At 38.9% G+C, this 121,896-nt stretch overlaps 11 protein-coding genes and 1 long non-coding RNA gene across 17 annotated transcripts; 5 read left to right on the top strand and 7 right to left on the bottom strand.

Annotated features, from left to right (window-relative positions):
- The first annotated feature begins 815 nt into the window (after positions 1-815).
- Positions 816-5,106, top strand: LOC110602385 (mitochondrial dicarboxylate/tricarboxylate transporter DTC). Its single transcript, XM_021739885.2, has 6 exons — positions 816-1,122; positions 1,364-1,447; positions 1,908-1,969; positions 2,128-2,489; positions 4,391-4,605; positions 4,723-5,106. Exons 1-6 carry the CDS (start codon positions 1,003-1,005, stop codon positions 4,777-4,779), a joined length of 900 nt encoding a protein of 299 aa, XP_021595577.1. The 5' UTR covers positions 816-1,002; the 3' UTR covers positions 4,780-5,106.
- Positions 5,107-7,334: 2,228 nt separating this feature from the next.
- Positions 7,335-10,227, top strand: LOC110601703 (tubulin alpha-5 chain). Its single transcript, XM_021738944.2, has 5 exons — positions 7,335-7,629; positions 8,114-8,328; positions 8,426-8,625; positions 9,008-9,516; positions 9,722-10,227. Exons 1-5 carry the CDS (start codon positions 7,517-7,519, stop codon positions 10,032-10,034), a joined length of 1,350 nt encoding a protein of 449 aa, XP_021594636.1. The 5' UTR covers positions 7,335-7,516; the 3' UTR covers positions 10,035-10,227.
- Positions 10,228-10,381: 154 nt separating this feature from the next.
- Positions 10,382-12,714, bottom strand: LOC110601704 (ethylene-responsive transcription factor ERN1). The gene is made up of 2 exons (XM_021738945.2): positions 12,017-12,714; positions 10,382-11,901 (listed from the first exon to the last, which is right to left on the bottom strand). Exons 1-2 carry the CDS (start codon positions 12,033-12,035, stop codon positions 11,036-11,038), a joined length of 885 nt encoding a protein of 294 aa, XP_021594637.1. The 5' UTR covers positions 12,036-12,714; the 3' UTR covers positions 10,382-11,035.
- A 1,106-nt stretch (positions 12,715-13,820) lies between these two features.
- Positions 13,821-25,406, bottom strand: LOC110601741 (importin-5). Its single transcript, XM_021739005.2, has 20 exons — positions 23,972-25,406; positions 23,334-23,537; positions 22,039-22,143; positions 21,861-21,926; positions 21,589-21,753; positions 21,350-21,424; positions 21,090-21,244; positions 20,514-20,649; positions 20,359-20,428; positions 20,132-20,259; positions 19,974-20,030; positions 19,533-19,718; positions 19,344-19,436; positions 18,141-18,226; positions 17,971-18,037; positions 17,824-17,890; positions 17,612-17,748; positions 15,714-15,805; positions 15,555-15,621; positions 13,821-14,417 (listed from the first exon to the last, which is right to left on the bottom strand). Exons 1-20 carry the CDS (start codon positions 25,199-25,201, stop codon positions 14,256-14,258), a joined length of 3,348 nt encoding a protein of 1,115 aa, XP_021594697.1. The 5' UTR covers positions 25,202-25,406; the 3' UTR covers positions 13,821-14,255.
- Positions 25,407-27,024: 1,618 nt separating this feature from the next.
- On the bottom strand, positions 27,025-28,399 carry LOC122721942. Of its 2 annotated transcripts, none has more exons than XR_006348805.1 (2): positions 28,261-28,399; positions 27,025-27,768 (listed from the first exon to the last, which is right to left on the bottom strand). It is a non-coding gene; the product is annotated as an uncharacterized LOC122721942 (long non-coding RNA). The 2 variants fall into 2 exon arrangements; XR_006348804.1 differs by having other exon boundaries at positions 27,025-27,765.
- On the top strand, positions 27,472-29,100 carry LOC110601742 (transcription repressor MYB5). The gene is made up of 2 exons (XM_021739006.2): positions 27,472-27,779; positions 28,191-29,100. The coding sequence occupies exons 1-2, from the start codon at positions 27,472-27,474 to the stop codon at positions 28,876-28,878; spliced, it is 996 nt and encodes a 331-aa protein (XP_021594698.1). The 3' UTR covers positions 28,879-29,100.
- Positions 29,101-39,100: 10,000 nt separating this feature from the next.
- On the top strand, positions 39,101-45,378 carry LOC110600993 (uncharacterized hydrolase YugF). Of its 2 annotated transcripts, XM_021737959.2 has the most exons (9): positions 39,101-39,524; positions 40,145-40,237; positions 42,137-42,182; positions 42,270-42,348; positions 43,129-43,273; positions 43,352-43,424; positions 43,592-43,738; positions 43,852-43,977; positions 45,070-45,378. In XM_021737959.2, the coding sequence occupies exons 1-9, from the start codon at positions 39,241-39,243 to the stop codon at positions 45,157-45,159; spliced, it is 1,083 nt and encodes a 360-aa protein (XP_021593651.1). In that variant the 5' UTR covers positions 39,101-39,240; the 3' UTR covers positions 45,160-45,378. The 2 variants fall into 2 exon arrangements, with proteins under 2 accessions (XP_021593651.1, XP_021593649.1); XM_021737957.2 differs by having other exon boundaries at positions 39,102-39,524; positions 42,137-42,348.
- A 142-nt stretch (positions 45,379-45,520) lies between these two features.
- LOC110600994 (cytokinin riboside 5'-monophosphate phosphoribohydrolase LOG1) lies at positions 45,521-48,479 on the top strand. Its single transcript, XM_021737960.2, has 7 exons — positions 45,521-46,853; positions 46,975-47,072; positions 47,181-47,220; positions 47,299-47,401; positions 47,518-47,588; positions 47,827-47,970; positions 48,085-48,479. Exons 1-7 carry the CDS (start codon positions 46,758-46,760, stop codon positions 48,175-48,177), a joined length of 645 nt encoding a protein of 214 aa, XP_021593652.1. The 5' UTR covers positions 45,521-46,757; the 3' UTR covers positions 48,178-48,479.
- A 939-nt stretch (positions 48,480-49,418) lies between these two features.
- Positions 49,419-51,711, bottom strand: LOC110600992. Its single transcript, XM_043951216.1, has 2 exons — positions 51,614-51,711; positions 49,419-51,503 (listed from the first exon to the last, which is right to left on the bottom strand). Exon 2 carries the CDS (start codon positions 51,318-51,320, stop codon positions 49,644-49,646), a length of 1,677 nt encoding a protein of 558 aa, XP_043807151.1. The 5' UTR covers positions 51,321-51,503; positions 51,614-51,711; the 3' UTR covers positions 49,419-49,643.
- An 817-nt stretch (positions 51,712-52,528) lies between these two features.
- On the bottom strand, positions 52,529-61,051 carry LOC110601749 (dihydroorotate dehydrogenase (quinone), mitochondrial). 4 transcript variants are annotated; one of them, XR_002485882.2, is made up of 14 exons: positions 60,890-61,051; positions 60,690-60,803; positions 59,144-59,574; positions 58,886-58,968; positions 58,433-58,756; positions 58,011-58,266; positions 56,831-56,911; positions 56,618-56,725; positions 56,513-56,542; positions 54,800-54,937; positions 53,400-53,437; positions 53,193-53,292; positions 52,859-53,015; positions 52,529-52,737 (listed from the first exon to the last, which is right to left on the bottom strand). XR_002485882.2 is itself a non-coding variant. In XM_021739026.2 (14 exons), the coding sequence occupies exons 4-14, from the start codon at positions 59,276-59,278 to the stop codon at positions 52,941-52,943; spliced, it is 1,368 nt and encodes a 455-aa protein (XP_021594718.1). In that variant the 5' UTR covers positions 59,279-59,574; positions 59,649-59,814; positions 60,690-60,803; positions 60,890-61,051; the 3' UTR covers positions 52,529-52,940. The 4 variants fall into 4 exon arrangements, 2 of the variants coding, with proteins under 2 accessions (XP_021594718.1, XP_021594717.1); XR_002485883.2 differs by having other exon boundaries at positions 52,529-52,730; XM_021739026.2 differs by adding an exon at positions 59,649-59,814 and having other exon boundaries at positions 52,529-53,015.
- A 783-nt stretch (positions 61,052-61,834) lies between these two features.
- LOC110600807 (protochlorophyllide-dependent translocon component 52, chloroplastic) lies at positions 61,835-66,068 on the bottom strand. The gene is made up of 7 exons (XM_021737693.2): positions 65,447-66,068; positions 64,606-64,793; positions 63,231-63,320; positions 62,957-63,128; positions 62,651-62,848; positions 62,385-62,572; positions 61,835-62,296 (listed from the first exon to the last, which is right to left on the bottom strand). Exons 1-7 carry the CDS (start codon positions 66,023-66,025, stop codon positions 62,041-62,043), a joined length of 1,671 nt encoding a protein of 556 aa, XP_021593385.1. The 5' UTR covers positions 66,026-66,068; the 3' UTR covers positions 61,835-62,040.
- Positions 66,069-66,848: 780 nt separating this feature from the next.
- On the bottom strand, positions 66,849-70,584 carry LOC110601306 (protochlorophyllide-dependent translocon component 52, chloroplastic). The gene is made up of 7 exons (XM_021738397.2): positions 69,649-70,584; positions 69,140-69,327; positions 68,745-68,830; positions 68,463-68,647; positions 67,907-68,110; positions 67,273-67,460; positions 66,849-67,189 (listed from the first exon to the last, which is right to left on the bottom strand). The coding sequence occupies exons 1-7, from the start codon at positions 70,177-70,179 to the stop codon at positions 66,934-66,936; spliced, it is 1,638 nt and encodes a 545-aa protein (XP_021594089.1). The 5' UTR covers positions 70,180-70,584; the 3' UTR covers positions 66,849-66,933.
- Between the last annotated feature and the right edge of the window lie 51,312 nt (positions 70,585-121,896).

Here is a 121,896-nt window from a genome sequence, read left to right as displayed (position 1 = left end):
TTTTTAGGAATAAAAAACATTTATATGAAGAGCAGGATACATTAATAAATTGCATCTTATAGTTTCTTTTAATTATATTATTTCTTTTAAATAATTGTTAGATTTGTGTATTTTTATTTATAAAAATTATTTTTTCTTTAAATTAACATAGCAATTTACACACCATATGATCCATTTTATCATTATATTTTATATTTTCCAAAAAATTCTTTTTTTTTTTTTTGGCCTTTTTCATTTTGAAGTAAAGCTTGAAAACGGAATTGGATACTTTGATTTGAAGACAGTTTTGCGCTAACCGAACCAGCTCCGAACTTCCATCATAAATTTAATGCAACCACCCCCATAGCCTCGAAATTACTATATTATCCAATTCATCATATTTTTTTTAAAATAGGAAATTTAATTTTTTATACAGCCTCCTCAAAAATATTATATATATATAATTAATTTGTTAGAATACAAATTATATGTCAACATCTATCTTTTAAATTTTTTATAAATTGATTTTTTTTATCAAATATGTTACAAGAGAAATTCGAAATTAGTGCATATAAAATATTTAATCGTCTATGTTGAAATAATTTGAAATTTTTAACGTAAATCTATTTAAAATATATATTCCAATCCGTGAATAAACGAAAATATGATTTTTTTTTTTTTTTAAATTTAAGTAGCAACACATAAAATGCAAAATAAATAAATAAAGGGTAATATCGTCCACACAAAGAATCCACCACCCAGAATTTTGACGCCTAACTAATTAAATTGAGTAGGTGTTGCATTCTACTGAAATAAAATCAATATTAATATTTTTCGTGCCAAAGATTCCCTCTCTGTAAAAGGCACCACAATTTTTCGCTTTCCATAAAAAAAAAAAAAAAATTTGGAAGAGCTTATATTCACTGCTTCTCTTTCTCACACGTCCTCGCCTCCTTTTCATAGCTCACTTGAACGCAGCCTTCTCTCGCAGTTGTCTGGAGTCCAAGGGAAAAAACCACAGTAATGGGAGAAGAGAAGAAGCCTCAACCAGTTGGTGTTTGGCCTACCGTTAAGCCTTTCGTTAATGGTGGTGCCTCAGGCATGCTTGCCACCTGTGTCATTCAGCCCATAGATATGATTAAGGTATATTCTTATTACCTGTTTCTGCATCCATATGGATTTGTTCGTGTATTTATAGATCAGTTCTGTGGTTTGCAATTGTTTATGACTTAAAGTTTGAATGTTTTTGAGTTGTAATTGGTCCTTTTGGTTGGTTTTAGATCTGGGATTTTATGGATTGAAAGGGTTTATTTCTTTTTTGCTTTTAGTTGGAAGAACTTGCCTTGTTTTTTGATGGATTGTTTCTCTTTTGGATTTGGTATAGGTGAGGATTCAATTAGGTCAAGGTTCAGCGGGTCAGGTGACAAAGACCATGCTAAAGGAGGAGGGTGTTGGTGCCTTCTACAAGGTGTGCTTCTTTTAGCTAACTGAATTTTTCAAATTTGATATTATGAACTCTTGGTCTAATTGAATGGTAGAATTTAGATTTTATCGTTGTAAGATCTGTGTTAAGAGGCTCGATTTTTTTGTCACTGCTTGATTTGTCTGCGTAATTTTTCGTGTGGAAAATTTGAGGTGGCCAAGATAATGCTTCAGACTGGCAAAACTGGGGCCATTCAATGCCAGATTGAAATGTGTTGTGTAAACCGGGTCTAATTTTTCAAGTTCAGACCTTGTCTCTCTTTTGATACAATGGGGCTTCTATCGAATCATCAGTTTAATAATAGATATGCAAATTGCTGTTCTTGGAACAGATGAGGTGAAAATGAGAATGAAATTGTTGAATCTTTTCTATTTGAGATATGTCCTGTTGCTCTAGTGAGGATGTGGACTTGCATTACTCACTAAAATAACAATATTTTGATCAGGGCCTATCTGCTGGACTACTCAGGCAAGCTACATATACAACTGCCCGACTTGGATCATTCAAGTAAGTGTTTGACAAGATATTGAGCAAGACAACTCTACTGTTCATCAAAATTTCAAGCCTAACCTGTCATGACTTCCAAGTTGGTTTATCTTCGTGAAAATGTAAAATAATTTGTTTCTGAGTAATATTGACTAATCTTTTTGGTTTATTTTACTTAGGATTTTGACCAACAAAGCAATTGAAGCCAATGATGGGAAGCCTCTTCCTCTATATCAGAAGGCTTTGTGTGGGTTGACAGCTGGTGCTATTGGAGCGTCTGTTGGCAGTCCAGCAGATCTAGCACTTATCCGTATGCAGGCTGATGCCACTTTGCCTGCTGCTCAGCGCCGAAATTACACAAATGCCTTCCATGCCCTTTACCGAATTGTTGCAGATGAAGGAGTTTTGGCACTCTGGAAAGGTGCAGGCCCTACTGTTGTGAGGGCAATGGCATTGAACATGGGGATGCTTGCTTCTTATGATCAAAGTGTGGAGTTTTTCAGGGATTCCCTTGGTTTTGGTGAAGCTGCTACAGTGCTAGGTAAGATCACTGGATATATATACATGTGGAATAGATATCATTTCTTTTTCTGTACCTATCACGTTGATCTCAACTTTGTTTCTTATGCTTAATCCTTACCAAAATATTGAGTTAGCCAAATGCATAGTTCTAGCCGAAGTTTTTAAAGGCCTGCTATGAACACAAGGCTCCAACCCTAACACCTTTTTGCGAGACTTTTAATAGGCTTTTGCCTTATGTGCCTAGATGCATGATCTAGGCACAAGGGTTTAGGAATTCAGTCCTTTATTTCCATCTCTTACTAGCACTTCCATGGGTAAAAGATTCTACTACTAGACTAGAAATTTGCAAATCTACTTTAGTCTGGTGTTGATACATTTGGAAGTTGCCAGAATTGGTGGTACTAATCATAAAAATCACTGGATTCTCACAAAACCACTGTACCTTTGATCATACACATCTTGTGTTCCCATTTTCAATACTCATACTCCATTATTCCCTCTTCTTATACCTTGTTTTCAATCTTTTCTCATTATTTCTCTCATCTCTACTGCTTGTTGGACTCCTCTATTCCTAGTTTATTTGGAATTATCCTCTTTTTAATAGAGCTATATCATATATGGGTCCTTTGTTTCAGGATCTTTCTGAAATTGCTTGCTTTTTTTTTTCTTTTTGAAGAAAAAAAAAGGATACTAACTTGCTATTAAGGTCATCTATTTCTTGATGCCCTTTGTTTCTGTATATTTAGGTCCTCTGTTTCTAAATTATCTAATTTGCTTCTTCCTCCCCTTTTTATCACAACACCAATAGTGCTATTTGAGTTTGTTTGTGGATGTCAAAAATCTGGGGTCTGGTCTTAGATGTCCAAAATTTGGGTTTATTTTATTTTCTAACAAGTTGTTATTATTGTTCTCTTAAAGAGGTCAGTTAAGAGCAACTGAGAATTGATAGATACAAGGCAGATTTGTTTAATGATTTTGAAGCATTTCTTGTTGAAATAGATGAAGTCTTACTCATTTTATCCATGTGAAGCATTTAGTTCATAACTTCTGATATGCCCTTTGTCTTGAAGAAATTAATACAATCAGCAAAGTCTCTTATATAGTTAAAATTTTATGATTTTATTTGTCTCAATTAGTCATCCATTTCTCTTTCTTAATAAGAAATTACAAATGAGTTTCATATAATAAATGAACCAAATCTCTTTATTTAATCTTGTAGCCATAGTTGAAAACACCTTCTGAAGGTTTATGTTGTGAGCTTATACTTTTTCATGGACCTCTTGGAGGATATGCTTTCCAATCCGTGATCATTGGCTTGCAAGTCTCTCTCTCTCTTTTTGTGCAACATGGATTTTTATGTCGTATCCTATGACCTCTAGTTTACTCAATTCTTTTCAGGGTTAAACTATATGTAATATTATCATTTTTTTAACATTGAGGAGGTTGGGCTGTTTCCTGTCCTTGCATTAGAGATTTTGCTATTGCGCACACTAGTGCACATGCCCATTTGTGTGTGTATGAGTTCATATTACAAAATGTTATATCGTGAAACAACAGGTGCCTTATGGATGCATACTATGAATGGTACAAAAAGAACTACATTGTGTTCAGAATGTTTATGTGTAAGCAAAACTGTAAAAGTATAAAGGCTAGAGTAGCCTAATGGTTATGTTGTTATCAGATTTTCTTCTTCTTTTTTTTTTTTTAATAATAACTTGAATGTCTTGGCAATCAATTGGAGTAGAAGAGTTGCTCCTTGCAATCTTTGTTTCCTGTTATGTCGGACATTCTCTTCCCTTTAGAAACTCTTGTCTGAAAACCCTTAGTCAGAGTTCAATGTTGACTATACCTTGCATGTATTTTGAAGTTTTAAATGCTTGGCAGGTGTATGATTAAATAATTAACTTATTTTGTCCTCAGGTGCAAGTTCTGTTTCAGGGTTCTTTGCTTCAGCATGCAGTCTTCCTTTTGATTATGTTAAAACTCAAATTCAGAAAATGCAACCTGATGCTGAGGGAAAGTATCCCTACACTGGTTCTTTAGACTGTACCATGAAGACTCTTAAGTCAGGAGGACCATTCAAATTCTACACAGGATTCCCTGTATATTGTGTTAGAATTGCTCCACATGTCATGGTAATGATCTCTATGTGTCTCTCAGTGCCTGTGACATACAGGCATGGACCTGAGCTGATTGATTAAACGTAATGTATGTTTTCTGGAGTTCTAACTGTTGGTTGTTTCCGTTTGCAGATGACCTGGATTTTCCTGAACCAGATCCAAAAGCTGCAGAAATCTGCGGGGTTGTAGACTTTAGCGGAGGAGATTTCAATTGACTGTAGCTATTAAATAATGATACTTGTTGCCTGTGTTGTAATTTTTGTCTGGTCTTGGTGGTTGTTAACAACCCTCACACATCCCACCAATTTATTTTGAAATTTTTACAGTGAATTGAGGTAGGATCTCCAAAATTTGATTGAACTGTTTATCTTTAGGGCAGTGGCAGATTTTGGACTTTGTTTTTTAGTTCAAGAAGAGTTTCTCATTGAAAGGTCCTTTTGAAGAGAACATTGAAAGCTAAATAACTTGTGTACTTGGATGATAGAAAGGGTATATTAAATTCTGTTGTTCCTGAAACAAAAGTTTGCCATTTTCGCTTGGCTTTTGTTGCCATTCTTTTAATACAACTACAAAGCAAAGTCCTCTAAAGATGGATTGTTTTGTGGGTACTTCTTCTTCTTCTTCTTCGTCACAACGTCCTCTATTAATTCAATTCTTCTGTAATTTATAGGAGGACCAAAAAAGAGCAGCAGCAATATAAATTACAGTTTTCGATTAAAATTTTAACTGAACTCAAATGTTGGTTCGGTTCAGAGTAATGCCGGTGAACGCCAGTGTATTTGCTTGACGCTGACAGTAAAACTGACGGAACGACTGAGTAATAAAATCCAACGATTAGCTAATAAATTTAATTAATGAAATGATTAACTAATAATTAATAAATTTAACTAATGAAATAATTAATTAATTAATAGATTTTCTCATAACAGAATGATTAATTAATTTAAAATTAAAAAAATAACTAATATATTTTCTTAAATAGTAAATTTTGTTAAAAAAAATTTTTCAATATATTAATATATCCACAAGTATCAAATTTTATTAATGAAATAATAATAATAATAATAATGAATAAATTTTGAAATTAAAACTTAGTTTATATTTTTTTATATTAATTGAATTTTCTTTCTTAAATTTAAATTGTTCTAAAAATATTTTAAAACATTTAAATTATTTATTTATTAGATTTGTGAAATCATCTTGGAATATGTTAAGAGATGTTTTAAAGGTTTAAATGTATAGAAATAAAAATGTATAATTGTTTATTTCATGAAGGTGATGCGTCTTATCAATTTGGTTAAAGTTATAAGGGTTGAGCCCATTTTTTGCGTGGAACTTTCCTCAGTAGTCCCGCAGATATGTTAACATGTTTCTTGGATGCTGGCTGTTTAACTTGAGTTTCTCCATACTTTCAACTAATTTTATATTACAACATATGTATATTCTCTGTCGGATATGGGAATATTACTTCGACTATTGTGCTGCAGCATTCAAGTCATAGATGCTCGAGGATTACCAGGTAATGCAAAATGTTGAATCATATGTTTATTACAGCATTTAGAAGATGTTAACCAATTCACTGACAGCATTTCAACTTGATACGATGATGCAGGCAGTGTTTTCTCGCCCTGGAAACACTGTAGCCTTTAGATGATCCATACAAAATGTTTGCATCAGCATTCCCAGAAGAGTGATCATACGATGCCATATTCCAATAGCTATCTGTTGCTGCTTCACTTCTTTCATGCCTGCTTTCTGTAGTAAAAGCTTTGTTCTCATAAGCCACTATGATTCATGTAGTAATCAGAATCTGAATTGTGTGAAATTATATAATATATTTGGCCAATAACTAAAGGGGGCAGATTCAGGGATAAGAAAATGACAAAATTAATTTAATTTATTTTTCTTAATTATATGGAATGTTGATATTAGCCTCATCAAATAATTAAGATGATTAAGAAAGTGGGGAAATAAGAAAAATGCTTAATTATTGGGTCATTTCTGGTACGAAGAGAACAAATTGCTCAAGAATATGAGTTGGTTTCTCTCTGGTATTCATGTGCAATGACATTATTGTAGTTTCTTATATATATATGATGATCTTGACTGAACTGAAAAGCTCGTGGCTTTGTAGATATAAAGAGTGCAATAATAATAAAATAAATACGTAAAAATATCCTCATGGATAATTGAAGAGTTGTTAATAAATGTTGTAGCCAACTTTGCTGCTGCAACCGCCGGCAAGGGAACGATAGAATCCAAAAACCACAGGATATGGAGGTTCATGCACGTTCATGTTTGCTCTTCTCTTTGTCATTTTGGCTGCTGGTCACCCACATCAACTCGCTGTATACTGTCCTACACAGTTTTTTTTTTCTTTTAAATATTTATCATTAATTTATCTAAAGAATTATAAAATAAGAAAATATTTATCATTCATTTAATAGAAAGTATATAGATAAATAAATTCCAATTGGACAAAAAAAGTCTAGTTGCCCATGCTATGTGTATTATTTATTTATATTATATAATTTTTATGTACTCAGACATTTTCATATAAGCAGTGGACTGTTATTAAAAATTTCTGGAAAAATGAAGGGATTAAAATAGCATTTTCAGAAAAGCCGGCAAGGAAATGTGGGACCCGAACAAGCTGGATTCAATAGGTTTATAGACATTAGGGGGGTCCCACTATTTCTCTCTCGGATTCCAATTGATATATCAAATTGCATTCATTTGTTGTCTTTGGCTTTCAACAGAAAAAGAAAGTGAGAGCTGTGAGGGACAGACAAGGAAAGATCTTTTTTTTTTCTCTTATAATTTTCATCTCTTCTACAGCAAGAAGAAGCAGTGATACAGTCTATAGCAGAGAAGAGATTGTTGCAGTTCATAGCTAAAGAAGCATCACTGAGGAGGAGAGAGAGAGATGAGAGAAATAATAAGCATACACATTGGACAAGCAGGAATTCAGGTTGGAAACTCTTGCTGGGAGCTGTACTGCCTGGAGCACGAGATCCGCCCAGATGGCATGATGCCCAGGTTAAATACCCTTTTCTTTTCTTTAAATTTTTTTTCCTTTTTATTTTTAGCGTTTAATGCTTAAGTATGGTGTATAATTGGTTGTCGAAGTTGTAAGATCAAGAAGTCTTATCTGTTCTATTTGTATTCTGTCTGTTTATTTTCTTAATATTGGTTCCTGTAATTTTGGGATCTGCTGTCTATGTGATTTTTTGTTCTTCCCCTCTCCTTCATTGGTTTATATGTTTTCTTTGGGCATTTGAGCCTTAAAGTGGAATTCTGATTGGATCTTGAATTTTTCTAACAATTAGTGCCTTAATGTTTAGGTTTGTTCCCCCTCTTGTCTAATGAAATTTTATCCTGTAAGTTTTAGGGTTGATTCTACTGAGAAATACAAGTCATGTTTTCTGACTATTGATTCGATTGATTCGTGTTTCTTTCCTTTTCTTTCCCCTTTTGATTGTGCTTTGTGTTGGGTGCTTATGAATCTAAATGTCTTGTGCAGTGACACTTCAGTGGGTGTTGCACATGATGCTTTCAATACCTTCTTCAGTGAGACTGGTTCAGGCAAACATGTGCCCAGAGCTGTTTTTGTTGACTTGGAACCAACAGTCATTGATGAGGTTCGGACTGGACCTTATAGGCAACTTTTCCACCCTGAGCAGCTTATTTCTGGGAAGGAAGATGCTGCTAATAATTTTGCTAGAGGGCACTACACAGGTGAGAGAATTTATTCCGAAAAGTCCACATTATGCGAGTAGCTTTTATATGTTCGCGAGTATTGTTGGAATGAGATTTATGTGCTTATGGCTTGTAGTTGGAAAGGAAATTGTGGATCTCTGCCTTGATCGAGTGAGGAAATTGGCTGATAACTGCACTGGCTTACAAGGGTTTTTAGTGTTTAGTGCTGTCGGTGGTGGAACTGGTTCTGGTCTTGGGTCTTTGTTATTAGAACGCCTATCGGTAGATTATGGAAAGAAATCAAAGCTTGGATTCACCATATACCCTTCTCCACAGGTACTTATAATACTCAAAATTCAGTATTTGGATTCCTCATACAGTAGCATTCATTTTCTTTTTTTGTGGGACTGTCTATGGAAGCATGATTACAGTAACAACTAGTCATATGCATTTTTAGACGAAGGCATGATTGATGAACAAAATAACATATTTTGTTGTCAGCAATTTAGTGTATGGAAATATGGATACTCTTGCTATTTGTTTTAATGAAGGCTGTTTTATTCAGTTTAAAATACAGCCTACAGTGAATTTGGATACAACCTTATTATTTCAAATCTAAAGAAAAAAAAAAAAAAATATATATATATATATATATAGAGAGAGAGAGAGAGAATTGAATTGTACGACTCAGCAATAGCTAACTTCCCTTTGATTGTAGGTCTCAACTGCAGTTGTGGAGCCTTATAACAGTGTACTCTCTACTCATTCCCTTCTTGAGCACACAGATGTTTCTGTACTTCTAGACAATGAAGCTATATATGACATTTGCCGAAGATCTCTAGATATTGAAAGACCAACTTACACCAATTTGAATCGACTGATATCTCAAATTATATCATCATTGACAACTTCATTAAGGTTTGATGGAGCCATTAATGTAGATATTACGGAGTTCCAGACTAACCTTGTACCATATCCTCGTATCCACTTCATGCTTTCTTCATATGCTCCTGTCATCTCAGCCGAGAAGGCATATCATGAGCAGTTGTCAGTACCTGAAATCACAAATGCTGTATTTGAGCCTTCAAGCATGATGGCTAAGTGTGATCCTAGGCATGGGAAATACATGGCCTGCTGTTTGATGTACCGAGGAGATGTGGTTCCCAAAGATGTCAATGCTGCTGTTGCCACTATCAAAACTAAAAGGACCGTTCAGTTTGTTGACTGGTGAGAAAATATGCTTGCAACTGTAAAAAGGGAACTTCTCTTTTGCTGATGGACTAATATTTTGGATTTCATTCGCAAATGATTTTTAACTTTCCCTTTTGCCCTTTGTCTTCTCACATTGATGCCTAGTTTTTGAAATTTTAAGCTATTGTCTTATTGTCCTACATAATTTGATGAAAAGATTGTTTTACTTTTAACTCTCCAGGTGTCCAACTGGCTTCAAATGTGGTATCAATTATCAACCTCCAACAGTAGTTCCTGGGGGTGACCTTGCCAAGGTGCAGCGTGCTGTTTGCATGATCAGCAACAACACAGCTGTGGCTGAGGTGTTCTCTCGCATAGACCACAAATTCGATCTAATGTATGCCAAGCGGGCATTTGTTCACTGGTATGTTGGTGAAGGCATGGAAGAAGGAGAATTCTCAGAAGCCCGTGAAGATCTAGCTGCCCTTGAGAAAGATTATGAGGAAGTTGGTGCTGAAGGTGGAGATGACCAAGACGAAGGAGAAGATTATTGATAACTTGTTGCAGGATCATATATATTTGGAGTTCAGTATATGAAGATTTGCGATCATCCTTGTCATAATTGTTATGATTTCTGACGTTTAGCACTACTGGCTGTAAAATTGTTGTGCATGTGTTCCAAGTAAATGTGTTTTGTGGTATTCAAGTCTGATATTTGAAATAAAGAGTTGTCATTTTCATGAGATATTTTTATGAGCTGTATTCCACCCTCATCCTTTGGTATATAATATCATTGAATGTTCTATGTCATAGTCATGCCAAAAATTTCATTTTTACATCTTATTCCCTTCTAAAATGAAGGCTTTGGCTGCTATCCATCCTTAGATGCTGACTGCCTCGCAGTATAGCGTCAGGTGATTAAGACCGCTTGTGTACCGATGAGAACAGTTTGTTTGTTAGCAGTGGTTAAGATGTGGCTGCAGCACAATTAATGGCCGCAATCAAACTGTAACCCAAGATGTTTGCTTCAATTATAGTTGTTACACTTGCATAGGATTGGCGTACAGAATAGCTTTTGTTTTATTCATGAATTTTTACTTATGTCTAGGAGATGAATCTCAATTACGTAGCATGTAGAGCTAAATATCTCAATGGATGATTCTCTTTGTGCAACAACTGCAAATCTGAAAACTCTTCTGCATGCATATGCTTCTCCAACCACAAAATTAAGCAGTTGAAATTGCATGTTGAAGCACCGTTTTAACAGTGTAGAAATTAACTTGTGGATATCAATGCAGAAGGTAATACGTGAAAAATGCCTAGCAACTGAGGAAAGAATTCCCAGATTTTAAGCCATAAAGTTGGTATCACAAGCATTTGAAATCTAAAGCGTGAAACAAAGTAAGTTTTCTTATACTGATAACCACTCTTATCAAATTCCCTGCAGCATCATTAGACTCGTTCATTAATTTATCAAAAATATCAGCCTATACTTCTCTACATTCTTGCATCAAATACCACAGAGAGAGAGAGAGAGAGAGAGAGAGAGAGAGGATCAGCTAGGACAGAAGAGGTGGCTCAGAGTGGGAACATCCCAGAGTGTATCGCTGGGATCATAATTAGTATTCACCAAGTAGTCATTTACTCCAGTCATCGCATACGCTGCTGCTGATACCTCCCTTTCTACCTTCATTCCTTCAAATTCAGCTAATTCCAACTCATTAACTGCAGGTAATAGACCAAATTTTTTTGGCAAGTTCATCCCTTCTTGCATCAGTGGAAGCTGATCAAACCCAGTTGAGAATGGCCATGAAGAATAATAGAATTGAGATGAATCAGCCAGTCCGAGTCCCCCAGCGCCGCCGCTCAATCCTGGTCTGTATACATCATCAGACATCTGGTAATTTTCTTGTTTCACACCAGTGCACAGTGAATCGAGATTGTTATTACCAGATTGAAAACTATTACTACAATTACTGAATAGGAAATTTTCACAGCTGCTATTGATACTGCTCCTAGTACTAACCATAGTGCTTGCTTCGATGTTGGTTTTTGAGGTGGTATTTGCAGGACAGTTTTGTTTCAAAATCTTTTTGTGATTAAGGAGATTTCTAAGTTTGATTGAGATAGGAGAGTTTGTAGGAACGTGGGTGGTAAAGTTGGTTCGAGTATTCGAACCACGAAGCAAGCAAGCGGCTTCATCGTAAGCTCGAGCTGCCTCCTCTGCTGTATCAAAAGTTCCAAGCCACATTCTAATCTTCTGTGTAGTGTCTTTGATCTCTGCTACCCATTTCCCAGAAGCCCTTTGTCTGACCCCAACAAACTTGCTTTTGCCATTGTTGGTTGTGCTCCTCTCTTTGAACTTGCTCTTTTTGTCTGGTGAGACCGCTCTAGGCTTCTTTTTAGATTGGTACTCCATATCTGCAAAATGATGAAGAAGAAAAGCAACTATATGAAAGATAGAAGGGTTATTTATATAGTGAAAGCTTTTGAGTTGTATACTGTTGTAATGTTAGTGGGAGGTATCGTCCTCTACCTCTATTTCTTGTCAGCATGTCGTTTGAATTTGCTCTCTTGTAAGGATGACTGATTTCTCAAAGTTGAGTTAACACACCAGATAAATAAATAAAATTTTCTAATGAAGGAATGTGCTTCAGGAGCATTGAATAATTCCCCTTAATATAAAACTCATTAATTTAACATAGAAAAATCTATTAATTTGTATGTTAATCTTTAATAAATAATGCCAAAGTTGGAGAATTCCAGGTCCAATGAAGACATGCAAGCCATTTTCAAACAAGAGGGAAAAGTTAATGGTGTAAGAGATGAGCGATTGTCCTCTCCCTCATTTAGTCAACGAAAAAACAAAGGGGAAAATGGTGAAAGCACGAAGGAAAGACACTTGGAGTCCTCAAATTTCAACAACTGGATGATGGGAACCTTTCAGAAAAGGAAAACCCAATATCTGCAAAAATCATATACATATATCTATTCTACATTTTTACGATTAAGCATTTGCAAAATTTGAACTACACATTTATGAGCAACAAGGACAATTAGGACATATTAATCTTCTGAGGATTGCGCGAGAATTCTCCAATTTCGATTTAGAGCCAACTTCATAAATTTCAAAAAAAAATTATGCTTAAATTCTTTTTATTTAAATAATTCTCATCTTTTTTAACATAGTTTTAGTTTACTACAAAAATTTAATTTCACTAAATTTATACATTTTATTTTTAAAAACAATCATGTAAAGTTGCATTAAATCAACAATTTTACTGAAAATATATTAAATTAATTAAAAATAGAAAACATACCTTCGAGGCATATTAAATTAAAAAATAATAAACTTACATAATATCTGTTTTAAAAAATTAACATAATAAGACAATATATTGAATAAACAATAATGAATTAAAAAATTTATTTTTAACAATAAAAATATAATAATATTATGTTAACTTAATTATATTTTTGTTCTATCTTAATTAGAAACACCATATATTTAATTCAAAAAACTTCTATACAAAATAATTGTTTTAGCTTCTTCAAAAAAAATTGTTCTATTTAAATTTATGTGAAAAACACACATATATATATATAATGGTCGTTCAGATACAGTAATAGTAAGATTTATCGATATTGTATATTTTAATCCTTACGATTATACTTTAAATAATATGTTAACATTAAACCGATCCTCTTTATATCATTCGAAATTCAAGAATAATCCACTTTTTTATGATATTTAAAGCATATCAATGATAAAAATGTAAAAATATATAACATCTATGTCACCCCAATTTCAATAAAATTTAAAAAATTAGAAATATAGTTTTTTAACAAATAGTTTTTTTCCCTCCATTTCCTACTCTATAACTCTACCTCTTCACCAAACAAGAGTTTATTTTCATCCCTTCCATTCTTTCCATCGAAAAAAGGGATGAGTTCCTTAATTCCCAGACCCTAAATCCTCTTTCACAGGAGTATTTCAGGAGACCTTAAAATGAGGCAACCTTAAGGGGTGCATCACCATAATGGCATAATCTTTAAGACGTAAGTTCCTCCAAAGACCAAAAATATAAATGATAATTTACTTAAATCAGGACAGTATTTAATCCGCAGCTTCCAAGGCCACTATCATTACGGTTCATTCAAGGGATGCACAAAATCCAAGTTTAGTGATTTCCACAAATTTACCAAACCAGAATGCCATTCAATCACGCTGTTCATTCACATTTCAGATAAAATAGCACACAGCAAGAAAGTTAAGCTTGCATTCAAGCAAATGTGGTCCATTTATTTTCACCAACTGCGGTAAATCAAAATCGCAAATATAATGAAAGAATCACATTTAAAATTTCAATCCACATGATCACAATCAAGTAAATCTTGTATGAAACCAATAACACAATACGACCAAAACTGCGACAAGAATTGCCTCAATGACAACCCTCCAACCTCACGCACCAACCAAAATGGTTAAAAAAACAAAACACAAATACCTACACTTCTTTTCTTCCTCGTTGACTTGATTCCAACTGTAAATAAACAATTATAAATAATATACACATTCTACAAAAAAGGATTCACCTCAATCTCAATGTATCAGCTTTCACACTCCATCCAACCGATACCAGGTTGTGCAGAACATCAGGCAAAAACAAATGATGGGAACCATCTTATGGAAAAGAATGGGTAATAAATATACTTTCACACAGACTGACTGAAGACTGAATATTGAGAAGAGCTTGCCGATGCCATACCACAGACTATGATGACAGAATTGATTGCAATGCCATTTGTTGCTGGGGATGCAACATTGACCAAGTCGAAGCCAATGTTGCTGGTGGTAAAGTCTGCTGAAGGTGTCTCAACAGGTTTACCATTCGGCTTGCAGTTTGTTCTGTGGCCAGATCCTTACCGCATAGAACCTATAATAAAGGTGGCTCTCTCAATGAAGGGTGGAAAAAATTGCAGGCAGGCAGCTTTCACTTACAAATGTACCACATCAAAATTTTGGAATAAATAATTAATTGGCAGATTAAATAAAAAATATTACTGGTAATGATGTAAATAAAATCAGTCATTGATCCAGAGAAATAGCCACTAGCCAGCAAATTAGAACTTGAAACAAAAATGATGCAGCTGTAACTTGGTCAAACACATTAAAGTTTCAACTTCAATTCCATTACTCCGATTAATAATATACAGTACATGCTTCCAAACCCTTTCAATTGACTAGTCAAGTGATGAAGTGTCCAACTGTAACTATGGAGAATTTTAAATTATATAAAGGTTTAAACTTTATATTTTATTCTTAGTTTAAAACTGAGGCTAATATGCAAAAGGGCAAAAAGAATAATACATATAGCTGTACTCTGATCAAAGAGTCAAGCATCCAAGAAAGAAATGAAGAGGGGAGGCGGAGACAGAGAGGAAAGGGACATTAATTTAATTCCAATCAGATTATCACAGTTCCATCTATATGAACAGTTCAATTTTGGAAGAGGATGCTACAGCTTAAGAAGCCACTAAATCACATCATCACCTTATTTAAATCTGCTCAATTCAAACAGCCAGACCTATATTGGGTTTTCCAGATCATGGTCAGTGGTAGGATCAATTGTTCTCAGGTCAGACCATATGTAGGTTTAAGAATATCCATAGCAACTGCTAGAGACTAATTTACAGCTTATCTTGTTATTAGACCAACCAGTATGATCCAGGTTTTAGACTCTGGAATGCTGAAAAGAGAATTGACCACCAGCAACCATTTACTTCTCAACGACATTAGAGTGGTTCAAAAGTTGGGTGCAGGTGGATATCTTCATGCCAAAAATACCTCAACTGCCAGATGAGATATGGCAGATATAGGACATAACCACAATGTTAGTAATGTCAGATCCTGGCATACATTAGATCATATATTTGAGAACACTCTCATAACTCTGATAGAACCATGGATTACACATACAAAGAGGCCCCAGGATGATTAGAAAAACAATATTTGCAATATTTTGAAATTTAGGAATTGTACGGGTCCTAAATCTACTTTTGAATTGACTAACCTCTGCAAATACTGAAACGATCTTAGGTAGATACTGATTGTTGGGGCCCAGAAGCTCACTGTCTGACCTGTAGGTGGAAGCCAAGATGTGGGAACATAACTAAAGAACAAACCGAAAAAACAGATCAGAGGAGACAGCATAGAGAACCTAAGTCCTTACCTCTCCACCATTGAACAAAGCTGTTCATGGACAACTTTTGCTTCAATCAAATCACCTGTTATTGGCAAACAGTTTAACCATGCTGGAACAACCTGCAAAACATGAAGGGAGTTGCAAAACCACTGAAAACTGCTAAAAATACCCGCAAACTCCATATTGAGATCAGAAAAGTTCAAGAAACTACTTCATATTCACCAATGAATTTCTTTCAAGTTTTTAACACTTCATCCACCTTGATTCACTTAAATTCCCATATTTTTTCAACCGTGGCAAAATACAAGGGAAATAGTTTTCCAATTTCCTCAATTTTTACCCAGGACAGATTACTGATCATATGTGTGCACATTCCACATGCAAATTTTCTTTGAAAAAGTCACCAGGAAAAGGTAAATTACAATTAGAAAAGGAGGGGAGGTCAAAACACCTCCGTAACTGTTAAGGAAGACAAAAACACAAATAACACATTCCCAATAAGATGTTTAGATACATCTAATAATGACATCTGATGATAAAATCATATATAAAGTCATGTGAAGTGCATACTGTAAAATTGTTAGCGAGCTCATTCCATCTCCCATTGAACAGAAAAAAAATTCTACCATTGGTTTGGATTTATGGTTGCATTTGCAAATAAGTAAATGAACTACAGCAACGGTTCTAAACACTCTTGTACAAATATTGTCAACTTACATTATCTTGTGGTTGCTGTCCAACTTGTGAAAATAGCATGGTTTATTAGCAATTATTGAAGAAGAAGAAGAAGAAACCCAAGGAAGAAGAAGAAAGGAATCGCCAGAAAGGGAGGAGAAAGGAGGAAAAGGAATAAATATATAAGAACAAGAAGTGGATTAGCAAGAGTGGACTGATTTGATTGGGTAAGAGATAGTGCGTCACATGATGTTTATTAGTTTAATTGGGAAGAATTAATTGTGTTGGGAGAAGCAGACAGAATGTATCACTACTGTTTTCATGAAAATTAAATAAAATGACACTAAATTATTATTGCTATGATTTTTTAAAGGTTAAAAAATTATAGAGAATCATTAATTGATTCATCTGCAAAAAATATTAATTAGCTTAAATTACCAGTCATTTCAAGAAAATTAAAGAACATGGTAAAACTGATTATTATGATTTTAAAAGATTAAAAAATTATGGAGAACAACATCAATTCATTAATCTAAAATTATAAATGAATTAGGACAAATACAATTAATAACTTACGAACTACTATTTTAACTTTAATATGCTAGCCATTCAATTACTAAAACTATCAAAAATCAATTAAAAGAATTACGTAAAACAAAAGATTATAAGCAATAAATGCATAAAAAGTTTAAAAAGATCAACTTATATTTAAAAAATCAAATTGCTTGACATATTTCATTCCAAAAGAGCGAACCACCTAAGCCTACTTCAATACCAATATATAACCATGTGGCACATCGTGTTTGCTTTCCAACCCTGCAGCTTGTTGCATTCCACATTCCAAGTAACTATGAATCTGATTATTAAAACTTGAAGGTAGGCAAGTGCCGAATTACTGAACCAAACTAAAATTCATCATTTTGGTTTGGTTACCTACAATAAGGATTTCGGCCTTCGAATTCAACATGGAACAAAACTAACCAAATGCTCAGCTCAATCAAGGAAGAGCTGAAGGTTCTCATGGAGATGCAACCAGCAGCATCACACTACTCGTGTGGGGGCAGATAGAAAATGAAAGCAATAATTCAGGGGCAATTTTTTTGCCAGTGATGGTGCAAGTGTAACAGTAACCAGCTGCTACTGTCGCATCTTCCTACTTTTGGACATTTATCTACTAAATGCGCTTGCACATCCTCTTTAACAGTAATATAATTGACTATATAGACAGATTCAACATAAACATTAAGTACCTGAGTTGAATCAATACTTTCACGATGGAACTGGCAAATTTTTCCCAATGCAGAAACAGCATTATCATATGCCATGACATTTTCAGGTTGCTTCGCATTAGGATGCCCTATCACAACATTTAGTCTGGATAGAGCCTCTGACCAAAGCCAGAAACAAATGTTAGTTCACATAAAAAATCAAAAAGAAGTTCACTCATAAAAACTAGATTTACCTCCGACAAGAGGTTTAAATACAGATCGACCAAACTCTGCACAAACTCCAAGTCCATATACGGCTGCCTGAGAAATAATAATAGAATCTGATGAGAATATCATCAACCTGAGATGTATAAAATTGCCAAAGCTAAGTGAGTGCAGACCTGTCTAACATCAGGATTATCATCATTGCAAGCCTCTAATAGGAATGGAAGATATGTATCATAGTATCTGTACCGACCACATGGAAACAATTAGCATCAATCAAGTGTTACTACTAACTAGTTACTCCATGCACATTATGCATCTAAAATATGCATCTAAAAGAGCTTACTTAAGCGCTGTCTCACGACATTGCTCTGCCACATCATCAAAAATGCAAATTGCAATCCTCCTCTCCTCAGGAGTCTTATCCTTGCCCTACAAAATGGAATTTATCAGGTATGGTAACTCAAAAGTGTAAGAGTTAAAAAACATATATATAAGAAATAACAAAACATTCAGCACAATATAGGTCAATGATGGTTTGAATTTCCAACCTGTTTTGAAAATTTTCCAAAGTAAATCATGCAACAGGAGGAAATTTTTTGTTTTCTAGCATGGAAAAGGAATAAACCACCATGAGACCCCTGAGAATAGAGTATTTATTTGTCTATTAATCCCCTCAACTTCTATTACCCACATGAAGCCGTTTGAATTTGTATTAAAATTTACATGGATGACTTTTTCAAAAGCTGTTAAGCATTCATACGAGACCAACTCAGTGCAGAAAAAATCTTGAGTAGACAGTAAGAACAATCATAAGGGCCATGACTTTGCTTATTTGTCTATTCAGACACAGAACTATGGGATTTTGTCTATTAAGTTCCTCAGTCGGACCAAATAGAAGCTTAGGGCTCAATATACAAAAACATGAAAACTTCAAGGGAATTGGATGCTTTTTATTTTTCCCTTAGGAGATCTGCAACAGTAATCTTTCACACTAGAAATCCTTAAGATGACCCAGAACTTGAAGAAAAACAAAAATAACAAAACCAACTGGCTTGACTACATGGCCGCTACAGTTGTTTGTTACGTTGATAGCGAAGGGATAAACTTTACTGTTGAAGAATCAAAGCTAGAAAAGCATTCCAAAATAGGGCAGCTCCAGTTACTGAATTCACAAATGCAGGATGTTACAGCACCAAAATTAAAAAGCAGCGTAACCACTAGATGTGAATTGTCATGACAAGTAAAAACTAAAGAATATGGATAAAGTACCCTAGTACTTCTCCTGAACAACTCCCCAACCCACCCCCCACTCCCAAAAAAAATAAATGATAAAATAAAGTGACAGGCACAAGCTAGATCATTCCGTTAATTGTACTGTTGAAAATGTTAACAGACTAAAAACTTATAAGTAATGCCTCATACCAACAGTATCAGAAGGTTATTAATAGTCAACCTTTAGAACAGAAAAAAGCACAGAGACATAAAAGCTGAATGACAAGTGAGAAATCAAAGAAAGGGAATTTGCAAAATTAGTTGCAGAACATACCCACATAGGAGTAAGATATGTTGATAGCTCGTCAAAGAAAGGCAAGAAAGAGACTTTAAATGTTTTTATCAAAGTTCCCAAGATCTCACCCACCTGGAAACAGAAAAGAGTATTCAGGTAAGAAAAATGAAATCCTACAGATTATAATTAGACTAAAATACTTCAAATTGTTCAGGCATATATACTAACTTGATCAAAAACTTCTTCCTCTTGCTCATTTTCCTCTTTAATCAACTCTCCCTCCTCAGCATCAAAGTCTTCAGCTTTGGTTCTCTCTGCTCTCTCTCTTTTCCTACTAGAACTAGCTGTGATCACCTGTTTTATCTCAGCTACAATAGATCGCACCTGACCTTCATCAACAAGTGGTCCAGATATCTGAAAGAGGAAACACAAATATATGCCAAGTGAATTCACAGTACAGGAAGGCCAAAATGTGCATGATCCCTAAACAATATTTCTTTCTTTATATTAGAAAAATAAATTCAAGACCTCAAATATGTTATTATTGCAATACCAATAAATTCATGGGTCCAGTACCTAATGCAGAACATTCCCAAGTATTTCTTATTGCAATAACAACACTAACCCCCAAAATGACATAACAAAACCTCAAAATGCAGTATGGCGAACCTGTAAGCATTCATTTAATGCATCCAACATATTTGCACAAATCTCAGTATCAGGTTCCTGCAAGTGAAATTGCAATTGAACTCCATCATCCATAGTAAACATCATAATAGCAGTAAAATTATGCATTATCCTATTGCTGGATATGCAGAAATTATAACCTTATGTAATGCTTCCACCAAAGCTGGAATAATATAGTCAGACAACTGTTTTACATAGGACTCATTGCGACCTTGAGACAACCCCTTCTCTACAGCTAATTTTGCAGAACGCAGAAGCTCCGGCATGGCTATAGACAGAACCCAATGTTTCAGCAAGGATTTATGAAGCCCAACCAGAGGCATGAAAGGAAGAGAAAAGGAAAACAAAAGTAAAATACTATGTGTACCTGAAACAGCTGCTTTCCTGACCTCTTCATGGAAATAAAATTTCAGAAGAGGAACTAAGGTTGGGGCAACCTGAAAGGCAAATACACCATTACATTGTTGTCATATTGCTGGTAATGCGAAGGAGAAAAGCACACCATGTTTCATTTAAACAAACCTGATCAATCCATGGAAAGAAGCCTTCCTTAAGCTCATCAGCATAACAACATAACATGTTACATGCAGTTGCTTTTTCTTCCAGGACACTAGTTTTTATCCCTATTCTCTTGTCTCCAAGGGTGATAGTCTCCATACTGCAACATGAACACAACTCTTAATGAAATATTAAAAAATTTTCATGCAAGACAACCATGACACCATGTATTCCAGTCACATTCATACTTGTCCTGCGAATGTGTGAGAGAGGGAGAGGAGGTAAAAACCTAAGAGAAGACATTCGCACTACAAAAAATGGCAAATTTTGTGCGATTGAAAAAATCCTACTACTGTTTAAATAAGGGAAAACAGAGAGAGAGAGAGAGAGAGAGAGAGAGAGAGAGAAGATGTACGAATTACACAAGTATATGTGAAAATCAGCAAATCCATACTTTTGAGTAGGGCTGAAAATTCAACTCACACAATTGGTAGTAGACAAGAAAACCGTAGAAGTCACATTTTGAGCACACTAAAACCCATTAAGACACATCCATTTCCCATTAGAAGTCAACCAAGCTCCTGGAGGGAAGGTAAATACCTTTCATCATCTGAGTCATCAATATCATTATCTGAATCAGCAGATGTAATGGTTACATCTGGCTTGAGCTGTGCAGATTGAAGCAGAGGTGGCATAACAACTGTCATATAAGGAAGAAAATCTTGCCCCAAACACTTGCAGAGCCTGGCCCAAGCCTAAAAATTGTAAAGCAACCCTTATAAGATAATCTTGAAAAGAAAGTGAACTGAGTGACAATTTGTCAAATTCCCTTCATATTTTTGTCAGAGATAAAAGCATACTTGTAACATGTAACTTGTTGTTGGGTCATCCGTCTCCATTTGAGATCCTTGCAAAGACATAAGGACTTCCATAACCTTGCAAAAGCAGAAAAGAGCCAAAAATTAAGCGAAAACTAAAAAATATGGTAGTGCCAATTCTTAGGAGAAAAGAAAAAATGATCATCATCTTCTCACTTAGAGAAGATCATCATCATGGAATGTGGCCAATCAGAAACACTCCCACACATAATTGTACCTACCTGCTTAGCATCCTCTCTAAATTTATCCTTCCCAACTGCCATCCCAACCAGGCTAATGCACTCCATGGATTTGGCACGAAGCATACGGTTAGATTTGTCTGTTGCATTCACTAAGATAGCCTTCAAGTATGGCATTACTGCATCATAGTACTTTTGGAAATGCTCCTGCAATACTAGATACTATTAGATCAAGCCTAACACAAGTACACAACACAAAATAACAACAATAATGTCATTGCTATTGTTATCGTTATTGTAGACTTATAACTTACCTGGGATGAGTCAGCAACTGAGGCCAAGGCAGTCAAGGCTCCCTCTTGCACCATTTGTTTTCCATTCTGCAGTACATAGTACATACAATCAATATTAAGAAAAAAGAAAATCTGCTCTCATCAAAGCAAATTCACATAAATGATTAAAAATGTCTTACTAACACTTGTTTTAACATACCTGTAATAGTACAAGTAATTTGCTCACTATGCCATCTAAGTAAGGCGTTAAAATATCTGGAGTACAGTTCTCACTGAAGTTGAGCACTGCTGAAGCAGCATGAGCCTGACATGAAAGAGTGCAACAAACAATACATCACTGCAAAACTAACTTCAGCACAGACCGGCTATCATGAACTGAAGTGTTGTACAAACTGGACACGCATGCATGACATACACAGAGAGATCGTATGGTCATGATAATAGCAAAGGAGAGAATGCATAATAGTTAGTAGAATAAGCAGAATGAACAGTGATCCTTAGAGTATTCACATATGTACCAAACTCCTGCCTGCACATGCAATGATCAAGATATTCACCAACAGGGAAATGAAGGAGAAGACTAAATGGCTTCAATAGAACTAATTAAAATTTCAACAATCTTCTTTTTTCTAATTAAAAGGAGGTGAAATCATGCAGATGCCACTTCAATAATAGCTAATATGAATTTTTTTTGTTCAGACCCCTTGAACTTCACATATGCTAGCAGATTTTTTTTTAACTCAAACCCCTTCAAGGCTTCAACTCCAAATATGTCAAGTGGGGTTTTTTTCCTGACACAATCCCTTTAATGCAGATGCAAGTTCTTATTTATGACTGGTATTGATGCATCTGCATACCGTGCTTATGCATTATGACAATCAAATACATTCACAGTGGAAGGAAAAATTATCAAACAAGATTGATAAGACCCCCAATCTCCATCTTCAAATACTTACTGTACAAAAAAGTCTGATATCCAAGCATTTGCATATGGGGCAGATTAAACTTGGACACACTAAAACATACTGCAACCTAATTTCCACCTTATCTATACCACAAGAAAGTTAATTTACATCCAGCAAGAAGAACAGACTCACAAAAGTAGAACATATGAACAAATGAATACCTTACACACCTAACATACCTTTAAACAAAAAGAAACCAAAAGGCAATTGAAATCTCTATAGAAATATAATGGCAATGGAATACGGAATATGGATAGTGAGTGGGAGACGAGTCAAGATAAAGCCTAGAAAAAGATAATGCTAAGAATTATTTGCATCCCTTCTTATCTTAATGTTACTGGAATCATAAAGATCATGTGAACCAAGGAGACGCAAGCAACAGCATTCAAATTTATAAAAAGGGACTTAAGTCACTTAACCATAAAAACCTATGCATAATTTAAAACAAATTCTTCTCCACACAAAACTTCGAAGGCTAAATACAAAATTAATAATCCAGAATAAACTCTAAGTTATAGCAGTAACTGACCTGCACTCGAGGATTTGGGAAATCATCCATTGCACTTGCAAGTGCTGGCAACACCCTTTGATGATATTGATTTTGCAAATCTGGACCCAAATCAGTGGACAACTGTCCAATTGCATTAATAGCTGCCCATCTCACACGAGGATGAGGATCGTGGAATGAGTTTAGAACCATTGAGACAATTTGTTCCAGATTTTTTATCATTACCTACAGCACAGGATACAAGGTAGAAATGATATTAATCATCATGGAGTACCTAGTTAATAAAATATAATAGAAAAAAAAATTAATTGCATTTAGCAAAACTACAACAATAATAATTTGAACTACTTTTAACCAGAAATTCTATTAATATTATACTTAGAAGCCTTGATATTTCAAAGTTCCATGAAATATAATGAACTTGAAAATTTTTTAACAATTTCGTTAAAGATGTTCATATCAGTAACCAAATTTGCTCCCAAAAGAATATAACTAAGCATTTTACTTCCAATCGCAAAAGAATATCCAGAAATAGCAAATTACACTTAACATAACGAATATGATTAGGAAGCAATTCTCCTATAATTCACATTCCAATTGCATCTTTTGCAATTTAAATCAGGCGAACCACAAACACAAATGAGTATCAATTTCTATACCTTGGAACAACCCTCAGCAATTTGAGCAAGAGCAATGAGGGCAGCATGATGCTTCTGCCATTCCGGAGCAGCCAAATATGCAGGCAACTGCTCAGAAGCCACTGGAACAATAGTATTCCCACCCAATGAAATGGCCAACCTATCCAAACACTCCTGTCCAACGCTATAATTGCTGGTCTCTCCTGCATCTTCGTCCTCGGTCTCGGCACTATGCCATGCTGGATCATCCTCAACATCCAACAACATTCTCATCAATATGGCGAACAACCTGCTTATAAACTGTGGCAACTTTCTCATCATTCCTGGCGCCCTCTCCCTTGCCTCAGCTAAAGTGATAACAAACTCAATAGCCAAGTGGCGAGTCCCTTCTTCTAAACTCTCAGCCTCAGCAATCTGCAACATGGAACCAACCACATCCACCAATTGCCGACGCAGAAACCTTGGCTCTGTACCTGCCAACTCGATAAGAAGCTCCAAAGCCTCCTGCGCCGTGGCCTCATTCCCATTATTCAAAGCTTCAGTCAACGTAGACATCATCGCCGGCAACAAATCCTGAAACCTATCCCGATCCGACGAGCTACTCAAACACTGAATAAAATTGATAACCGCATTCAAGGCCGCAATCTTAACATCAAAATTCGGCGATGATCCCAAACACTGCAAAAATACCGAGTGCAACTCCTTAATAAACGGAACTAACGTCTCGCCAATATACTGAGACAACTGAGCAAAAATAAAGAACGCCGATTCCTGTAGCTTTGGAGAATCAGAAGAAACGCACTGGAACATAAAAGGCAAAAGCTCAGGCCAGCCATTCTCAGGCAAAATACCAGAGGCAAGCTCAGAAACAGTATCGCACAACTTCTTAACAATAGATTTAGTCTGGTCGTGCTGAATACAAGTCAAGAGAATAGATTTGATAGAAGACTGCGTTGCAGGGGAGAGACGAGGCCAGAGATAAGCGTCATCGCGGGTAAGGAGCTTGCGAAGGAGGACGGCGGCCATAGCGCGAGCCTCGGCGTGAGGAGAGAACTGAAGAAGGTGAGCGAGTTTAAGGGAGAGAGAATCGGGATCGGTCTGCTTGCAGAGATTGAAAGCGAGCTCAGCCTGCGATCGTTGCTCGTTGGAGGAAGACATGAGAGAGGAGATTAGGGTTTCGAAAGGGGCAGGGTCCTGGCCGAGTATGGCGGCCAGTTGAGCTTGCTGGAGTTGCTGAGTTGAATCGTCCATGGTATAGAGAATTAGGGTTTGGTGGCTCTTGTGCGATGAGTTCTGTGGAGCGAGGGAATATAAGTCTCTCTCTTTTGGTTTGTTTTGGGTTTGGGCGAGGGAGAGAGAGTGGGAGTGAAAGATGCGGAAAGAGCAAGGAGAAAGGTCAGGAGAGGAGAATTATAAGAAAGGGAGTGCGAGAAATTTGATTAGGGCAAAGTAAGAGAGAGAAGGCATAGAATGGGAGATTAGCTGGAATTTACGCATAAGCATTAATCTGTGTTCACTTTGTTGTTGGTGGTTTTCCTTTTTTTTTATATATATTTAATTTTTGGTATTTCAATAAAAATAATGGTGTGTGATTTTCATTGTTTTTACTAATGAATTTTTGGATTTTATATTGATCGCGTGAAAAACTATAGATCAAAAAAAATTGTGTATTAGGTTTATGATTATGGTTAATTATTCTTATTTTACATTTAAAACTGCACTTTTTAAAAAATAAAATTTGAAGATAGAATTTCTAAATTTTATAATTTATATATAAAATTGTTTAAAATTCTGTCTATAGTCACACAAGGGTTAAGTTATTATTAGACATTTTAAAATAATAATTTTCATAGTTTATTTTGCTGAAACATCAATTATAAAATAAGATTAATGAGTAAATAGAAAATTGCAAAAAGTAGTCTAGTCAAAGCTCATTCTAAGTTTACTTGAAATTATTGTTGTCAATTTAGCCTTGTAGTTAAGAGTTAGACGAATAAGCTCGGGCTTGAAAAGGGCCTAGCAGAGGCGCTGTCCGATTTAATTTTGCTCTTATGTGGTGCTTTGGGCCTCCATGAATATATTTAATAAAAAAATATTTTTTATTTAATTGATATATTAAGCTTGTTATTTTTTTTACATACCTAATATACTAAATTTTATTTTTAATTGATTTTAATAATTTAAAATTTATATATTACGATTTGAACTTAGTATTAAAATTATTTAGTTGTCATGAATAAGTATAAATTTTTAATTAAATTTTGATTATTCAAACTTTTCTATTTATACCTTAAAATATTAGATATACCCATCTCCAATTTGTATTTCTTATCACAGTACTTGGAGATTGACCACTAAAAATGCATAAGATTAAAATATAATCATAAAGTACTTAGCTATATAAAATCATTGTTCATAAACTATATTTAAAAGACAATGAATAGGAAAATGAGGGGGAAAAAAGAGAATTAACATGATGTTATTACATTTTATAAAAATTAAGAGCGACACATAATTTTGAAATGCAAGGAGTACTTTTTTGAGAAGAGATGCAAAGGCATGGTGTATGTATAAATATTTATTGAAAATATTTTATTTTTTAATAGTTAATTTAGTGTGAATAAATAATATTTATAATTTAATAAAAAAAACTTTGCGGAACTATATCAGGCGGGGCTTTGATCCGGCTACTTTCTGCTGCGGTGGAAGTATGTCGCTACAGTAAGCATACAAATGTGAGTGAGTGGCTCATAGATTTGGTTTGGTGGGCCCATTCCATATCCTTGCTGTCTCTTAAGTCTTAGCTCTTAAGATTCACAATCACACTCGCCTTTCAGGGGATGTGCTCTTAAAATTTTATATATATTTAAGATCTAACACCAAAATAAATGATTTATTTGTTTCCTTCCAGATTAGGTTTTTTTCAAAAAAAAAATAGAAAATAATTTTCACTGAATAGCAGTAATATTTTTAAATTTAAACACAATCTTAAATACAATTACAGTTATTGAATTAAAATTTGATAATAATATATCATATAGGCATTATTAAAATATAAATAAAATTTCACAAAATTTATAATTTAATATATATTTTATTAAATTGTCATAAAAAGGAAATGTTTGCTTTGGTCTTTAATTAACACGGAACACCGTGTCTCCCCGCTGGCAGACGACAATGAAGATGACGCTCATGGTGACGATTCAGATTAAGCACAGAGCCATTCAAGTGACAAGCTGGTCATTTGGATAAAGTCACTAGCCCATCAAAAATGGCCACCAAACTTTTTAGGCGCGTGTTCTTCATTCCCTGTTACTGCTCGTGGGCATATATCTGAACAATAATCTTTTATTACAAAAAAAACAAAAGGTGCGAGAAGCCCTTAAAAAATTGAACCATCTCTTCATCGAACATCTTTTCTCCAAAAGCCATAAAAAGATCAAATCTCAATCTCATTCACCAGCGAAACATATATAGATTTGTTTGAATTCATAGTCCAGAGAAAGAAGAAGAAGAATAAGATGAGAAACCCATCACCCTCTGCGTCTGCAGGAGAAGGACCACAACCAGCGAAGACGCCGTGTTGCAGCAAGGTAGGGTTAAAGAGAGGGCCATGGACACCTGAAGAGGATGAGCTTCTTGTCAACTACATCAAAAAAGAAGGGGAAGGTCGCTGGCGTACCTTGCCTAAAAGAGCTGGACTTCTCCGCTGTGGTAAGAGTTGCCGTCTCCGATGGATGAACTACCTGCGTCCCTGTGTAAAACGCGGCCAGATCGCTCCTGATGAAGAAGATCTCATTCTTCGACTGCATCGCCTTCTAGGAAATAGGTATATATATGTGAATGAATGAATAAAAATTATGTTTGGATTACTTTGTCTTTGTATCTGGCTTTGTTTTAGATTTTCTGTGTTGGGCTTTTAGGGTTTGGTTTTTTGCATTTTGTCATTACATCAGCTCAGTCCAGTGAGTTCTAGTGCTGGTTTTCCTTTTCTTCCAGGGTTTAATCTTCGTGATCTCTATCTCACTAGAGAAACCTAGGTCAGGAACGATCTGGGTTTCTTTCCAGTTTAGCTAAAACTAATCTTCTCTAGTAAACAATGTATCTGGGTTTTTCCTATGATATGAAGCTCAAGAACTTAACTACTTAGCATTCTTCTGGATTTGATAATGCATAATTTTCGTTCGAAATGTCTAATATGACTTAGTTTGCACTGATATTTTATGTTTGTATGATCTAGGTGGTCACTGATAGCTGGGAGAATTCCAGGGCGTACAGATAATGAGATCAAGAATTACTGGAACACTCACCTCAGCAAGAAGCTGATAAGCCAAGGAATTGATCCAAGAACCCACAAGCCGCTTAACCTTGAATCTTTTGATCATCAAAAAGCTTCTTCATCTAAAGCCAATCGCAAAACATCAGGCCTTATGAGTAATAATAATAATTCAACTGTTGCAGCTCCTTCTTCTGGTGTGGAAGAAACGAACAGCGGGGGCAGTACACAGATCATCAGCAACAAAGAAAATGTATGCATTGAAAACACTTCCTTGGATCATCATTACCAATTGACGGGGAACAATAATGCTGATCCCAGCCATGGATATTCAAGTTTGCTGAATTGTGGTAATGGTACTTGTGGGATGCATTTGATAAGCAACGCTCAAGGGCTTAGCAACGAAGAAGACGAAGATATCAATTACGGCACCGACGATGTCTTCTCTTCATTTCTCAATTCACTTATCAATGAGGAAGCTTTCACTAGCCAGCAGATGCAGCAAGAAGGCAACCTGATTGTGGCCAGTTCGGATCCTTTGCTTTCAACCAGTACTTCAACTTTTGGCTATGGCCCTAGCTGGGAATCTGTTCTCATGTCCCCCACTAACCAAAATGATCCCAGCAAGAGGGTTAACGATCATCTCCACTAGCAGTACGTCTATATTCCAAATGCAGCACCTGCATTCGCTGAGGCACGAATTAATAGTTAGCAGGAATGCTAGGGGTTTGATCGGTTTATCATTTTATGTACACTATTTAATAAAATATCTATTATTGTTTGGTGTCTGTAACGTAAGCATATGAACTCCATTTTCAGAACAATGTATGATGTGAACTTTGTGTGCGAATGAATGTATGTTGTTATATAGTAACTTGTTATATTATCAACATGCTTGTGCGTGTTTGTATTGAAATCTCAAATTTAATCTTAACATATCGATCAACCATCGTATATATATATATAAATCATGCTCTAACTTATTTCTCACATGAACGAAAGATTCCCTTTGCAATCTGATTTTTTTTTTTCTTTTCTTACTTCAGTTGAAAATTTCAAACTCTAAACCACTCATTATCATGAAGTAGGAATAACAGCATTATAGTAATGAAATCCGTGCAGTCTATAGTAGTAGCTAGTTTAAAGTTCAAGATGCATATATATGGGTTAAGGTTTCATGTCATCTTATTGTCAGAATGGTTTGGTGTATTAGATACATAATTGTATAACATTAAGAAAGATATACAGGTGCACTAATAGCAATGCATGATAATTTGCTCAAACTAATCAATTTTAAGAATATATTTGTGCAGTTTGACATGAAATGACAAATTAATAAAAATCAGACATGTAAATTATAATACACCTTTTTAAGAAAAAAAATAGATAAATGTTACACAGTTTTTTTTTTCAATGTGACATTTATCATACTCTGCTAGTGTCTTACCTGAGATCTTCGTGGTAATGTACAATTTTTCATATACTAGCTAGGGGTATATCGGGCACTCATGCTGCTTGAGTTTTTATCCGATTTGCACTTTAGTGCTTGAATTTTGAAATTCTATGTTTAAACCTATAAATGGAATCATGTCGTACGCATAGAACCTCTTTATTAGGAAAAAAAATTCAGTATAAAATACCATAACTGTTGGAAATAGATATAATATATGTTTAAAATTAAGTTTGATCGTTTACCCTTGCTATTTAATTATATATACGTGTGCACTACAGTTCAAACTTGATTAAGAATGATATATCTACATGTACACTTAAAAAAATTATTCCTTAACTTTAACTAGTTTCTACTGAATTATGATTTAGAAGGAAGGAATTAATGAGCAACTGCCATCTTCAGATTTTCAATAAATCAGGGCTTCGGAGCTTCTGGAAAGAGAGAGAAAGCCAGCTAGGGCCAGAAGCGACGCGACCAAGAAGGAGAAGACGGAGTTTTGAATTTGTTGATTCGTTTGTGTTTGGTATATTGATCAGAAAGGGCTACCGGGAAGGGAAGAGTGAGAGAAAGGGGAAGGGCGCATTTTCCTTCGTTTGTTTTTTCTGGTTTTTCTTTTAATTGTCAGTTTTGATTTCTATTGCTTTGTTTTGAGCATCAATTGAGTTTTGTTTAGCCTTCTCCAACCCAGTGGAAACTGTTTGCATGTTAAGTTTTTAGGTTTTTTGCTCTCCTGTTGATGGTGATGAACTCTCTACCATGGCGAGGAGTTTTGAATATGTGTTATTTTTGTTTTTTCTCTGTTTTCCAGATTTATACTTTGTGTACAGAGATGTGTTTAACGATTTAATTTTCTTATTTGTTTGAATGGATAAATTTTCATTTTTCGTTGGGATAATTTAATAACTTATGAAATTTTGTGATTTTATATGAACGGTGGTGCAGTTTGAAAAACGAATTCTTAAATAATATGATGTTGTAACACGAGTATCGTATTTCTAATTTAACTAAGTTGATATTCATCTGATTGAATCGGTTTAATTTTTTATTTAATTTATTAATTAGTTTAATTAGAATGAGTGGATTTTTTTTAGACTATGATTATTATTTTATTGTAGATTTGTCCTATCAACCATGTAAATACATATTGTTATGTTTAAAAATAAATAAATAAAGAAAAAATTTTCAACAAATGAGCACGAGACACAATCCTGAAAAGCGAAAAAACAAAAATTCAGGAATTGTGTCTGCAAACCACACAAATAGAAACTCCTATGTAAAAGCAACAGAGATATGTTTTACAATGGATTTCCCAATATATAAATATATATCGGAACTCTCCAATCTTGTCAACTTTTCCACGCTGATCCAAGATCTTTGTCAGTTTTCGACTGTTAGTTAACAAGTCGACAGAATTATTCTTCCCTAGCCTACTTAAAAATCTCAACTACAAGCATCATAAATAATTTAAGGTAAAAAAAAGATATTTCATGTTCCGCAAAGGTTAAAGAAATCATCAGTCCAAATTATTAATTAATTTCATCAATTATCTATGGCTTTATCCAACGCAAATATATCTCAAATATAAATACTATCTCACATTAGTCGAAAGCAGCTGCAAAGCATGCGTTCCTGAGTTATATTATATAATATAATATAAAAAAATGAATGACCATAAAAACCATTATTTGTATTTGATAAATTATTTAATATCAACCAAGTCATAATTTAAATGGAAACGTTAGTATTTAATCAATTATTTCATTCATTATATAAAAATAAGTTTTTTTTTAAATTTATAATTTTAAAAATTTTGGTTTTTATGGTCAAATCTTTTAATATCTTCTCAATTTATATTGCTCTTTTAAAAATTAAATAACTTATGTTATAAAATTATTTCTGATTAAATAAATATATATTAATAATCTAATAGATAAAATACTATTTAAACAATATCTATAATTTTTTATAAATGAAAGCACATAAATTTTATTATTATTTTAGGGAGTGAATATTCTCAAATTAAAGGATTGTTTGTGACATATACCTCCTAGCCACCTGGTCCTAGAGTTTTGGTTGATTTTGGGCTATCATGGACCCACTTGAAATTTGAGTGTTTGGATTGGGCTTCTGGTCGGCTAACACAACAAGTCGTACAAATAAGCCCAAAGCTAAATTTTATTAATTATTTATGTCCTATTTATAAAGTATTTTAAGGGTTAATCCTAAATATATATATATATATATATTACAATTTATTAATATAATTTAATTTGATAGTAGTTGTTTGGTATGGTTAATTTTATAAAAAAAATTCAAATAATTTATGGTAAAATAAAAAACATAACTAGAATTGTTCTTCCAAAAAAATATAATTTAATTATAATATTTTATAAATTTTCTAAATATATATTTATTTTATATATTTTATTTTTATTGACTATTCTTTAAAGTTGAACCTGAATAAAATTTTTGAATCCGTGTTGACCTTCTATATAAACAAATTAATTAATCATCCAAAAGTTTTCAGAGTAATTAACGAATGGAAAATCACTTATTATGCTCGAAACCAAAACTGTAGCAGAATGAAATCGAAGACCACGCATATAATCATCGTTCATTATTCATCAACTAACAACCACATGAACAATAAAAAACAGAGTATTTTCCCATAACACGAACGCTCAAACAATAAGAATACACACACGCAACAGTAAATCAAGACTAGCTACAAGATTGACAATATGATGACTTAACCGGCCCGCAACCTCTGTATATCGAAACTTGAACAGAAACAAAAACTGTAGCAGAATGAAATCAAAGGCCACACATATAATCATCATTCATTATTCATCAACTAACAACCACATGAACAGTAAAAAATAAAATAAAGCATTTCCCCATAATGCGAACAGCCAAACAATAAGAATATACAAACGCAACAGTAAATTAAGACTAGCTACAAGATTGACGATATGATAACTTACCCGGCTCGCAATCTTTATATCAAAACTTGAACGATGTTTTTGAAGCTGCACATGTTTGGCGAGAAATGAAGCAGATAGAAAGTAGAAGGAAAAAAAAGTTTAGAATACAAGAAGAGAGTAGTTTTTCTCTGTTTGTATGGGAATATCTATCTGTCAGAAAGATTGCAGAGAAAGTGTTCGTCACATTGTGTGAATGTTTGCATGAAGAGGAGCGAAAGACAAGTATAGGGGTAAGCAAAAGGTTTAACTGAAAAAGGAAGATAAAAGAAATGATTTGACTGGTAGATTTGGGGCCGATCAAGGAAAATAGTGGACCAACCAAACGGTCTAAGTTGAAGGGTTAGATTTTATTAGACTGAACCACCTTTCTTTCCTACACTTCCCCAATGCTCTCCGCTTCCCTGTTCTATATATGTCTGCTGCCCAATCTATCATTCCTGAATTTGTCATTTTCAATTTTAAAATTTTTATTTTTAATTGTTGACTAAGTCTTGTGCAATTTATGGTTTAAGTTGTAGTAGTGGCACAGGGGCAGGTGATTGTGATTTTCTTTCTGCAGGAACTAATGGAGGGTAAAATATAATGTGATTTAGTAAAATCCATAAATCTTATAAATTAGGAAAATCAGTACACCTCTTTTATAAATAATATTAAGTCAAATGTTATTTTATTATTTGCTTATTAAATAAAAAAGACAAATCCTTTATTCTTTTCATAATTATAGCCTATTTTGAATTTTGGACAACAAAATTCATTTTTTTCATTTTTATAATTTTTAATAATTCTTTTGTTTCCACAATGTATATTAAACAAAAAAAAAATCAAATCTTTATATTTTTTCAAGATTATTTTATTATTTTATTTTTTTCATAGCTAATTTTAGAGATTTACAAGACTGTAGTCAAAATTAATTTTGAAAATTAACTAATAGTAAAAAAATAAAAGAAATTGACTTTTCATTCAAAATTAAAAAGTGAGATTATGATAGTGAAGGAATCCAAAATGTGGCTTTTTTTTAATTTAAGATGCTTTGATAATATAAAATTATAAATTATAAAAATTCATGTGAATATAACACGATATTATAGTTAAAATTAATTTTAAATATAATTATAACCAATAAAATTGAAAGAATATATTTTATTATTTAGAATTTAAAAGTCAGATTATATTGATTAAAAAATTAAAAAATTTATTTTTTAATAAATTTTTATTATTTATTTACTATTAAATCTTATATCAGTTGTGGAAAAAGTAATGTGCCCCTTATATGGGTTATAGGCACTCCTCTTTTTTAAGTTAGTTTTTGAGTTGAATTAGGTCTGATTTAAATTTTCTATTCAATGTTGGGTCTTCTATAAATGTGTGACCCAAATGCCAAATTTAACATTTAACTATTATCTATATTTAAATTAGATTAAAATTATAAGAAGTAAAATAAATCAATCAGTTAAACTTTGATTGTCCTAGTTTTTAATAGGGCGGACATGGATTTTTTATAACCTATCCAATTAAATTGGTTAAAAAAATTTAGCATCCTTAACCTAATTATTACACATCGGTCAATCAATTATCGGTTATTTAATAAATTAATTAATCTAACTATAATTCATGGGTTAATTTAAAATATAATTCAATAAATACAAGATTATAAAAATTAATTCCAAAATAAAATTTATAAATTCATAGGGTAAAATTAAATACTATAAATAAAAATATTTTTCAAAGTTATAAAATTATAACCATATTAAAAGTTCTTCAACCAACAATATCAAGCAGCAATATTAAAAAAATTATAACCAAAGTTATAAGTTACAATCATAAGTTACAAATATTAAAAAAAAACAAGCAACAACATATTAACATCAATGTTGACCAAATGATACTCTTGAGTTACGCATGATTTCTCTGCATAAAAGAAAGCACAACATTATATGATAATAAAATAAAAACTAAATATGAGTAAGAAATAAACAAAGTAAAAAAATAGAATTCACTTTACCTAGTTTAAGACTCTCAAGTTCTTTCATGACCAAGTTAAGAGGAGAGCTGGATTGAGGACTATCAAATGATGACCTAAGCCAATATTGAGCATAAATAAGTGCTTCAACCAGCCTAGGAGTTAGAGAACTTCGAAATTGGTCGAGGGTACGTTCTCCTGTGCTAAAGGCAAATTCGGAGAAAACTGTTGATACGAGCATAGCCATCACGTCTCTAGCCATCAAAGCAAGAACTTTATACTTAGTTCCATTCACTTTCTACCAGCTCAATATATTAAAACCATTATTGTCCTCTTCATATTCATCACCCAAATACTTATCCAATTCATTTTATGCATCCCACTCCCTTAACTCACCTTTTGCTTTTTGTATATGATAGATCTGATTTTCCTCTCACTCCATGATAGATATGGTTTTCTTCTTGCTCTTTTATATGGGTCTCTCAATGTTCGATTTGATGAAAGGACCTGCAAAATAAGAAAAGATGGTCAGAGGTCTACCGGAGATACCCCCGGTGGAGACCCTCCGACGTTCAAGTCAGGTTCATGAACTGGTGTAGTATGGAAAGGCCAGGGTTGGAGAGAAAAAATAATAATATGGAGCTCTCCTCCAGAAGGAAGAAGAAGACCCCTTCAAAAGAATATCCCTTCTCCTTTTTACCTGCTAGTGACATCTCACGGCCTCCTTGCTATTGTGCTAGCTGTCTATGTTACTCAGGACCGTACGTACGGACGTGTCAGACCCCCTCTCTATGCCAGACGGCTGTTTAATTCCCCCGGCGTGCGTGCAGGTAGGGCTGCAAAGTGACCGAACCAGCTCCTCTCCCCCATGTCACATCACCGGGCTGGCTTTCTTCTTACTAGACCTGGACTCGCGGGTAACCCATCCGGCCCAGCGTGTCTGGGTCGAGGCCTGAAATGCTGAGTCGAGGCCTAAAATGCTGAGTCGGTCAGCCTAAGGGGTTTTGTGGGTTTTGGGCTAGCTAGTTCACTTGGGCCTGACCTTGCCCAGGGTGGATGAAGCCCAGCGATCATCAATTGCCCCTTTACCTCCTCAACAGTTATTCCATGAGTGATGAGGGGGTAAATCTCCATTATGATCGCACTGCCCTAGAACGGCTCTTGTCAAAACGTTATTTCCTTGCCTTTTTATTTCTTTGTCTCTTTACTTTGATGTTTGGATGTATGGCGATCTGGAGGTGTATATTCGATGATGAATAATATTTCACCTCGACCTGTACCTCATTTATACTTAGATTATTTTGTTTAAGTTTTTTATTCACTGTGAGCTGATCCGAGCTGGGAGCATGGCCCTTTGCTTTCGTTTATCCTTTTGTGCGTTCCGCATTTGCGGTCCTTTTCATATAGAGAGCTTGGCTCTCCGCTATTTCTTCCATACATAGCTTTATTCTCCTTGGTTGTTTACTTGTTGTGAGTCCGTTAGTACTGCGAGTGCGGGATCTCAGATTTTTGTTCTTTGCTTTGGTGTCCCGAGCTCTTTTGCGAAGTCAAACTTAATTTCTTTCTTTCTTGTCTAGCCTTATACAGGTTATGTTTCAGTCTGACTGCTTATTTTTTCAGCTTTAACTTTTCTTTTATAGGCTTATAGCCTTGCCAGTACAAATATAAGGCTCAACAGGGAGGTATGTCTAGCCCCTCTGGACTTTTGGGGAGATCGACCCCAGGTCAGAGAGGTTGGACTATGTGTTTTGGGTTTGACCATACTGGGGTTCGATTCTTTTGTATCCAATGAGTCAAGACTTTCTACTGCCCCGTCCGATCATTCAGAATGGTTCACTCAGCCTTTTACATTGCTCATGTCCCCTTGATTCTTTATCTGAGCATTTGGTTCTCGAGTATGTCTTGGTTGTTTGGAGTATGTGTTACCGACCACGATTAATTGAGACCTGCTCTAGTTGAGCTCGCAAGCTAGTCGACCTAGTGAGTTCCTTTGCCGACTTGCTCTGTTGGTCCTTCGAGGTTGTCCTGCTCGATTCCTTTCACTGATCTTGCTCTTTCACCAATCTCTCGAGGAGGACCAGCTGGAGCTCTTCCATCAATCTTTAGCTCGAGCCTTTCCACTGACCTGTCAGGGGTTGCCAGGTCGGATTCTTCATCTGACTTGTTAAGGAGTCTGACCGAGCTCTTCCATAAACCTTTATCTCAAGTTCTTCCACCGACCTATTTCTCATCATTTGTTGTGCAGTCCGACCTCGCCTATTTATTGTCCAGAGCTGTTTAATTTATCCAACCTGATTTATTTTTCCTCGCGAATCCCCTTTTTCTTTTTTTTTTATTAATTTTCTCTCTAATTTGCTAACTTGAACTTTATAGCTGAACTGCCAATCTAACCTTTACAACATATATACGGCCGACCTCATAATTTTAATAAATATATATATCACTCATTCTTTTTTTTCTTTTTATAGAAAATATTAAAATTTTATACTCATCGATAAGTATATCGATATGAAGTTTCATTTTACCAGATTTCAAAGAAAAAGTTAGTAGTAATAAAATTTAATAAACATTAAAATAAACTATCTAAAAAACTATCAAAATATTTTTGAACATAATGAATCTTTCTTTTTAGCTGGGTTAGTGTAAACCTCTAGCTTTCTTTTCGCACAATTGAGAAGAAAAGATAAAAAGTAGTTGCACTACATGAATGAAGTCACAGAATCCTTGATGCGCTAAATGCTTAAAAGACAACTCATTTAAAATTATCATCCTAGCAAAATATTTTCTACATAACTCTTGATCAAATTTCCAAGGCTGAAATGTATGTTCAGATGCAGTCATAAGTTGAAAACCTAAAGTTTGTTAGTTCTTATCCCACCCCTCACGAGGATACTTCTCACAATACTTCAAATGATTACTCAAGAAACTTGTGCCATTAGTTGCAATACAGAAAGAGCTTTTGAACAATAATTACATGTGGCTTTTGCATTGCTGCCTTCTTTAGGTGGATTTTTTTTTAAAGTGATTCCAAATCCACGATTTCTTAAGACGTACCTTTTTTGAAGAGTTTGGAAGTTGTATTTTTTTGAATCATTATTATCATTGAAAGGAATTGATGAATTTGCACTTGGTACTGAATTATTGATAATAGGAGATTCAAATGTGTCAATCTCATATCCAATGTTTGATATCTATAAAAATTGAAAAATATAACACATCAATTCACATATTAACTAATATGAATGATAAGACTATAATAAGACTATAAAAGCATATTATTAGTATCTTCTAATAATAATGTTGAAATTAAAAAATTCAACAGTAACATGACACAAATCTTAGTTTAATAAATAAAGCATATGTTAGTATGTTTTAAATGCATAAAACAGAGCCCACTGCAATTGCATTTTTTACATCCAATTTTAACACACAAAAATCCAACAGGCTTGAAAAAAATTAGAAAATAGAGCTTAGAGTTCAGATTTTGACAATGTACATAAATTCACAAAGGTATAAAATACAGCCAATTCATAATTCAGAAAATAAACAACAGAGAACGGATTTATGTTTTACCTTAACAAGAATTTCACAACAAACAAATAGGTCAAAAGAAAATGCAAACAAATGGAAGCCACGAATGCATCCAGTAATGCGGTTTAAAATGAAGTAGAAAAATTAAAACTTTCGGGGAAATGCGGTAGGGGATTAAAGGGAATAGCTTTAATCTTCAGAGGCTGAGTGTGGGTGGAAGGCGGTAGCACTGCTGAATCAAAGTGTGAGTGATAGATTAGTTTTTAATTTTTAGGGTTTAACTATTTAGCCATTTAGGTAATGTCGTAATGGACAATTGGATTTTGACATTAAGCTTATAATTGGACCTTACTAATATTTCTATTAGGCCTATATTTAATAAAAGAAAATATTTTACTATATATATTCTTATATTATGTACATATTTAATATGAAATTAATTAGAAAAATTAAAAAATTAACATATAAATTTAGATATGTGTATTGGCATCAGTTAAAGATTATAGATCCATAGCACTTTATAATATATTGTAGAAAATTATGTCTAAAACTCTAGCAAACAGATTAAAATGTGTCATTCATAAATTAATATTCCTAAATCAGTATGCTTTTATATGTGATTGTATGATTATAGATAATTATTTTATGGCATTTGAGACTATTTATAATTTGAAGGATAGAATTAGAGGTCAGAATGGTCACAAATTAATATTCCCAAAAATAGACATTGTAAAGGGTTCAATCGGGTCGGATATGGAGATAAAGCTCAACTTACTGTTATTACAATAGTAATTGATTAATTTTTTAAAATTACATAAGCTCAATCGACCTTGGAGCGGATTCAATCGGGTCGGACATGGAGATAAAGCTCAACGCCAACTCCAGCTCCAGCTCCAAGTATTTGGGACCCACTCCAAGGTTTCATTGTAAAGTGGTATATTTTTATCCACCCAAGATGAAGGGACGCTCTTGAGCTGTGGCTTGGCTACGTGGTCGAAGAGCCAGCATAACATAAGACGTCAAAGTTTTTAACGTTCCTCTGAATCTTCTCTCGCCCTCTCAGTAAGCTGCCTCTCTGCTCTGGCAATGTCAAGTACCAGCACACATTCGTTCTCTTTAACAAAGCCTGAATTTTCATGTTTACTGCCCCAAAGGAGAAATGGGCGTTGTAGAATACAATCGCCGATCCTGCCTAGCAAAATCCATCTCCATGGTTTATCAATTTCTCGCGGAATTTCAAAACTTTCAGGCTTTAAATCAAATGGATTTTTGGTTCATTATTTTTCAAGTGATTTTTCAGTTGACAATCAAGGTGGAGTAGAGAAAAGCGCATCCAGCGACACAGCCAAAAAGCCTGAAGTTCAAAGCAGGTATTCCTTTCTAATTTTCAAGAGGCCTTTCAATGTGTTTTGGGTTTGTGCTGCTTGTAAGGGAATCTTTAATATTTGGTATTGAAATTTGTTTTTAGTAAATTCTTTCAAAGCTATAAATATATTGCGGGACTTGTTATCATCAGAACTTCCACTGTGTATTCTACCCATTTAACTGAAGAACAATATGAAGGTCTTTGCTTGTAATAAGGAAAATGATCACAGCGCTTTTCTGGATTGCTTATGGTGTTCCTCTTGTGGAAATGAAGAAGGAATGACGTATAATTGGATTGCACTCCGGTAAATTATAGAATGGGAGTTTCAAGAAGCAATACTAATTGGGTTCAACATTATGTATGTTTCTTTACTGTTAATTCCGTGCAATTTATAGCAAATTCCAACCTTAATCGGGTTTGAAAAATTCTCCAATATAGTTAAGAAGGCTTGCATGTAACCAGGATTTCTTTCCTCTTCAGCCAGGCATGCATAGCTTCAACTTTATGAGAAAGTAGTTTTTGTTATACATCATTTGTGTATATGTGATAGACTTAATGATGGTGTCAGTTTGATTGTACTAATTTACTTATTACATGTTCTGACACTATTATTCTATGTCGCAGTATATGGAAATGGAAGGGTTATTCAATCCGCTATCAGTATTCTGGGAACAGTGGCCCTGCTTTAGTTTTAGTTCATGGATTTGGAGCAAACAGGTCTACAACACTGATACTTTGCTTATTATTAGCAGACAAGTAATTGCTATAGGTATTAAATCAATTAATTGCTCTTCATTCACATGCTTCATTTGCTTTGATAATCGTTCAAAATTTGAGGATGTGCCTTGCTGCAATACTAAGGATGTGAACCAATGTGACTTGGAAGTCACTGGTTCAAGTTATAGAAATAGCCTTATTGCGTTGCAAGTGTAAGGCTACATGCTTCTGACTCTCACTGAATCTGCAATGTCAGAAATCTCTTGCTTGGACACCTTTTGAGAATCTCCAAATATAGTCATATGGAATATGGTTCTCTGAAAGTTAAACTTTCCACTCATGTGTTGTTCAAGGATTTTAATGATATCTGTCATTTTGGCAGTGGATATGAACATGTGTTCACTATAATACCAATGGCTGTTGCCTTTTTACATCTTGCTGGAGGGCAATATGTGTTATTTTTTTTTCGCAAATCATTGGTTATGGCAGGAAGCAGCCTCTCTGCAAATCAGAGGGAAGGCTGTGTAGTGTGCACATCAATTCTTCCTTCAGCCCATAAATGTGGGTCTCCTATGTGCATTGGATCATTCCTTATTGGTTGTATCAGTAGAAATATGAATCTCTTTGTTGTTTACCTGTGTTATAAAAATTAGGGTACCTCTGACATGCTTTATGAAACTTCTCTTGACATTTAACAGCTTAAATATTATTGGCTGTAACAGTGGGGATTTATATTAATGAATGAGATGCCCGAGTTTTTCATCAAGCTAAACTTCATATTTTGAATTTTGATCTTGGGGTTACAAAACCTTAACTTCAAGAAAGTTAAGTCTCTTCTGTACTACTAGGTGCAATAGTTAAGAAGAATGATCAAAACAATATAAAAAAAGGGAAAAATCTAGAAAACACGAAAAATTTTGTGTTTATGTTCAGGGATGGTGCAAAAGAAAGAAAAGATGGAGATCGTAGAGCTCTGTTTCCTTACTAACTGTAGCTTCTAGCACGTGGTCTTTTTAGTATATGCAGTCTAAAGTTTTTGCATTATCTCTTATTGCTTTTAGGGTTACTATATATTTGTGAGATAATTTCAGGCGCTTCATATTCACTCTACAGTAGTAGTTAGTAATTAAGTGGGTCAGCTTAGTGGGGCCTAGACTTAGGAAGTGCCCTTATATCTCTTTTGCAATTGCAAACTCATATGTATTATTATAGTAAATTTATCCCAAAGTAATCCTTAGAGAAATGTTGCAACTTTGATTTGAAAAATTGAAGTTGTATACTCAGAAGAAGATCGAATCAGTTTATGCAGCCACAGCCTGAGAAATATTTTAATCTATATTAATTAATAATCCTTGTTTTGACATTAAGCCTAATAATCTTATTTATCCTCAACTTTTTGTATGGCCTTAAAGAATAGTCTGACCTGGATTAATTTTTCAAGTTAAATATGACAGCATTTTATATGGCCTTGGAAGACTGTGATAGGCCTGGTCATGAGTTGTTGGAATCCGACTCTTGTTCTCTTGGATGCTTATGGAGAGATGGGGCCCTCTATCTCAATTAAATAGGTTTTTAACAGTCTGATATCCATAATGTTGCGGATTATGGATAATAGAATATATGGCTATCATTTTTTTTCTCTGGAACTTGACAGAAAACCTTTTCAGCTGTCTGGAATATGGGATGAAATTGTTGTTTTTGGTTATTGTCTCTCTTTGTAGTTATATGTACATTCTTTTAATGTTCCTTGAAGCTTAAAGGCAAAACTGCCTGTCTGTCTTGTGATATATTTTATGATGATAGTTTTATTTATTTATTTATTTGTTTCTAATACCTTTTTCTTTTATGTACTTAATGTGTGATGTTCAGTATTTTTAACTCACATCATGTTTTCTGCAGTGACCATTGGAGGAAAAACATTCCTGTTCTTGCAAAAAAACACAGAGTATATTCAATTGATCTTATTGGTTATGGATACTCAGATAAACCTAATCCTCGTGAATTTGGAGATAACTCCTTCTACACATTTCAGACATGGGCCACCCAGTTAAATGACTTTTGTGCTGATGTAATTAAAGACAAAGCATTCTTTATATGCAATTCAATTGGAGGTATCATATTCTTAATATTCTGGATTATGTATATTTGTCCTAAGTTGTGAGTTTCTGTGCCTAACTGATCTTTATCCCAGTATTTGATTGCAAACCTATTAAAAAACTTGTGTTTTATATAACACAATGCCCATCTTGTTTATAATTGACACCCACTGTTATTAAATTTCCTGATGAAATAACTAATAAAACCCAATTACAAAGATTTCTAGGATGTCTAAATTATGTTATAGATTTTTATCCAAATTTAAATAGGATGATAAAACAATTACACGACAGACTTAAGAAAAATACTGGACCCTGGACTGAAGAACATACCAGTATTATAAATATTTTAAATAATGATGAGTGTGTCATGGCTCATAATCTTTTTCTGTAGATGACTTGATAGAGAGGGAAGCAGTCTTCAAGTTTGGAAAGCTTGATAGGCTGTCTTAAATTTTCCTGACTAAATTGCTCAGCTGTTGTAAGAGTTGTGTATCTCATACTTTAGAAGAAAAAAGTAGTAGTGTTATCTTAAGATGTTCATAATGTTGATTTGGGTCAGTTGATTATTGTAGGATGAACACTAGAATAGATCCCCTTTTGGATGAGTTTTGCAGGGAGATACTATTAAATTTTCCGGTTGCTATGAGTTAATGCATTACCACACTATCAACTTTTTATTACTAACGGTAAAAGAAGGCCTTGAAGTGCAAAAAATGTTACAATCTCAAATAGTTGTGGAATTCAAAGTTATTGTAATAAATAACTTGTGCCCTTTATGATGTTATGGTGTAGGACTTGTTGGTCTTCAGGCAGCAGTTATGGAGCCTCAGATGTGTAGAGGCATTGTCCTGTTGAATATATCTTTGCGCATGCTTCATATTAAAAAACAACCATGGTTTGGAAGACCCTTTATCAGATCATTCCAGAGTTTGCTGAAGTAAAACTGAGATGCTTTCTTTCTTAAGTTGGAGTTTTATGTGACTATTCAATTTAAGATTATCAAGCTGGTTTGCAGGAATACTGCTTTGGGCAAACTTTTTTTCAAATCAGTTGCCACATCAGAGTCTGTGAGGAACATTCTGTGCCAGGTGTTCTATGAAAATAAATAGTCCTGTTTCCTCTCTTAGTCAACAACATTTGGATTGAGGATGAAGAATAAAAGAAACAAGGAAAGAAAAAAGAAAAAAAAAAACAAATCTAACTATCTGCTTTCAGTGTTGAGCATTGATAATGCTTCTTGTATGTTGCATTGCAGTGTTATCATGACACTGCCCAGGTGACAGAGGAACTCGTTCAGAAGATCCTTCTTCCAGGGCTTGAGCCTGGCGCTGTGGATGTATTTCTTGATTTCATTTGTTACTCAGATGGCCCTCTTCCTGAGGAACTACTGCCTCAGGTGAAGGTCAGTTTCTTAAACTAAATCCAGAATTTCTTACTTTTCTATTTTATTCTGGTTCATGAAATGTTAACTCTGATTCTTCTGCTTCATATATTATTGCTTCTCTGTTTTTACAGTGCCCCGTGCTGATAGCATGGGGTGACAAGGATCCCTGGGAACCGATTGAGCTTGGCAGGAACTATGCAAATTATGATCCTGTTGAGGACTTTGTTATCCTCCCTAATGTTGGCCACTGCCCACAGGTTTCTCTTTTTGTCTCTCATGTGCATACCTGCATAAGTTAACACCATGCCTCCACTGCATACTGTAAACATGAATACTGTTGTTGATATGCTGCATTCATGGACACTTTGAACTGGAATTTGCATGCAAGCGTTCACAAACCAGTGCATCAATGATTTGTGGCCTGCCTAGTAGCAATGAAGCTATCAATGGGCACATGAGGAAGCATAACGTGCCCAACAATTTTGAAGTTTGTTCATGTGGGTAAATAACAGGGGTTAAGTTATAGGAATAAGCTTAGCAGCACTGCAAAATAACTAACACATAATTTCTGCAAAGAATTGTGCATTATTGCCCTGTATGTGTAAGTCATATGAAGGAATAGAGAGAGTAAACAGATACTCTGTTATTATCTAATGGAGGATAACTTCTGTTCTTTGTTTTTTTTCTTTTTATAACATGCTTGATTCTTATTTAGCACAATAGCCAACATGTGAGAAGGAGAGAGAGAGAGTGTGTGTGTTATTTATGCATGAATGAGATAGAGATTCACATAATCATGTATCACTTATGCTCTCAATTGTGTTATATGTTCTTTTGAGGTTATGATAAACAGTCCTCCGCATTTATATCTTTATTCATGTGAATCATGCACATAAAATTTCAAGTTACTGGGATGTCAATTGGCATTTCATTCGCATGGTGATAATTTTTTTAATTGGCTAGCTCATTGGAATTGGTGAAAAATCTTGGTTCAATAAGTTTTTTGGTCGAATTTATTCTTTTAATTGATTCATACATTTCATAGTTCTCTTCCAAAGGTAAATGTCTCACTTACTAGTCCACTGGGGGAGCTCAAGGCCTCTTCTCTACCATTCAGACCAAGAGAAATCTTTTAGACAACACAATCAATTTTAGAAGTCCCCCTTTTTAAAAAAAGAAAAAAAATTATATGCGTGTTGAAGTTGGTACAAACAGCAAAGACAACAGCATCTGATGTTCTTTGATTGCTGCTGGTTTCAAAATTAGGAAACAATCATATTAATTAACCACTCATGATTGTCTCAACGATAATAATATCTGACAGCATTTATTTGTGGATTTGGTTGAAGGACGAAGCTCCTCATCTTGTGAACCCGATTGTCGCGTCATTTGTGGCACGTCATTCTAGAGCCAGAGCTACTGTTTCTACTGTGAGCTGATCCATTGGCAGCTTTATCTCATTGTTTCTCCTCAACCTGCCTTGGACCCATGATTTCATTTCCATTAGCCCCCTGTATTTAGTCAAATTAAGTTTCTCATTGAGCAGGTCTTGCTTGTTCATATCTGAATCTCTGCTGTGAGAAAATGGTTACTTTTGGATGTATTTATTCTCTAATCAGTTCTAATGCAATGAGTGGATGGCTGTAGTACGGTGATAATTTAATGTCTTGAAATATTATTGCTAAGGCTGACCCAGAACAAACAATCTTGTCATTCGTTCCTAGATTCCCGGACTTGACTGCTTCTGCATGACCTCTGAACCTTGTCATTGATTAATGTCATCACAAACAGAACAGCCTTTTCATTCCTTTCTTGGATTCCATTATGAATTCGTCCTTTATTTTAACTTTGAACAGCTTCTCGTGAGACAAACCTCGCAAGGGAAGTTCATTTTCAAGGTTTCAGTGACAAATGTTCAGAGTAGTCTACTGTGTTTAACTTATCCGGAACTTCTTCTTCCAGGGAAGTGTAGTGGGTCACTCAGAGATGGTTTACTGCCCATGTTGTTCCTTTCGGTTTGCTTGAAGCCAATATTCTGACGATGTTCACAGTTAGTAATTATGATATGGGGATGATTGAATATTTTAATTTCTCAATTTTATTTTAGTTTATATGATACAAATATATTAAAGATATTACCTTTTTTTTAATTAAAAAACACCCAAACTACCATTAATATCAGCAAAGAAGTACATCATAAAGATAGGAACAAGGAGAAGATTCACACTCCATAAGATTAGTCTCAAATATTCGTTGATCTTTTCACAAATGCACATCAATATTCAATCACTCATTAATAATCAGAGCAAGGTAAGGACCCGAAAATTGAGGTCCAGACATAGCATTAAACAGGTTTTGAAAATTCCTTTCAACAATAACATAATTGAAATTATTCTACTTTAACCACCACCACCACCACCACAAAGTTGCACGCGATGAGGGAGCCTCAGCAACATCCACTTCCATTATGTGTCCTGAAAGTTGTCTTCCCCCATTACTACAACCTCATCCTTCTCGAAGGATCCATCCTAGAACAATAACTGTAATATAATTGACCATTGCATTTGAGCATACGAATCACAAAGGACTCCGTTTACTAAGAAAAGTTTCATTTGGACTTAAAAAATAACACCCCATCATACATAAAGAACTATGTATTATTTTTGAAATTTATCCCATCACATGGTCAAGAAACAGATATTTTCCGACTTCAATTAATGAAAAATAGACAGAAAGCCACTTGAATATGACAAAAATGTCTTGTGTGGTTAAATATGAAATAAAAAAAATCTTAAAAAAAGGTTTAGAAGGAAGAATTCTGCCGTTATCTAGGACAAAACTTAAAAGGCTGTACCATATAATAAGAGAGAAGGAAATGGACAATAGCCTAAAATATATGTCAGAGTTGGAGGAGATGAGTATTTTTCTGTGATACAATTGGCTTTGTAAGTCCAGGGGAACAAGGAAACGGAAATGGTGTAACCTTCCTTCAGTGACCATCCACTCGTCGACTCTGTAGAGTTGAACATAAAAATCAATGGGCAAGTTCAAAAGGGTTTGTGTCTTCTGTGGAAGTAATTTGGGGAATAAAAGAGTATTCAGTGATGCAGCTGTTGATCTTGGAAGACAACTGGTTAGTTTCTCTGTTCCTCTCTCAAGATTGAGAAAGTGCACACACTCATTATGTATGCACACCCACGAATCATACATCGAGCTTTTAGAGCATTTTATGAAATGGGTATAAATTTGTGCAGGTGAAGAGGAAGGTGGATTTAGTATATGGAGGAGGGAGCTCTGGGTTGATGGGTCTGCTCGCTCAGACAGTTCATAATGGTGGATGCCATGTTCTAGGGTAATTGATTTAGCAAAATCATTACATTAATTCCTTTTTGCCTTTTAATTACGCTGATTTATCAACCTCCTTCTTCTTCTTACTATTACTATTATTTTAATCTGGTAGAGTTATCCCAGAAGCTCTTAATGTCGCACTAGGGGCAGAGGTATGAATCTTCCGGCAACCTCTACCTTGGCTTTTCTCTGTTGAGCATGTTTCTGTAGCATTAATGATTTGGTCTCAGATTTTAGGTGATCATACAGTGGGAGAAGTGTTGATTGTATCGGATACCAATGAAAGGAAGGCTGAGATGGCTAAGAGATCTGATGCTTTCATTGCTCTTCCTGGTATATTTCTCTTCATATATTTGCTTCTTTGCTTAATTATTTCTTCACTCTGTTGGTGTGTATTTATTTTATTTTATTTTACCTTTTTTTTTGGGTTAATTAATTAATGAAATAAGGAGGATATGGAACCTTGGAAGAGTTGCTTGAGATGATAACATGTTCTCAGCTTGGAATCCATGACAAGCCAGTTAAGTTTGTTGCCTCTTTCTCTCTCTCTCTCTCTCTCTTCTAACACGCACACATATATATGATTAATCTCACCCTTTAATTTATTTATAACCCCAACATTGTTTATTAAAGTATTTAATTTACCATCAGATTTCATTTTCTGGTCAACTTCCATACTCCATATATGCATTGTTGAACCTCTCTTATATCTAAGGGTCTCTAAACTGTTCTTGTTTTTGTTTTTTGTTTTTTCAAAGGTGGGTCTCCTGAATGTAGATGGGTATTATGATAGCTTGCTTGGATTTTTTGATAAAGGTGTAGAAGATGGATTCATCAAACCTTATGCGAGGAACATTGTCATTTCTGCAAAGAATGTTCAGGAATTAATGCAACTGATGGAGGCACTAACACTTCTCATAACCCCTTTTTTTCTTAATTGATTAAGCTCCCATTGAAGTTTAAACTTGTCATATGCCAACCTTCTTATATATCAACTCTTTTGAATGATGTTGCAGGATTATGTACCTCCGGACGATGAAGTGGCACCAAGTAGCCATTGCTGGATAATGGAGAAAGCAATGCAAATTTGTAGCTGTTTTCTCTGTTGACATATTCCAAGAAGAAGACTCTTTTTGGAAGAATATCCTCATAATTATTAGTTGTATGGTGTGTGCAAGCTAGAAGGGTGAAAATACACACAATTTATGTATTAAATAGGCATTAATGCTATTATGGAAGAAGCAAACTTTGTCATTGGAAGCCATATTCTGGTTTCACTTAGTAGGTGTATTGATAGTACGTGTGAACTGCCTGCGCAAATGGTGATTTTGAGCGAGTCCTCGTAGCAGGGGAATCATTCCATTAATGTCCACATCTTAAACAAGCTCTTTTTTTTTTTTTTTTTTTTTTTTGGGAAAAAAGGAATAATTTTTCATTTCTTTTCTGAAAAAAAAAACCCTTCAACTTAAATATCATGGATATGTTTGGCACATATTTACTAAACCGACAAGATGAAAGAAAACACGAACAGAAAAGTTAAGCTCTTCAGACAGAAAAGGGAAATCTGGAAGAACATAGCTGTGGCCTGTAGGTTTGTTTTATGGCATTCGACCACAACTATAGCAGGGCAATTACTGTTAATTCAATTTGGAAAAAAGAGAGAAATTTTATTTTCAGAGAGCATACAGAAATGGAATAGATCAATATCTTCAAGGCAATTAACCTGAAGAGTATAAATTATGGCTTGTAAGTGTCTGTCAAGGGTGTTTAAGAGAGGTTATCAGTAGTGATCCAACGAAGGGATTCATCTCTTTCAGGCGACAATTATGAGGCCTTTCTTTTGATGAGGCACACCAAGTCATTCTCACAGCTTCTCTTATTGATTTTCTCTCACATTTCTAGTTCTCTAGCCACACATGACATTTTTCTGCTTAATTCTCCCATCTCTTAAATAAAATTGTTCTCAACCAAAGGCAAGTAAACAACAAAAAGGGGGAAGCCTCAAACAAAACTGGCACTCTGCATGATTTTGTAAGAGAAAACTACAACATCATTGATCAATTCTAATCACCACTTTCAGAAAACGTCTCTAGATACATCTACTGTACATGTTGTAGCTTTTTCAAGGATTTCTGTGAATCAGTGAAAACTTAGACATAGAAATCTCAATTTTAGAAGAGTAGGGGAAATCAGAAGTAAGCTTAACATAATTTACTTGCTAAATTATGTGCATTTCTGGATGTGCATAAATAACCAGGCGATTGACATAACATTAATCAACTTTGAGAAGAAATCACAAGAGAATTGGAAGGCATAATTAAGCATACCATGCAAGAGTAAAGAGATTAGATAAATAAATAGACCAAATTCATTCACTCCAAAAAAGATCATAAGAGAAAGGAACAAAATTCAACTTTATATTACAGATATAGATTTGTCATGATCAACTGGCATTGTCAATCATCAATAGAATAAAAGAACTAGGAAGTACACAAACTAGCCAAAAACGAGTTCAGAAGTATAACTCTGTAACTGAATTGATAAAACAATAAGTGATAAGTGGCATCCAACCTTGTCAGCATGTATTTATCCCATCCTTGCAGTCACTGGTCAAATTATAAAATGTTTCCACTCGTGTCTTTGCCCTGTAAAGAACCTCAGTATCCACTGCAACTCTCATGTATCCATCAAACTCAGCTGGCCGTCCATTATTTAAAAGCATTGTCTCATTGTACCAATCACTTGTATTTCCCCACAATGCTTTGTAATCGTCAAGCAAATGAACCTTAAAGTGAGATCTCAATTTATCAAAGTAGTTGTAGAATGGCTCATTGGTTGCAATATACAGATTCCTCCAAGGTTGAACCATCCCTTGAAGCTTTGCAACAAGTGCGTCAGGAGAAGTATCAGCATCCAAATGAGGCCAAAGTTCCTTATTTTGTGCTTTCCGTCCTCGAACCACATGAACTGCATCAAAATCCCAGTCCATTTGCCCACTGATCTCAGTAACTATATTCATCAATCTCTTTGATTTCCAAAGTGCATGCCATGGCCTCTGAATGTACTTTGCTGCTTGTCCTTCACAAACTCTGTACCAATAATTTTCTGGCTCAGGAGCATCAAACTGCCTCCATATAATTGTGCTCTTATCTTTCTTCAGTTGCGCTGGCATCACCTTATGGGTCACAACCTTCCTGACCGGCACTTTCTTCTTATGGGCACGATCCCATTTCTTCCAATCTCTCAAAAAATCACTCTCTTCTACAATTGATGCCATCTCCTTAAGATGCTCAAAATCAAAATAATACCGAAAATCCTTCCCCTCCTCATCCTTACCACTTGGATTATAACTACCTGCCAAGCATATGCTTAAATCCATCACAAATGTCCTGTTCAAATACATAGCCTCCCCTAACCCACACAAGAAACTCCACATATAATGGTTCATTCCCTTACAATAATCCCCTCCTCTTGAATAATACAAGTACCTGCCTTTCCTAAAATTCATCTCTGATCCCAAGCTTGGGATTGTGTCATTTATCTCGTCATCACGAACTGGTGATGCAATTTTTGGGTTATTTCTACCACTCTTTGTGGCATTAACTCTAATCTTTTGCCTCCTTGCATTAATGCCTGAATGCCAACCACTCGCGTGAACAATCTTATACGTACAGTTTTCCTCAACTCCAAACTTAAACCTCCTAAAGTCCCTATACTTTCTCCATGACTTCTCTTTCTTGTTTCTAAACCTCCACGCCACATCACACTCATCTGGCTTTGACCCATTAACAGGCGTTTGATATTCCAAAAACACTATGGATTTGAACCACTTCAAATTAAACTTTTCAACTGTTATCAAAACCCTCGGGTCGGAGCAATTCACAATCTGCAAATCCTCACAACCAGATGACTTGAGGGTCATATTGGCGACCTTCTCCTCAGATTTCTCAATCACTTGCTCAGTGATCGGTTTAATTGCTAAAGCAGGTGGTACTGCAGGGGCTGAAACAGTTTGCAAGTCCTCACCAGTTTTGAGGATAGAATCGTCATTTTTAAAAGTGGCATTCTCGCTCTGAGTAAAGAATTTAGTAAGGGCAGGAGCTGATTCCAGCCATGGATCCGGAGGCTGGTAAGTGATAGCAATAACCGTGAATATCAGAACGGAGAATACGAATACCGAAAAACATAGATTGCTTATCAGCTTTATCAAATTTTGCCCTATAGGCTCAGTGGCTGAATTGGTCTCTTTCATGGATTCTTCTGTTTTAACCTTTGAGAATCCAATTTCAGAAATCTACCCAGATCTTGAAATCAATCTAGAAGACAAAAAGAACCCAACCCAAGTTTACTTACACCAAATTCATTCATGGGTTCTACTCATTTCTTCAAGAGCCAACGATGAAACCTTGAAATGGGCGGGAAACTATAGTCTAGTCTGAAAAAAGAAAGAGAGATAACAAGAATTTAACTTACTGGGAATTGAAATGAAGCAGAAGACTGATGAGATCTAATGGAATTGAGCAGAATATCGAAGAGAGATTTTACTGTAACTGCGTAGAGAAGAAATGGCGGAAGGGAATGGCTTTGATTCTAAGTGAAGCAAAAGGCATGTGAAAAAAATTTGTCTGAATTGAAGTGGGAGTGAGTTGGTGCCAGCAGTGGGCTCTAGTTAACACCCAATGGTCTAGGTGCCACGTCATAATCATGATTGATGATAGGCTGGATTTATTTGCTCATTAATTAAAAAAAAAAGCGTAAATTCTTATAAAATAATAAAAAAAATCATACAATTAATTAAGAAGAATATATGTATGAACACTGAATAATTCTTCCAATTAACGATTACAATCTACAACCATAGCATTTGGACAAATAAGGATTGAAATTTAGTAATTTTAGTTATTAATAATCATGCCACATCTGATATTGTTAAAAATAAATTTTATATTTTTTTATAAAAAAATTATTTCGGTTATAACCGCCGTGAGATTTATATCAAATTAACAAAATTTATTTAAACCTAGAGAAAAATAAATAACATCCTCTCACCGTCGTGACACCAACACAAAGCCAAAATCGAAAAGATGGAAGTAGCAACCGTTGGCAGGAGGCCATCAAACCAAAGTCGTCGGAGTTGAAGATGACAACTCAACTGTAAAATAATGACTCAGTGAGCCTACTCGACAGAGATCGCATACCAAATTTAGCTTTACTTGTATTTAAGTTGCCCCATGTTTAACTTTTAATTATATCTGTTTAGGTCGAATTATGCTTATTTAACTTGAATTTTAAATCTAGAAATACCAAGATACTAGGACCATTGATAATTTTAATTTATGTATAATTATTATTATTATTTTTTAATTTCAATAACATAAAAATAAAATAATATTTTAAACCCGCTGGTTACTTTAGCATCGAAACGCTAAATATTTACAAAATTAAATAAAAACCAAGACATGAGCCTGTTCAAAACCTTTGAATGCATTTTTTTTTTAATAATAATAAAAAAAAACATGGCTTCTACAGGAATTCTCATCAATACACCAATGGACATATTCCACTGATATCAATCAAAGCACGCCTTACTGCAATTATTGTTCATCTTCACCACTAAATCACTCCCAAAAATGGCAAGTTAACATCTCCACCACCCTAAACCCTAAACCCTAAACACACAAACCAAAAGGGAACAACAAAAACAGAGTTCTTGAGAGGTGAAGCCCAAACAAAACTTTAGGCACCAGGTAATTTATTGCTTGATAAATGAAATAAAGACAGCTACAAGACCTTTTGTATAGTGTGAGCCCTGCTTAATATAAGTTTGTCTTCCCACTCATTCTGGAAAAGAGATATGGCAACACAGATGGTATTATCTATAATCTGCACCAACTGCTTCAAGGATAGATTTGAAACCATCCCTTTGTAAGCATTCGGCCAGTTCAGCCTGCAACAATGTCACAAAATTAAACAAGCTATAAAATCAATCTGCTGGGACATAAAAACAAGAACACAGATTTTCCCATTAAATATATGGCAGAAAAACTTGGACAAAAAATTTTCATACTAGATAACAGAATGCAAGAATAAATTTCATTCAGGATAATTGCATCAGAATTAGTACCTTCAACTGAGGAATTAAGGCAGGTCCACCATAGGCAAATGCTGTATAAAGCTGAACAAGACTAGCCCCAGCTCGTATTTTCTTGTATGCATCCTCTCCACTGAATCAATGGTAATATAACAAAATTCAGCACAATAATTCATAAAGCTGTTGTCACATTCATGACGAGATGATGGCACTGAAGAAGATGTAATTTAAGATTTTTACCTGCTAATACCCCCACAACCTATTAGAGGAATCTTTCCCTGAGAATAATAAACATACAAATTATCAAGAAAATATTCAAAATATTAGCTATTAACTACTACAAAGGAAAGAAATCCAAAAATCTCTATAGCCACATTCCAAATTGTATCAAACTATTGTACTCATGAACTTTGCAATTCTTTTAACAATATGAAGTGAATTCTTCAAAGGCTTTAACAGAAGAATGGCCAATACAAAGATGAAGAGAATAACTAAATGCGGCCACAAGCCAGTTCCCTTCCTGTTTCTGGTTAGAACCACCATTTGTAGGCATTTGTTTGAAAACAGTTCCGATTCCAGTTTGACATAAATTTGAATTTTTTTAAAAAAAAACTATAACAACATTAATATTTTATACATTAGAATACATAAATTTATAAATCTTAGATTTATGATACATCATTTATAAAAAAAAATTAAAGGGAACCAAATTAACCAATATAAATTAAAGAAAAAACCAAAGTTTTAAATTATGAAACGGTCAGTTGTGTGCCATTTTTGGTCCTGGTTCAAGGAGGGTGAACTGGAACCAGCCCCACCTCCTTAGTATCTGGAACTGGTTGACTGGACTGGAACCAAACCGGACTGTGGCTAGGACTAAGGATAGCCAAGAAGAAGACACACACACACATATACCACACACCACAAAACATATACAATTACTCTTTACTCCATTCTACTTAATAATGTACTACAACGCCCTTGTACAGGCACCAACCCATTACAAAAACGTAAAGTCAAGAAGTTCAAATTCTATAATGATCATTTCTAACAAATACTATACGTGAAATCAAACCAGATAATAAAGCAAAGTTACATTAAAAAAAAGTCAAATAATTTACTCTGCCAAATTTTAAAAATAATTAAAACTTTAATAACTCTAAATTAGGGTTTCATCCTCTATTACTCTGTGTGCAAAGGGTTCCATGGTGGATGACAAAAGAAAAGGAATCTCATGATAGTATAGGGAGAATCTCTGTCTAGGCGTGCGTGTGTACATCTAGATGGATGTAAGGGTAAGCATGTGTATACAATACATGCATGAATGCATGCACATGCTTCCACATATGCAAGTTTCCCGATGAAGAACTTGAGGATCTCTATTGTCAAACAGTATTTATTGGACAAGAAAAAAGCTGAGCCAAACTCTTTGGCCGTTTTGAAACAGTAATAACTAGGAAGTATTCAAATTTGACCACTGGAACAAAGACCACAACAACCAAGTGTTTTCATTCATGGGTGACTATGGACTAGTTTTAGCAATTCCAGCCACAAAATAATCAATATATTATCAAGAAGATACCAAAGCTTGAGGCATAAGATTTAACAAATAAAAGTAATAACAAGAACAGCCAGCATACCCTTGTCAAAATATACATCTCTTTTAAGACATTAGTAGATAGATTGAATAGAGGTTTTCCACTTAAACCACCAGCTTCCTCAGCCATTGGGGACTGCCTTATGCAATCTGGCCTTGATATGGTTGTATTTGAAATAATCTAGCCACAAAGCAGACAAATTAATATCCAAGTCAATAAGAAAACAATAAGGTTGCATTTCACAGTGTACTTACTCCATAATTCACCAAGTTGAACATGGAATAGCAAACAATAAAATACATTGGCATCCTGACTGTGTTAATCATAATAAGTCAATTATAGTTAAGATTAGCCATAGTAAATACTCTCTGTCTCATAATTTTGTACACTTTGCTTTTTCACACATATTAAGAAATATAATTTTTTTATTAACTTTCCAATTATACTCATCTTAAATACATTAAGTTTTATTAAATAATAAGAGATATTTTGGGAGGTTTCTTGGAAATAAGACAAAATTAAATAGAGTTTTAATAGTTAATTTATATGTTACTATAGTTTAAAAAAAGGAAGGTGGACAATAATTTTGGAACAACAAATAAAGTAAATATGGACAAAAATAATGGAACGGAGAGAATATGTTCTTTTTTCAGCATATAGTAATGTTATCAGATGTCAATGTTCTAAATTTATCCTACAGGATTAAGTCAACAATAAGAATTGGGAAGAAATTCAAATTTAGCTTGCTTACAGATATGCACTATTGAGTGGAGCCTCACTTTCGACACATGCAGATAACTTAATTTCAGAGAGTGATTTTCAATAGCAATAACCTAATAGTCATCTAAATGCCCACTGTTAAAATCCACATCTGCAAACCAAAGGAAGAAGGCACAACAGAGAGATGTGGAAGACAAAGTTACAGACCATAGACAGAAGAGGATGGGCAACACATGCCATTGAGACATTAAAACCTTAAGATGGAAAATTAATCCTCTAAACTACATGCCACGTGGTGCAGCTAAACTAAAGTAAAATACCACATGTTGCCTACCAAAAGTATAAGCTGTACATGCGAAGCCAGAAGAAATTTCAAAACAAGGAGCCACTACCTGCGTAACATGCATTAGAACTCTATTGACCATCCTAGCTATGAGCGTATAAATCTAGGCTAAACACATACTTGCACATCTATATTATTCAAGATTAACACACTCAAACTAAAATCATAATCTATGAACACCTAAATTTGAAAAATCACAACAATTAAATACAACTTAATCATATCATCAATGACTTGTCGAAAAAAATTTAAAAATAGCCTCATATATTGCTGATTATACTTTAAATTTTGTTGATTGTGCTTTAGATGTTTATAAAACGACAAAATTACCCCACATAAGACGAGTCACTTTGTTATTCTATAAAAATTTAGAGCATAGCGAATAAAATTTAGAATATAGTTAGCAATAAATAAGCTTATCTTTTAATTTTTCTAATGAATCACACATGACATGGCTAATTTGTATTTTTTAAGTTTAGGTTTTCAATAGGATTTTATTTTAATTCAGGTGTTCAAGTTAATTCCAAATAGTGCAAGGGTGTAAATATATATTATGCCTATAAATACAATTGAAAATCTCAAACAAAAATACTTCGCCCATTTGAGAGAAATCAAGATGTCCAAAGACCAGAGCATCAACATTTAGGGACATAGACAAAAGTAGTTTGGTTCTTGATGGGAATAAAATGTACCAGACCATCCAGGCGGAGTGCAAGAGCAACCTACATTCACAAAGAACTATAAGAATGCAAACTGTGGAAGTAAAAAAATTTATAAACATAAGAGCATTTACACACTGCTGCAATGTCTTCAAGGTCTTCCTTAGACAAGTCCGGAGCAATCTTTACAAGTAAAGGAGGTGGGCCTTCCTCACCCCATTGCATTTCATCCCGAGCAGCTTGAACCTAGATGAAAAGAAAGAGTTATAAACTTGATTTAGCATCAGACCATAAGATAAAATTAGAACAAGAAAGCTGGAAGCTCAGGCTCAAACATTTATATCTTCTTACCTTCTTAACAAGGTCCTTTAATTGTTTTCTTCCCTGAAGCATACGTAATCCAGGAGTATTGGGTGATGAAACATTAATAACCTAAAAGAGAAGCAAAACATATGTTATCATGCCAAACAGAATATCATTTCTTTCCATCTGAAAATAAAATAAAAAGTTGAAAAGAACCAGGCCTTGAAACACTGCTATACATGTGATATGGTTAAAAGATGGTGGCAGAGGAATCATATGTAAATGCTTATCTTTGAATCTAGGATGAGGGTTTTTAGCAATTTCTCCCTCTGCTTGAATGGACTGTGCTAATAAGTATAGCCAATCAAATAAATCATGGATATTTATTCTTAAGATAGGAATATGTCTCATATCAACTAAGAGTTGATTAAACATGCAATTAAATTTATATTCAGTTCATAAAAAATATATGCTTGTAATGATTTATTAACCATAATTTTCAACACAACAACAACAATAAGAAGAAAGCCTTAATCTCAATCTAGTTGGATCAGCTATATGGATCTTCTTTTGGCCATTCAGCTAGCACCATTCACCGTTAACCATTCTTTAATAAAATATAATTTTTGAGTTAAGATGTCAAATTGCAATTCTAACCGCTGACCTTTTAAAGTGAGAGGCTTTCTTTATAGAATTAATCCCTATATTCTATGAGTATAAGACAAGTAATTCTAATCTAATTGCCTAATTTCATCTGCACCTGCAAGAAAAGTCAAGTATGCATTTCATATTTGAGCTCCTTTTATTTAAATCCACTAAACCCTAAAACCTAATCTCAAATCAATGAAGTTCCCTAGACATCCTATATGGATAACTTAATAAAAAAAATCAATATTAGGACCATGCATGTTCTTTTTGTGGTTCTAGACTTCATTAATAGTAATTTGCCTCCTACTGTACTCATAATCAATAAGCATATGCAACAAAATATTTAGTATCCATGTCAAAGACTAAAGCCATTAGCCTGATTTTTTAATGTGGTAAATCCATTTTTCCTGCTTTAGATATAGCTGTGGCTAAACTGTCTTGTGAGATGGTTAAAATTAAATGATGAATTGCGAATAAGGTTGCCAAGTTCATACATAAAATTGTGCCAATAACATCCACAGAAGGGACGGAAAAATTAAAAAAGCCCAGCACTAGAAAAAAGGAACAGTAAAAAATGTACCAAGTAATCAGCATACTGGGATAACGTATGAACCCCTTGTACATAATCTGCAGCAGCATCTTCAATTGTCTTGTTCTTTCCAAGATTAACACCAAGAATGCCAGGTCCAGCTTTGCCTCCATGTTTCTTGCCATCACTTGGGGGAGCCGAAGTGCTCGAAGTTTCAGCCAACATTCTCTTTCCATGCTGTGCACCCAATCGCTTTGCGACAACAACAATGCCTTCACTATTAAATCCACAGCGATTGATAATAGCACTGGCCAAAAGAATCAGACAAGAATAATAATCAGAACTAAAAACACTTCTATAGACTCTCTACTAAAATTAGAAAACATTACTTTCACAAGTCTATGTGCCAAATTGTGAAAATTTTGAAATCCAAGCACCTTCCTGACACAGGAAATAATAAGCTGCATTCTCACCCTTCCTTGCGCAATCTGAAAATGCGTGGCTTTGGATTACCCTCTTGTGGAACAGGGGTAACAGAGCCCACCTCTACAAAGCCAAAACCCAACCCAAGCAAGCCTTCAATAGCCTCAGCATTTTTATCAAAGCCAGCAGCAAGACCTATAGGGTTGGAGAACTTCCTTCCCCACACCTCCAATCCTAAAATAGATGGATCAGACCTCTTCTCCCTTGGAACCCAACCACGAGCAGCAGCTGCAACAGCAAGCCTATGAGCATCTTCAGCATCTAGGAGGGCAAAAAATGGATTCACAAGTTTTGTTGCATTGAATAGCCAACCACTGCAATTAATAGATTGTCAAAATAAGTTTATATCCAAGGATATGTAAAAGAAAGCATCCAGGGTAAACTTCAGAAGAATTGAAAATATATAAATTGTACGCATAGGATCAGAGATTTGAAGGGAGTACCAGAAAGTAGCTTCATCCACTGTACTTACATAAGCTCCTCCAGCAATGACCAATCCTATGGTTACTCCTGTCAAAAGTCTTCCCTAGAGTTGAACGTAAGCAAAGTTTAGAGAGTCGGATAGTCATATACGACAAAGAAAATGTGCAGTCTAAGATCCTTTTTTCACACAAAGTAAACATTAGAGTATGAAATTACAATACAAGATTACAAGGCGCTTTCTTGGTTACCAATAATAAAAAAAAAGAACACGTGCTTACTTTTCTGGAAAAGTGGGGGATCTTAGGAGGAGTTTCTGCGATAGAAGAGCAGTGTCTAACACCTCCAACAGGAGTTGAAATTACCCTTTTGTACAAAACATCTCTCAATAATCGCCTCGTAGCCCTTACAGCCATAATCAAGAACAACCCAATTCAGCAAAATGTGTCAGAAGAAGGCTTTGTGCTCTTTTTTCTCAGTCAGAACTTGAAAGAGAGGATAGGAGAAGCTTTGCTACAAGGAGAGATGAACAGAGGAGCTGCTGTTGGTGTCCCAGACACCCCTATTACTTGTGCCCTTTGTTCTTCACAAATGGACTGCACTTGACTTATTGCAGGAAGTGAGATAACCATAAAATCAGTCACAGCCAAGCCCATATGTCAGCCATTAACCAGATCTATCACAACTTCAGTTGAGGATGATCTAGCTTGACCTAGGTCAAAGAATATAAGACCCATCAAAATTCAGATCTAAGCTAGGGTACTCATTAAAATTTGAACTACTCACATCCAAATGAGTTTAACATCTCTACGACTTGAATCTATCCCTAGCCCAGATTAGTATTCATGCCCTTGCTATCCTTCCTCACCCATATCCAATTGCTATGCCTGCATACTGCCCACCCATATCCAATTGCTATGCCTGCATACTGCCCACCCAAACCCATGCAAACCTTTTTTTTTTTGAAAAAAAAAATTGCTGGAAATTTAATCAAATGATGTCAAAAAGCCACTTATTCAAACGAAAAAAAAAATCTAAAAAAAAAGTTCTACAAAAACTAATAAAACTCAAGACTCTATGGAATCAAATCAAATAAACAATTATAATTACAAAACAGCACATACTAACTCGTCAAATAAATCATTTCTAGTTCAAAGTCTACATAAATTTTGCCAAACAAGACAAGTCAATAGCAAATTTTTCCATGCAACAACAAGGGCCAACTTGAAGCACAATATATTAATGTAATCCCTCGTTTTTTCTTTTTTTTTTTTTTTTTAATTTTTTGCCAACTTAATCCTTTCAAGCAATGTTAGTGCCATTTAATATTTCCTTCTGTCTCAGTTTCATTTAATATTTCATTCTCTCTTGCCTTCTTCATTTTTGGGTTTCTTTTCAAGGGCATAACTGTTTACAGATGAACTTTTATCTACCTATTGTCATATCCTCCCTGCCATTGTGAAAGCTCTCTTTATTTACATTAGTAGGTTCTTTAGAATTTTAGCAGTACGGTTGTAAAATTTCAAAACCTATAATGTTAGGGAAAAAATTCAAGATATTTTAGAGAACGATTATTAAAACTAGGGATTACACACACATCAAAAATATAAAAATATGAGATTTTATGCAGTAGCTTTAGAATTTTAGCAGTTGTATTTGACATCACATGCAAAGCCGATGCCTTTAGTTCATCTCTGTCCAGTGACACTTAATACCTGTCCTTTACCGAACAAATAAATTCATAATCCAATTAAGTCATGGAGAAAGCTAAACCATCCCAAATTTTTTTTTTTGGAAAAAAGGACAACTTTTAACCGGCAAACTCACCTGACTTGACCCAGAAGTAATAGGCGAAACGAATTGGACAAAGGGAAGAAGTCGACAGCTATTTAGGGTTCCTTGCTCCTTCAGTTTAAACACAGTAGCCTGTCTCGATGATGGCTTCAAAGAGGTCAAAGACAGCGTCAGCTTGTGAGGAAGAACATCAACGGTAAACGACAGCAATGGCAAGGTGAGGGATAGCATACCCGATTAACGGCAATGACTTCGAAGTTGAGAAGAAAGCGACGTCGACAGTGAATGATGATGGAGAACGGCGGCCGTAGCTAGTTAGCGTTATGGTGTTGTGCCTTCATACAGCCTTGGTAAGATAATGAAGGAATCAAGTAAAGCACTAAAAAAGTAAAGCGCTAAACCAAATATCGAGCGAACGACGTAGTATTGGTTAGCAAACTCGTTTCTGAAGGGCATTGGAATGGCTTTGTAATTGGTAACTTTAAAAAAAAAAAAACAAAATTGTCCCAGACTCTTAAAGTTTGACTTAATAGCAATAGAATTTAAAAATTTTTCTTTATCAAAATAACTCTCTTAATTTTTTTAACACTTTATTTAAAATAATTTAAATTCACAATAAATTTTTATAAAATGCCAATTTCTTTTCAAATAAACTTTTTTAAATTAAAAATAAATTAAAATTTTGTATGACAAATAATTAAAAAATAATTAAAATATATATAAATCTATATCACTGGCTTAGTTACTGATAATCTGAAATTCAAAAAATCAGAATTTTACAGTGTGAATGTGAGGTTAGATATTGAGAAAACGTTTCTCCTCTTGTCTTGATGTGCTGGGTTGGTCAACTTAAAGAATTTTGCGGATTTTTGGACCAATTCTGTTTTCTTGGTTTAGCCTTACTCATAACGAATAAGACTCGACGATCATTAGTTATATATTTAAGAAGTTTTATTTATTTATTTATTTATTTTTAATGTGGATTTCAACTCTCTCCTCTCAAATAATGAATTTTAAAATTGAGTTATATTATATGTAGAGAAGATAAATGTAAAATATTGAAAAATAAAATTTGCCTTTTGAAACATGACGAGCCAGCGCGGCTTGCTCATATACATTACAAACAAAACTTAAGATCACATATGTAATTAAAGAAAATTAACCACAAATAAATGAGGTTAAATTCAAAGAAAATATCTAAATTGGATGTAAGAGTTTGAAAATGACATATAGAGAAAAATAGAATTTGGTAAGTTAATTAATAAATACAATTGGACGAATGATTGAAAGAAATTTTTGACATGGGCATTTCATAAATTTCATTTCAACTTTGATCAAATTTGATGTGTATAATACTTGTTGAGCAGTGTGTGAAACAATGGTTTCAGAGAAGGGCATGGTTGTAGTCATGAAAATGAAAATTCTTGTAAATGAAGTGAGCCAGCCATCTTGAAGCTGCAAAGCATAGCACTGCCATCAAGACAAGTGCAGTTCTAGTAACTGCAGACAACACATTCTGCTTGGTTGCTGCAACAATTCCAATCGAAACAATGGCCATCACCTGCAGAACAACCTCAAGTGCATTCAGACCTTTGTACGCGACGCGGCAACTGCTGCAGTTCACCACGTGTGACCAATACCTGAAAAACCAGATTGCAAGAACTTCGAATGTTCATGATCCTTGCTCCCTGTATTTAAATCAAACATTGCTATGCATTGAGCAATTACCTGTCCATTAGCTGCTCTTTTGGAGGAGTTGGGGGAAGTCCACCACTGAATTTTTCTCCCCAGTTAATTTGACAATCTGAGTATTTCTTTAACCATTTTCTGAAAGCAACCACTTGAGCATCTGATTTTGTTGGCACAAAACAAGCCTTTTGCCAATTGGATGGCCCAACTTCCATTATCTTATGTTCCTACGGAAAGCAAGCTAGCCAACTTGATTAAAAGAGAACTTCATATTTCATCAGTCATTTGAGTAGCCATGCTATTACCTCTATGTGAAGAAGATACAAATCTGAATCTAGAACCAGATTTTGTCCCAGATGAAACACCCATCTCGGAATGATTTTGTCGATCCAAACTCCAAAATTTCTTGGGAATGTAAATATCAACCTGCTTTTACCTGGACTAACTGGAATGCAGTAGAAAATAAGAAGCACTTTTCGTTGTGGAACATTTGATGATGGCTCCTGAACAAACCAACAGGATTTGAAGTAAAAAGCAAATGCATAGACAAATAGATAAGAAGTAGCATATTTTAAAATCGCAAAAAAAAGCGAGTTGAAAGAATGCTTTACTTTGCTGTTTCCAGATGATGACACTGAAGTTGGAGGACTAACAGCAGAATAATATGTACACGGTGCCATGAATTTGCTATTCCCTCCATTTCGAGTCGCTTGGAAACCATTTTTGTCTAACTTTTCAATGCTGATATCAATTGGTGCTCCTCCCTCTCTATCAAGCTTATCTGTGAAAGAATTTAGTGTTAGTCATATAAAATAAACTCTTGCATATAACACTGGAGAATGGAATAAAATGCTAAAAGGATAGAACTAATTTAAAAGTTCTTATCTGTTCTTGGATTGTGGATTTGGCAGCAGTTTAAAATGTGCATAAGGGACATGAGAAGGGTCCACTAGATTTTCAATCAAGATTTCATACCTGAAAATGACAATTCAGTTTTTTTCAGACTGAATTGGGTAGAGATTGATAGAAATATAGGAGAATTTCCATGTGTCCTTGAAGTAGTAATCTTTTGTAGTACATTTGTGGAAATACTATGTGAAAGATAATACAAGAAATTATCCTTTTTTTTTTTTTTGCAGATAATAGCTGGCAACCATAAAACTAATGCAATTAAAAAAGAGAGATTTACAATTTAGTCTATGGATATTGCCATTATTAACAAATCAGTCCCTACATTTTCAAAAACCTATTAAAACGTCATTATCTTTTCTCTCCGTCAATAAAATAGTCATTCCGTCTATTTCTGCCGTTAAAAATATAGCAAAAGACCAAATCACCCCCTTCTTTTCCTCCTCCTCCTTTTTCTTCTTCTTCATTGATTCTTCCTCCTCTTCTTCTTCTTCTTCTTCTTTGATTCTTTTTCCATTTTTCTATTTGTTCTTCTTCTTTAAGGAGAAGGAGGAGGTTTTTCTTCTTCTTCTTCATCATCATCATCTTCTTCTTCTCTTTCTTCTTCTTTTTCTTCTTCTTCTCCTTCATCATCATCATCATCATCTTCTTCTTTTTTTCTTCTTTTTTGAGGAGGAGGAGGACAAGGGACTATTTCGTTGACGGAAAGAAAAGATAATGACGTTTTAATATATCTTTGAAAATATAGGGACTAACTTGTTAATAATAGCAATATCCAAGGACTAAATAAAGGATTTTATTTGAGGGCAAAATTGGATTTTAAAAATTTTTTCTCTCATCTTTTATCTATTTTTAATGGAAAAAATGACAGAATGACTATTTCGTTGACAGAGAGAAAAGTTAAGGACGTTTTAATAGGTTTCTGAAAATGCAGGGACTGACTTATTAATAATGGTAATACTCAGAGACTAAAATGTAAATCTCCCATTAAAAAATTGCCCTGAATTTTTCAATTATAGACTCCCTCCATGTAGTTAATATAGATAAAGTAAGAAATTTTATATTATCTTCCTTAATAATACCCTCCGCTCATATTACTACATTACTAAATTATCATTGGAACTCATAAAATTTACTTTTTCTATGTATATTAAATAGAGATATATTTTAGGAAGCTAATAAATAAATAACTATCTCAAAAAAGAAAAGTAATCTATAATTTAGGACAGATGAACAAGCTTATTTTTGTGGGATTGAGGGAATATTATGCGAACAGAAATATAGAAATCAGTTCCAATCTCTGTTAAAAAACAATGATAATATCAGAAGTGACATGTCGTATCTTACATACCCGAAAGGAAACTCTCTATTTGCCATAGGTTTGACGTATGATGGATCATCAAGTTCTGGAAAATATGGTGGTTTTTTCTTGGAAAGAATATCTTTGTATTCAGGATTGGTGTTTGGCCAAAACCACAATATGCCATTCTGCACGGTACTTGGATAAGCAGCAACACATGCTTTCTTGAATGTATGGACCTGGATAATGACATGGAAGATTGGTTACAGATCTCCTTCTGCTAATAAGAATACTAAACAGTTTTTTTGTTCTGCTCTTTTTTTTTGTACTCCTTTCTTCAAGTCAAGAATTAAATCCTGCGTTGCATGCTCAAATGGACCTTACAAAAAGCACTTCAAAGTCTTGGAGTAGAAGAAGTAAATATGAAGCAGCAGCATCCATTAGGGAGAGTTAGCAGAGAATTTCACTAGAAAATGGATGGAAATGCTGGACTTGAGAGATTTTGCATGTTTAATTAAGCACCACCAGTGCCACAAGTAAATTCTAAATAAGAACTGAATTGAATTCTGCTCTCAATTCAACAAGTTAATTTCAAATGATACATAAGAAAATAATAAAAACTTTCATTTGGATATTATAACACAAGTGAAAAATTAATATTAATTTTAAATTCTTCATTTCAAATTATCATCTGTTGAAATGGAACCTTGTATTAATTTAAAGTAACACAAGAAAAATCTAAAGAAGAACTCCAGTGGAAGCAATGGAACAAAGCAAACATATAGTTCAACTATGTTGGGACAACAATTGAAATAAAATTTCAGAAAACACCAGCAGATCAGCAATGAAGATAATGAAAAACAAAAAAAAGGGAAAAATTAAGGTAAAATACCGGAGGGCCATCTGGGGGTGCCTGAGGAATAAATTTGCAGTCTCCGGAGCCATTGAAACACCAACCATGGTACACACATTGCAATCTCCCCCACTGATCAATCCTTCCTTCAGATAATGGTGCCAATCTATGAGGACAAGCATCATCAAACACTTTCCATGAACTCTCATTCCTATCCCACCACACAACCACATCGAAACCTATCACTCTTTTTGCATGTGGCACTCTCTTGTCTAGATCACACACTGGCATAACTGGATACCACTGAGAAAACCAATCAAATTTCTCTTCTTGTGTATCAGTTTCAGGCAGAGAATCTGTCGGGTCTATGGGTTCTGTTGAAACCGGAGATGACGATAAGGTGGTGAAGAGCTTGGATCTTGATGTGTCCCTTTGAATTGATTTGAGAAATGAAGTGGGTATTGAACAAAACTGGAAATTTAAGAATTGGGTTTTGTGGAGTCTGGCTGGTGTTGATGGGATTTTGAGTGAAGACATAAAGGAACCTTTCAGAGCTTCCATTTTCTTTCTTGTGGATGTGAGAACTGAAAATGGCATTTCATTTTTGCATTTATCCATTTGAATGGATAAACTGTCTACCTTTCTTGTGGTCAGAAACTGAACAAACGAACTCCAGCTTGGGGCAATCAATTAATAATTATTTTGGCCAGGAACAGTTGCACTTTTCTCTTTTCTTAACCTTCAACTATCTTATTTTTCCACAATAACCTCAATTTTCAAAGATCTTCGATAATTTTTTTATTGGGTTTTAATTTTCATGATAAATTTTCAAAGTCCAAGCTAGCATTCACTCTAGTGGTTTAGAAGATTTGGATATTTGATAACTAGTTGCTTGGACTTGTGATAGTGGTGTAAAATTTTGCTACTTGATAAAATGATTAATTCCTTCCAGTTATAAATTAGTCAGGTGTTGATATGTGCATCGAAGTTTTATTTTTATTATTTTTTATAATTTTGATTTTAACGTTTTCTTTATTTGGCTGTCATATCTCCGATTATACAACCTGATATATCAATATCTTTTTCACACTCTGCACAAAGAATATCATTAGTTGCTTAGAATTCTGATAATGATTAGTACTTTTGTATCCAATTTTTGGTGCATTTAAGCATGCTCTTATTTCTCCACTTGGTGCATTTATTCATTAGTTCCATTATGATCAACGAAACCTGCAGCTAGAAAAAAAAAATTGTGTCTCACAAGTTCATTTCATATTGTCTGCATGACACGGTATGTCTTCGGCAGGTGGAAAAGTTTATTCTTTTACTTTTCCAGCGTACAAAACTAAAATGCGGCAGGCTCTACTGCTGCACTATCATTTGGCCTGAAAGAACAGCAGGTCGTATTGGCTGCATTACATAATAATTTATTTCATTGGAATTGTTCCCAAATCTGTAATGCATATATATAGATAATAGATGTGTCTAGTCTTTTAAATTTTAATGCACAGTGAAAAGTAAATTTTTCAGTGAAGGGCATGATTATAGTCATGGTAATGGAAGGTTTTGTAAATGTAGTGACTCAACCATCTTGAAGCTGCAAAGCATACTACTGCCAGTGCAACCACTGTAGATCTAGCAGCTGCTGAGATGGCACCTTGTTTGGCTGCAGCAACAATACCGATTGAAACTAGGGAAATTACATGCAGAATGACCTCAAAAGCACTCAGACCTTTATGTGCAGAATTGCAGCTGCGACAGTTTACTACATGGGACCAGTACCTGAATATTTATTACCAAATACACATAAGAACAAGTTCATGCAACTATACATAAAGCTTGACTCTAGTTGTATCAGTCATCACCTGTCCATCAGCTGTTCCCTAGGAGGAGTTGGTGGAAGAGCCCCACTATACTTCCCTCTCCAATCAACTTGACCACCAGCATACTTGTTCAACCATCTTCTGAAACCAACCACAAGGGCATCTGACTTGGTCGGCACAAAACAAGCCTTTTGCCAATTGGCAGGGCCAACATCCATGATCTTACGCTCCTGCAAATAGAATTCAAGAGTCACTTGATATGGTACAGACTAAAGAATTTGGTATGCCAAAACTGAAATTTCTTAGTTTATAGTTGCCAGAGTAAAACTTAAATACTTTAATGTGAACAGAAAGCGTGGGGAAGAAAGAAAGAAACTTTGCAGTAGAAATATGTTAAAGAGTTCTAGTGGACCGATGAATAATTCAATAAAGAATGCACACTAGATAGTGGAATGTCTTATTGTATTGTTGCAAGAACATACAAATTTATGTTCATCCAGGATTTACCAAAAGATGGAGAAGTACAGGTGATAAACAATGCTTTCTATTGTGACTTTTTACTTTGATCTACAAGTTTTTCGTGTAAGAATGCTTCAAGGAAAACTTCGAATAGTCAATTAAGTCACAAGATGCAAAACATATGTATACTCTCCTAACAGAAGAATATTGGAATCACCTGAACATGAACAAGATACAGATCTGAATCCAGAAACAGGTTTTGTTTAACATGGTACATCCATCGTGGAATGATTTTATCAGCCCAAACTGCAAAGTTCCTTGGAAAGGCCCATATCAATCTGCTATTGCCTGGACAAACTGGGATGCAAATAAAAATTAAAGCCATCGTCTGATGTGTTGACAGTTGCTGATCAAAGAAATTCTGCACCCACAAAGATAAGGACATGAAAGCAAATATAAGCAAGCCCAGTTATCTTTTAAAAGACAAACGTAACAATCTATTTGAATAATTATATTATAACAGAGAAACATTACCTATAATATTACAGATTCTTCTCAGCTACAAATATTCAAAAGAGAAAGATACATTCTCTGTGGAATTAGTTAGTGGTCATCTCTTGTTGCATGTATTTTCATACATAAAATAACTGATGTCTATTGATTTAGCAGGTTATTGGACTTTAAATAATTTCATGTTTTTGTCATTGTCTAATGAAATGGAACACTATCATCCCCTGTTTCTAATATATGATGCACATCAAAACAATGCTTACCTTTTTGGATTGAGATGAAGATACAGTTCCATAAACTTGATCTGCCACAGGACCAGCATAAACATAAAATGTACATGGTGCTATAAATTTACTACAGCCCCAATCCATCTTTCCAATGTAACCATCTTTGTCTAGTTGCTTAACACTGATATCAATGGGTCTTCCTCCTTCTCTATCAACCATCACTGTGAAGAAATTTTAGTTTGAGTCATAAACACACCAAGCATAAAAGGTTGGAGTAGAATGACTTAAGGTAAGGCTTATCCAAAAGTTTTTATCCACCTTGGGGTTTTCTTGTTGAAAGTATTCCATAATGTGCATAGGCGACATGAGCGGGATCCATAAGATTTTCAATCAAGACATCATACCTGACAATGCAAATATAGTTTATAGAACTGCTGCAAAAATCACTTTACCTGGATGTAGTTATAAATTCTTTTACAGGGAGAAAGAAGGAACAAATTCAGGCCTATAATCCAGATGAGAAATATTCCCATCTTGAAATGAGAAATCAGATCAACGCTAGCAAATATTATGTCGAAGCTAAATTTTTCAGTGTTACGTGTGGCAAATAGGCTGAAGTACATCTACTATGACAGGAAGAAACATAGATTGCTACATTATTTGTTTGAGCAGAGATTGAGATGTTCGTAAGCCCAGATGATATCTTCACTTACCCATAAGGAAAATCTCTACTTCCCATTAACTTTGTAAATGATGGATCTTCCAACGGTGGGATAGAGGGAGGTTTTTTCTTCGTAATAACATCTTTGTATTGAGGATCAGTGTTAGGCCAAAACCACACAATATCATGATGCACTGTACTCGGATAAACTGCTACACATGCTTTCTTGAATTTGTGTACCTGCATCATTTGAATTAAAATCCCATTTGGCATGGAACTTATTTCCTGAGAATGTATAATAAAATAATGATAAACCAATGCTGCAAGAAGAAATAGAAAGAACAATGCCCTAAACAATCAGTCTACATGGTTACTTCATCTATGTTATCATTTAAGGGGCAAAATTTAATTGAAAAATAACATTGTATGCACCATCACAAATTGACAATGACTCTATGCAGATGCTATTATGGGGAGTAAAAAAAAAAAAAAGAAATCACTACAAAAGTAGTTTTAGGCCACGAGAAAAATGGACAAAAACTATAGTTAAGGATTTCTTACAGGAGGACCATCTGGAGGTGCTTGAGGGATGAGCTTGCAGTCTCCAGAGCCATTGAAGCACCAACCATGGTAAACACACTGCAACCTCCCCCACTGATCAATCCTTCCCTCGGATAATGGGGCCAATCTATGAGGACACTTATCATCAAATACCTTCCAGGCACTCTCATTCCTATCCCACCAAACCACGACATCAAGACCCATGACCTTCTTTGCATGTGGCACCCTTTTGTCCAGATCACAAACTGGCATAACTGGATACCACTGAGAATACCAGTCAAACTTCTCTTCGTTGGTAGCAGCTTCAAACTCTGGCTCAAGCGGTTCAAAGGATTCGGTTGAAACGGAGGATGGAGATGATATATTGGTGAAAAGCTTGAAGTTTGATACGTTTTTCTGAATTCTTGAGAAAGATGAAGTTGGTAACTTATTAAACTGAAAATTCAAGAATTTGGTTTTGGTAAATTGGGTTGTGTTTAGTGAAGTTGGGATGTGAAATAATGGAATAGAGCAGTTTCTAATCGTTTCCATGGCTAGTCCTTTTAGCGCTGAAGCTAGAGAGATGGAAAGAAAAGGAAGAGAGTAAGAAAGGACTTGTTACTGAAGTGGCCACTCACTGAACTAGAGACTCTAAATTGTTCAACGCAAGAAACAGTCGGACAGCTGAGACAGTGAGAGAGAGAAAACGATATAAAAAAAAAAGTTAGCTTTCATTTTCCATGGATTGGGGATATGGGGGAAAGAAGAAAAAGAAATTTTAATTTTATCTTATTTGAACTTGAATTAGGAAGAAAACAAAATTCTAGAAAAAATGAACAGAGAATGGTAGCTTTTCTCATTGAATCAGGAAGAGTTTACAGTCAGCTTTATACAGAGGAAGAAGAGAGTTGGCGGAAAGAAAGAAATGAGAAATTGACTTATAACGAACTCACTACACGGGACTGATCAAAATAAATTATGGACAATTTTTTGAGAGTCAGCTATATACCCCTATTCAATATAAGATTAATTTATTATATAAATTTTTAAAAAAAAAAATTATACAAAAACATGATAGATGAATAAATTGAGTTGATCCGTCCAAAAATTTTTGACAACTTAATTATGTAGCTCTATTCAGCTTTTCTCCAACTCTGTTAAACGTGAAATAAGAACAAAAAAGGGAAATTATATTTTCCAAGCTGCTGCCGAAAATAACTCAAAAGAAAAAATAACTGAAAAATATATTTATTTATTTATTTTTAATTGTATAAAAATATTATTATTCACTTTCTTTTTTTACATTATAATAATATATAAATTAATTATTAAAACTATATTTAATTTAATTTTTTAAAATTTTTAAAAATATTTATTAATATTTAATATTTTTAAAATGGATATAATTAAAAAATTAATAAAAAATATCTCTATTAATATGTCTAAAAAAACAAAATAGATACAAATTATAAGAGGAATGGATAAATAAAATAAATAAAAAAAAATCTCATTTCTATGTATTTTTATATAAGACTTAAATAACAAAAATTAATTTTGTTGGCTAATTAAATTTCTTAATTTTTTTTAAATGACAAATAAGTTTTAATTTAATATTATATTATGTTATTTTTAATATTAATTTTTTAATTTCAAATATCAAAAATATTGTATACATAATTATTTGATTAATCTTAGTTTTAATATATATTATATTTGATGTAGCCGAGTTTAGATCGAGATCATACGAGACTGTTAAGATTAGCCATAATCTATAGGGAAGAAAATGTGAGGCGGTGGTGGGTGCTCACAACGGTCACTCCAATTAGGAGAGAGTATAAATCAGTTTGAATCGAAAAATCGAACAGAACTGATCGATTTCGGTTTAATGGTTCAATTAATTGAAATATTCGGTTCAGTTCGGTTTGGTTAGTATTTTTCAGTTTATTCGATTTTCAGTTCGATTCGGTTTAAACGTGTTAAATAACCGAAAAACTGAATAATTGATTTTATACATACTTTTATTATGTGAAATATTGATTTTATATAGATTTTTATGGATTTTTAAAGTATTATCATTACATATTCAGACAATATTTATTGGTAAACTTATGTGAAATATTTATTAAATTATTCTACTGAAATTAAAAACAGAAAATTAAAAAAATTATAGATTTCAGTTTGAATCAAATCGAACTGAACCGAACCGATTTTTATCAGTTCGATTCGGTTCGGTTATATTTTTATAATCGATTTTTTCGGTTTTTAATATTTTTACAATTCAAATTTTGGTTTTTTCGGTTCGGTTCGGTTCGGTTTCGAACCGACCGATTGCACAGCCCTAACTCCGACACTCAAATTAGTATCGTAATAAACAGAGAGAACACAATGAATTGTTTAGGACTTCAGTGTTAGAGAATAACATATTTTTATTTTTGTGATATTTTCCTTTTATGCTGCAAGAAAATAGAGATAAATATAGTATTTTCTGATATTTCATTGATGATGTGACTGGCTACTTGATAATGAATATTACCGGTTAATGAGTTGGTGATCCCGCAATCACAGGCGAAGTGGGAATGTATCTAGTAATGGTAACCATGTGCCAAGACTTGGCTTATCAAGAAAGAGCGATTCTTGACGACAGTTGATCTCACCATTTTTTTGAAGATTCCTGACACCAAGTCGCCCATGCGTTTTTCAGACCGAAAGGCATTATTTTGTAACAGTACACTCCTTCATCTGTTATGAATGTGGTCTTTTCTACATTCACGGTATTTATCATGATTTGGTGGTATCTTAAAATGGCATCAAGGAAGGCGACCATCGTATGCTCTAATGTCGAATCCATTAATCTGTCAATGGACGGTAACGGATAGTGATCTTTCGGACATACTTTATTTAAGTCAGTGAAGTCAACACACATCCTTCACTTTCCGTTAGCCTTCTTGACTAGGACCGCATTGGCTAGCCATGTGGGATACTCGACTTTTTTTATTAGTTATGCACTTAAAAGTTTACCAACTTCTTCTTTGATCACCTGTTGCCTCTCTGGTGTGAACTTCCTTGTCTTTTCTTGGACTGATTTGACGATCTTATCAATGGATAACTTGTGGGTGATGAGAGCCGGGTCTACACCTGTTACATCTTTTGGAGACCAAGCACAAGTGGCCACTCAGTCTTTTAACAACTCTATCAACCGGGCCTTCGCTTCCCCGGTTAGTGTAGTGTAATACCCGGCTAGACTCCGGTATCAGAATTCCTACCGTCCGATGGAATTTCGGAGGTCGGAGACCTCTAGAAGAGTAAAACCATGTTTTCATGAAATGTTTTAATGTTTTTGATGATTTTAAGTAAAAAGGAAATGAGTTTTTGCATGAAAACAATTTTGGAGGAAAACACAGGTTCGGCCGCTCAACCTCAAGTTCGGCCGCCGAACATGCATGCGTTGCGGGTGTGCTTTAGGCCCCCGAAGGCATAAGTGAGGGAAGTCCAGGTTCGGCCACCGAACCTCAAGTTCAGCCGCCGAACATGGCATGCATGCGGAGGCACATTCGGCCCCCGAACGTGGCCTGGCCAGCCACTATAAAAGGGTCCCTTAGCCGGAAACGGGCGAGCTTTTTCCCCATTTTCGGCCAAGGTGAGCTCTTCGCCGTCCCTCACCGATCTTTGATGTTTTTCCTCTAAATCTTTCAAGTTTTTCATTTGTTTTAACTTTGTTTTGAAGATTTGAGCTTTTGAGCAAAGTTTTGGAGCTTGGAGGTTCAAGAATCTAATCTCTCCCACCTTCGAGTTTTAGGTCGTCTCTCTCTCGATCTTCAAGAGGTAAGAGCCGATCTTAAGCTCATTTTATGTTTTAAATAAGTTTTATGCAAGATCTATGGGGTAGAAATGCATGTGTAGGTTTTTAGTGAGTTTTGATGATTTTTGAGTTTATGGACAATGTGGCTTGTAAATGCTTGTGTATGTGTGTTGTAGTTGGGGTTTAAGTTAGTTTGAGACCCCTAGGAGCTTGTGTGCATGTTTTGGTTGAGCTAAATGCATGATGGTATGAATTTGAGGCGGTTGTGCATGTTTGAACCAAGTTTCTGCCCTTCGGGAGAAACCAGGTTCGGCAGCCGAAGGGACTTTCGGCCGCCGAACCCTCTTGTGGAAGCAGCCTTCGGCTGCCGAAGCTTGCCTCCGAAAGAGGACTTTCGCCTCTGTTTGGGAGTTTCGGCCACCGAAAGTGCCGCCGAACATGCATGAGTTTCGTCTCTGTCTGGGAGTTTCGGCCGCCGAAGGTGCCGCCGAACCTGCCTGACTTTCGGCTCTGGAGGGACTTTCGGCCGCCGAACCTGCCGCCGAAAGTGCCCTGTCCAGCCTTCCTTTGCATGTTCTTGCATGGATGTTTTGAGATGTTTTAAGGGGTTTTGGGAGATGTTTTTAGAGTTATGTTCTAGTTGTTTGGTCCCTCATTTGAGTCCACCTGTGTAGGTTCGGACCCGAGGAACCGAGGACCTCAGCAGTGAGTCAGCTGCTTCAGTCAGTGTCAGAGCTAGCCAGAGGTGAGTGGAATAACTCTTGTGCTTTTAAATAAATAAATCAGTTTTGAGCATGTTCATGCATCACGGATGCCATGTGATATTTTAGGTTGTTTGCATTAGAAATCACGAATATGTTGCATTGCATAATATGTTGTTGATGTGGATGAATGTTGAATGATCCATTAGCCCTCATATGTTATGACATGATGATATGATATGGAAGTCCAGATGTGGCCTGCACTACGCCCCTGGCAATATGTAAGGGAAAGACCGGACGTGGCCTGCACTACGGCCCCGGCACCATGGATTATGTATGTTATGTTATGTTATGTATAAGGGAAAGACCAGGAGTGGCCTTGTAACGACCCGAAAATCAGACCGCTACCGGCGCTAGGATCCAGATCGGCTTAAGGCCGCCGAGACCCGTAGTAAGCCTGACATGAAACCTGTCAACCTGTTTAATCCCATACATGATCAACAATCATACATAAAAATTTAAAACTTTTCTTTTCCTCATACACCAAACTCAACCTGTGCATGCACTAAACATAGCATAACTTAAACATTTATCCCTCTGTGAGATCTCAACATTTGCCCCAATGGGCAATACATCAGAAGTTGAGTTGGTCAAATATAAACATCAATAGACATTGAGATCATGTATATAACAAAAAGGGATTACAACAGACTATGGTCAAGCACACTTCTAACCTTAATATCATCATTACATAACATGCTGTAATCTCTTACATTACATCATAGTACAATTGTCATGTCCACCATCTAACTATTACATAAACATACTTCAAAACTCTGGCTAACCTCCTGGTCTACCCTGTACCTGCACATCTGGGGTTAGGGGAGAGGGGTGAGCTACAAAGCCCAGTGAGCAGAATAAAAGAAAACATTTAAATCTCATGCCATCATGTAATGCAACACATCACAACAAATCACATCTCGGATGGTATTGTCACCAATAGTCTTCTACATTCCAAGGTGCCGGGACGTAGAATGGGTACAACCGGTCTTTCTCTTAACATAATATATCATACATTCCAATGTGCCAGGGATGTAGAATGGATACAACCTGGACTTTCTCTTACATAGTGCCAGGGACATAGAATGGGTACAACCTGGACTTCCATACCATATCATGCCGTAACATCATCATACCATATGAGGACTAAAGGGTCATCCAATAACCAATCCACATCAACATCATAAATGCAATGCAACATATTCGTGATTTCTAATGCAAACAACCTAGTTCATCACATGGCATTCATGATGCATGAATCATGCTAAAATTGATTTATTTATTGAAAAGTATAAGAGTTATTCCACTCACCTCTGGCTGAAGCTCTACTGACTCTGAAGTGACTGACTCACTGCTGGGGTCCTCGGTTCCTCGGGTCCGAACCTACACAGGTGGACTCGAATGAGGGACCAAACATACATGAACATAACTCTAAAACATCCCCCAAAAATCCCCTAAAACACCTCAAAACAATCATGCAAAAACATGCAAAGGAAGGCAGAATAGGGCAAGTTCGGCGGCACCTTCGGCGGCCGAAAGTCCCTCCAGAGTCAAAACTCAGGCAGGTTCGGCGGCACCTTCGGCGGCCGAAAGTCCCAGACAGAGACGAAAGTCTCTTTTCGGGGGCAACTTCGGCAGCCGAAAGGCCTGCCTCCCCAGCCATGTTCGGCGGCCGAAAGTGCCTTTGGCTGCCGAACCTGGTTTCTGCCAAAGGGCAGAAACTTGGCTCCTTTAGGCACATTTGCCTCCCAACTCTTCCAACATGCATATAACTCATTCAAATCATGCAAATATACATACATTGGTTCCTAGGGGCCTCAAACTAACTTAAAACCCCAACTACAACACACAAACCAAGCCACATTGCTCAAAACATACCATTAACTCAAAAACCTAACTAGAGCTAAACATGCATTCTACCCCATAGATCTTGCATAAAACTTACTTTAAACATAAAATGAGCTTAAGATCGGCTCTTACCTCTTGAAGATCGAGAGAGAGACGTCCTAAACTCGGAGGTGGGAGATTTTGAGTTCTTGGACCTCAAAGCTCCAAAACTTGCTTTAAACTTGAAAATCTTCAAAACAATGTAAAAGCTTGTGAAAATCTTGAAAGATTTAAAGGAAAGAACTCAAGGATGGTGAGGAACGGCGGAAAAGCTCACCTTGGCCGAAAATGGGGAAAAGCTCGCCCGTTTTCGGCTAAGGGACCCTTTTATAGTGGCTGGCCAGGCCACGTTCGGGGGCCGAAAGTGCCTCCGCATGCATGCCATGTTCGGCGGCCGAACTTAGGTTTCGGCGGCCGAACCTGGACTTCCCTCACTCATGCTTTCGGGGGCCTAACGTGCCTCCAAAACGCATGCATGTTCGGCGGCCGAACTTGACTTTCGGCGGCCAAACCTGGGTTTTCCTCCAAAGACTTTTCATGCAAAAACTCATTTAATTTTCACACTTAAAACATTAAAATACATGAAAACATTTTATAAAAACATGTTTTTACCCTTCTAGAGGTCTCCGACATCCGAGATTCCACCGGACGGTAGGAATTCCGGTACCGGAGTCTAGCCGGGTATTACATTCCTCCCCCCCCTTAAGAACATTCGTCCCCGAATGTTCCTCAACTAGCACATAGCATGGCATACACATAATCATCCACATAACACACATGAAACATACAAGAACTAACCTTAGAAAAGATAAGGGTATTGCTGGAGCATGGACTCCCGTGTCTCCCAAGTGCACTCTTCCATATTGTGGTGGTTCCAAAGGACTTTCACCATCGGGATTTCCTTGTTTCTCAGCTTTCTGATCTGGGTGTCTATGATCCGCACTGGCTGCTCAACATAGGTGAGATCCTCTTGGATCTCCACATCAGGCTCGCTAAGAACCTTGCCCGGATCTGACACAAATTTCCTCAACATTGAAACATGGAAAACCGGATGGATTCTTGCCATTGAAGCAGGTAAATCCAGCTTGTACGACACATTCCCAATCTTTTGCAAGACTTCAAAGGGTCCGATGTATTGTGGGGCTAGTTTACCTTTCTTCCCAAAGCGAACCACTCCTTTCATTGGAGACACCTTGAGCAATACCAGATCCCCCTCCTGAAACTCTACCTGCCGTCTGCGGATGTCTGCATAACTCTTCTGTCTGCTTGCAGCAGTCTTGATTCTTTCTCTGATTATGGGTACCACCCTGCTGGTGATCTCTACTAGCTCAGGCCCTGCCAAGGCCTTTTCTCCAACTTCCTCCCAGCAAACAGGTGACCTGCACTTCCTCCCATATAAAGCTTCATATGGAGCCATCCCGATGCTAGCATGATGGCTGTTATTGTAAGCAAACTCCACCAAAGGTAGATGCTGCCTCCAAGAACCGCCAAAGTCCAGCACACACATTCTTAGCATATCCTCTATGGTCTAGATGGTCCTCTCTGACTGTCCGTCCGTCTGGGGGTGGAAGGCAGTACTGAAATCCAACCTAGTACCCATGGCATTCTGCAGACTCCGCCAAAACCTGGAGGTGAACTGGGGCCCTCTATCTGACACTATCGAAACAGGAACCCCATGCAGCCTGACGATCTCATCCACATCTACCTGCGCCAACTTGTCCACAGAGTAGCCACTCCTGACAGGAATTGTAACGACCCGAAAATCGGACCGCTACCGGCGCTAGGATCCAGATCGGCTTAAGGCCACCGGGACCCGTAGCAAGCCTGACATATAACCTGTAAACCTGTATAATCCCATACATGATCAACAACATGTATAAAAATTTAAACTTTTCTCTCATTCATTTCTCATACACCAAACTCAACCTGTGCATGCACTAAAACATAATCATAAACTTGACCCCTCAGTGGGATCTCATCAATGCCCCAATGGGCGATACATCAAAAGTTGAGTTGGTTAGGCATAAACATCAATAGACATTAAGATCATGTATATGACAAAAGGGATTACAACATCTATAGGGTCAAGCACAACTTCTAATCCTCAATATCATTATACATAACATAACTGTAACCTCTTACATTATATCATAGTACAATTGTCATGTCCACAATCTAACTATTACAAAAACATGCTTCAAAACTCTGGCTAACCTCCTGGTCTACCCTGTACCTGCACATCTGGGGTTAGGGGAGAGGGGTGAGCTACAAAGCCCAGTGAGCAGAATAGTGAAATCATATATTAAAATTTCATGCTTTCATGAAATGCAACACATCACAACAAATCACATCTCGGATGGTATTGTCACCTATAGTCCTCTACATAGTCCAACTGTGCCGGGACGTAGAATGGGTACAACCGGTCTTTCCCTTACATAACATATCATAACATACCAATGTGCCAGGGACGTAGAATGGGTATAACCTGGACTTTCTCTTACATCGTGCCAGGGACGTAGAATGGGTACAACCTGGACTTCCATACCATATCATGCCGTAACATCATCGTATCATATGAGGACTAAAGGATCATCCAATAACCAATCCACATCAACATCATAAATGCAATGCAACATATTCGTGAATACTAATGCAAACAACCTACTATATCTCATGGTATTCATGATGCATGGATCATGCTCAAAATTCATAATTCATTTATTTTAAATCTTAAAGTTTATTCCACTCACCTCTGGCTAGCTCCGACAAACTCTGTAGCAGCTGGCTCACTGCTGGGGTCCTCGGTTCCTCGGGTCCGAACCTACACAGGTGGACTCCAATGAGGGACCAAACATACATAAACATAACTCTAATATACTCCCCAAAAACCCCCTAAAACATCATAAAACAACTACATAAAAACATGTAAGAAATGGCTGGACAGGGCACTTTCGGCGGCAGGTTCGGCGGCCGAAAGTCCCTCCAGAGCCGAAAGTCAGGCAGGTTCGGCGGCACCTTCGGCGGCCGAAACTCCCAGACAGAGACGAAAGTCTCTTTTCGGGGGCAAGCTTCGGCAGCCGAATGCTGCCTCCACAAGGGGGTTCGGCGGCCGAAAGTTCCTTCGGCTGCCGAACCTGGTTTCTCCCAAATGGGCAGAAACTTGGTTCAAATGAACCTCTTGCCTCCCAAAACCTCAAATCATGCATAAACTAGTTCTAAAACATGCATACATATCATACATTACACCTAGGGGTCTCAAACTAGCATATACCCCAACTACAACACTTCAAACACACAAAAATCAACATACATTGCATCAAAACATCAAAACCCACAAACTCATCAACAAGCCTAAACATGCATCTCTACCCATAAAACAACTTAATGCTTGTTTAAAACACATAACAAGGGTGGATCCGAGCTTACCTCTTGAAGAAACGAGAGGAAAGGCGACCCTAGCTTGGAGATGGAGAGATTGAGCTCTTTGAACCTCCAAGTACCCAAAACTTGCTCTTTACTCACAGATCTTCAAAACAGAAGTTAAAACCCGTGAAAATCATGGAAGATTTAAGGAAAACACTCAAGATCGAGGGAGGGGTGGCGGAGACTCACCTTGGCCGTCAACGGGGGAGAAAAAGCTCGCCCGTGCGGACCTAAGGGACCCTTTTATAGGTGGCTGGCCAGGCCACGTTCGGGGGCCGAATGTGCCTCCGCATGCATGCCATGTTCGGCGGCCGAACTTGACTTTCGGCGGCCGAACCTGGGTTTTCCTCCAAAAACTTTTCATGTAAAACTCATTTAATTTCATACTTAAAACCATGAAATACCTTAAAACATTTTATGAAAACATGATTCTACCCTACTAGAGGCTTCCGACATCCGAGATTCCACCGGACGGTAGGAATTCCGATACCGGAGTCTAGCCGGGTATTACATTCTCCCCCCCTTAAGAACATTCGTCCCCGAATGTCCCTCAACTAGCACACATAGCATGGCATAAAACACAACATACATACATAGCACATCAACACAAAGAGATCTAACCTTAAAAGAGATGAGGGTACTGCTGAAGCATAGACTCCCGTGTCTCCCAAGTGCATTCCTCCAAATTGTGGTGGTTCCACAGGACTTTCACCATCGGGATTTCCTTATTTCTTAACTTTCTGATCTGGGTGTCTAGGATCCGTACTGGCTGTTCAACATAGGTGAGATCCTCTTGGACCTCCACATCAGGCTCACTAAGAACCTTGCTCGGATCTGACATAAACTTTCTCAACATTGAAACATGGAAAACCGGATGGATTCTTTCCATTGAAGCAGGTAAATCCAGCTTGTACGACACATTCCCAATCTTTTGCAAGATTTCAAAGGGTCCGATGTATCGTGGGGCTAGTTTACCTTTCTTCCCAAAGCGAACCACTCCTTTCATTGGAGACACCTTGAGCAATACCAGATCCCCCTCCTGAAACTCTAACTGTCTTCTGCAGATGTCTGCATAACTCTTCTGTCTGCTTACAGCAGTCTTGATTCTCTCTCTGATTATGGGTACCACCCTGCTGGTGATCTCTACTAGCTCAGGCCCTTCCAAGGCCTTTTCTCCAACTTCCTCCCAGCAAACAGGTGATCTGCACTTCCTTCCGTACAAAGCTTCATATGGAGCCATCCCGATACTAGCATGATGGTTGTTGTTGTAGGCAAACTCCACCAAAGGTAGATGCTGCCTCCAAGAACCGCCAAAGTCCAGCACACACATTCTGAGCATATCCTCGATAGTCTGGATGGTCCTTTCGGACTGTCCGTCTGGGGGTGGAAGGCAGTACTGAAATCCAACCTAGTACCCATGGCATTCTGCAGACTCCGCCAAAATCTGGAGGTGAACTGGGGCCCTCTATCAGACACTATCGAAACAGGAACCCCATGCAGCCTGACGATCTCATCCACATATACTTGCGCCAACTTGTCCACAGAGTAGCCACTCCTGACAGGAATAAAGTGAGCAGATTTTGTGAGTCTGTCCACAATCACCCATATGGAGTCCACTCTGTTGGACGCCGCCGGTAACCCCACTACGAAGTCCATAGCTATATTCTCCCATTTCCACTCTGGAATAGGTAGCGGGTTAAGCATTCCAGCCGGCTTCTGATGTTCCAGCTTCACCCTCTGACATACTTCGCAGGCGGACACAAACTGTGCCACTTCTTTCTTCATCGCTGGCCACCAATAAACCTTCTTCAGATCTTGATACATCTTGGTGGCTCCGGGGTGAACGCTGTATCTTGCATTATGAGCCTCTCTCATAATGTCTCCTTTTAGCCCTATGTCATCTGGTACACATAATCGACTCCCATAGCGGAGGATCCCCTTACTGTCAAATCTGAACTCGCTGTCTTTGCCTGACTGAACAGTCCTGGCAATCTTTACTAACTCTGGGTCCTCATGCTGTTTCTGAGCCACCTGCTCCAGAAACACGGGTGCCACTCTCATCTGAGCCACCAAGGCACCTGTACCAGATAACTCCATCTGTAGACCTTCCTCAATGAGCTTGTAAAACTCCTTCACCACTGGCCTCCTCTCTGCCGATATGTGGGATAAACTGCCTAGTGACTTCCGGCTTAGGGCGTCTGCCACGACATTCGCCTTACCCGGATGATACTGAATCTTGCAATCATAGTCACTCAGGAGCTCCACCCATCTCCTCTGTCTCAAATTCAAATCTCTTTGACTCAAGATGTACTGTAGGCTCTTATGATCCGTGAAGATCTCACATTTAACCCCATAGAGGTAGTGCCTCCACATCTTGAGTGCAAAGATTACTGCTGCCATCTCTAGGTCATGTGTGGGGTAATTCAACTCGTGCTTCTTCAGCTGCCTAGAAGCATAAGCGATCACCCTCTCATTCTGCATCAGTACACAACCCAGTCCCACACGGGACGCATCACAAAAGACTGTAAAGTCCTCATCACTAGATGGCAGAGCTAAAACTGGTGCTGAAGTCAACCTCTTCTTAAGCTCTTCAAAACTCTCTTCGCACTGGTCGGTCCACAGAAACTTCTGATTCTTCCTGGTTAGTCTGGTCAGAGGAGCTGCTATTTTCGAGAAGTCCTGAACGAACCTCCTGTAGTAACCTGCCAAACCCAAGAAACTTCTAATCTCTGTCACTGAAGTGGGTCTAGGCCAGTTAGCCACCGTTTCTGTCTTCTTGGGGTCCACCTCAATCCCATTCTCTGACACTACATGCCCCAAGAACGAAATGCTCCTCAGCCAGAACTCACATTTAGAGAACTTGGCATACAAGCCATGTTCCCTCAAGGTCTGCAAGACCAACCGCAGATGATGGGCATGCTCCTCTGCATTCCTGGAATACACTAAGATATCATCTATAAAGACAATGACGAAGTGATCTAGGTACTGGCTAAACACTCTGTTCATGAGGTCCATGAATGCTGCAGGGGCGTTGGTTAACCCGAACGGCATTACAAGGAACTCAAAATGCCCATATCTAGTCCTAAAGGCTGTCTTTGGCACATCTTCTTCTCTGATCCTCAGCTGATGGTACCCCGATCTCAGATCTATTTTGGAGAAACAACCCGCTCCAGCTAGCTGGTCGAATAGATCATCGATCCTTGGCAATGGGTACTTATTCTTGGTAGTGACTTTGTTCAACTGCCTGTAGTCGATACAAAGTCTAAGGGATCCATCCTTCTTCCTCACAAACAAGACCGGAGCACCCCAAGGTGAGGTACTCTGTCGGATGAAACCCTTTTCTACCAGCTCTTGCAACTGCTCTTTCAACTCATTTAACTCGGCTGGGGCCATCCTGTAGGGAGGGATAGAGATCGGTCTAGTTCCAGGCACCAACTCTATCTCGAACTCTATCTCCCTAGCAGGTGGTAATCCTGGAAGCTCGTCTGGAAAAACATCCTGAAACTCTCTGACAACTGGCACCGAGGCCGACTCCCTGACCTGACTGTCTAGCTCTCTCACATGAGCTAAGTACCCCTGACATCCCTTCCTAAGCAACCTACGAGCCTGAAGAGCTGATATCAGACCTCTAGGTGTGCCCCTTTTGTCTCCTCTGAAGACGACCTCTGACCCGTTCTGATCTCTGAACCTGACTACCTTGTCCCTGCAGTCCAAGGTAGCACCATGGGTAGATAGCCAATCCATCCCTAGAATGACGTCAAAGTCTGTCAAATCTAGAACCACAAGGTCGGCGGAGAGGCATCTTCCCTCAACAAAAACTGGACTGTACTGGCAGACTGACACTGCCACTGACGGGTCACACTTGGGTCCACTGACCCATAGGGGACACTCTAACCCAGAGACTATCAGACCCAACCTCTCAACGGCTCTCGGAGCAATAAATGAATGAGATGCACCCGGGTCCATTAATGCATACACATCAGAACACCTAATGACGAGATTACCTGACACCACGGTGTTGGATGTGTTAGCCTCCTGCTGAGTCATGGTGAAGATCCTGGCTGGAGCTGATGGACCTTCACCTCGAGAACCAGAAGAAGAGGCTGCCCCTCTCCCTCTACCTCTGCCACTGCCCTGAGTTGTGGCTGGAACTGCTGGCTGTGCCACACTACCAGAAGCTGTCTGCTGGGGCTGGCCCATAAAAGGCGCTCTAGGACACTCCCGAGCTATGTGTCCCTCCTGTCCACATCTGAAACATGTATTAGTCCCAGCTCGACACACTCCCCTGTGCGGTCTTCCACATCTCTGGCATTCTGTACCATCTGAGCCTGAGCTCGAGCCACCGCCAAATCCCAGACCGGATTTCAACTTGTTCCAAAATTTATTCTTCTTCGGCTTCCTGGTGGTGTTATCCCACCTCTTCTTACCTGAGCTCTGAGAAGAGAAACCTGGTCCTCCTCTGCCTGGGGTCTTAACCCCTGAAGACTGGGTCACTGACTGCTTCACTGACCCCTCAACTATAGCACTTGCTTCCATTCTTCGAGCCATATCCACCACAGTGTGGAAACTTTCTCTCTCAGCTGACTGAATCAACGAGGAGTACCTGGAATGCAGCTTCATAACATACCTCTTGGCTTTCTTCGTATCTGTATCTAGAGCTTGCCCTGAAAAAGGCAATAGCTCCAAGAATTTATCCGTGAACTCCTCTACACCCATGTGCTCTGACTGCCTCAGTTGCTCAAACTCAATCATCTTCAGTTCTCTGGAACTGTCTGGAAAAGCCCATCCAGCGAACTCATTCGCAAATTCTTCCCATGTCATACCGTCTAGTCTCGGGTCCACATAACACTTGAACCATTCCCGTGCCTTCTTGCACTTTAAAGTGAACCCTGCCATCTGAATGGCCCTGCTGTCACTTGCCCCTAGCTCATCAGTTATTGTCTTCACTACTCTCAGATACTCAAAGGGGTCATCCCCTGACTTGTATTTGGGAGCATCCAGCTTGAGGTAATCTGTCATCTTTACCTTGCTCCCATCAGCTGAGCTAGGTCTAGGAGGTTGAGTAACTGGGGCTGCTGGCTCTGTAGGTGGTGGAGGTGGAGGTGCAGCATTTCCCGAGGTGGGGTTTGCCGGGTTTGGATAGAAAGGTGAGGGTGGATAAGCTGGGTACTGTGTGTAAGGTGGATAGAAAGGTGGATAAGGCATGTAGGTAGGGTAGGGGTTAAAGCTGGGGTTAGGGGAGAGGGGTGAGCTACAAAGCCCAGTGAGCAGAATAGTGAAATCATATATTAAAATTTCATGCTTTCATGAAATGCAACACATCACAACAAATCACATCTCGGATGGTATTGTCACCTATAGTCCTCTACATAGTCCAACTGTGCCGGGACGTAGAATGGGTACAACCGGTCTTTCCCTTACATAACATATCATAACATACCAATGTGCCAGGGACGTAGAATGGGTATAACCTGGACTTTCTCTTACATCGTGCCAGGGACGTAGAATGGGTACAACCTGGACTTCCATACCATATCATGCCGTAACATCATCGTATCATATGAGGACTAAAGGATCATCCAATAACCAATCCACATCAACATCATAAATGCAATGCAACATATTCGTGAATACTAATGCAAACAACCTACTATATCTCATGGTATTCATGATGCATGGATCATGCTCAAAATTCATAATTCATTTATTTTAAATCTTAAAGTTTATTCCACTCACCTCTGGCTAGCTCCGACAAACTCTGTAGCAGCTGGCTCACTGCTGGGGTCCTCGGTTCCTCGGGTCCGAACCTACACAGGTGGACTCCAATGAGGGACCAAACATACATAAACATAACTCTAATATACTCCCCAAAAACCCCCTAAAACATCATAAAACAACTACATAAAAACATGTAAGAAATGGCTGGACAGGGCACTTTCGGCGGCAGGTTCGGCGGCCGAAAGTCCCTCCAGAGCCGAAAGTCAGGCAGGTTCGGCGGCACCTTCGGCGGCCGAAACTCCCAGACAGAGACGAAAGTCTCTTTTCGGGGGCAAGCTTCGGCAGCCGAATGCTGCCTCCACAAGGGGGTTCGGCGGCCGAAAGTTCCTTCGGCTGCCGAACCTGGTTTCTCCCAAATGGGCAGAAACTTGGTTCAAATGAACCTCTTGCCTCCCAAAACCTCAAATCATGCATAAACTAGTTCTAAAACATGCATACATATCATACATTACACCTAGGGGTCTCAAACTAGCATATACCCCAACTACAACACTTCAAACACACAAAAATCAACATACATTGCATCAAAACATCAAAACCCACAAACTCATCAACAAGCCTAAACATGCATCTCTACCCATAAAACAACTTAATGCTTGTTTAAAACACATAACAAGGGTGGATCCGAGCTTACCTCTTGAAGAAACGAGAGGAAAGGCGACCCTAGCTTGGAGATGGAGAGATTGAGCTCTTTGAACCTCCAAGTACCCAAAACTTGCTCTTTACTCACAGATCTTCAAAACAGAAGTTAAAACCCGTGAAAATCATGGAAGATTTAAGGAAAACACTCAAGATCGAGGGAGGGGTGGCGGAGACTCACCTTGGCCGTCAACGGGGGAGAAAAAGCTCGCCCGTGCGGACCTAAGGGACCTTTTTATAGGTGGCTGGCCAGGCCACGTTCGGGGGCCGAATGTGCCTCCGCATGCATGCCATGTTCGGCGGCCGAACTTGACTTTCGGCGGCCGAACCTGGGTTTTCCTCCAAAAACTTTTCATGTAAAACTCATTTAATTTCATACTTAAAACCATGAAATACCTTAAAACATTTTATGAAAACATGATTCTACCCTACTAGAGGCTTCCGACATCCGAGATTCCACCGGACGGTAGGAATTCCGATACCGGAGTCTAGCCGGGTATTACAGGAATGAAGTGAGCAGATTTGGTGAGTCTGTCCACAATCACCCATATGGAGTCCACTCTGTTGGACACCGCCGGTAACCCCACTACGAAGTCCATAGCTATATTCTCCCATTTCCACTCTGGAATAGGTAGCGGGTTAAGCATTCCAGCCGGCTTCTGATGTTCCAGCTTCACCCTCTGACATACTTCGCAGGCGGACACAAACTGTGCCACTTCTTTCTTCATCGTTGGCCACCAATAAACCTTCTTCAAATCTTGATACATCTTGGTGGCTCTGGGGTGAACGCTGTATCTTGCATTATGAGGCTCTCTCATAATGTCTCCTTTTAGCCCTATGTCATCTGGTACACATAATCGACTCCCATAGCGGAGGATCCCCTTACTGTCAAATCTGAACTCGCTGTCTTTGCCTGACTGAACAGTCCTGGCAATCTTTACCAACTCTGGGTCCTCTTGCTGTTTCTGAGCCACCTGCTCCAGAAACACGGGTGTCACTCTCATCTGGGCCACTAAAGCACCTGTACCAGACAACTCCATCTGTAGACCTTCATCAATGAGCTTGTAAAACTCCTTCACCACTGGTCTCCTCTCTGCCGTGATGTGGGATAGACTGCCTAGTGACTTCCGGCTTAGGGCGTCTGCTACAACATTCGCCTTACCCGGATGATACTGAATTTTGCAATCATAGTCACTCAGCAACTCTACCCATCTCCTCTGTCTCAAATTTAAATCTCTTTGACTCAGGTTGTACTGCAGGCTCTTATGATCTGTAAAGATCTCACATTTTACCCCATAGAGGTAGTGCCTCCACATCTTGAGTGCAAAGATTACTGCTGTAATACCCGGCTGGAGACCGGCATCGGAATTCTACTTTCCGGTAGACTTCGGGATGTCGGAAGCCTCTAGACGGGTAGGATTTATGTTTTACTCCAGTGTTATGCTGAATTTTAAGGTTTTGAGTTGAATTGGTTTGAGGTTAGACGAGAAAAGGCTATGGAGACATTTGCCAAGTTCGGCCGCCGAAGGTAAGTTCGGCCGCCGAAAGTGCCCAATGTTCGGCTTCCGCAGTTCAGATTCGACCCCCGAATGTTGCATGGTTTTGCATGCGATTCGGCAGCCGAAGCTGAGTTGCTCAGCCAACTAATGAGCATTCCTGAGTCAGCATGTTGGACAGGTGTTGGCTCCACACCCTGTCCAGAAGCTTGGCCACGTCTCCTATATGGTATAGCTCCTGCAAGTGTGTTGTTTTGTTTGGTGTCAAAAGTTTTGAGAGTTTGAAGCAAAAAGCTTAGGTTTGAGAGTTTATGCGTGTGAAGAGAGTTGATTCATTTTCTTGTTCAGATCGTTCCTCTTCTTGACTACAGGAGGTAAGTGAAGATCTTGAACATGTTTTACTGTTGTACAGCAGTTTTATGAAGGTTTGGGTAGAGATGCATGCTTAGGTGACAAAGGGTGTATTTGATGGTTTAGCTTGTAAGCATGATTATGTGTTTTGTGTGATGTGGTTGTTGGGGTTTTTAGGTAGTTTTGAACCCCTTTGTACATATACATGAGTATATGTGTGTTGAGGAGTTGAGGTATGTATGTTTTGAGAGCTTGAAGGGATGGAGGAGCTTGTTTGCCGTCGAGGCTGAGTTCTGGAGGAACTCAGGTTTGGCAGCCGAAGGTTCATTCGGCCGCCGAACCTCTTGCATGGTGGCTTAGGCTGCCACAGCTTGCCCCCGCGAGTTTTGCATGTTCAGCTCTGTTTGGGGGATTCGGCCGCCGAAGGTGCCGCCGAAGGGTCGAGACTTTCGTCTCTGGAGTGCCTTTTGGCCCCCGAAACTTGCCCCCGAAAGGGTTCGGCTGCCGAAGCCTGAAATTCGGCCGCCAAAGGTGCTTGAGTTTCGTCTCTGGAGAGGACTTTCGGCTGCCGAACCTGCCGCCGAAAGTGTCCTGTCCAGCTTTCTTTTGCATGCTTTGCATGGATAGTTGAGTGAGTTTAAGGGGATTCTTGGGGAGTTTAAGAGAGTTATTCATAAGCTTGTTTGGTCCCTCATTTGAGTCCATCTGTATAGGTACAGACCAGAGGAACCAGAGAGAGCAGCAGTGAGTACTGCTCCAGAGTTTCAGAGCCTGCAGAGTCAGTCAGTCCAGATAGCCAGAGGTGAGTGGAACTAAACTTAAGACTTTTAATTAAGAAATGGAATGTTTTAGCATATCTCATGCATCATGCTTATGCCATAGGTTAAATGCATTAGTATCCACGACTATGTTGCATTGCATCGTTATTTGTTGATGTGGGTAAATGCTGAATGATCCATTAGTCTCAGACAGGAAGTCCAGGAGCCTTTGACTATGCCCTGGCAGGTATAGAGAAGTCCAGGAGCCTTTGACTACGCCCTGGCAGGTATATAGTAAAGTCCAGGAGCCTTTGACTACGCCCTGGCAATGGTAAGTACAGAGGTGTTATATACACATATACATATATGACAGGAAGACCAGGTGCTCGATTCTACGCCCTGGCACAGAGTTACTGGGACTATGTGGTGACAGGTTTACTCTTGATGTGGCTTGTCTGTGCTATGGTGCATTCCATGAGACCATATTTTACTGAGAAGTTTTACTATTCTCCTCACTGGGCTATAGAGCTCATCCCACTCCCTTAACCCCAGTTTTGCAGGTTCAGTGTACATTGTACAGGGACAGTTCAGCAAAGGACAGGAAGAGTAAAGAGATTTGTAATAACTTAGAGTGGACATGTAAGATTAAAGAGATGTAATAGTTGTGTATAGAGTTCGAAATGTGCTTGACCTAGTGATGTATGTTTTGTACATGATCTGTATATGTATATATGTTTTCCTGTATGTGAAAACCAGGCTTAACAGGTATGAGTTAACCCATCTAGAGCAAGCTCTAGTCAGGGATACAGAGTACAGAGTACATGAGTACAGAGTACAGAGATAGTGCATGCACAGGTTAAGCCTTGGTTCAGAACACAGAAAATGTATGATCATGTATGAGGTTACAGGTACACAGAGAGTATAGCAGGCTTGCTACGGGTTCTGGCGGCCTTAAGCCGACCTGAATCCTAGCGCCGGTGACGGTCCATTTTGGGGTCGTTACAACTGCTGCCATCTTAAGGTCATGTGTGGGGTAATTCAACTCATGCTTCTTCAGCTGCCTAGAAGCATAAGCAATCACCCTCTCATTCTGCATCAGTACACAACCCAGTCCCACACGGGACGCATCACAAAAGACTGTAAAGTCCTCATCACTAGATGGCAGAGCTAAAACTGGTGCTGAAGTCAACCTCTTCTTAAGCTCTTCAAAACTCTCTTCGCACTGGTTGGTCCACAGAAATTTCTAATTCTTCCTGGTTAGTCTGGTCAGAGGAGCTGCTATTTTCGAGAAGTCCTGAACGAACCTCCTGTAGTAACCTGCCAAACCCAAGAAACTCCTGATCTCCGTCACTGAAGTGGGTCTAGGCCAGTTAGCCACAGTTTCGGTCTTCTTGGGGTCCACCTCAATCCCATTCTCTGACACTACATGCCCCAAGAACGAAATGCTCCTCAGCCAGAACTCACATTTAGAGAACTTGGCATACAAGCCGTGTTCCCTCAAGGTCTGCAAGACCAACCGCAGATGATGGGCATGCTCCTCTGCATTCCTGGAATACACTAAGATATCATCAATGAAGACAATAACGAAGTGATCCAGGTACTGGCTAAACACTCTGTTCATGAGATCCATGAATGCTGCAGGGGCGTTAGTTAACCCGAACGGCATTACAAGGAACTCAAAATGCCCATATCTGGTCCTGAAGGCTGTCTTTGGCACATCCTCATCTCTGATCCTCAGCTGATGGTACCCCGATCTCAGATCTATTTTGGAGAAACAACCTGCTCCGGCTAGCTGGTCAAATAGATCGTCGATCCTAGGCAACGGGTACTTATTCTTGGTAGTGACTTTGTTCAACTGCCTGTAGTCGATACAAAGTCTAAGGGATCCATCCTTCTTTCTCACAAACAAGACTGGAGCACCCCAGGGTGAGGTACTCGGTCGGATGAAGCCCTTGTCTACCAGCTCTTGCAACTGTTCTTTCAATTCCTTCAACTCGGTTGGAGCCATCCTGTAGGGAGGGATAGAGATCGGTCGGGTTCCAGGCATCAATTCTATCTCGAACTCTATCTCCCTAGCAGGTGGTAAACCTGGCAGCTCGTCTGGGAAAACGTCTAGAAACTCTCTAACCACTGGCACCGAGGCGGGCTCTCTAACCTGACTGTTAAGCTCTCTCACATAAGCCAAATACCCCTGACATCCCTTCCTAAGCAACCTACGAGCCTGAAGAGCTGATATCAGACCTCTAGGTGTACCCCTCCTGTCTCCCCTGAAGACAACCTCTGACCCATCCTGACCTCTGAACCTGACTACCTTGTCCCTGCAGTCCAAGGTAGCACCATGGGTAGATAACCAGTCCATCCCTAGAATGACGTCAAAATCTGTCAAATCTAGAACCACTAGGTCGGCAGACAAGCATCTTCCCTCAACAAAGACTGGACTGCACTGGCAGACTGACTCTGCCACTGATGGGTCACACTTGGGTCCACTGACCCAGAGAGGACACTCTAACTCAGAGATCATCAACCCCAACCTCTGGACGGCTCTCGGAGCAATAAAAGAATGAGATGCACGAGGGTCCATCAAGGCATACACATCTGAACAACCAATGACTAAATTACCTGCCACCACGGTGTTAGATGCATCTGCCTCCTGCTGAGTCATTGTGAAGATCCGTGCTGGAGCTGATGGACCTTCACCTCTGAAACCCACTGAAGAAGAGGCTGCCCCTCTCCCTCTGCCTCTGCCACTGGCTTGAGTCATGGCTGGAGCTGCTGGCTGAGCTACACTACCAGAAGCTGTCTGCTGAGACTGTACTCCAAAAGCTGCCCTAGGACACTCCCGAGCCATGTGTCCCTCTTGCCCGCATCTGAAGCAGGCTGCTGTCCCAGCCCGGCAAACTCCCCTGTGTAGCCTACCACACTTTGCACAAACTGCATTATCCGTGCCAGAGCTTGAGCCGCTCCCTAGTCCCAGACTGGACTTGACCTTATTCCAAAACTTGTTCTTCTTGGGCTTCCTAGTGGTGTTACTCCACTTTTTGCTACCTGAAGCTGCTGCACTGAAAGAAGAAGAGCCTGGGGTCTTAGAACCAGAAGGTTGTGCCACTGACTGCTTAACTGTTCCCTGAACGATGGCACTGGCCTCCATTTTCCGGGCCATATCCACTATGGCGTGGAAGCTCTCCCTATCTGCTGACTGGATCAAAGAGGAATATCTAGAGTGGAGTTTCATGATATACCTCATTGATCTTTTCTGGTCTGTGTCAAGGTTTTGCCCTGCAAATGGCAACAGCTCCAAGAATCTGTCTGTGAACTCTTCTACACCCATCTCATCGGTCTGCCTCAACTGCTCAAACTCTATCATCTTCATCTCCCTTGAACTATCGGGGAAAGCCCATCCCGCAAACTCGTTTGCAAACTCCTCCCAAGTCATGCTGTCCACCCTCGGGTTCACGTAATTCTTAAACCACTCACGGGCTTTCTTGCATTTGAGTGTGAACCCGGCCATCTGAATGGCTCTACTATCATCTGCCCCAATCTCATCAGTGATCACTTTCACCCTCTCAAGGTACACAAATGGGTCATCTCCTTTTTCATACTGGGGAGCACCCAACTTCATGTAGTCTGTCATCTTGACCTTGCTCCCACTGGCTGAGCTAGGTCTAGGAGGTTGAGCAACTGGGGCTGCTGGTTCTGTAGGTGGTGGAGGTGGAGCAACATTTTCTGAGGTAGGGTTTGGATAGTAAGGTGGGGGTGGATACATTGGGTACTGTGAGTATGGTGGGTAGTAGGGTGGGTATGGCATCTGTGTGGGATAAGGGGTGAAGCTAGGGTAATCCGATGTACCTCCCATCGAATACCCGGGATGTTGTGAGAAATGTGGGTAGTGGGGTGGCTGACCAAATCCCGAGGCCTGAGTGCCTCCTTGGGACTCTCCCATTCCCTCTTCTGACATACTGACTCCCAAACTGCCATCCCTCCTCTGCTCTACATCCATATCATCCCCCACGTCCTCTGACAATCCTCCCTGAACTGTTCCTCTGACTGATCTGCTCCTACCCAGATCCAAAGACCTTCTAGGGTCTCTTGCTACTCTTTCTCGGTTAGACCTACTAGACATTGCCCTAGGCAATGCAGGAGGACGGGCGCTCATACCCTCATCCTCAGGTGGCACTCCAGTCAGTCTTGCTGATCGACGAGTTCCCCTCATCCTGTTTTCTGAAAGGCAGCACATAACAAGCAAACATTAGCATCATATGGTTCATGTGGGCACACATGAACCCTCATCACATACATCATATATCATAGCACATCATTAATGCACATGCATAAAGTCATGGCATTTCACATCATCAAACGAGACAGGACTCCACATCCTATCCTAGTGGACATGATCTTCCTATTGTGCTTGACCTTCTATGAAATCTATGAGCCCGACACTCTAGGTCCGACCATATGAACCTAGGGCTCTGATACCATTCTGTAACGACCCGAAAATCGGACCGCTACAGGCGCTAGGATCCAGATCGGCTTAAGGCCGCCGGGACCCGTAGCAAGCCTGACATGAAACCTGTTAACCTGTTTAATCCCATACATGATCAACAATCATACATAAAAATTTAAAACTTTTCTTTTCCTCATACACCAAACTCAACCTGTGCATGCACTAAACATAGCGTAACTTAAACATTTATCCCTCTGTGGGATCTCAACATTTGCCCCAATGGGCGATACATCAGAAGTTGAGTTGGTCAAATATAAACATCAATAGACATTGAGATCATGTATATAACAAAAAGGGATTACAACAGACTATGGTCAAGCACACTTCTAACCTTAATATCATCATTACATAACATGCTGTAATCTCTTACATTACATCATAGTACAATTGTCATGTCCACCATCTAACTATTACATAAACATACTTCAAAACCATGGCTAACCTCCTGGTCTACCCTGTACCTGCACATCTGGGGTTAGGGGAGAGGGGTGAGCTACAAAGCCCAGTGAGCAGAATAAAAGAAAACATTTAAATCTCATGCCATCATGTAATGCAACACATCACAACAAATGACATCTCGGATGGTATTGTCACCAATAGTCCTTTACATTCCAAGGTGCCGGGACGTAGAATGGGTACAACCGGTCTTTCTCTTAACATAACATATCATACATTCCAATGTGCCAGGGACGTAGAATGGGTACAACCTGGACTTTCTCTTACATAGTGCCAGGGACATAGAATGGGTACAACCTGGACTTCCATACCATATAATGTCGTAACATCATCATACCATATGAGGACTAAAGGGTCATCCAATAACCAATCCACATCAACATCATAAATGCAATGCAACATATTCGTGATTTCTAATGCAAACAACCTAGTTCATCACATGGCATTCATGATGCATGAATCATGCTAAAATTGATTTATTTATTGAAAAGTATAAGAGTTATTCCACTCACCTCTGGCTGAAGCTCTACTGACTCTGAAGTGACTGACTCACTGCTGGGGTCCTCGGTTCCTCGGGTCCGAACCTACACAGGTGGACTCGAATGAGGGACCAAACATACATGAACATAACTCTAAAACATCCCCCAAAAATCCCCTAAAACACCTCAAAACAATCATGCAAAAACATGCAAAGGAAGGCAGAACAGGGCAGGTTCGGCGGCACCTTCGGCGGCCGAAAGTCCCTCCAGAGCCGAAACTCAGGCAGGTTCGGCGGCACCTTCGGCGGCCGAAAGTCCCAGACAGAGACGAAAGTCTCTTTTCGGGGGCAACTTTGGCAGCCGAAAGGCCTGCCTCCCCAGCCATGTTCGGCGGCCGAAAGTGCCTTCGGCTGCCGAACCTGGTTTCTGCCCAAGGGCAGAAACTTGGCTCCTTTAGGCACATTTGCCTCCCAACTCTTCCAACATGCATATAACTCATTCAAATCATGCAAATATACATACATTGGTTCCTAGGGGCCTCAAACTAACTTAAAACCCCAACTACAACACACAAACCAAGCCACATTGCTCAAAACATACCATTAACTCAAAAATCTAACTAGAGCTAAACATGCATTCTACCCCATAGATCTTGCATAAAACTTACTTTAAACATAAAATGAGCTTAAGATCGGCTCTTACCTCTTGAAGATCGAGAGAGAGACGTCCTAAACTCGGAGGTGGGAGATTTTGAGTTCTTGGACCTCAAAGCTCCAAAACTTGCTTTAAACTTGAAAATCTTCAAAACAATGTAAAAGCTTGTGAAAATCTTGAAAGATTTAATGGAAAGAACTCAAGGATGGTGAGGAACGGCGGAAAAGCTCACCTTGGCCGAAAATGGGGAAAAGCTCGCCCGTTTTCGGCTAAGGGACCCTTTTATAGTGGCTGGCCAGGCCACGTTCGGGGGCCGAAAGTGCCTCCGCATGCATGCCATGTTCGGCGGCCGAACTTAGGTTTTGGCGGCCGAACCTGGACTTCCCTCACTCATGCTTTCGGGGGCCTAACGTGCCTCCAAAATGCATGCATGTTCGGCGGCCGAACTTGACTTTCGGCGGCCGAACCTGGGTTTTCCTCCAAAGACTTTTCATGCAAAAACTCATTTAATTTTCACACTTAAAACATTAAAATACATGAAAACATTTTATAAAAACATGTTTTTACCCTTCTAGAGGTCTCCGACATCCGAGATTCCACCGGACGGTAGGAATTCCGGTACCGGAGTCTAGCCGGGTATTACAGGCCTGCACTACGCCCCTGGCATGATTGGATTATGTAGAGGGCTAAATGGTGACAAGTTCATCCTTGATATAATTAGTTGTGATGTGATGCATCCCATGATAGCATGTGTTTTAAATGCTTTATGATTCTGCTCACTGGGCTCTAGTAGCTCACCCCTCTCCCAAATTCCCCAGGTTTGCAGGTACGGGTTAGACAGAGATGTCAAGAAGAGTAATGAAGTCTTATGTATGTAATAGTTAGAATATGGACATGACAGATTGTATAATGATGTATAGATATGTAATATAACGATATTAAGGTAAGAAGTGTGCTTGACCATAGCATATTGTAATCCCTTTTTTTGAAACATGATCTTAATGTTATTGATGTCCATGTTTAGCCAACTCAACACTTGTTATGCCACCCATTGGGGGCATTGATGAGATCCCACAGAGGGGTCAAGTTTATGATTATGTATATGTTCAGTGCATGCACAGGTTGAGTTTGGTGTATGATAGAATGTATGAAAGAAAAGTTTTAAATTTATATGTATCTTGTTGATCATGTATGGGATTAAACAGGTTTACAGGTAACATGTCAGGCTTGCTACGGGTCCCGGCGGCCTTAAGCCGATCTGGATCCTAGCGCCGGTAGCGGTCCGATTTTCGGATCGTTACATGTAGTGTCTAACCGCACTTTTTGCTCATTCCCTACCTGGACCTCCTCTAAAGGATCTACAAGTTTTCAGCTTTATGTGAGATTCTGGCTTCTCCAGCAAATTAATGGGTATGGTTACTTTTTTGAAACTTTTTGTAGGGTGTTGAGGTAATTTTCTTTAGTTGATCTCGGACTGCCTCAAACCACTGTTATTCCTCCGGGGTTGGAAGCTTAATATACATAGCACCCATATTAATAACGATACCGTGGTAGTTTAAGATCGAACAGCCAAGTATCATGTTGTATGTAAGTGGGATGTCTATCATCATAAACTCTGCATATAGTTCTCGCCTATACTTTTCATCCCCGAGTACCAGGGGAAGGCTGATGGTGCCCATAACTGCCACGATCTTATCTCCTAACCCTACTAAGGGATAGGAGACTCTGACAAGGTTGCTTTTATCCAAATCTAACTTGTTGAAAATATTTAAGATAAGAATGTTAACAGAACTAACTGTATCCATCAGTACTCTCCTTATCTCATACCGGTTTAAGAGGATTTTAACGACCAACAGGTTGTTTTTAAAAAATCTAATCACCTTGCCCGCGAAACTGAACCTTACCTCTTATCTGGTCCATGGTTCTTGATGGACAGATAGGACATCCTCTTCTACCCACTTACTTTTTCCTTTTCCTTGTCCTTGTCAGGTCCTTCGATGATGACATGTACACTTTCAATCATTTTTAAGAACAGAGAGGAAAAGTTCCTTCTTTTAGAGAGAAAAAAGGGACAGGGGTCTATGTAAACCCAAAGGGATAGAGAATCCAATGAGCTTTTCAGTAACAGAATCAGATGATATAGCTGAGTTTATATCGATAATGTGATTGAAATGAAACTATGCTATGATTGGCCCGAGCCTGCAAGGAAGAAAATGTGAGGTAGCGGTGGATGTTGATTTTATATTGATAATTATATTTTTTATATTGATAATTATAGGGGCCAATCCCCTGTGATCCTTATTTTATATTGATAATTTATCAATATTTATTTTTTAATTATATTTTTTTACTGTTTATTTTTTAAATCAATGCCTTTAATTGTTAATATTAATTTTATTGGTCTTACTAAACATATAATCATATTTTTATTATTAATTACATGTTGCTGTGATTATTAAATATCTATAACTAATTCTAAATCTAAATGAATATTACATCATTAAATTGGTTAAAAAAAGCAAAACATAAAACTCAATTATAATAGATAGAAATATAAATAGACAAATGACAAGTAAAATAAAAAATAATTAATAAAATGTAATAATGAATATAAAAAGTTAGTCACGAATATATAAACATGAATAGATACTAAGTAAAAAATTAATATTAAAAAACAATTATACACTATTTTAATATAAAAAGTCTACAAATATAAAATATTACAAAAATCTATTATCAAATTTTAAAAGTTAAAATAAAAATATATTTAAAGATGTTAAATAAAACTTCTACAAATATTTATAAAGTATGCCCTTAATTTGAATTTTTAATATTTTTATCTAATTTATGTATTATATTTTTATTTTGTTTATTTTATTAATAATTTTAAAAATAAAAATGTATACGCAACACATGGGTGATTGTCTAATCAAATCAACTCTTTTGGTATAATAAGTTAACAAAAAATTGATAAATAAATAAATATTTTAAGAATAAATAAACGAACTTTTAAAATAAAATAATTATTTTTTGATAAACATATTTTTATTTTATTATATTATAGTTATATTTTATAATTTTTCATACCAGAGACGTTGGTTTTATCGATAAATAGTTGAATTACAGTTTTTTTTTTTTTTTAAAAAAGAAAATTGAATAAAACCTTTGTTGGCGTGGGTGATTTGATAGAGCCTACAGGTTCCCTTTGCTACTTATCAAATGCATGTGCATACGTACGATATTCGCCAATGTTTTCTTTCTCATGCAATTTTCCACGTGTTTGAAACATAGTCACATGGCATATAAAGACAAAAATAACTGCACGAAAATCAATAAAAAGATTATTAATAATATCAATTGAATATCTTAATAATATTTCATATAATTTAAATTTATATTGAATCGAATTAAATTAATTAAATTAAAATTTTTAAAAAATAAAATTAAATTAAAATTTTAAATTTAAACTTTAGACGCAATTGTTTTTATATTCTCTTAGTGCTGGAATGTTCTTATATTTTTTTCTTTCTAAAATTTAATTTTTTTTAAAAAAATAATGTGCGTCAATTGACTATCAATAAAAAAAAATATTATTATCCTTATTAAGAGTTCAAAAGATATTTCGATAGTTACTTATAATTTATGTATGGTCAAGATATTTTTTACATATAATCTAATCAATTTTCAGAACATGCAGATTTCTTTGGCAGATTTATGTCGGCAATTCTCGGATATTTATTGCATTGAAGAATTTGATAATTTCTGTATGGTCGATATATTTTTTACATACAATCCAATTAATTTTCAGAACATGCAGATTTCTTTGGCAGATTTATATCAGCAATCCTCGGACATTTATTGCATCGAAGGATTTGATTCTTTGTTATAAGCCGAACATTTTATTTTTGATGGAAATAAAAGCACTTAGTTCTTCTATGAAATTTTTTTGTAATTTTTTACATTTTGATGGTTATTTCTCAGTCAATAGACAATGATTGAGAGAAGACCTTTTCTTAATGTGGAAGAGTTATGGATCTGTTTCTGTGGTTGGCTTTTCTTTAAATTTTATTGATGCAGTTGTTTTGGAAGGTAATGTTCAATCGATGTTGATGACCTGAGATCCAGAAAAATGGGGTTTTACAATGGGTTATGTAAAACTGAAAAAAGCCTTTTTCTCAGAGGAGAGTATCTCTCCCTTTATATGTCTCATTTTGTCTGCTAGTGACGTGTAACAGAACGTGTGTCATTGGGCCACCTGTCCCTGCTACGTTGATACGGACGTACGAGGGAATCAGATCTCTGCCCCATGCGCAACGGCCCCTGATTCTCCCCAGATGCTCATGCGGGTGGTCCCCTGTGGCGGATGGGTAGGCCTCCCTCCTGATCCTGAGCTGGGCCTAAAGGTAGAATTAAAACTGAGCCTAGAGAAGATCTGTTCGTTGGGCCGACAATGCTGAGCCGGCCTTACTGAAGAGACTAACTGGAACCCGGTCTCAAGTTTGAGCGGATCGGACCTGGTGCATGTATAAGGCTTGAGGGCCTCCGGATAATGGGCTGGTATCGTGGGCCTGGCCCCAGACCGGGGTGGAGAAATCCAGCGGTCATCAATTGCCCCTTTACCCTCTCGTCAGTTATTGTCTAGCTGATGAGGGGGTAAATACCGAGAGTAATAATGACCGCGCCGCCTAAAGGACAAGTATACTCGGAACATCTCTTCGTCTCTTCACTGCTTCATATTTCCAATCCTCTCTGTCTTCTCGAAACCTTTGCTCTCTTCTACCTTCTGCGCGATTTGCTTGCATCGTCTTTCTGCCCCAACCATTTTCAAGGTACGCTCTTCTCTTTGTCCTTCCATGGATAGCCCAAGACTTCCCGACGTTCTTAGAGTAGAGTCTAATGTTACTCCGTCTTCCCTAAAAAATTTCTTCTCTAGGGAGTATTTAGATACCCCTTTCTTTCGTATTCGGGCCCCCTACCCGAATGAGAGGATCGTTCTTCCTGATCCTCCTCCCTCCGACCTAATTGATCCTCAAAAGGATCTTAGCCTGGTCTTCTTTGCTAAACAGAGGGAGTTTGGCTTGACCTTCCCCTTTTCTCCTTTCTTTACCGAGGTCTTTCGGTATTTCAGGATAACCCCTCGGATGCTAGTCCTCAACTCCATTCTGTTCATGTCCTCCTTTGAATCTGTGTGTCTAAGCTGGGGGTTCACACCCACAGTGCATCTGTTTGTTTCTTTCTTCCGACTAGTTAGAGCAAATCAGGGTTTTTATTATTTTTTCCCTCGGGGGGGGAGGGCTTTCAATCTTTTCGGGTCATAAAGACTCAATAAAGGGTTGGATGGAGGGCTTTGCAGTAGTGGAGCTCAAGAAGGAGTTCGGGCTCATTTGGGACCTAGAACTCTCCTGGGAGGATGTTTCACTGAACTGCAATGACCTGCCCCGGCTTAGCCTTACCGAGCAGGTCGGGTATCTTCGACTGACTTCTGTTGAAAAGAAGTATGACGTCGAGAAGTGTATGTTTGTGTCTAATCTTCGTGATATTAGAGACGCGGGTACTTTACTCCACTTAGCTGTGTTGCTTTGCCTTCATAATCTATGTGGCTTATTATCTTACTTTGTATAGATTTGGACTTTTGCAGCTTCCAACGTGGAGATGGACCAGATCAAGCCCCCGAAGAACCTTATATTGTCCCGCGAGAGTATGGACGCTGCTCTGGATGCTCTCTTGGCTGGGCAATCTGTGAAGGAGGCTACTCAAAGAGTAGCCGAGGTTATTTCTTCCAGGACAGTTGCTCGACCTCCTCCTCCAGCCTCTTCTCAGGCTCCCAGACCGAGTTCCTGACGTAGCATGTAACGACCCAAAAATCGAACCGCTACCGGCGCTAGGATCCAGGCCGGCTTAAGGCCGCCGGGACCCATAGCAAGCCAAACATTCATCCTGTGAACCTGTTCAATCCCATACATGATCAACGATATACATAAAAATTTTGAACTTTTCTTTCCATTCAACCACCAAACTCAACCTATGCATGCACTATTCATAAACATAAACATTAACCCCACCTTGGAGTCCTCATCAATGCTCCAATGGGGTGACATAACATAAATTAAGTTTGGTTTACAATAATCATCATTAAACATTAAGATCATGTACTAGAAAGGGATTGACATAATACTATGGTCAAGCACAACTCTAAACTTTCATAAACATTATTACATTACATTCAATACTATACTTTTACATGACTGTACTAAACATAACATATTAACATTTATCATGTCCACACTAGCTATTACATGACCATAACTTCATTACTCTTGCTGACCTCCTGGTCTACCCTGTACCTGCAAACCTGGGGGCTAAGGGAGAGGGGTGAGCTACTAGAGCCCAGTGAGCAGAATAATAAAACATTGTATTTAAAACATATGATAGCATGGAATGCGTCACAGCACAAACAAATCACATAAAGGATGAACTTGTCACCATTTAGCCCTCTATACTGTCAAATCATGCCAGGGGCGTAGAGCAGGCACGCCTGGACTTCCATAGCATAACATACATATCCAATAGTGCCGGGGGCATAGTGCAGGCCACACCCGGACTTCCTCTTACATAGTGCCAGGGGCGTAGGGCAGGCACGCCTGGACTTCCATATCATATCATATCATCATGTCATAACATATGAGGGCTAATGGATCATCCAACATTCATCCGCATCAACAACATAATATGCAATGCAACATATTCGTGAATTCTAATGCAAGCACCCTAGTATATCTCATGGCATTCATGATGCGTGAATCATGCTAAAAATTTCATTTATTTACTTTAAAACATAAAGAGAGTTATTCCACTCACCTCTGGCTGAAGCTCTAACAGACTCAGAAGCAGCTGAACTCACTGCTGGGGTCCTCGGTTCCTCGGGTCCGAACCTACACAGGTGGACTCAAATGAGGGACCAAACATCTATGATCATGACTCTAAAATACTCCCCAAAAACCCCCTAAAACACCTCAAAACATCCATAGAAAACATGCAAAGGAAGGCTGAACATGGCACTTTCGGCGGCAGGTTCGGCGGCCGAAAGTCCTTCCAGAGCCGAAAGTCATGCAGGTTCGGCGGCACCTTCGGCGGCACCTTCGGCAGCCGAAAGTGCCCTCTAGAGACGAAAGTCCATTTTCGGGGGCAGGCTTTGGTAGCCGAAAGGCTTGCCTCACAGACAGGTTCGGCTGCCGAAAGTCCCTTCGGCTGCCGAACCTGGTTTCTCCCAAAGGGCAGAAACTCGGCTCAACAAGCTCCCAAAGCCTCCCAAGCTTCCAATCATGCATCCAACTCAACCAAATCATGCATTCATACATACATCAACACCTAGGGGTCTCAAACTATCCTAAACCCCAACTACAACACATCAAACATACACAAATATCATACATTGTCCATAAGTTCACATAAAACCTAACCAAGCTCAACTATCCTAAACATGCATTTCTACCCCATGAATCAACTTAAAACTTGTTTAAAACATACAATGAGCTCAAGATCGGCTCTTACCTCTTGAAGATCGAGAGAGAGACGACCTAAACTTGGAGAACCAAGGAAAAGAGCTCCTGAGTCTTCCAAGCCTCAAAACTTGCTTTAATGCTCAAAAATCTTCAAAACAAAGTGAAAACTCATGAAAATCATGAAAGATTTGAAGGAAGAGACTCAAAATCGGCGAGGGATGGCGGAGAACTCACCTTGGCTGAAAATGGGGAGAAAAGCTCACCCGTTCGGACAAGGGGACCCTTTTATAGGTGGCTGGCCAGGCCACTTTCGGGGGCCTAACGTGCCTCCGCATGCATGCCATGTTCGGCGGCCGAACTTGGACTTCCCTCACTGTAATACCCGGTTCGAGTCCGGCCTCGGAATTTCTGTAGTCTGGTGGAATCTCGGGTGTCGGAACCCTCGAGAAGGGTAAGACATATGTTTTCATGTGTGTTTTAAGAGTTTTGAAGGTTTTAAGTATAAAGGAAAATGAGTTTTGACAGAAAAGCAACAAGGGAGAAATGCAAAGGTTCGGCCGCCGAAGGTCACTTTCGGCCGCCGAACATTGCATGGTTTCGGATCCACGTTCGGCTGCCGAAGGTGGTCTGGCCAGCCACCTATAAAAGGGCCAAAGGGTCGGTGGAAGGAGGATATTTCTCCCCCACTTGCAGCCAGAGGTGAGTTCCAGCCTCTCCCACGTTGACTTTCATGTTTTTCATGGTTTTCACCAAATCTTTCAAGAGTTTTAAGAGTTTTGGTGTGTTTTGAAGGTTTTGAGTAAAAATAGCAAGTTTGGACGTTTGGAGCTTTGGAAGAGATTTTCTTCATATCTCCACGTTAGGATCACTTATCCTCAAGTTCTTCAGGAGGTAAGGGTGGATCCTGAACTTCTTTGTTGATTTTTGAAGGTTTTATGGAAGTTTGATTGGTAGTATGCATGAGTAGGTTTAGGGTGAGGTTTTGCATGATTTTGTGTTTCAGCATGTTTCAGTGTTGTTTGCTATGTTTCTTGAGATTATAAGTGAGTTTTAGGCCTTTTTAGGCCTATTTTATGGTATGTGCTAGTTGGGTGTAGTTGATATGCATGTTGGGTAAGTTTTGTGTTGAGTTTGCATGAAACAGAGCAGGGTTCTGCCCAGCGGGCAAAACCAGGTTCGACCGCCGAAGGAAGGTTCGGCCGCCGAACCCCTTGTGGAGGCAGTTTCGGCTGCCAAAGCTTGCCCCCGAACATTTGGACTTTCGTCTCTGGAGGCAAGGTTCGGCCGCCGAAAGTGCCGCCGAAGGTTGAGTTTCGTCTCTGGACAAGACTTTCGGCTGCCGAAGGTGCCGCCGAACATGCCGCCGAACATGCATGAGTTTCGTCTCTGGAGGGGAGTTTCGGCCGCCGAACCTGCCGCCGAAAGTGCCCTGTCCAGCTTTCTTTTACATGTTTTATGTGATTGTTTTAGGATCTTTTAGAGGGCGTTTGGGGAGTTTCTTAGAGATTTTGGTCCCTCATTTGAGTCCACCTGTGTAGGAACGGACCAGAGGAATCAGGAAAGTCAGCAGTGAGCACAGGTTCAGAACCTGCAGAGTTAGTACAGAGTCAACCAGAGGTGAGTGGAACTTCTCTTTTCAGAACTAAACTGCTTTGAGCATATGTCATGCATCATAAGATTATAGTAGGATGTTTGCATTAGTTTCACGAAGTTGACGCATTGCATAACACGATGTGTATGAGGCTGTGGATAGACCAAGGCGACTCCAATAGCCCAAACGCTGTTATAAGACCTGGCCGGGCCAGGCAGCCATCTGTAGGTAAGACTTGACTAGATCAGGCAGCAGAGATAGTAAGACTTGGCTGGGCCAGGCAGGCAGAGTGTAAGACCTGGCCGGGCCAGGCAGATTGAGGTTGTAAGACCGGGCTAGGCCAGGCATCCTTTGAGTGGGATTGTTGGTGGTCATGTCTGATCCCTGAGATGATCTGCTGTAGTGCATTCCATGAGATCATGTTTTAAACTTATGGTTTATATAGTTCTGCTCATTGGGCTTGTATAGCTCATCCCTCTCCCCTATCCCCCAGGTTTGCAGGTTCAGAGTCCAGAGGGAGTCCAGCAGGGTTTGCAAGAAGAAGAGTTATGTAATAGCTAGTGTGGACATGTACATGTAAAGAGAAACTGTATAGTGTGTAGCTTTGTGCTTGACTTATAAGAGTTGTAATCCCTTGTTGTAGACACATGATCAGTTTGTGTATTTTTTTCTTTGATTGTTAATGAATATGAGAAAACCAGGCTTAACATTATGAGTTGATAGATCAGACATAGTGCATGCACAGGTTAAGCTCTGGAGGAAAGAAAAGTTTGAATGATTTGACAGAAAATGTATGATCATGTATGGGATTTCACAGGTACACAGACAGTATAGCAGGCTTACTACGGGTCCCGGCGACCTTAAGTCGGTCTGGATCCTAGTGCCGGTAGCAGTTCGGTTTTCGGACTGTTACAGATTGGTATCAGAGCCCTAGGTTCACATGGTCGGACCTATAGAGATAGAGTTGGGCTCATAGAGGTGTAGTGGGTCAAGCACAATAGGAAAACATGTCCACTAGGATAGGATGTTAGTCCTGTCTATTTGATGTTGTGAACTGCCAGTATGTATGCATGTGCCTTATATGATGTGTGATGTGCGCTTATGTGCTCTGTTATGTGTTGTTTTCTAGAGAGAGTTAAGATGCGAGGAACTCGTCGATCCGCGAGATTGACTGGAGTCCCACCTGAAAGTGAGGGTACAGCTGCTCGTCCTCCTGCATTGCCAAGGGCAAGGACTCACAGGTCAAGCAGGGAAGGAACGTCACGAGACCCTAGAAGGTCTTCTGACGAGAGCAGAAGAGGAATAGGCAGAGGGGAAAGAGCAGAAGAAGAGAGAGTTGCTATGGAGGAGGATCAGAGTAGAGATGTAAGTATGCGTATAGGAAGGTCAGAAGAAGGTATGGGGGAATCTCAGGGAGGCGTGCAGGCCTCGGGGTTTGGCTATCCACCCTTTCCACAGGGCCCAGGGTATCCGATGGGAGGCACGTCGGATTACTCTAGCTTCGCCCCATATCCACCCTACATGCCATATATGCCCTATCCTTCCTTCTATCCACCATATCACATGTATCCACCCCCACCTTTTCATCAAAGTTCAGCATCGCCTGAAGCCAGAGAAACAGTACCTCCACCACCACCACCTGAACCAGTAGCCCCTGTTGTTGAAACACAACCCAGTTCTTCAGGGGGAAATAAGGTGAAGATGACCGAGTACTTAAAGTTGGATGCTCCTAAATTCAACGCGGGAGATGATCCCTTTGAGTATCTCAGTGCAGTCAATGGCACAATTGGTACTCACTCTCACCAGACTATTCCCTTAAAGTGGGAGGTCAAGGGTTCGAGCAGTGGGGGAGGCGACCTAATTCCCAGAGGAAGGAATTGGGCCAAATCCACTCGGGCTAGGGCGGGCCGTACTGGCTCCCCCGAGGGACAAATCCTGCCTGGAACCCGTGAGGGTGAAGGGATGTTAGAGCTGCTCACGATGCCAGTGGAAAGCCCGAGGTGGCAAGAGGCCAGGCGAGGGATAGCCCTGGGCCGTGAGTGGTAACAGTGCCGTGCGAAAAGGGCCGGGCTGTTACATACTGTAACAGCCCGGAAACCGGTACCCCTCTAGTAACGGCCCGACCTGCTCGGCGCTAGGATTCAGATCGGCTTAAGGCCGCCGGAACCCGTAGCAAGCCTGCTAAACATCCTGAACTCTAGGTATAATCCCATACACGATCAGCATTTTCATAAAACTTTTAAAACTTATTATTCTTACATCAGCTTGACCTATGCATGGAAACATAGAACCTCATACTAGATGGGTCATCAAGCTTGCTTTAAAAACATATCCGCTTTGGGTCAAGGGATTGGAACCCTTTCTTCCCCCACGGGCCATTCAAAACTCATAACATTAAAACATTTTCTCAAGATCATGCATAACAAAAGGGATTTACCAACACTCTAGGCAAAGCACAATTCTATACATCTCATGCTACAACACATGGCATATCTATACTTTTCTTAACTTGGCTCTATCTCTTTATAACATTACTCTTTCTATTCTTTCATATCCCTTATATACATAAGGACCATACATCAAGTCCATCTATCATGTCCATATATCATCATGTCCATAACTAAGCTATACAAGCATACAAAGCATTCATAGCATATAAACATAGCATCTCTTTATAACAACCTTACATTACTATTACTATCTCCATAAACATATACAAACAAGCATCTCTTATACATAAACAAAACACAGCTAAGCTATTACAACCAAACATGGCAACCCATGCTTGAACCTCTTCTTTCCCATAGTTCTTCTGACTTACTCTGGCTTGACATACTCTGGCCCTGCAAAACTGGGGTTAAGGGAATGGGGTGAGCTACAAGAGCCCAGTGAGTAGAAACAGAGAAAAACAGTTCATTAATTACATGCTCTCATGAAATGCGTTATATCACAAAGAAATCACATAACTGTCTCTGGTCCGTCTCGGGGCTCATGCTATTCCCCACGGAATGTTTTTAGAGAGTTCCTTTTTGCTAGCATCCTTTACTCTCAAGGATCAGACATGACCTCAAAAATCCCTCTGTCGGTGCCCGGCTCCCCCAAAAGAGCTCACACAGGACTTTCACATACATGACAGGGTGCCTAGTCCACAGAGAGCTCACAAGGACTTTCCTATATGTACTTGTCCGGCTCTCAAAAAGACTCACCCAAGACTCAATGACAGATATGAGCTATTGAAGTCGCCTTGGTCCGAACCTCCTGAATCAACATCAAATAATGCAATGCGCCATATTCGTGAAACTAGTGCAAACAACCTATTACATATAAACATGATGCATGAGCATGCTTTAGGCATTATATTTCGTACATAAAAGATTAGTTTTAGTTCTACTCACCTGGAGTCACTGCTCAGCTAACTCTACTGGCCAACTAGCACTGAAGCTAGACACCTCTCCTCAGGTCCAATCCTACACAGATGGACTCACATGAGGTACCAAACACACTCTAACAACTCATAAGAAACTCCCCAAAAACCCCTCTAAACATCACTTAAACATGCATAGAAAACAGCCATGAAAAGGCTGGACAGGCACTTTCGGCGGCACCTTCGGCGGCCGAAAGTCTCTTCCAGAGACGAAACTCGGGTAGGTTCGGCGGCACCTTCGGCGGCCGAACCCTCTCTCCAGAGACGAAAGTCAGGCACTTTCGGCGGCCGAACATTACCTTCGGCGGCCGAAAGTCTGCTTTCAAGCCACAACTCAACTTTCGGGGGTAAGGTTAGGCGGCCAAACCTATGCATCCTCAGGCACGTTCGGCGGCCGAAACCACCTTCGGCGGCCGAACCTGAGTTCATCCAGAACTCAGCCTTCGTGCACATCAGCCTTCCAAACCTCACAAAACATCCCCAAACCTCACATACTCTCTCCCAAGCATGCATACACACTCCCACAAGCATAGGAAGCAAGGAAACTAACTCAAACTCCTCAACACATCATCACATAACATACATTGGGCATAAAACCCACATAAACCTAAACATGCATATCTACCCATACTCAACCATAAAACCTCCACAAAACTTACTTAAAACTTTATTAAAACTCAAGGAAAACAAGGATCTACACTTACCTCTTCAAGATTGAGGATTGGTGCGACCCAAAGCTTGAGGTGTGGAGAATCCAAGCTCCAAAAGCTCCAAGCTCTCCAAACCTCCGATCTAAGCTTTAAAACTACAAACCAAGGGTAGAACCCATGAAAAACTTGAGGGATTTGAAGGAAAAACATACAAACAACCAAGGGAGGGCATACACTCACCTAAGCTCGGGAATGGGGAGAAAACTCGCCCATTTCCGATCTGAGGGCTCTTTATAGGTGGCCTGGTCAACAACCTTCGGCAGCCTAACGTGCCCCCTAAACTCATGCAAGTTCGGCGGCCGAACCTCACTTTCGGCGGCCGAACCTTGGCTCGTTCAAACAAGACTTTCGGAGGCCAAAGGCACTCCCGAAGCCTTTCCACGTTCGGCGGCCGAACTTACCTTCGGCGGCCGAACCTCTGATTGTCCCTCCTTGGTCTTTTCTCTTCAAAAACCCAAAACCTTTTCCATTTAAAACCATAAAACACTTAAAAACATTTTAGAAAACCTTTTAGAAAACCCTTACTATACCCCTCAGAAGGATCCGACACCCGAGATTCCACCGGACGGTAGGAATTCCGATGTCTGAACGAGCGGGGTCTTACAAGTCAGAATGATCACAAGTGAGTTGGGAGCAGATGACAGTAGAGCCATTGAGATGGCAGGGTTCACATTAAAATGCAAGAAAGCCAGAGAATGGTTTAAGAACTATGTGGACCCCAGAATCGACAGTATGACATGGGAAGAGTTCGCCAACGAATTTGCTGGGTGGGCTTTCCCTGACAGTTCCAGGGAGCTAAAGGTTGTGGAGTTTGAACAGTTGAGATAGACAGAGGAGATGAGTGTTGATGAGTATACAGATAAGTTCCTGGAATTATTACCGTATGTGGGTCAGGCGTATGATACGGATCAGAAGAAGGCAAAGAGATATGCCATGAGGCTCCATCCCAGGTATTTCTCTTTGATTCTCCACGCGGAGAAGGAGAGTTTCCACTCCATTGTGGATGCTGCGAGAAAGATGGAGGCCAGTGCCATAAGTCAGGGAGTAGTCAAGCAGTTAAAGGCACAGTCTTCTGGTACTAAACCAGGTTCCTCCTCGCAGAGTATGGCAAGTGTGAGCAAGAAGAGATGGGATAAATTCAGAGGAAAGAGAGGCAAGTTCTGGAGCAGGATTAAGATGGGTCTGGGAATGAGTAGCGGCTCCAGCTCTGGCACAGATCTTCCAGTTTGCAATAGGTGTGGGAGACCGCACAGAGGAGCTTGTTTGTTGGGATCTACAGCCTGCTATAGATGTGGGCAGGAGGGACATTATGCACGGGAATGTCCTCAGGCGACTTTGGTTGCACCATCCCAGCAGATGACCTCAGGTAGTGTCGTACAGTCAGCAGCTTCAGCCCGACCACCAAGCAGTGGCAGAGGTAGAGGGAGAGGGGCAACCTCTTCTTCAGGGATGGGTTCCCGAGGTGCAGGTCCGTCAGCTCCAGCACGGATTTTCACCATGACGCAACAGGAGGCAGACACTTCAAACACAGTGGTGTTAGGTAATCTCATCATTGGGTGTTCTGAGGTGTATGCTTTGATGAACCCCGGTGCTTCTCACTCTTTCATTTCTTCTAGAGCTGCAGAGAGTTTGGGGTTGATCGTATCCGAGTTAGTGTGTCCTCTCTGGGTCAGTGGACCTAGATGTGACCCATCATTGGCAGAGTCAGTCTGTCAGTTCAGTCCAGTGGTTATAGAGGATAGATGCCTTCCAGCTGACCTTGTGGTTCTAGAGTTGACAGATTTTGATGTCATTCTAGGGATGGATTGGTTATCTACCTATAGTGCTACCTTGCACTGCAGGGACAAGGTAGTGAGTCTCAGAGACCAGGATGGGTCAGAGTGTGTCTTCAGAGGAGACAGGAGAGGGACACCGAGGGGTTTGATCTCAGCCCTCCAGGCTCGTAGGATGTTGAGGAAAGGGTGTCAGGGGTTCCTAGCTTATGTGAGAGAGCTAGACAGTCGGGTTAGGGAACCGTCCTCAGTACCAATTGTGAGAGAATTCCCAGATGTGTTTCCTGAAGAGCTTCCCGGACTACCACCTGATAGGGACATAGAGTTCGAGATTGAGTTGATGCCCGGTACCAGACCGATCTCTATTCCTCCCTACAGGATGGCACTAGCAGAGCTGAAAGAGTTGAAAAAGCAGTTACAGGATTTGGTAGCTAAAGGTTTCATCCGCCCGAGTACCTCACCCTGGGGTGCTCCAGTATTATTTGTCAGAAAGAAGGATGGACCCCTTCGACTTTGTGTCGACTACCGACAGTTGAACAAAGTCACTATCAAGAACAAGTATCCTTTACCCAGGATCGATGATCTATTCGACCAACTGACAGGAGCAGGTTGTTTTTCTAAGATAGATCTAAGATCCGGATACCACCAGTTGAAGATCAGGGAAGAGGATGTATCCAAAACTGCGTTTAGGACCAGATATGGGCATTATGAGTTCCTAGTGATGCCGTTCGGGTTGACTAATGCCCCTGCAGCATTCATGGATCTCATGAATAGAGTATTTAGGGAATACCTGGATCGTTTTGTGATCGTCTTTATAGATGATATTTTGGTGTACTCCAGGAATGCAGAAGAACATGCCCAGCATTTGAGGATCGTTTTGCAAACCTTGAGAGAGCATGGCTTGTATGCCAAGTTCTCCAAGTGTGAGTTCTGGCTCAGGAGCATTTCCTTTTTAGGACATGTAGTATCAGAGGAAGGACTAGCAGTAGATCCCAAGAAGGTAGAGGCAGTAGCCAATTGGCCTACACCCACGACCGTGACAGAGATCAAGAGTTTTCTGGGTTTGGCAGGCTACTATCGGAGGTTCGTTCAGGAGTTTTCGAAGATAGCTGCTCCTATGACCAGACTGACCAGGAAGAATCAGAAGTTCGTATGGTCAGAGGATTGTGATGAGAGTTTTGAAGAGTTGAAGAGACGGTTGACTTCAGCACCGGTGTTAGCTCTGCCAATCAGTGATGAAGACTTCACAGTGTTCTGTGATGCATCCCGAGTGGGATTAGGTTGTGTGTTAATGCAGAAAGACAGAGTGATAGCTTATGCTTCTAGACAGCTGAAGAAGCACGAGCTGAACTATCCGACACACGATCTTGAGATGGCAGCTGTTATCTTTGCACTTAAGATGTGGAGGCATTACCTCTATGGGGTAAAGTGTGAGATCTATACGGATCATAAGAGCCTGCAGCACATCTTGAGTCAGAGAGAGTTAAACTTGAGGCAGAGACGGTGGGTAGAATTGCTCAGTGATTACGATTGCAAGATCCAGTATCATCCGGGTAAGGCTAATGTTGTAGCTGATGCCTTAAGCCGGAAGTCACTTGGCAGTTTATCCCACATTGAGGTAGAGAGAAGACCGGTGGTGAAGGACTTTTACAGACTCATGGATGAAGGACTGCAGTTGCAGTTATCTGGTACAGGAGCTTTGATTGCACAGATGAGAGTTACACCAGTGTTTCTAGAGCAAGTGGCTCTGAAACAGCACGAAGATCCTGAGTTAGTGAAGATTGCCAGGACTGTTCAGTCTGGCAACAGTGCAGAGTTCAGATTTGACAATGAGGGGATTCTTCGGCACGGTAAGAGATTATGTGTACCAGATGATAGCAGTTTGAAGGAAGACATTATGAGGGAAGCTTATAGTGCGAGGTATAGCATTCACCCTGGAGCCACCAAGATGTATCAAGATCTGAGAAGGGTGTATTGGTGGCCAGCGATGAAGAGGGAAGTGGCACAGTTTGTGTCAGCCTGCGAGACATGTCAAAGGGTGAAGCTAGAACACCAGAAGCCGGCTGGAATGCTGAACCCACTGCCGATTCCAGAATGGAAATGGGAGAACATCGCTATGGATTTTGTAGTGGGGTTACCGGCGACGTCCAACAGGTTAGACTCCATATGGGTGATTGTGGACAGACTGACGAAATCTGCTCACTTCATTCCAGTCAGGAGCAACTATGCTGTGGACAAGTTGGCGCAGGTCTATGTAAAAGAAATAATCAAGCTGCATGGAGTTCCAGTATCGATAGTCTCAGATAGAGGACCTAAGTTCACCTCCAGGTTTTGGCGGAGTCTGCAAGCTGCTATGGGCACAAGATTGGATTTCAGTACTGCTTTCCATCCACAAACAGACGGTCAATCAGAGAGGACTATCCAAACAATTGAAGATATGTTGCGCATGTGTGTGTTAGACTTTGGCGGTTCTTGGAGGCAGCATCTACCTTTGGTGGAGTTTGCCTACAACAACAGCCATCATGCTAGCATAGGGATGGCCCCTTATGAAGCTCTGTATGGACGGAAGTGCAGAACACCTGTGTGCTGGGAAGAGGTAGGAGAGAAGGCTCTTGCAGGGCCAGAGTTAGTTGACATTACCAGCAAGTTAGTGCCTGTGATCAGAGAGAGGATCAGAACAGCTGTAAGCAGACAGAAAAGCTATGCAGACATCCGTAGGAAGCAGATAGAGTTCCAGGAGGGGGATATGGTATTGCTAAAGGTGTCTCCGATGAAAGGAGTTCGATTTGGAAAGAAAGGTAAACTAGCTCCGCGGTACATTGGTCCTTTTGAGATTTTGCAACGGATCGGGAATGTGTCGTATAAGCTGGACTTACCTGCATCGATGGAACGAATTCACCCGGTATTTCATGTTTCTATGTTGAGAAAGTTTGTGTCAGATCCAGATAAGGTTCTTAGTGAGCCTGAGGTGGAACTCTTAAACGATCTCACCTATGTAGAGCAGCCAGTGCGGATCATGGACACCCAGATTCGAAAGCTGAGAAACAAGGAGATACCAATGGTGAAAGTCCTGTGGAACCACCACAACCTAGAAGAGTGCACCTGGGAGACACGGGAGTCCATGCTCCAGCAATACCCATATCTGTTTTAAGGTAGTTAGCTAGCTTTCCCCTTTTCTCTGTGTATATGTGTTTCGTTGTTTGAGGAACATTCGGGGATGAATGTTCTTAAGGGGGGGAGAATGTAATACCAGGCTCGAGTCCGGCCTCGGAATTCCTGTAGTCTGGTGGAATCTCGGGTGTCGGAACCCTCGAGAAGGGTAAGACATATGTTTTCATGTGTGTTTTAAGAGTTTTGAAGGTTTTAAGTATAAAGGAAAATGAGTTTTGACAGAAAAGCAACAAGGGAGAAATGCAAAGGTTCGGCCGCCGAAAGTCACTTTCGGCCGCCGAACATTGCATGGTTTCGGATCCACGTTCGGCTGCCGAAGGTGGTCTGGCCAGCCACCTATAAAAGGGCCAAAGGGTCGGTGGAAGGAGGATATTTCTCCCCCACTTGCAGCCAGAGGTGAGTTCCAGCCTCTCCCACGTTGACTTTCATATTTTTCATGGTTTTCACCAAATCTTTCAAGAGTTTTAAGAGTTTTGGTGTGTTTTGAAGGTTTTGAGTAAAAATAGCAAGTTTGGACGTTTGGAGCTTTGGAAGAGATTTTCTTCATATCTCCACGTTAGGATCACTTATCCTCAAGTTCTTCAGGAGGTAAGGGTGGATCCTGAACTTCTTTGTTGATTTTTGAAGGTTTTATGGAAGTTTGATGGGTAGTATGCATGAGTAGGTTTAGGGTGAGGTTTTGCATGATTTTGTGTTTCAGCATGTTTCAGTGTTGTTTGCTATGTTTCTTGAGATTATAAGTGAGTTTTAGGCCTTTTTAGGCCTATTTTATGGTATGTGCTAGTTGGGTGTAGTTGATATGCATGTTGGGTAAGTTTTGTGTTGAGTTTGCATGAAACAGAGCAGGGTTCTGCCCAGCGGGCAAAACCAGGTTCGGCCGCCGAAGGAAGGTTCGGCCGCCGAACCCCTTGTGGAGGCAGTTTCGGCTGCCAAAGCTTGCCCCCGAACATTTGGACTTTCGTCTCTGGAGGCAAGGTTCGGCCGCCGAAAGTGCCGCCGAAGGTTGAGTTTCGTCTCTGGACGAGACTTTCGGCTGCCGAAGGTGCCGCTGAACATGCATGAGTTTCGTCTCTGGAGGGGAGTTTCGGCCGCCGAACCTGCCGCCGAAAGTGCCCTGTCCAGCTTTCTTTTGCATGTTTTATGTGATTGTTTTAGGATCTTTTAGAGGGCGTTTGGGGAGTTTCTTAGAGATTTTGGTCCCTCATTTGAGTCCACCTGTGTAGGAACGGACCAGAGGAATCAGGAAAGTCAGCAGTGAGCACAGGTTCAGAACCGACATGACCACCAACAATCCCACTCAAAGGATGCCTGGCCTAGCCCGGTCTTACAACCTCAATCTGCCTGGCTCGGCCAGGTCTTACACTCTGCCTGCCTGGCCCAGCCAGGTCTTACTATCTCTGCTGCCTGATCTAGTCAGGTCTTACCTACAGATGGCTACCTGGCCCGGCCAGGTCTTATAACAGAGTTTGGGCTATTGGAGTCGCCTTGGTCTATCCACAGCCTCATACACATCGTGTTATGCAATGCGTCAACTTCGTGAAACTAATGCAAACATCCTACTATAATCTTATGATGCATGACATATGCTCAAAGCAGTTTAGTTCTGAAAAGAGAAGTTCCACTCACCTCTGGCTGACTCTGTACTAACTATGAGATGATGTGCTGTAGTGCATTCCATGAGATCATGTTTTAAACTTATGGTTTATATAGTTCTGCTCATTGGGCTTGTATAGCTCATCCCTCTCCCCTATCCCCCAGGTTTGCAGGTTCAGAGTCCAGAGGGAGTCCAGTAGGGTTTGCAAGAAGAAGAGTTATGTAATAGCTAGTGTGGACATGTACATGTAAAGAGAAACTGTATAGTGTGTAGCTTTGTGCTTGACTTATAAGAGTTGTAATCCCTTGTTGTAGACACATGATCAGTTTGTGTATTTTTTCTTTGATTGTTAATGAATATGAGAAAACCAGGCTTAACATTATGAGTTGATAGATCAGACATAGTGCATGCACAGGTTAAGCTCTGGAGGAAAGAAAAGTTTGAATGATTTGACAAAAAATATATGATCATGTATGGGATTTCACAGGTACACAGACAGTATAGCAGGCTTACTACGGGTCCCGGCGACCTTAAGTCGATCTGGATCCTAGTGCCGGTAGCAGTTCGGTTTCCGGGCTGTTACACTCATTTATGCCTTCGGGGGCCTAAAGCACTCCCGAAGTGCATGCATGTTCGGCGGCCGAACTTGAGGTTCGGCGGCCGAACCTGAGTCTTCCTCTCAAGACTATTTTCATTCAAAACTTAATTTCTTTCTTGCTTAAAACCATAAAATACATTAAAACATTTTATGAAAACATGGTTTTACCCTTCTAGAGGTTTCCAACATCCGAGATTCCACCGGACGGTAGGAATTCCGATACCGGAGTCTAGCCGGGTATTACATAGCAAGTCGTCTCGGCCTTCTAGCCGCAGCAGATCGAGCTCGGCTCATCAGTCTCCTCAAGTCCCCCGACCTCAACGCTCTTCTACTGAGAGGACGGAGGAGGTTCCAAGAATTATTTCTGAAATGGCTGAAGAAACCGGGCTGGCGAGTACGGACCCTATCCATCCTCCTGTGGATGTTTCTACTGGGGGACTTGAGGTCTCCATTACCGAAGAGGAAGCTCCAGGAAAAAGAAAAGAGGTTATTCTTATAGATGAAGATGTTCAGGAGCCCCTTACTGGAGATGCCCCTGTTCCTGATGAGGTTGGGTCCGGCCTTGCTAGTGATGGAGGTGTTATGGAGAAGGCTGGGGACAAGCGTCCTGCCCTTTCCGAAGCGCCGGTCCCAGCTCCTGTTCGGAAGAAATCTAGGACTTCCAAGGGATCAGCTCCAACTCTCTCTCCTCTTGAGAAGGAGAAGGATGTTCCAGTGACACCCTTGTTGTCTGCTCCTGACAACGACATTTTGAATGCAAAGGACATCACCCATCAGTCTCCAGCAAGGATTGTCGCCGAAATTATCAAGGAGCGAATGTTTGGTGGCGTCACAGAGGCTTCAGACCCACGCCTGCTTGCTCTCACTGGTCTTCTGGCTAGCTCTACCAAGGAGCAGACAACATTCCGATCTCGGCCCCGAGGGGAGCTAGGAGATACAATCAGGGAGATGCTTCTGATGGTAATTCGTTCGCTCTGGTTTCTGCTCGTATTCTAATTTTCTTTGTTTCTTTATTATGACAGCTTTTTCTTTTTGCACCAGGTGATGGGCCTCTTCATGGAGGTGGACGCTCGTGACCACTCTCTCCGAGAGTCTGTGGATCGCCGGGTTGAGGAGGCCCGTTTGGAGGAAAATCTGTCTGCCACTAGTGACGCCCGAGGTAATCTGGCCGCAGCCCATGAGCATGCCAAGTCCCTAGAGGCGAAGTTATCTCACGCCCGGAGGGTCCTCAAAGAGTCTGACGAGAGGGCAGCTGCAGCAAAGGTCCGTTGTGAGGAAGTTCTGAAGCAGCTGTCCTCCGCAGTGGATGCTATGCATGAGAGGGATGAGGCCGTGAGCCAGAAGGAGGAGGTCCAACGCCAGCATGAGCAGCTGAAGGTAAAATTTGATGCCGTGCTGGCTCAAAAGAGTGAAGCTATAGCTCGGGTTGTGGTTCTGAAGCAGGAGCTGAGCAAGCAAGCTGATAGTGTTAAGGGCTTGACTTTGGTGGCAGAGGAGTCCAAACTTCAAAATCAGCAACTCTGCCAACAAGTCAAATCCCTGGAGACGAGGTGCTCAGCTCTGCTCGAGGAGGTCAAATTGACTGAAGATAGGGTCTAGCTGGAGGTCAAGAAGTGCCTAAATGAGTATAAGGAGTCCTCCGAGCTGAAGAAGGAGATCCAGCAGGCCTGTGAAGCTCACCTTCAGGATTATAAGAGTTCTTCTGAATTTGAAGCCAAGATAGCTGAGGCCTGTGAGAAGCGGCTTGCGGAATTTCAAGACTCTGATGAAATGAAAGTCGCTATATGGAATAAGGGCTTCCGTATGTTCGGCTCTGGGTATAATAGGGGTTTGAGGACAGCCAGATACACTCCATCTACCCCGTTGTCTGAACTCCGAGTTAAAGAAGAAGACTCTGATGGCGAGGAGGTGCTTTATGGCGAGGACGACAGGCCTTTGCCCAAGGGAGCTCCTCGTACTTCGGCTGGGCCTTCTGAGGCAGACGCCGAGCTGGGATATGGAGATGCTGGGTCTCGAGGGCTGGAGGTCGTGCCTTTTATGGCCATTGGGGGGTCTGAGCCGGAAGGTGTTGGGCCTCCCATAAACAGTAATGTAGATAATGTAAATGTATATAGTACAGAAAGTAATGTAAATGTTAATTCTCCTGGACATGTAAGTCCTTTAAGGATTATTCTTCCTTCAATAGAGTAGATTGTAGGGCAGGTTGTAGTTACTTTTCTTTTTCTATTTGGTATTTTGAGCTATTTTATTATTTATTTTTTTGGTTTTATTCATTTTTGAGCTTGTTCTTATCTCTCACCGGGCTACTTATTCTGTCTAATCAGTCTAATTTGTTTAATTTCAAAGATTGGCGAAGTAAACGTTTAGGAGGTGTTTAATAAATCTTATAAGGAACTGCTTATATCGTTTCTCATTTCTTGCCCCTTAGTTAATCAGGGCTGAAAGCTTTAGCAAGAGCCTTAGTCTCTAACTTATAAATTTATCTATTTTACTAAGGCATTCCTATTTGCAGGCTCTTTCCAAGCTAGACTAGCCGTACCCATGAGCTCTGTTTTTAATATTGGGCTGGACTCTCGACCTACGAATTTTTATGATTCTTGAAGGGACATCCTCATTTTTCTCTTATTACTTCATTATTATGAGCTTGGGCATACAACCTTTGTTTAATAATAATAAGTCGGATCATGTACCTTTAAAGGTGATGAGCAGGGCTAGCCTTTTTGCTTTTGAGTTCTGATTTGACAGGAACTGAAGCTGGGGTCTAATATGTTCATGCCATTGGATTTCTCCTCGGGTTGCCCCTTTGCCTCCTCAGCATTTATTACATGAGTGGTGAGGGGGTAAATCCCTAGACTTTATTTGTAACTGCGCGGCTTTATTTTAGACGATTTTACCTCTCTTTCTGGTTATGAGCTCGGATATCTGGTCCCTCGTGAGGCGATCCTTTGTCAGTTGGTGCAGTCTGGGTTGTATGCTCCATTGGGATAGGGAGTTCATCCGAGCTGTGCTCTCGGCTTTTTGCTTTTGCTTAGTCTATTTTGCCTGCTGCCTGTACCGCGAGCTCGGGAGTCCGGAATTTCACTTTGATGCCCCAAGCTCGTTTTGTGAAGTTTGACTTAATTTCTTGCTTTTGTCGGGCCTCATGCAGACTGTACTTCAGTCTTCTTCTTTTTTTTATATATATATATAGGCTTACAGCACTGTTGGTCCCGATATGAGGCCCCTCTAAGCCTTTGGGAAGACCAACCCTGGATTGAAGAGGTCGGATTATCTATTTTGGACTGGACCATACTGCTATTCAATTCTTTTGTGTCTTAGTAGGTCAGGGCTTCCTACTGCCCCTAAGTGTTTGATGTGCTGTTTGCCCTCGAGCGTTTTACGGGTTCTTTGCTGCCCAGACCTCTTTTTAGGTCGGTTGGGTTGGCTTAGTGCTAGCAGTCAATTCTCGAAGTTGGTGCCTCTTATGATACAGGCGTTGAGGCACCTTGGTTATGTACTGGTTACTTTGCGAGGTCGAGGTCTTACTGGCTTGTAATCCGAGTTCTTTTGAGAGGTCGGATTCAAATTCTTTTATTTCTGTTTCAGCACCTTTTTTAGCATGGCATTTTGACGCTTTTGGCTGTTGTGTGAGATCAAAGTCTCTTTTCCTTATGACTCGAGCTCCTTTGGGAGGTCGGAGTTTAGCTTTTCGCTTATAGTTCTGTGCACCAATCTTTTATGTGAGGTCGGAACTATGTTCTTATAAATTATTTTTGCGTGCAGTCGTTGTATACCGCTGTTTGCTGTGAGTATGCGATACCGGAAGATCTCTAGGACCTTGGTCTTTGTTGTTCCGGGAGATCTTTGAGATCTTCGCCGGCCGATTTTCGCTCCGGGAGGTCTTTTGGAGATCCTCGCCGGCCGTTTTTGCCCTAGGAGATCTTACGGGATTGTACGACCCGAAAATCGGACCGCTACCGGCGCTAGGATCCAGATCGGCTTAAGGCCGCCGAGACCCGTAGCAAGCCTGACATAACCTGAAAAAAAAATTGTTTAATCCCATACATGATCAACAATCATACATAAAAATTAAAACTTTTCTTTCATTCATTTCTCATACACCAAACTCAACCTGTGCATGCACTATACATTCATAATCATAAACATTGACCCATCTATGGGATCTCATCAATGTCCCCAAAGGGTGACATAACATGTGTTGAGTTGGTTTACTTAAACATCATAAAACGTCTAAGATCATGTATTAAAAGGGATAACAACATCCATAGGGTCAAGCACAACTTCTAATCCTCAATATCATTATACATGACATGACTATTCAACTTTACATCATCTTACAATTTATCATGTTCACTTTCTATCTATTACAAATACATGACTTTACTCTCCTTGACTTCTCTATCTAGCCTGTACCTGCAACCCTGGGGGATTAGGGAAAATGGGTGAGCTACTAGAGCCCAGTGAGCAGAGTAATGAAAAACAACATTTAAAATCTCATGCCATCATGTAATGCAACACATCACAACAAATCACATCTCGGATGGTATTGTCACCAATAGTCCTCTACATTCCAAAGTGCCGGGACGTAGAATGGGTCAACCGGTCTTTCTCTTAACATAACATAACATAACATAGCATTCCAATGTGCCAGGGACGTAGAATGGGTACAACCTAGACTTTCTCTTACATCGTGCCAGGGACGTAGAATGGGTACAACCTGGATTTCCATACCGTATCATGCCATAACATCATCATATCATATGAGGACTAAAGGATCATCCAATAACCAATCCACATCAACATCATAAATACAATGCAACATATTCGTGAAGTCTAATGCAAACAACCTAATTCATCACATGGCATTCATGATGCATGAACATGCTAAAAACTTTATAATTTATTTGCTTTAAATCGTAAAGGTTTATTCTACTCACCTCTGGCTGAAGCTCTACTGACTCAGAAGCAGCTGGACTCACTGTTGGGGTCCTCGGTTCCTCGGGTCCGAACCTACACAGGTGGACTCAAATGAGGGACCAAACAACTAGAACATAACTCTAAAAACATCCCCCAAAAACCCCCTAAAAAGCCTCAAAACAATCATGCAAGAACATGCAAAGGAAGGCTGGACAGGGCACTTTCGGCGGCAGGTTCGGCGGCACCTTCGGCGGCCGAAACTACCAGACAGAGACGAAAGTCTCCTTTCGGGGGCAGGCTTCGGCTGCCGAACCTGGTTTCTGAAAAAGGGCAGAAACTTGGCTCCTCTTGCCTCCAAAGCCTCCCAAACCTTATAAACATGCATAATCCTATTCTACAACACACAAACTCAAGCATACAAGCTCCTAGGGGTTTCAAACTATCTTAAACCCCATCTACAACACATCAAACATGCATTTGCAAGCCATATTGTTCAAAAACACAACATAAACTCATAAACCTTACCATAAGCTAAACATGCATTCTACCCCATAGATCTTCATAAAACTTACTTAAAACATGCAATGAGCTTAAGATCGGCTCTTACCTCTTGAAGATCGAGAGAGAGACGACCTAATCTTAGAGATGGGAGATTTTCAACTTCCTTGGGTCTCCAAGCTCAAAACTTGCTCAAAACTTGAAAATCTTCAAAACAAGATGAAAACTTGTGAAAATCATGAAAGATTTGAAGGAAGAACTCAAAGATTGGTGAGGGACGGCGGAGAGCTCACCTTGGCCGAGAATGGGGAGAAAAGCTCGCCCATTTCGGCTAAGGGACCCTTTTATAGTGGCTGGCCAGGCCACGTTCGGGGGCCGAACGTGCCTCCGCATGCATGCCATGTTCGGCGGCCGAACTTGAGGTTCGGCGGCCGAACCTGGACTTTCCTCACTTATGCCTTCGGGGGCCTAAGACACACCCGAAATGCCTGCATGTTCGGCGGCCGAACTTGAGGTTCGGCGGCCGAACCTGGGTTTTCCTCCAAGGTTGTTTTCATGCAAAAACTCATTTTCTTTCATGCTTAAAACATAAAACACATTAAAACATTTTATGAAAACATGATTTTACCCTTCTAGAGGTCTCCGACATCCGAGATTCCACCGGACGGTAGGAATTCCGATACCGGAGTCTAGCCGGGTATTACATTCTCCCCCCCTTAAGAACATTCGTCCCCGAATATTCCTCAACTAGCACATAGCATGGCATACAACATAACATACAAGAGACTAACCTTAGAAAAGATAAGGGTATTGCTGGAGCATGGACTCCCGTGTCTCCCAGGTGCATTCTTCCATATTGTGGTGGTTCCACAGGACTTTCACCATCGGGATTTCCTTGTTTCTCAGCTTCCTGATCTGGGTGTCTAGGATCCGTACTGGCTGCTCAACATAGGTGAGATCTTCTTGGATCTCCATATCAGGCTCACTAAGAACCTTGCCTGGATCTGACACGAACTTCCTCAACATGGAAACATGGAAAACCGGATGGATTCTTTCCATTGAAGTAGGTAAATCCAGCTTATACGACACATTCCCAACCTTTTTCAAGATTTCAAAGGGTCCGATGTACCGTGGAGCCAGTTTACCTTTCTTCCCAAAGCGAACCACTCCTTTCATTGGAGACACCTTAAGCAATACCAGATCCCCCTCCTGAAACTCTACTTGCCGTCTGCGGATGTCTGCATAACTCTTCTGTCTGCTTGCAGCAGTCTTGATCCTTTCTCTGATTATGGGTACCACCCTGCTGGTGATCTCTACTAGCTCAGGCCCTGCCAAGGCCTTCTCTCCAACTTCCTCCCAGCAAACAGGTGACCTGCACCTCCTTCCGTATAAAGCTTCATATGGGGCCATCCCGATGCTAGCATGATGGCTGTTATTGTAGGCAAACTCCACCAAGGGTAGATGCTGCCTCCAAGAACCGCCAAAATCTAGCACACACATTCTAAGC

This window comes from Manihot esculenta, chromosome 15 (genome assembly GCF_001659605.2).
Source record: "Manihot esculenta cultivar AM560-2 chromosome 15, M.esculenta_v8, whole genome shotgun sequence".
NCBI lineage: Eukaryota > Viridiplantae > Streptophyta > Magnoliopsida > Malpighiales > Euphorbiaceae > Manihot > Manihot esculenta.
The sequence above is the reverse complement of the archived record's forward strand: the minus strand, read 5'-3'. Positions and strand labels throughout refer to the sequence as shown.

Coding starts and splice junctions, on each gene's coding strand:
- LOC110600993 (XM_021737957.2), top strand. CDS start 39,241: ATGTCAAGTACCAGCACACATTCGTTCTCTTTAACAAAGCCTGAATTT. Junction 43,739..43,851: donor AACTACTGCCTCAGGTGAAG/GTCAGTTTCTTA, acceptor CTGTTTTTACAG/TGCCCCGTGCTGATAGCATG. Junction 43,978..45,069: donor ATGTTGGCCACTGCCCACAG/GTTTCTCTTTTT, acceptor ATTTGGTTGAAG/GACGAAGCTCCTCATCTTGT.
- LOC110601749 (XM_021739026.2), bottom strand. CDS start 59,278: ATGGCTGTAAGGGCTACGAGGCGATTATTGAGAGATGTTTTGTACAAA. Junction 58,757..58,885: donor GTGGATGAAGCTACTTTCTG/GTACTCCCTTCA, acceptor TATTAATTGCAG/TGGTTGGCTATTCAATGCAA. Junction 53,293..53,399: donor GGTTGTGGGGGTATTAGCAG/GTAAAAATCTTA, acceptor CCATTGATTCAG/TGGAGAGGATGCATACAAGA.
- LOC110601742 (XM_021739006.2), top strand. CDS start 27,472: ATGAGAAACCCATCACCCTCTGCGTCTGCAGGAGAAGGACCACAACCA. Junction 27,780..28,190: donor CATCGCCTTCTAGGAAATAG/GTATATATATGT, acceptor TGTATGATCTAG/GTGGTCACTGATAGCTGGGA.
- LOC110600994 (XM_021737960.2), top strand. CDS start 46,758: ATGGGCAAGTTCAAAAGGGTTTGTGTCTTCTGTGGAAGTAATTTGGGG. Junction 46,854..46,974: donor TTGATCTTGGAAGACAACTG/GTTAGTTTCTCT, acceptor AAATTTGTGCAG/GTGAAGAGGAAGGTGGATTT. Junction 47,073..47,180: donor GGTGGATGCCATGTTCTAGG/GTAATTGATTTA, acceptor TTAATCTGGTAG/AGTTATCCCAGAAGCTCTTA.
- LOC110600992 (XM_043951216.1), bottom strand. CDS start 51,320: ATGAAAGAGACCAATTCAGCCACTGAGCCTATAGGGCAAAATTTGATA.
- LOC110601741 (XM_021739005.2), bottom strand. CDS start 25,201: ATGGACGATTCAACTCAGCAACTCCAGCAAGCTCAACTGGCCGCCATA. Junction 20,031..20,131: donor TGGTGGAAGCATTACATAAG/GTTATAATTTCT, acceptor TTTCACTTGCAG/GAACCTGATACTGAGATTTG. Junction 19,437..19,532: donor AGGAAGAAGTTTTTGATCAA/GTTAGTATATAT, acceptor TTCTGTTTCCAG/GTGGGTGAGATCTTGGGAAC.
- LOC110601703 (XM_021738944.2), top strand. CDS start 7,517: ATGAGAGAAATAATAAGCATACACATTGGACAAGCAGGAATTCAGGTT. Junction 8,626..9,007: donor CCATATACCCTTCTCCACAG/GTACTTATAATA, acceptor CTTTGATTGTAG/GTCTCAACTGCAGTTGTGGA. Junction 9,517..9,721: donor ACCGTTCAGTTTGTTGACTG/GTGAGAAAATAT, acceptor TTAACTCTCCAG/GTGTCCAACTGGCTTCAAAT.
- LOC110600807 (XM_021737693.2), bottom strand. CDS start 66,025: ATGGATAAATGCAAAAATGAAATGCCATTTTCAGTTCTCACATCCACA. Junction 64,794..65,446: donor CACCCCCAGATGGCCCTCCG/GTATTTTACCTT, acceptor GTCATTATCCAG/GTCCATACATTCAAGAAAGC. Junction 63,321..64,605: donor AATAGAGAGTTTCCTTTCGG/GTATGTAAGATA, acceptor TGTCATTTTCAG/GTATGAAATCTTGATTGAAA.
- LOC110602385 (XM_021739885.2), top strand. CDS start 1,003: ATGGGAGAAGAGAAGAAGCCTCAACCAGTTGGTGTTTGGCCTACCGTT. Junction 1,970..2,127: donor GCCCGACTTGGATCATTCAA/GTAAGTGTTTGA, acceptor TATTTTACTTAG/GATTTTGACCAACAAAGCAA. Junction 4,606..4,722: donor GAATTGCTCCACATGTCATG/GTAATGATCTCT, acceptor TTCCGTTTGCAG/ATGACCTGGATTTTCCTGAA.
- LOC110601306 (XM_021738397.2), bottom strand. CDS start 70,179: ATGGAAACGATTAGAAACTGCTCTATTCCATTATTTCACATCCCAACT. Junction 69,328..69,648: donor CACCTCCAGATGGTCCTCCT/GTAAGAAATCCT, acceptor CAAATGATGCAG/GTACACAAATTCAAGAAAGC. Junction 68,831..69,139: donor AGTAGAGATTTTCCTTATGG/GTAAGTGAAGAT, acceptor TTGCATTGTCAG/GTATGATGTCTTGATTGAAA.